The 124,524-nt window shown below is 46.1% G+C and overlaps 3 protein-coding genes across 4 annotated transcripts; 2 read left to right on the top strand and 1 right to left on the bottom strand.

The window, feature by feature from the left end:
- Positions 1 to 8,002: 8,002 nt before the first annotated feature.
- On the bottom strand, positions 8,003 to 39,756 carry LOC309678353 (uncharacterized protein; the record flags this gene model as incomplete). Its single annotated transcript, XM_082491361.1, is given in 30 exon segments — positions 8,003 to 8,950; positions 8,952 to 9,206; positions 10,389 to 10,439; positions 10,605 to 10,718; positions 11,147 to 11,302; positions 13,036 to 16,290; positions 18,082 to 18,236; positions 19,084 to 19,204; positions 19,470 to 19,597; positions 20,022 to 20,334; positions 20,603 to 20,762; positions 22,006 to 22,298; positions 22,749 to 22,892; positions 23,221 to 23,355; positions 24,195 to 24,374; positions 25,167 to 25,336; positions 25,533 to 25,660; positions 27,940 to 28,133; positions 28,448 to 28,678; positions 28,862 to 29,008; positions 29,258 to 29,402; positions 30,333 to 30,515; positions 31,246 to 31,424; positions 31,731 to 31,892; positions 32,894 to 32,992; positions 33,469 to 33,565; positions 34,151 to 34,378; positions 35,645 to 35,751; positions 36,463 to 36,628; positions 39,686 to 39,756. Coding segments are annotated over 30 exon segments (7,800 nt in total). The 3' UTR covers positions 8,003 to 8,917.
- A 4,320-nt stretch (positions 39,757 to 44,076) lies between these two features.
- Positions 44,077 to 47,187, top strand: GDF5 (growth differentiation factor 5; the record flags this gene model as incomplete). Its single annotated transcript, XM_082491252.1, has 2 exons — positions 44,077 to 44,710; positions 46,319 to 47,187. The coding sequence occupies 2 exons, from the start codon at positions 44,077 to 44,079 to the stop codon at positions 47,185 to 47,187; spliced, it is 1,503 nt and encodes a 500-aa protein (XP_082347378.1).
- An 18,688-nt stretch (positions 47,188 to 65,875) lies between these two features.
- UQCC1 (ubiquinol-cytochrome c reductase complex assembly factor 1) lies at positions 65,876 to 115,813 on the top strand. Of its 2 annotated transcripts, XM_082491265.1 has the most exons (10): positions 65,876 to 65,908; positions 69,469 to 69,573; positions 71,177 to 71,281; positions 75,561 to 75,668; positions 78,561 to 78,633; positions 84,689 to 84,746; positions 91,176 to 91,284; positions 111,051 to 111,128; positions 112,586 to 112,699; positions 115,458 to 115,813. In XM_082491265.1, exons 1-10 carry the CDS (start codon positions 65,885 to 65,887, stop codon positions 115,590 to 115,592), a joined length of 909 nt encoding a protein of 302 aa, XP_082347391.1. In that variant the 5' UTR covers positions 65,876 to 65,884; the 3' UTR covers positions 115,593 to 115,813. The 2 variants fall into 2 exon arrangements, with proteins under 2 accessions (XP_082347391.1, XP_082347392.1); XM_082491266.1 differs by lacking the exon at positions 71,177 to 71,281.
- Positions 115,814 to 124,524: the final 8,711 nt, after the last annotated feature.

A 124,524-nucleotide genomic window follows, 5' to 3' on the forward strand; every position in this document is an offset into this window, starting at 1 on the left:
GGGCAAACATGGCCATGTATGAGGAGGCGGACGGCATGGAGCTGCAGGGCTTGCACCGAGTCTGTGGGTGAGTACGGCCCTGCGCCAGGACCCCCTGCATGTCCCACCCGGTGAGGCCGTTCCCCAGAGGATGGCGGGTCGCGGGTTTCTCTGTGGTGCATGGCCAGCGTGGATTTTGGGCACTGCCCCTGTGCCGGGCGCTGCTGTCCGACCTCTTCTCCTCCTGCGCTCCTGGATCCCAGCGGTGCATGCAGACGCACACGTGCTCCCCACCTTGTTTCAGACATACCCAGTGAGCTCCATCCCACCCTCCATCCATCCCTTCCTCTGTCTGTTGCATGGCTTCAGCCGGAGTTTGCATCCCTGGCCGTTAGCAATATCTCCAGCCCCCAGGACTTGTACCAGCACCCTCCCTGCACTCCTGTAGGCAGGAGGAGCGGGGCTGGTGGGACCCAACCCCTTCTGCCCCCCAGCAAAGGTTCCCCTGGACCCCTGGGCCTCAGCCCAGCACTTACAGGTGGCTGGGCTGTCCCCAGGTCCAGCGCTGCAGAGAGCAGCCTGCACCCGGCCTGGAGTCGTGTCTCGCTGCCCAAACCCATCCTTCTCCCTCCCTGCTGAGCCCCTTCCTCCTCCCAGTGGGAACTGGCCCCCCTCATGGAGTGGGTGAGTCTGTAGCCGGTGCCCCCAGATGATGGTGGTGGGAGGAGGTGAACTTGAGCAGGACTGAAATAACAACAAGAGTTGGATCCCGCGGGGTGGTGTTGGGCGGGTTTGGGGAAAGCTCTGCTTAAAAAGGAAACGGGCAGAAGCGGCTGGGGGGGAAGAGGGGGGAGCAAGTAGAAAGGTTGGAATTAAGTGTTTGTTGGGATAAGTGGGGGCAGCTCCGTGTCCGCAGCAGTGAGTTGTGGGGAGTGAAGAGGAGTTAGAAGGAAATGGAGAGAGCAATGAAGGGACAGCCCCTGTGCCTTTGGGAGGTTGAAATGTGGCAGGATAAGGTGGGGAGCTGAGTGCCCCGTGGGTCAGCCTTTCCAAGCTGCTGAACCCCCCACCGTGGGCTGGGTTGGGAAGGCATCACCCTTAGCAGTGGGGTAGAGGTTCTGGGACCCGCTGGTGGTGCCAGCACAGCTGGATGGCATCTGGCTTGGCTTTCCTCCTCTGCGAGAGCAGCAGGAAGGTGCTGCCATTGGGACCATCCTTTGCTCCCCTTCCCCGGGGACCCCGGTGGCAGGATCAGAGTGGTCAGCTCCCAGGTCTGGTTCCCCAGGGATGCAGCCGGCAGCGCTCACCCCCTCTGTCCCTGTGGTGAATGCACTCGCTGGCCTTTCCTCCCACTGCCCCGAGAGCTATCGGTCGGTGGCATGAGTCCCCAGGGCCACATCCCGAGGTGAGAGGCGGCTGGGGCAGCCGGGGCAGGTGGGGAGGGAGGGGGAGCGTACAGGAGGCAATGGCTGTCAGGTGCTGCTGCGTGCATGAAGTTGACATGCAAACGCACATGGGGATGTCTCAGTTGAACTATCCTCAGCTTTTTTCGATCCCTCTTAAACCAGGCAGTCCTCAGCACATGCTGATGGCAGCACATCTTGTCCTTTCCTCGGCAGCCTTCAGTGCGTGTTGGGCACAGGTCCTCACATGGGCTCACCCCGGGATGTGCCCAAGCGCAGCACGTGGCAGCACAGCCATGTCCTACCGCCACCTGCATCCAGAGGCCATACAGGGATGAATTCCACCCACCACGGCTGTACCCGACCTGGAGGACATAGGTATTGTGCAGACTGGCGCTCTGGCCGTTTGTGGGACAAGGAAAGAGCGAAGGAGATGGTCCTCGCCCCATGGAGCTGGTCCTACGTCCCGCCCCTTCTGCAGCTTGGACCTGTTGGGTGCATCTGCGCTGCCATCAGGATGGGGTGGTGGGGAGTGGATGAGGGTCTGGCAGGTGCCCTCTGCCCACCCCAGTGTGCTGGGCTGCCTTCTGCCCCCTTCCCCGGGCCCGGCAAAGGGCACAGTGGTGCAGGAGCTCAGGAGAAGGGGAAGCCGGAGCTGTCCCCTCGGGACTGCAGGGCTGGGTGCTGGGCTCAGGAGGGGACCCCACTGCCCGCTGAGCCTCGAGCTGTGTCACCTGATACCGTAAAACTCAGCCAAAGAAAACCCTCTAAGACTTGTTGGAGAGTTTTAGAAGGTGGCATTCTTTATTGCCATGCTGGATGCACGGGGGATCGCTCTTCCTGGCGTGCGTGCCATGTGTTGCTTCGGACACAGCTTCTATACCAAGCGACTGTAGGAGATAAGGGTGGAACTTCTCAAGGCCTTTATGCCAAGTGTATCACCCTGCCATGCTGATCCCTCAAGGGGAAATTCAGATTGTAAATGCTCAGCAGTGGGAATTTTTGACTGAGGAAGGCCGTGACGTGGAGGGCAGGACGTGCCAGCTGCAGAAGGGGTTGAGCTGGCTGGCAGCAGGGATGTCCGAACCAGCGGGACACCCTGCAAGGGAGTGGGGTTTGCCTTGGGGATGAGAGCAGACACAGCCCCAGCACTGCCCTGCAGCTGTCTGGGGATGGGAGTGCTCAGGAGCCACCTTTGGGCAGCAGAGCTGGGCTGGGGGATGGAGCCACAGCCGGGCTGAGGTGCCCCATTCAACTGCTGTGGGATGGGTGCTGGGGCAAGTGGATGGAAGGGATGTGCTGGTGACGCATCCCTGCGGACTCTTTGGAGAAGCGCTGATGTTGGCGGGACTCTGCCCAACACAGCGTTCCTTTGTTATCTTTTCTATGGAAGCACGTAAGTGTGTTTAATTTTCCCCCAAGGGGTATGTAAAAATTTCCCCGTGTTCCCCGTGAAGCTGCAGCCCCTTCAGGGGTCGTCCATATCCCCACCGCGCAGGGTCACCCGGAACACCTGTTGCCATAGCCCAACGAGTACAGTGCAACCCTTCTCCCTGGTCTTGCCACAGCCCTTCTCCTGTGTTCCTGACGCCTCTCACCCTGACCCTCACAGCCCTTACCCAGCCCTTCCCACCTGTCCCGCCACCACGTTCCCTTCTCTGCTGCCGTCTGGGTGTCACCATGAATGTCCAGAGGAAGAGGAAGCTGCCGCATGTATGGCCCTGCTGCAGGGAGGTGGGCATGCCCGCACTGCCCAGGCAGGCTGGAGCAGGCAGGGATGAGGTGGGATGGGGACCCTGCTCTGGGGAGCTCGAGGGGCAGGAGCTTGGCTTGGCCTCTCCACACAGCCCTGCAAGGCCACAGGCTGGGAGAAGCCCTTCTGGGCTGCTGGTGCCCTGCTGCAATGGAGCATCCCTGCAGGAGGGACCGATCCCCAGGGGAGCAGCCGGGTCCTGCCATAGCCTGAGCTGGTGCCTCCTCTGCCCGTTTCCAGGTTGGAGCCATGGGAGATGAGTTGGGAGCCAGCATGGGTTTGAGGATGGAAGAGCAGATGAAGGTGGACATGGTGGTCCGGAAGAGGACATGGAGGTGGAGACAGGTGGAGAGAGATGAGGAGATGGAGTGGGAGACTAAGAAGGATGAGGAGATGGAAGTAGATGTGGAGTTGGATGAGGCAATGGAAGTTGAAATGAAGACAGAGGAAGAGATGCCAATGGAGACTGACTAAAGAGCAGCTGGACAGGCATGTGCTCCCCATCCACTGCCCACAGGGAGGGAGGGTCGCCTGCCACCAGGCTGGGGCTGGGGCTGGGGTGGGTGGTCCGTGCTTGCTGGGACACGGCGCCCGGTGCCCTCGTCCTGGTGGCAGAACCGCCACCACTGTGCTGCCCTGAGCACCCATCTGCTTTGGGAAGGGAGCGGTTCCTTAGGGCCGGGCAAGCCCAGTCTCCCCCAGAGACCAGCCGGGGCTCAGTGCAGGCGGCACAGTCCCGCTCTCCCCAGCGTGTCCCAGGGTTGTGGCACAGCGAGTGCCCATCGGGGCCAACCCCGACCCAAAGCAGCTGCTGCCGCGGAGCCGCCTCGGGATCCCCCAGCTCTGCCAGGAGAGGGGCTGCTCGTTAGCCAAACGACCGTGCCGCTTGCTTTCCTTGCAGGGCCCGCAGAGATCCCGGGACCAGTGGCAGAGGAGGGGTTGTTGCAAAAGAAAGATCTGTAAATAGTTGTTGTTGTTGTAGTACTTTATTTTCAATAGTTGTTGTTGTTTTGTTGTAAATAAACTTTTCTTCCTGTCTCTCAGCCCCAAGCTCCCGCGGCATTGGCTCGGGGCACCCGTGGCCTTTGCAGAGTGGTGGTTCCCAGCTGCTCTGGGTTCCCGGGGCTGGAGGGGGCTGGGAGTGCTGGCACGGCCGCCCCGCGGGCAGGGGGTCCCTGTGCAGAGAGGGGGTCCCGCTTACGGAGGTGAGGGCACTGGGCGGCAGCGGGGTTCCCGGGCTGCTGGAGAGCGGTGTCCCCGGGGCGCTCGTTAGCCGCGGCCCCGCCCCCTCCTTAATTAGCCGCTGCTCAGCGGCGGGCGGGGAGCGCTGCGGGCCATGGGGGTGCGGGCAGCGGCAGCAGCAGCAGCGGCGGCAGCGGCGCCCGAGCCCGGGCTGGGGCGGCGGCGCGGGGGCACGGCCGTGCTGCTGCTGGCCCGGGGTGAGGCTGCCGGGGCGGGGGGGGGGGGGTGCCCGGTCTTGGGAGGGGCCGCTTCCCTGCTGGCACCGGGGGTGTGCAGGCGGGGGGCCGGCGGGGTCCCCTCCCTCCCTCCCTCCCTCCCTCCCGCCGGGGTCGAGGCTGTGCGTCTCTCCCCGGTGGGTCCTGGCTGCCAGTGCTGAGCTGGCCGTGCCTCCCCACTCTCCCCGCCTGTCGCTGCCCTCTGCCCTGGGCCGGGGCTGCCGGTGGTGGGTGTGGGGTGCCCCAACTGCCCCCACATGGGCTCCCTGTCCCGGCAGAGCAGCGCTTTTGGGCTCTCTGCAAACACAGGAAGGGCTGGGCACGAGCATGGCATGGCGGGAGGTTGGTGTGCGTCCTGCGGGGAAGGGGGAGCTCATCATGCCCGGGTGGCACCGGCACTGCGGTGGCCCAGGGGTGGCCAGGTCCCCCCGGGAGCAAGGTGGGCTCTGTCCCCAAGGTGTGGGTGCTCTCGCTGACCCCCTGGGTGGCTGGCAGGGCACCTGGCCGGGCTGCTGGCATCGGGCACTGCCTGTGCCAACGTGTACCAAGGCTTCTGGGACTGCGTCCTCAAGCTGGGGGCAAACATGGCCATGTATGACCATGGCCTCGGACGGCATGGAGCTGCAGGGCTTGCACCGAGTCTGTGGGCGAGTTCGGCCCTGCGCCAGGACCCCCTGCATGTCCCACCCAGTGGGGCCATTCCCCGGAGGATGGCGGGTCAGAGGTTTCTCTGTGGTGCATGGCCAGCATGGCCTTTGGGCACTGCCCCTGTGCCAGGGGCCACCCGGCCTCACATCAGGTCCTGCAGGGCAAGGCGAGGGGCTGAGTGGCCTGTGGGTCAGCCTTTCTAAGCTGTGGAACGTGTTCTGTGTTGCTGTAGGCAATGGGGGGGGCAGTTGTCCTGTTTCAGTTTGTCTCCGAGTCACAGTGGGCTTTTACGTTCTTGTTAATAAAAGCCATTTTGCACTATTTTGAAAGGACAAAGAGAGTGGTTGGTAAACATGTGGGTTAGGAAAAGCTTCTACTAGTGTTACAACTAGGAACTAAGAGTCTGGCAAATATGTAAATGCCTAATTAGAACTTCTTGTAATTAAATGCCATTTTTGCAATTACGAATAAGAACAAACAGTGAAGAATACCACCCCCTGCCACATCTGTAACTGCAAAAGCTTCTATCTCCCCAATGCACACAAAGGGTTCCTCTATTATCATCAGCCCAAACCAGCCACAGTGGCCACAGAGAGTGGCAAACTGAAGGACACTCCAAGAGAGTAAAACCAAGAGCGCACTGAGAGTTCACTCCTGTGCCACCACCAGACCACCCCAAGACACCCTGTGAAGCCCCTAATGGACTTAATGCGTGCGTGCCCAGGTGATATTATTATGAGTTCTGGGAAGCATAATGAGTATGGAAATGATTTCTGGGAGATGCAATGATGATGCATATTCTGTATAGATGTAAGTCTCAATGAATCTTGTATTGGAGGGACACGTTGGGTGGAGAGGGCCCCTGTGTCCCCAGCACCAAATAAAGAATGCCATCTTACTGACTGCATTGGTGTGAAGAGGTTCATTCCCGATTTTGGTGACACCAGTGATGTTGAAAGAATGTGGCTGAAAAGTGACATAGTGCTTTGTATAAACTTGTAGTAGAACTTTGAAAGTGAGCTAACCTCCTGAAATTAGAACTGAATTGGGCCTTCTGTCCGTAAGGAGCAGGCTAATTAGGCAAATTAGCACTGTGTGCTGTGCTGGCTGGCACCTGATTCTGCAGAGAATATCTCGACTCTGTGTGTCGACTGGTTGTTGCATGGCAGGTGAAGAGCCCCATTTGGGGCCAAGGCTGGTTGCCCCATGGGAGAGGCAGCCTGGAGTGGACTGCCCTGCCTCTGCACCCCTGCCGCCTCCTCTGGGCTGCCCGGGCAGCAGCTGCCCCCACCGCAGAGCCACTGGGGACTCTGTCCGTCCCTGGGTGGTGGCCGTGGCACAGGGAGCCAGCTGCACCCTCCTCTGAGAGCTGCTGGGCGCAGAGGTGGGCTTGTGGCCTCCTGAGCACGGTGGTCTGAGAGTGGTCCCGACTCTCTCGTCTCTCTCTGCCGGTGGAGACTCTGGACCTGTTGCCTTTTTGGCGGGTCTCACTGAGAGCAGGCGCTGAGCTGCCACGGGTGGTGTGGGGGGCGGCAGCTCAGGGGTCTCACAGATCCCCCGTCTTCAGAACGAGCTGCCGAGCCAGAGCCACGGGGGGAGAGGGTTTGCTTCCTGGTGAGATGGGACTCTCCGTCTTCCCTTTGTTCCCCAATTCATCCGGAGTTGTACCGATCTGTCAGACAAAGGGGAGATAACCTGAAGGTCAGTCGAGATGTTACGTTTCCACACACGCCTCGTGCTTGTGAGTTGGACTTGTGACTGTGGGGGATGATGGGCTTATCTTTGTGTCCTTTTCTTTTGTTTGAATAGCTGCCCGAGGATAGCTATGTCCCGAAGAAGTCTTGTTTTTCAGGGATTATTCTTTTCTTGTTTGGGCTTCCTTTTCCATACACAGTTCTCTCTCCTTGCCTATGTTTTTATTCTCGTATGCTCACATTTTGTCCCTGGAAATCATTTGTTTGGCATTATAAATGTCCTGAGGGTTTTTTCATTAAAAAAAAAAAAAAAAAAAAAATCAAGCCCCCAACATCTCAGACTTTCTCAGACAAAAATGCATTACCCAACTCTTATGTGACCCCAGAATAATTTCTTAAATATCCTTATATTGTGGTCATCTTTATGCCCAAAGGAACTCCGATGGTCTGCCTGTAAGAAAAAAGTTATTTTGCCCTTTTTGCTTTGGCTTGTTTCTGCCTACATGGATGTTAAGTTCCATTGAAATGATTTTGCTTCACTTATTGTTGTTTGCATGGATGTTTTTCTATGCTTGTACATAACCTTTGGTCTCACGTTCTTTTGATGTTGGCTCCATATTTATACATAGGTACCCAACCTAGGTGAAAGTTGTTCTGCACAGTCATTAAATACACCTTTGCATTCCTTCTGGATTCTCATAATCCCCAGGCCTGGAAGGAAACATAATTTGGAAAACAAAGGAGGGTGGTTTTGTGTCTTTAGGTAATTGCAGAGAAAGGTCCAGCCCTGCAACTTTCATCCATCCACCCATCCATCTTGACATTTCCAGTATACCTAGCTGGAAGACTCGGGAACTCAAAAAGATGAACCCCTACTGTATCTATAAGAGACTCCTATGGTGCTTTCCCTCGTGCCTGGTTCACGAGTAAGGAGGTGCTGCGTTCTTCTCAGCTGACCACTTTATTACTAGAGGTATTTTTGCAGCCTAGACTTTGTTCATATTTTATCTTAGTTTTCATCACTATTCAATGTTTTAGCATGTGTTGCTATTCATTCCTCACCTCAGATCACAGAAATTGTTCTCTTTTGCAGTCAGTGGCAGAGCTGAGAGGGGCTCAGAACGCGCTGAGTGCTGAACTCGCTGATCTGCGTGTGGCAACAGCCAACGTGAGCAGTAGCAATGAAGCTCTGGCACTGGATAAAGTGCGGCTGAAGAAAGTTGTGCTGCAGGTGAGCAGGGTAGGCAAAGGTCTTGGCAGATATTTGTCTCCTGCTGCTGCTGCTTCTCAGAGCTCGTGGCCTTCGACAGCGTGACTGACTGACAATGGAAATGTTCCTTTTTCTGTCCGAGCCAAACCTTCTTCACAGTGAGTCTCAGCGTATTTGATTTGCCGTGTGCTTCTGTGCTTGCAGCTGGAGCGAGAGAATGAAGCTCTGTCAGGTGAAGTGGAGGAGCTGGAGAGAGCCAAGATCTCTGCTCAGGAGCAGCTGAGGCTGTGTGAGAGAAGAAATGAAGAGGAAGTGCACCTGGAGCAGCAGCTGAAGAAAGAGCAGTAACAGGACATCATTGGAAGGAGATTTCTGCTCAGAGCCTGTGCAGTGTTTTGGAGAAGTGTATTGAAAAAATGAAAGCAGACACAAAGTCTTTGTATACAGTACAAAAACTGACAAGAACAACCTCATATGGAGGGCTGTGTGGAGACTGAGGAGGCAGGCTGTGATGGAGCGCTTTGGAAAAGGAGAAATTTTACATGCTCATCAGGTTCATCCTGCTTCTCCAGGCCTACGCCTGACCCCATCCACACCAGCCACCACCAGTTTTGTCCCACCACTGCTGCCGCTGTGCTCTCCGAACACTGTGCTCTGAACTTCTCTCTTGCTCTGGGACTCAGGCCTTGAACCAAGCCCCTGCCACACTTCAACTGGTACAGGAGGTCCCCGATGTGGCTCCTACTGAGGACTTTTGCTGTGCACTGATCCTGTTACCTCAGGTCATTGCTTCTGGCACACGTAGACTGTTGAATGCAATGGCTGTCTCTCAGGAGACTGATGGTCCAGAGATACTGGTGCCAAGTTGAGGTTCAGAGACCGATCGAGCTTCTGGGCCTCTGCTTCCAGAACAGCAGGTTCGGGCTCCTGGACCACAGCTGCTAAGGAGTCAGCCAGCTCTTGGTGAAGGTCTGACAGCTCCCGATTGGTCCTTGCACAGCACTCAATATAGTCCTGCTTGTATTTTCGTTCTTGTGCCAGCTGCGTCTGCAGAAGGGACACCTGAAAGAGGCAAAAGGCCGAGCTCAGACAAGCCCACGCGCTTGGGGCCATACGGAGCTCCACGGTAGCGGCTGCTGGGGAAGATGCACCCTCTGACGCCCACCCCGACAAACACTTGGTCCTCCTGGAATGGAAGTCACAGGTTCCCAGAGTCACCCTCACCTGAGCTCACATTACCAACAAGTCCAGTTGCTTTCTGGCACACCATTCACACACACAACACCCAGACCTCACATGGAGATGAACAAGAGAGGTTCCAACAGCATTTAGTAACCCAACTCCTTTGGGCTGCTGCCCCCTCAGTCCCACAGGCTTCTTCCTCAGCAGGAGGGCTGCTGCTTACACAGTGCACTGAAGAGCTCTTCTGTCATCATCTAGTTTAGAAACTTGGCAGCGAGCACGTGGAAAGGGAAAACAGGAAGGGTCACCAAGATGAGGCAGACCCTTTAAGACAGAACTTGTTGGTGCCCCTGACAGAGCTAACCATCATGTACTTGGCTCACGCAAATATTACGTGTGTTTTGCCCTGACAGCTGGTGAAGATTCACCTCTTCAGGGAGACCAGGGCGTACCAGACTCATAAAAGTACATGGAACATTAGTCTGGCAGCTACTGCCAGTGCCACTGTCAAAGGATGCAAAAGGGCTCAGTAGCTGGAACATACATTCTTAACACTGATAAAACAAATGTCCATACAGAGCTTGGGTCTCTGACTCAGTCCAATACTGGGATCAAGAGGAGCACAGTACAGCAACACGAGACCAATGACTGCCTGAAGGCTGTAAGCTCTGGCACTGCCTCAGATCCCTGGAGCGGTGATACAATGCAAACTCCACTGTTAACCAAGTCAGGGGAAAATGGAAACAGTCAATGAGATGAGGAACACTCAAGGGGAACGTCCTTCAAATTGTCTCTGTTTTCCGGTGAGTTCCAGTTGTCTGAGTCTCCTCCACCTCCTCCACTCCCTCTCCCACCCTGCCTGACCTGTGGGCACGTCAGAGACTACACCTCGGGGAATGATGCTGTTTGGCCATGGCCAACAGACAGGTCTGACTGGCTATTCCCACTGCCTGATGGACTCCCTTCCCGACAGCCAAACCAAACTCGGCTCTGGCATTGGGCAAAGTTGTGCCCATCACTACAGACACAGCGGCTTTCGAGGAGACCCTTCCTGCTCCTCACCTGATTCTGCAACTCAGCTAGTCGACGACAGCAATGCCTGTGAGACTCCTCCTGTGAAGAAAAGGCAAGGATTTCTTTTTGGTCTCCACTCTGGTCAGGGCCACCGTCTATCTTCAACTTCTGTGAGGTCTACCCTGGAGGCTGCTGCCCCTGGCATTTGACATCCTTCCTCCGTACGGCCAGAGCTGCCTCCACCAAGGAAGGGTCTGTTCTCACCTGGCTGGAAGCAGGCATCTCAGGCTGCTCAGCCTCAGCAGCAGAAACTCCACCTGCATCTGGCAGCGACCGACCTCTGCAAAGTCTCTTCAGTCTCCTCCGCTCACGCTCCACCTGCACGTTGCATAGCAGAAAGGGTCACAGAAACCTGCCACCAAACGACGAGCAAAGGCACCTCTGGACATCAGGGCAAGGAGCTGTCTGCTCACAGACTCTTCATTGCACCCCACAACGCCGGGGGCAAAGAGCACTCCAAGTAGCCCATGGAAGAGAAAGAGCAAGAGGAGCCCCTTCCTGACACAAGAGCGCCAAGTGTGTGTGTGTACGGGGACCCTGGGGCAAGAAGGGGGGTACCGCAGTGAAGGTGCATCTGCGAAGGCAACGGGGTGCCAGGAGAGAGGGAAAAGACAAAAGTGTGCGTCCACGGGGGAAAGAGGCAGAGGGAAGGAAACAAGCAGAGGACTCCAAAGTGCTGTCGGTGGAAACGCGGTGTCTTCCAGGGGACCGGGAGCCTTTGCAGAGGCAACAAAAGCCTGTTTTACCTCCTCAAGAGTCCTCCTCAGGTCAGCGTTGTAGATCTTCAGCTCCGTCTTCTCCAGGTCCAGCTCTGCAACTGCTCGCTCCAGACATTCCACCCGCTCCGACAGGAGTCTCTTCTCCGAGGGCCATGGTAGCTGCTGCCCTTCTGCAATAGGCTGCTGGGAATTCAGAGGGGACATCACATGAGCTGGTGCCACAGAAAGGTTAGAAGGGCCACAATCAACACATCTCGGGGAGTGACCGGATTCAGGAATGGACAGTGCTACGTCCCATCTTCTCCTGGTCCACAGGCCAAAACAACACACTCCCTTCCTAGGGGGCCTCCTCCAGATCACCTTGGAGAAATTTTAGGCCTTGTAGTTGTTTATTCTAGACATACTGCCTGCTAGTTTTTTTCAATATCCCCCATTCTCTTCAGAGAGAGACTGGAAACATTCATTTCCTATTCCACCACTTCACGGTTTTACAAAGGTCTGCAGTATTTCCAGCTCCCTCTCTCAGCCATTTCTTGTCCATCTTGAAGACTTCCACATTTACAGGTTCCTCTCAGGGAAGCTCTTTAACACCTTTGGTCTTCCTCTTTGAACTCCACTACATACCCTCCTGCCCATAGTTCTACTCTCTGTCCTTGGACAAACAACCATGCAGGATGTGGGTGAAACACGTATTTCTGCAGTCATAAAATACTCTGGGTTTGTTCTCCCTTCCCTTTACCCGTTACATCATCACTACAGAACTGCTCTTTGAGAAAAAGCAGATTATCAGCCAAGCCCTGTGCGCTGCTCTGAGCCTACTCAAGAGGCACCTCCCCTCTCGGGGGTTTCTGGATGAGCTGCTCCTTGAAACAATCTCTGACAGCATCTGTAAATAGCCTTTCTTTGACCAAGTACATCATGTCTCTATGGGAATATAAATTCCCATACTTTGATGGGAAAGACCTTTAGCATCCTTCATAGACATCGAAGGGATAGAGTATACCATCAGCAAGTTTGCTGATGACACAAAACTGGGAGACACGCCAGAATGCTGTGCCGCCGTACAGCTTGACATGGACAGGCTGGAGAGTTGGGCGGAAAGGAACCTAATGAAATTCAACAAGGGCAAGTGTAGGGTACTGCATCTGGGGAGGAATAACCCCACGCATCAGTACAGGTTGGGGGCTGACCTGCTGGAGAGCAGCTCCGTGGAAAGTGACCTGGGAGTCCTGGTGGACAACAGGATGACCGTGAGCCAGCAATGTGCCCTGGTGGCCAAGAAGGCCAACGGCATCCCGGGGTGCATCAAGAAGAGTGTGGCCAGCAGGTGGAGGGAGGACATCCTCCCCCTCTACTCTGCCCTGGTGAGGCCACATCTGGAATATTGTGCCCAGTTCTGGGCTCCCCGGTTCACGAAGGACAGGGAACTGCTGGAGAGGGTCCGGCAAAGGGCTACGAAGATGATGAGGGGATTGGAACATCTCTGTTATGAGGAAAGGCTGAGGGACTTGGGGCTTTTTAGTCTGGAGAAGAAGACTGAGGGGAGATCTTATTAATGCTTATAAATACTTAAAGGGAGGGTGCCAGGGGGATGGGAACAGTCTTTTTTCAGTGGTGCCCAGTGATAGGACAAGATATGGAGGTAACGGGCACAAACTGGAACATAGGAAGTTCCATCTAAACATGAGGAAGAACTTCTTTCCTGTGAGGAGAGCACTGGCACAGGCTGCCCAGAGAGGTGGGGGTCTCCCACTCTGGAGACATTCCAAACCCACCTGGACGCCGTCCTGTGCAACTGCTGTAGGTGCCCCTGCTCTGGCAGGGGGTTGGACTAGATGATCTCCAGAGGGCCCTTCCAACCCTGACCAGTCTGGGATTCTGATTGTAGCAGACTGATAATCAGTCACAGTGCCTACCTGAAGATGGAACCGGTCCCTGTCCCTCTCGGAAACCATACTCTGCAGGACAGCGATTTCTTCCCTCAGAGTCCTGTTGGCCATTTCGCTCTTGGAAAGGGCACCAGTCAGTGCTTGTGCCTTCTCCTTCCATTCGATTTCTCCGCTTTCGGTCTGCTTCAAAACAGCAATCACACGCTCCACTGCTTCCCGCTTTGCTTTCCGCTCTTCTTCCAGTTGCTGGGTGAGCTCCTTCTGCCTTTGCAAGAGACCCTCTCTCTCCTGGAGAACTCTCCTCTTCTCCGCTTCCTCTTCCTCCCGTTTTCGCAGTTTCTGGAGTTGATTCTTTAGCGTCTCATCGTCACCTTTCCATCGCAAAGCTGACGTCAATTGTTTCAGGAGTTCGCTCTGCCTCCTCAGCTGTTGTTCCCTCCTTGCCAGAGTCTTCTCTAAAGACTTGACTCTGTCTCTCTGGGACTTGATCTCTTCATCCTTCTTTGTCAGAGTCTGCTGAACATGCTGCAGATCTTCCTGAAGACCTCTTGTTTCCTCTTCTAACTCTTTTTGCTGATCTTGAGCCTTGGTCTCTTGTTCCCTCTCAGGCAAGACTTCTTCCAGGAGCTTCTCTGGCTCTCTGTGGTGTCTAGCTTCTTCATTCTTCTCAGTTAGCCTAAGCTGGAGATTCTGCAAGGTCTTCAGTTCTTGTTCTTGGTGCTGGAGTTTTTGCCTAAGAGTTTCATTGTCTTCATCTCTCTTCCTCACTGCTTCCTGCAGCAGATTTACTTGCTTCCGGCATGATGTTAGTTCTACTTTCATGGTTTCACCACGAAGCCAGAACATGTTTGTTTGTTCTGTCTGCCTGAAGAACTCCAAATGGTTCTCCTTCGCCATTTGGGTCATTTTGTCTAGATCTTGCTGGAGACTCTTGGCCTGCTTCCCTTCTAACTCCTTCTGCTCTTGAAGGTCCTGGATACGCTCTTGCAAAGACACTATCTCTTGATCTCTAGCTTCTATAGAAGACTCAGAGTATTCTAGTTTTTGCAGTATGGCTTTAGTCTGCATCACCGCCTCCTCCTTTTGCTGTTGAAGCTTAGAGATAGCCTCCTCCAGAACACCTATCTTTTCTTCTCTTTCTTTCAGAGTCAGATTTGTTGCTTGAAGATTTGTTTGCTCAGCTTCATGCTTTTCTTCCTTGTCCTTGCATGCCTCACATTGCTGTCTAAGGGATAAAATTTCTTGCTCTTGTTCTTTTAGTTCCACTTGAAGATGCTGCAGAATTTCCTTCTGCTGTTCAGAGTCCTGTTCTTGTTTTTGGAAGGCCACAATCACTTCCTTCTGAGATTGAATAATGAATTCCTTTTCCTTCAGTATTGCCTTAGTGTATTGTAAGTCTCTGTGTAAGACATTCATCTGTTCTTCTGTTTTTTCCTCATAGTTCTTTGCTTGTTGCTTTTGGATGTCTATGAGCCTGTCCTTTTCTTTTAAGGTTTCTAAGGCCTGCTCCAGTTGGTGATGGACAGTCCTTAACTGCATTTCCGGGCCTTCTTTAGCTTCCTGGATTTGCTTGTGTTGTGACTCAAGCTCTTGATCTTTTTTAGATAAAGAAAGTGTCAATTTTTCTACTTTACCATGAAGCTCTTGCAGGTGCCCCTCTTGCTGTTCCTTGTACTGCTGCAAGAGTTTTAACTGATCCCTTTGAGAATAACACTCATTCTCTCTGTCCTTAAGAACTGCCCTCAGGTGTTCAAGGTTTGCGTGCAGAGATTTCACCTCTTCTCTCTCCATTTCCAGTTCTTGTATCTGCTGATTCAGACACATAAGCTCTAAGTTTTTCTCCTTCAAGTTTTCTCTCACATGATCAAGATCCACAAGCAGATTTCTGACTTGTAGTGTACCATGTTGTTCTAGAATCATTATTTTCTCCTCTTGGAATTTGATCTCCTGGTCCCTCTCCTCCAGCTCTTTGCTCATCTTGCTCACCACAGTCCTCTGCGTTTCTTGCTGCTTCTCCAGCTCTGCTATCAGTTCTTGCTGGGATCTGATCTCCTGGTCCCTCTCCTCCAGCTCTTTGCTCATCTTGCTCACCACAGTCCTCTGCGTTTCTCGCTGCTTCTCCAGCTCTGCTATCAGTTCTTGCTGGGATCTGATCTCCTGGTCCCTCTCCTCCAGCTCTTTGCTCATCTTGCTCACCACAGTCCTCTGCGTTTCTTGCTGCTTCTCCAGCTCTGCTATCAGTTCTTGCTGGGATCTGATCTCCTGGTCCCTCTCCTCCAGCTCTTTGCTCATCTTGCTCACCACAGTCCTCTGCGTTTCTTGCTGCTTCTCCAGCTCTGCTATCAGTTCTTGCTGGGATCTGATCTCCTGGTCCCTCTCCTCCAGCTCTTTGCTCATCTTGCTCACCACAGTCCTCTGCGTTTCTTGCTGCTTCTCCAGCTCTGCTATCAGTTCTTGCTGGGATCTGATCTCCTGGTCCCTCTCCTCCAGCTCTTTGCTCATCTTGCTCACCACAGTCCTCTGCGTTTCTTGCTGCTTCTCCAGCTCTGCTATCAGTTCTTGCTGGGATCTGATCTCCTGGTCCCTCTCCTCCAGCTCTTTGCTCATCTTGCTCACCACAGTCCTCTGCGTTTCTTGCTGCTTCTCCAGCTCTGCTATCAGTTCTTGCTGGGATCTGATCTCCTGGTCCCTCTCCTCCAGCTCTTTGCTCATCTTGCTCACCACAGTCCTCTGCGTTTCTCGCTGCTTCTCCAGCTCTGCTATCAGTTCTTGCTGGGATCTGATCTTCTGGTCTCTCTCCTCTAGCTCTTTGTTAATTTTTCTCACAGCAATCCTTTGTCTTTCTTGCTGCTTCTCCAGCTCCTGTATGTGTTCTTGCTGGGATTCTGTCTTCTCTTTTTTCTCCGTTATGTCCTTAATAACCTGATCAAGAGTAGTTTTATCCAATTCTTTCTGCTTTTCCAGCATTCTCACCTTTTCCTGGTATAACTTCATTTCTTCCTCCCTCTCAGACAGGATGGCAGTCATATGAGTAAGATTCTCCTGCAAAGCTTTTACCTCTGCTGCCTCTTTCTGGAGCATCTGGATTTTCTCCCACTGCATTTCCACTTCCTCATTTTTGATTTTTAACATGGACAGTGTAGTGTGGAGTTCTTGCGCAAGGGAGTGGTTCACATCTGTTGCTGTATTTGCTCGGGTTTCAGAGGCTGTCACTGATTCCTGAAGAAGTTTTATCTCCCAATCCAGTTTTTCTTTAACTGCTTGCAGTCTGTCTCGTTCATGCTGCAAAACAGGGAGGAAAAGATTCAGTAATTCCATCTACATATCTTGGACTTTCATACTAAGTCTGAATTCCCACTCCAATGGTAGTCAAGGGCTGAAGTTGGAGCTTTTAGGAGAATATTGGTGTTATTCAGTTGGTTTCCCTGTTTGATGTTGTCATGGCTTGGGCTGGACTGGTCACTGAAATGAACAACAGATGCTCTCTTACTTCGCTGAAAAATGTAAGTTTTCTCCTGTCACTCAGATTTGGGAACTGTACTGTATTTATCAAACTCTGTCCATAACTGATTTTGGAGTCATTGTAAATGGAGAAGTGGGAAAATACCGATCCTGTCAGAACAGCTGCACGGGCTCAGATGTCCAGGCTAGTATCCCGTATATAATGGTGCCTATAAATGCACACCCGGGGAAGAAAGCCTGAGAGTGGGGTAGACTTATATAATACCTCCCCCAGCCCAGCACTGTTCCAGCTTGTGAGGACTTCCAGTCTCCTCTCGATCCCTACAGACCTGCTGTATTTACAAAACCCTTTGCCAAGGAGTTCCACACGTCTGCTCTGCTGGAAGTACACCATACCACCTCCTGGCATCTGCTTGCAGTGTGGCTCTCCCTGCCTTCATCACACGGCTCTGGTTCACCTCTTGGAAAAGAGTGAAGGACTGCGGCCCCCTCTCTCCCTGCCTCTCAGGATGTTGTAGACCGTTCCTGCGCCACCCTTTAGGTTGTGTCTTTCCCAGCTTACTCGGCCTGTCCCATCTTCCTTTTTGCCTCTCTCTGAACCTCTTTCAGCTCTAGTGTGTTCTTTTGGGGAGGAGCCACCAGAACTGAAGCCAGGGTTTAAAGCCCAGACTAAACATGATTTACGCAGCGGCATGACAATGTCCTCTCTGTTAGGGAGGAAGGAAAGAGAGGAGAACACTTCGATTGTGTTTTGGTTTTTTTTTTTTTTTTTTTTTTTTTTTTTTACCTCTACTGTGTAGGGTTTTCATGGTACCATCCTCTAGAACCCCACTGTGCCCTCTTGAAAGAGTAATGGGGAGATCACAGTCTGTCATTCTGTGTTTGAAAGCAGGACTAGTTTTTGCCTTGCAGACATACAGATTTACCCGCATCAGCCCCTTTGTTTCTCACATTTCTCTATTTTCTCCCCGCTGTCTGCTCTCATTGAACAGCTTTCCGTTATTAGCAAACTTGGTCTTCTCAATCCTTTTTCCAGATCCAGATATTTAGAAATCTAAATATAGATTTGGACACAAATAATTGTCTCTACTTACATTGCAAGGTTTGGGCAAGTTTGACAATTACTTTGACTAAAGCTTCAAAAGGCAGAGGTGAATCATAACTGAGTTTTATATGACTACAGCACCTTTTCCTACTTATTCAGAAGAATACAACTGGAAAAGTTAAACCAAAACCCAACCACTGGTATAAACAATATTCTTCTGCACTTGTAGCGGTCTGTGGTCTCTCCACATCTCTGCGCTACTGGTCATCTTCCCGATCTCTTCTTTCTAGACTGTCTTCTCTTACCCGAGGTGGTGACCCTGCTAATTCAGCTACATGGCCCCGCAGGAAAGCAAAAGTCTGGGAAATAAGGAACGATAAGCGGAAAGGAGGGGGAAATGAGGGAAACTCAGTCAGCGTTTGTGTACTCTTTATCTTCTCAGGTGTGGACTGAACAAGACCACCCAAAAATCAGCTCTCTGCTGGAAAACGTTGCTTCTTACAATTATTAACAGAAGGCCAAAAAATATTGAAGAAATTGCCCTTCACGGCATCTGCCAGCCTCACCAGGACATCCTGTCTTTGCTTCTCAGCGCTCTCCAGTTTCCTTTCCAAAGATGCCACCTCTTGATGTAGAGCCATAGCCTCCTCCTTTTGAGCAGCGGCCTCTTCCTGCAGGGCAGCTTGTAGAGAGTTCCTCGTGCATTCTGCCACCTGTGTCTCTGCAGCAGAAAAGGTGAAGGAGAAGGTGAAAAGCAAAGCAAAACCAAATTGATTTGCATCCTAAAGAGAAAACATCATTCCCTTATCTGCCTGCCCTGTGTTTTCCAGGCCCTAAGCCCCCAAGGACCTTGAAAGCAGAAATAAATAAAGGAAACTTGCAGGGAGAAAAAAAGAACACAAGTGGCAAGGCTCAGAAGAATATGAAAATGCGTTTGCTCATCTGCTTGTTGAAAGGCCAGGGATAAGGGCATGGCAGCACATTGCCCACAGTGCTAGAAGCAGGTAGAACCAACAACAAGGAAACAAGGACAGTGACAGGAGGCGAGAGTCAGATCTAGTGTCCTAAAGGAAAAGGAAGAAGCAGCAAAAGTGAAGACTGACTATGACACAGTTCATTGACCAGGAAGACTTAAGAGACGTTAGAGAGAACAGATGTCAATGTTGTGCTTGAAAATGCACTGTGGTGTTTGTCCAAAAGAATGCTAGGGGAATACGTTGTGCACTGGCAGAAAAAAATGAAGGAAGGAAATAGTCCGTGATGCTAGGACAACAGCAAGGCAAGAACAATTGAGCATCACACCAGTACCGAGACCTGAAGCAAGAAGGACTACAGATAGAGATGAAATGAGATGAAAAAGCAATTCTGATGTGGAGTGTGGGAAAACAAATGATAGAGAAAGAAGCAGAAATGCCTGTCTAGCTATGATACAGAGAGGCCAGTAGCCCTAGAGGCTCTGGGACGGCCTGGAGGTTCAAGGAAGAGGTGACTAGTTCCTTGGTGTGGTATCAGAGATCCCCGCTGGTGAGACAGGACGGCATCAGTGGGTTGGAAAGGAGAAGCTGTACCTTCCTGGCTTTGAGCCAACTGTTTCTGCAGCTCTTGATTGTGGGCACTGAAATGGTCCCTCTCAGCTTGCCTCTTGCTCAGCTCCAGCTCCAAGTCCTGTATCTTCTTCCTCGCATCATTCTGAAAGAGGTAAGAAGGGAAGTGCCACCTCACAGAGCCACTGCTAGCAGCAGACAAAGAGGTACAAACACTAAGGCCAAAACAGCCAAGGCAGGAAGGGGCAGTTGGACAGCCATGGTAGATGTGATCATGATTCCCCTTGCTCCCCATGGCAGCAAGCCCACCTGGCCTATGAGAATGTACACCCCTTCTGGCTTTGGCACTCTGCTTGTCACTTCAGTCTAGCAGAGGGACAGGACTTCTGGGTGCACCAGACACACATTACCTGATCTTGCTGAGTCTGCTTCAGGTGCTGACGCAGGTCTTGTAGGACTGCTGTCACTCTGTCCATGGGGAGCTCTGCAGGGAGGTCCCTGGCCTGAGAAACAGTCTGGCCCCAGACACGACCCTGTTCTGAAGAGAGAAGCCACGCTTTTCAAGCTTGAACTGAAGGGTCTCCAACAAACAAGGCCTCTTCATACACAGGAGAAGGTGGCAGTGCTTTTGAGGTCATCCTAAAGCTGACGTTACAGCAAGACGTGTGTCACAAGCTAATGTTATTTTGATGACCACTAATGTCAACGTTGCCCCAAGGAAGAATGCACATGCTTATCACTTGACATGACTTGGGCCCTATTTCGTTTTGATACTGGTCATTTCTCCACATACAGACTTGTCTCTCAGCAGGGACATCAGGCTTTCCAGACTTCCCAAGGCTTGAGTCAGCCTCAGCTGAAAGCATGAGTCCATCCTATCAGGATGACAAAGAACCACCCCTCCCTCCATCTGCTCTCCTATACGTGCTCCATAGAATTATTCACCCAGCCTCCGCGCTTGCCTGAACTCCAAGTGACTAAGTCTCTGCTGTCACACATCAGGCGGTGGAGAACCAAGCGCAGTTTGTCCAGCTGGGATTGGGCTTCACAGCGGGAGCTATTCGCCTGCTGGCACTCTGCGGCCAACGCCTTTGCTCTGTTCTCTGTGCTACAAAGCCTCAAGCGCAGTTCAGACATCTCAGCCTCCAGCATGCGCAGAGAGTCCCTCAAGCCCCGCTCGCCTGCTCGGGACTCCTCCAGGTCCTGTAGCAGCTGTTTCTCTCGAGTTTCCAGGCTAGCCTCCTTCTCCAGCACGACCTCCTGCAGTGACTGTATCTAGAACACAGATGTACAGAGCCTCAGGGACAGTGCTGCTACTGAGGCAGCAGGGCAGGCAGTAGAGGAAGGAATGAAGGAGAAGTTACTTCAAGCAAAAAACACACTGGAAACTGAAGGCACAAAGCCAAGGATTCAAACAGGAAAATAAGCTAGAAACAGGTATCTGGAGGCTAAGGGGGCAGAAGGAAGTTTCCCCATCCCCAAAGGAAAGCTCGAACCGTCAGGCTCTCATGCTTTCAGACCTCAGAAATGAAGCTCTGTGTGTGTGAGAGAGGGTGAGAAGTATTTCTCTTCTGCGAACTGAATGGAGCTGCTGGGCCTGGTGAATAGCAGAAAGAAGCTGAGACACCTCATTGTGCTGGGCAAGGTTGTTTTCTTCCAGGGTTCTGAGGCTCAGTTCCTTCTCTTCCAGAGACAGAGACAGTCTGAAAAAGAGAGCATGCAACTCATTACTACAAGGTATAACATTTAATAAACTCTTAGGACTTCCACCACCAAGGGGAAAATGGCTTTGTCTAAACAACCAGGCTGCTTGCTCAGTGCTAAGCCAGGCTGGCAATCACACCCAAGCATGTGCCCACTGCACTTGTTTCCACAGAAAAAAGGTGAATAACTGGCTAAACACCCTACCTTTCTTGAGATGGGAATGTGAATATAAACATAACAAAGTCTTGACATGATGACATTAAGAGGAAAATTTTTCTTTTGACTAATGAGACTCCAAGGGAGAGGTTTTGTCAATAAGGAAGAGCATCGTCTTCCCCTAGCTCATATGTCCTGGTAGGAACAGCAGCAACTGACAGCAAGGGGATCTTTGGGGAGGTTTGTAAGACTTGCGAGGAGCCATATTATTTCCAGCTAAAGAAGCGGAGGCCAATACCAGAAGTGGTAACGGAGGCTTGGAGGAAATACTCAGATCCTTAGATAATATGCTGGATCCCTCATAGGGGAAGCAAGGAATGCACTGCCTTCTATTTCTCCTCTTCAATGAAGGTATGTGTTGAAGACTGGCGGGATTTCACCAGCTGAAGTAGTCTACCTACCCTTCCTCTTCTCTCTTGCATTCAGTCAGTAACACCCGTTAACTGTTGAGGCTGGCAGGGATCCTGCTCAAGCCTCTCTGGACACCTGTTGAGATTTCTGGAGCAACAAGGAAACAGATGGCAATAAGAAGCATTCCTGTTTCTTGAGTGCCTCAGAGGAGAATATGGCTTAGTTCAAAATCATGGTTTTAGGATGGCTTCTGCAAACTGAAGGTATCAGCATGGAAGACTGATATGGATCCCAAATGTTTAAAATTTATAGGACCCACGGCAGAGCTCATGCATCTATCTAGCTCATTCTACTGCAGCTCGTCTTGCCTCCTTTGGGGTGTTTCAGGTTTGAAAATCCTGCAAGTGTCATTGAACAGTATTAATATGCTGACCTAACAAAAGAACACCTCCTTTTAAGGAAAGGACTACTCTCTGAAAGCCATTGTCTTTAGAAAAACTGTAATTGAAGGATTAAGAGAGAAGAAAATGAAACACAACACCAAGAGAATGAAACATATCCACACGGATAGTTCAGAACTCTGCTTTTTAGGAAATGCTGCCAGAGCCAATCATATCTGATCTGAAAAAGGGAATCTATGAAAAAGAATGGAGAGCCTCACAGGCTTTCATTTACCTGGCTTTTTCACTCTCCAGGACCTTCAACGAAGCCTGAAATTCTGTGTTGTGACGCTCCACTTCTTCCCATCGACTCTTTTCCTCCTGCAGACACACTTGAAGCTCCTTGTTCTGACGTTCTACCTCCTCCCATTGACTCCTCTTCTCTTCCAGGATCTTCTGGAGGTGCACAACCTCCAGCATCTTCTGCCTTGACAGTTCCTGTGCCTCACTCAGATCTTGCTGAGCTTTGCGGCCAATCACTTGCTGGGACTCTTTGGAGGCTGCTAGCTGAGATGTCAACTCTTCCACCTCAAGTAAAACAGAACAAAGAGGTCAGACTACAGCTTCTCACTGTTAGCCATATCACATACTGTGAGGAAAGGGAAAGAGTGACTTTAAATTCCACTCTATCATGTTACTCAACAGATTCACAATGGATACAGCCAACTTGTTTAAAAATCTAAGTGGGTCCCCACGTTCATGTGAAACACCACCTTAAAAAACAAGGCTGGCAGTAAGAGGCTAGCAGAAATCCGCTCTGATGATCGCTGGCAAACAAGCTAAAGGACGAGCCCAACTGTCCAGGGCAGCAGCTGAGATTCAGCTGACCAGTAAGTCTCCTTCACAGTAGCTGAGACAGAGCCCACAGTAGGATGGCAGTCAGAAGGACTATGCCATCAGTCTGCTGCGCAACGGAAAGGCAAGAAGGGCAGAGATAGTCTCTGTGATGCCTGGAGTAGCTATTGCTCTTTCAGTCACCTGGTTTTGTAGGGCATCCCTCTGCTGATGAAGGATCTGCATCTCCTGTCTCATGGTGCCGATTTCTTCCTTGTGCCTCTTCTCCACTGCCTTCATTGTACTCTGAGCTTCCTGCAGCTCTGCTTGCAGCTTTTCTGTCATGTTCTGTGAAAACAAATGCAGAGCAGTTACTGGGACATGCCATCGGGCTCAGCTTTTTCCTCTGTCCGTCTCAAAAGCACATTCCTTCAGCCACTTCTTTCTGCTTTGCTCCCCAGCTCTGCTGCCACTGGAACCCCTCCTTCCTCTTGCTCGGCTCTGGAGCTTACCAGGCTCTGGGCTTTCAGGGCCTGCAGTAGTCCTCGCCTCCTCGGACCCAGGACTTGGGGTTTCTCTCCTTCCTCCTGCCCCTCACTCGCGTACCTGCCTCTCCCAGCTTACGGCCACTTGCCAACCGCCTCTCCTTGCAACCTCCCCCACTCCTCACACTCACCTGCCCCTTCTCTTGCTGCTCTTTCACCTCCTGCCTGAGCTGCTCCACCTGCTGGTACGCTTCTCGCAGCTCTCCCTCCCTTTGCCGTATCCTCTCTAACACAGCACTCTTCTCACGCTCCTTTTCCAGCAGGACCTGCACAAAACACACAGAAGACGGGTTGGAACTTCCCCTACAAAATCTGGGTGCCGAGACTCAAAGACCCATGGGCTCACGCCTTCTCCAGGCACTCTGCTGCTGGTCCCCTCGCTCCTCGTCTGCCCCCTTGGAGACACCGCTTCCTAAGGGAGACTGGCAGGATAAACACGGTCCATCCACCCTCCGTCTGGGACTCAATCTCCCACAAACTCTTAGTCATCTAACAGGAAAACGTGCGGCTTTTCTCAAGTGTCTCGCCTTGCTGGTGAGGGGCTCCCTCCTCTTCTGCTCTGTCCTGACTGTCTTTCCACAGCCCCTTTTGCCCCTCACTAGCAGCAGGGACAATGCAAGGCTGCCAGAGGTCTGAAGCTAGCAGCTCCTTCAGAAACCCCTGTCTTCTAAGTGAGGTTTGGTGAACAGTACTTCCATTTTAAGGGATTCAGTAGACTTGGGTACAGTACTGACATTACAGGGACACACTGTCACCTCTGAGTGCTGCCCTGCCATTTCAATCCCTGGAGACACAGTTGGGGGTATCAGTAAATATCAAAAGAGGACGGTTAAGAGAACTATCAAGAGACTATGATGTAAGTTTTTTTAAAAAAAATAAGAACACAAAAGCAGCGCAAAAATCTCAACTGAAAGGTGACGCTCCTGCCTGGCTTCCTATGAGAGGTCCGATTCCTAGTCCCAGACATAGACCTGCTCGCCTTTCTCCTCACCAAATTCCACAGAGAAAACACGGGGGGCATGCTCCACGCAGCCCCATATCCAGCCATCCCCCACAGCTCCAGACTTGCAAAGAACCACACAAGTTCCCCTTTCACACTCTTTACCTCTTGCTTGGCATTTTCCGCTCTGCTTCCTTCCTCTTCCTGTTGAGCTTGCATAGTAGCAACTTTCTCCTTCATCTCAAAGAGCGTCTTCGCGTGCTCCTCTTCTGTCTCTGCCTTCTCTTCCCGCCATTGCTCCAGCATCTCCCGCAGCTCTGAATGGTGCCTTTCCCGCTCGCTCGCCTGATGAGTGGGGGAAAAGACTTCAAGATGAAGTCCCAGCCAAGCTCCTCAAAACTATGTGAAGCTTCATCTGTCCCACAACCCCCCTCCTCAACAGTGCACAGCAGTGGCTTTGGGCCCTCCCTAAAGCGGGTCCTATCAAGGAACTTCAGCGGAGGGTCAGCAGGTGGGAGAGAAGGAGATGGTACCTCCCCCTCTCTGATGGCTGCCTCTTTCCCAGCACCTCTCTCCTCAGGATTTCTCTCTGCTCTCAGAGTCTCTCTTTTCAAAGCTCACCTCCCTTTTCATCAATGAAAAGGTGCAGATGGACTGCCGGGTCAGAAAGAGACCGCACCCTGATGCCCGACCCACAAGACAGGCCACCATCTCAAGTACCAAGACAAGGGGTCTGTTCCATATGCTTCAATACCTCTCTCAGCCCTCCAAGGGCACAAAGAAAGGAACGCAGCTGCCGTGACTGCAGTTGGCAGCGATGTTTGGAATCGACTTCATGGCAGACGGGAGTCTGGAGAGACCCTACCCCTTCGCTGCCGTGCTTTGGGTGGGGACCACCCAACCTGCTGTTGAACGCACCTTATGCCCACGCTGACTCTGTGGCTGCACCTACTGTCCCAGCACAGTCCTGGGGGTCCTCACGTGCCTTCAAGCACGAGCCATTGGCTCTGCTGCCTGGCCCAGCACCGCGTGGCCGACGACAGATGACTGCTGCCATTTCACACCCTCAGGCTACTGTTCTCCTAACGCCAGCCCACACAGCTTGCTGGAAGAATTCGGAAGCACATTGTTTCCTACCAGGTCCTGCAGGAGCTTGTTCATCTCCACTTGGTGATCAGACTCCTGAAGTCTGAGCCTATCCTTATGCTGCTGTTCTGTCACCAAGAGCTGTCGCGCTGCGTTTTCTCTTTCCTGCTTCAGGAGATCTCTCTCTGCTTCCAGCTCCCATTGAAGGCACTTCACCTCCCCTGCAAACAGGACAAACGGCAGATTCAGTGCCTGCACAAACAACGCTTTGGACTTTACTGACCTGAAGCCATCTTAATTTCAGGGTAGGAGGGATCTCTCTCCAGCTCCTTCACTCCTCAGAAGCACTGCGGACAGAGAGCTGTTGGATACCACCTTCCCCAGGCAGGGGCAGCTCCACAAACACCAGCCTCTCACCTTGGATCACCTCCTTGGCCTGCGTGACTGTGTGCAGCTGCATTTCCAGATGACTCCTTGCGATCTCCAGCTGCGATAAGCACTGCTGAGCCTCAAACAGGCTGGATTCCAGGGTCTCCTTCACTGACCTGCAAATGGCCAAGAGGGAGAAAAAGGAGTTTCTTGCTCCTGAAACCCACAGGGAGTTACTCCAGGAAGAAGTGGTTCCAGATCCCCACCCCTGCCTATGGAAAATGGCTCGCACGGACACTTGTACACAGAAAGCCCATTTCTGCCATTTCTGCACAGCAATGCAGCCCCTCCGAGGCAGTGGCCAGGCTTTCCTTGTCACCCTGTGTCACAGAGAGAGCCCAGCTGAATTGGAGCACAATAGCCACATCTTGAATTGCTGTTTGGGGATCTGTGACACACGGGCAGCTGTCTCCACAAAGCCTGCGCCAGCAAGCAACAGCCCGGCCTCTGCTCACAGCCCTCATCGACACTGCCACGGAGCTCTGCAGGGGCGACACAAGAGGAGTGTGTCCCTGGCTGACACGGGACTTTTTCATGCTGTCCATAGCGTAGCTATAGGCAGCCCAGTGTCCAGACTCCCTCTATACAAAAGGGACTAAAGAAATACACCAGATGTTACATCTCATGCTGGCAGCAGCATTTTTGAGAAATCGGAACTCCATTTTATCTGAACAAGAAGTATCAGAAAGGAGAGGAGAGACAGGCATCCTTCTGTTTATACCATTGGAAGATCAAGAGAAAAACTTGCTCCCTTTACTCAAGTGCTGCTAAGTAGGCAGTAGCCCAAATGACCCATCGCTCTGTCAAAGGGAAGCTGTAGTACTGCAGATGCAACTTGTGACACCAACAGACTTCAGCCCACTGCTGCGCATGACACACACAGCTCTGGAAGCCCAAGCTGCAGTTACCTCCCTGACCTAACCCAGCGTCCTGTGTGCCAGGTTCCTCCAATACACAGCACTGTCTCACGAGTACGGGATGCAAGCAGGATAACATCCTGAGCGGTACAACGATAAACCCCACAGCAGTAGGATTTCACTGTTTTGATGGACAATGGAGGATGTATCTTCAAGAAGCAGAACAAGCACATAGTTCTGATCATGCCAATCTCTGGCAGTCCAAAGTAAATATACTCTGTTTTAAGGGTCAACAGAAGCCAGTCTCTAAACAGAACAGAAAATAGAGAGTCCAAAATTGTGACAGGAAAAGGCTCTTGAGAACATTATCTGGCAAGAATAGTTGCTGATTTTTTGTTATCTATTGCCAAAGGCTCCTCACAACTAATTTATCTCTTTTAAAAAGAAGAGTTTATCCCTTTAGAAAAAAACTTGACCTGAACATTTAATAGTAACAGCCCAACAACGGACCAAACAGAATTCAGCTGCATCAACTAAGAGAAGCTGGAGTGCAGAGGAAGCAGCAGCTCTCAAGAAAAGCACTGAGTCCAAACGGCGTTTATCAGCCTGGCTAACAACCTGCTCGGGAGCGGTAATGTGTAAAAGTCCACAAGCATGACAAACAATCTCTAAAACAAGATTTGTACAGGTACAGCTCTGCCAGTTCAGCAGTCTTCTAAAAAAAACCTAAGAGGTGGACAAACATCTCGATATTTTTTCCTTTTCTTTTTCCCTTTTTTCTTTTGAAAAGTTGAACTCGTCACATTTGATCTTAGAAACCTGATACAGCAGAAGCACAGAAGCTCATTCCATCCCTGTATAACTTCTCCATGAGGTCTGTCTCTAAACAGCATGGGATAAGGAGTACAGGACCCAGATGGCAGTGAGGAACAAGAACCCCTGAAGACTGGCGAGCATTTGAGAGAGGTTTCCCTGCTGCTGGTGTGACCAACTCTTGGTCCTGCACCATGCTTAACACAAGGTAGGTCAGAAACAGAAGGTCCTCCAGATTTTCAGCACGAGCCTCCAGCTTCACCCTAAAGGGCAGCGTCCTACTCTCAACATTCATATGCCATAGCCCTGAACTCTGAAGATCCCACATCAAACTACTTGATAAGGAAAGATCTATGTTCAAATGCACAGAACAAGAAACCATGACCAGAGAGAAACTTCAGGTTTCAGGAAACGTCTGCACGGTTTAATTAGGACTCAATTCAGAACCAAGTTGGCTTGCTGTGGCCTTCACACAAGAACGTGCAACGGGGCATAACCATGAGCCCAAGGCTCAGGAGAGCATTGCCAGCTTTAGCTGACAGAAAAATAACCTCCAAATCATGACACAGGTTGTTTTTGGCTTGACATTCTCCATTCCCTGCCCATGGAAGTGAAAACCTCCGAAAAATCACACAGGATGCAATAAATCCTCATGGAATGATTACCACTGTGATCTCTGCAGACACTACACCCTGCCCTGCCCAGGGTCTCCTCCCTGCCTTTACCTGGCCTCTGCCAGCTGCTCGGAAAGGCCTTGTCTGTCCCGCTCCGTGGCTGCCAGTCGCACCTCTAGGGCAGCCTTCTCACGCACCAGCAAGTCCTTCTCTTCACACACCTTGGCCAGTGCCTGCCCTTGGCCAGAGGACTCCTGCCGCAACTGCTCCAGGCCACTGCTCGCCCACTCTAGCTGGCCGTGAACCTGAAAGCGGGACAAAACACAGTGAGAGGCCTTTCTCGGCACCTCTGGGCAGAGCCACCCACTGCCGCGGCTGAAGCGCCTACAGGAGAAAGAGCTCCTGTGCTGTGGGCTGCAGAAGCGCAGGACAACTCCCAGAGCTGCAGAACAGCTCCGCAACACACCAACACCTTTCCACGACAGAGCAAACAAAGCCTTCTCACCTCCAGCGCTGCAGAGTCTCTCCTTGGCAAAACCATTGCACAACCCAACAGACACAGCTTCACGGAGCCACGCAGCCAAACGCCCGCCCACAAGCACCAGGTTTTTGGTCTCACCTCAGTGAGCTTCTCCTGGGCTTCTTCCTTCTCCTCTGCCACCATCCTCAGCTCTACCCGCAGCCCCTCTTGCTGCTCCTTGGCTTTCTTCAGCAGCTGCTCCAGCTGCGCTTTCTCTGCGCACACCTCTTCATTTCTTCTCTCACACAGCCTCAGCTGCTCCTGGGCAGAGATCTTGGCTCTCTCCAGCTCCTCCACTTCACCCGACAGAGCTTCATTCTCTCGCTCCAGCTGCAAGCACAGAAGCACACGGCAAATCAAATACGCTGAGACTCACTGTGAAGAAGGTTTGGCTCAGACAGAAAAACGAACATTTCCATCGTCAGTCTGTCACGCTGTTGGAGGGCATGAGCTCTGAGAAGAAGCAGCAGCTGGAGACAGACATCTGCCAAGACCTTTGCCTACCCTGCTCACCTGCAGCACAATTTTGTTCAGCTGCACTTTATCCAGTGCCAGAGCTTCATTGATACTGCTCACGTTGGCTGTTGTGTCATGCAAATCAGCGAGTTCAGCACTCAGCGCGTTCTGAGTCCCTCTCAGCTCTGCCACTGACTGCTCTGCCTGCACAGACAGAAGAACAACATGACAACAGAGGCAGGAGAATCCCTGCCTTCGAGGGGACGCTCCACACCCCTGCGTGTCTCTGACGTACCCCCAGTTCAGCCCTCCCAATGAGCACAGGGGGACAACTACCCCAAAGAGCCCCTGTGGCCTCAGCACCGCTCCCCAAGAAGGACAACACCACGTTCCCCCTCTTCTGACACCACAAACAGCATCTGGGGGGGTCTTGCTCTCACAAGGTGACCGTACCTTCTCCAGGGCCGTGCTAAGCTCACTTTTCTCTCGCTGCAGCAGATCCCTCTGAAGGTGCGATTCCTCCAGTGCCTCTCTCGCGACCACCAACTCACTCTGTAATAAGGTAAGTTTTTCTTCAAGTGCCGCTAAGTCCTTCAGTCTGTGAGAAGGGGAAAGACAGACAAGTATTGAGGGTAAACACATTCTCGTTTCCAAAACCAAGAGTATGTTCCAAGTTTCAGAGATGGGAGTTGGACCCATTTCCAATAACTCTCTATTGACACCTACAGAACGCTGAAATTTCCTGACTAGAGCTGCATCATACTCTGTCATTGATGTAAGTGAAACAGTTGTTATTGAGAAAGTACAAGCAGCTTCCAGAAATCACAGTACTTTTCAAAAAAATTCAGGTACTCTCAACAGCTTCTTGACTGCTTGTTCTCTCTCTCTCCTTTTTGCTACATTGGATACAAGACTTTCCAAAGTTCTTCTTGGGGCAAGACAGACTTTTAAAGTCCAGATTAATATTCCCACAATTACTCTTGCCTTCAGCAGTGAAACAATGAAAGAGCCTGCAATCTATCTGGGGAGGAGATGTGTATGAATTTCCAAATCAATAATCATTGGATCACAGGATGATTCAGGCTGGCAGGGACTCCAGCTAGTGACAGCTGTGGGATCAGTCCAGGCTTCTCAAGGCTCTATCCAGTTGGGTCTTCCCAATTTCCAGGGATGGAATCTGCATAACCTCTCTGAACCTGTTCTGCTGCATGATTGTCTTCATGGCTCAATTTTTTGTTCTCCTTAAATCCAGTCTGAACCTCTCGTTTCAGCTTACACCTGCCATCAACTACTCTGGTCAGGCTTGGAATGATTTTTTTGAAGGGTGACAAAGAAAGTACAGGGAGGCAGCTAATGCTGTCTGTCAGCGGGTAGCCAGCTGCATGTCATTAGGCAGCCAGAGCTGCCCACGTGCTCCCTTCACCCTTTTATGCTAGAAATGATGAGCACATAAAATTCATTCTTTTATGGTGGGCCTCCTAAAGTCCAGCAACGCCCCACCCTGCCCAGAGAAAGCTTTAATGCTCACAGCAGCTCCTGGTTACGACGCGCTCTCTCCATGGTCTGTTGCTGCTCCATCTTTTCCCCCTGGGCTGAATCTTCCTTCAGCTGCAGTTCAGTGTTAATTTGACGCAGACGCGAGGCTTCTTGCTCCGTTGCTTCAAGCTGCTGCTGTAGCTCTTCCCTAGTTTTCTCGAGGTTTGCACAGTCACTGCAGAGACAAGGCTCAGTTAGAAGAAAGAAGAGGCCTGAAGAGTCACGGATCCCATTTTCATCATTCCAGGACAGAGTTGTGGGGAGTACAGTAAAGAAGAACTTGCTGTTCCCCTCACAAGGTGACTGAAGAGGGAAAAAGGAAGGAAGGCAGGCTTTTGCCTTCATTCAGTGAGAAGCAGTTGGTAGGAAAGGGAAGCCAAGGAACAGAACTCAGAGATGCAGCATGTTAAGAAATGCAGCTTTTTTCACTCTCACCAGAGCCAGGCTCAAAAACGTCAGATGTCCCCCCATTGCTCCCACATCAAAGGTACCAGGAGGGAAAACTGTGGCTTGCCCTCACCATCCCCTGGAAGCGCTTTTGTTGCCCCACAAACCTTGGGGCTCTGTGGTTTCCTGGCCGTTTCACCCTCAAAACCACCTTTTTTCACTCTCACCAGAGTCAGGCTCACAAATATCAATTGTCCAGCAATTGCTCCCACACCAAAGGTGCCAGGAAGGAAAGCTGTTAAGAATGAGGTGTCTTGTATTCCAACATTGCTCTGAATCTCCAAGACAGCCTTAGGATTCACCAGAGAGAATGAAAAGCAGTGACAGGAGCATGCTAAAGTGTCAAACAGAAGCAAACACGTGGTAGGGCAGACGAGTTCTTGGCCCATAACACCTCTGAACTCTCAGAACTGGAAGCAGGTTGCCTCTAAAACACAGGAGAAGGAGGAAACACTCACCTTCTGAGTGCTTCTACCAGAGACTGGAGGTGCTGCTGGTGGCTGCTGGATGTCTTGTGTTCCTCCTCCAGTTGCCCAAGCCTCTGCTGCAGCTTCCTGCACTTCTCTTCCTGCTGCCTGTGCTGGTGCTGCAGGAAATGGAGAGAGTCCTGACTGGCAGAAAGCTCTTCTTTTAAGGCCTGCAAGGAATGGGTAGGGAAAGAGCACAAACAAGCAATAAGGAGCAGGGAAGACGGCTCCAGATAGCTGAGGGAAGAAGCAAGCAGAGAGACAGCTCACCTGAAGGCAAAAGCTGAGATAGGGGTTGAGGGGGGAGATCAAAGAGAGAAAAGCAGTAGAACACAGAGCTGGTGAGACTGGCAACACAATATGGTATCAAGAGTGGGATGTCTAGAAAGAAAGGGGCTAAGTAAATGGAAAGGTTTCGGTCTAAGTGAGGCATTAGCAGCCTGTGGCCAGTGGTGAAGACGAGCAGAAATTCTCACCTGTGTTGCTCTTCGCCTCCTTGACAGTGCTTCCTGAATCAATACAAAGGTATGCTCTGCAGCAACGGAGCTCAGACAAGAGAGGATGTTGCCAGAATCTGCATGCTGGGAACGGTCAGTGCAGATAATGCTGACTGTGCTGTCACTGTCCTCTAACACCACCTGAAAGCCCACATCAAGCTGTTACTCTTTGCTCATTCTACTTGGTTTTCTTTATCTGTTTCTCCCCACTTCACCCTAGAGTCATTAGAAACTCAATCCTCTAATTTCTTTAGGCAACAAAGAAGTTTAGTCCCTGGGGCCACAAGTACTCCGGTGATTTCTTAATACAGATACTACTATAAACAAGAAGAAACAAGTGTGAAGTGGCTGGAGGCTGCCTGAAGCCTCAGTTTCTCGAAGCTCTCAGGAATGATTTTGGTCTCCTTCAGCTTCTTAGAGCTGTATACACGAGTACCAGATCAACACTGGAAATAGCAAAGAAAGTAAACATTAACACTGCCCAGGGAAGAAGGAAGCTGAGGAATATCGGAAAACAGCAATGAAAAAGCTAATGTTCATAATGACTCTGAGCAGTAGCACCAGAGGATAAAAATGACTACATAAGGGCAAAGAACTGACTTTGCGAGAGGCTGTGTAACAGATCTGATGATTAAAATCCCCTCCATAGAGTGAAGTTTAGGAGGAAGTTAAAGTTACCCCTCAACACTTAGACCAGTTGCAATTCTGCGGAGACAATAATGGTCAGTGAATGTAGAGTGAAGGAGCAGAGTTGGCAAGTACATCGACTGAGTCAGTAACCTTTTATAAAACCCTGAAGCAGTGTCTCATTGCTCAAGGAGGGTGGGGAAAGCTTTCAAGAAACACTGGAATACAAATGTCAAGTAGTCAGCTCAAGAAGCACAGTCCAAGAGAGACCTCAGTGGGATGGTGAAGGCAAAGGTGCTCATACTTGTAGCGACTCAGCTCAAGTGTCACAGGTCTGCCAACTCAGAAATTTTAAAAGGCTGTATGTCAGAAAAGTGGTGTAAAACTTAAAAAGCCAGTAGCAGTTAACCTAAACAGTATACAATATCTATACCTATTCTCTGGGCTAGTCTGTTGCCTTCCTCAAGTACTTTTAAATCAAATTTACAGGGATGTGGTCCCAACTCTGTACTCACCTCAGTTATGTCTTTTATCAGCTTTTGGAGGGAAAGATTCTCTTCTTTGGCACTTTTACTCAATGAAGCTTCATTTTCTCTCTCTAACTGACTTGCTTCCTGAGAACAGAATAAGGAAAGGGTGGGCAGGGAAGAGCTACTCCCCTCTGTAACATTCCCATACTCAGTAGCATTGTCATGCCGATAAGCCTCAGCCCTGGTGATACCAGTATAGTCCTTCCCATATCTATTCAATTTCTTCTTTGCTAAAACAAAGAAGAGAAAGACCAACAGCTAGGTTTTATAGAAGCTGTCAGTTCCAAGGAACTTTGATCCCTAGAGACTTCAAGTCACAGGCAGAATAGCATTGGTGCAACCATCCTGAGAAAGACACCTGAATTGGCTGCAGCTCCCCTGCCACTGTCTGCACCTGGACTGACTCCACATGCGCCACACAGGGAGTATTTTGGCAATGTGCCTGATGTTCTCATACAGTTAGTATCTCTACCACTCTTTCTCTTGAGGAAGCCACATCTCTTTGCGCCGAGGCTGGAGAGCAAACATTGGACTATCTTCCAGATAAACGTAAAACATACTAGAATCTCCACAGTGTCATTAAGTGTTTTCATAGTCTTCTCCTTCTCCTCATTCTGCTTCTGAGACTGTACAAGCAAGGCTGAGAGCTCCATCACCCTGAGAAGAGAAGGCCCACATGTCACTCCAGAAGCATTGCACACCATCACTTGTTAAAGAGCTAAGCAGCTCCCAGAAGCATAGCAGAGAAAGTTCAACCCAGAAAATACAGCAAAGGCAGTGTTCATCTCTACAGGTCAATATGCTTGATGTTGGAAACTGGCACTTCTTGCCCCAAAGGCCTTCTGTACTCCGTCTTGAAAGGAATTGTCAGTACAGGTGCTACAGTGCTTATGACAGTGCTGAGCAAGTTTTTCCTGACTCCTTTAGCACAGCCCCGGGGAGCAAAAGCGCTATACAGGAGACAGAGCTCTCTTTACGCTGCTCGCCATTTCTCACCAAGAATCAGTTCACAGCAAAAGCTCTGTAATACGCAATCTCTTTTCCAGGCTGCTCTTACCCAGAAGAGCTTCTCTCAGTCAGACACTGTTTTCTGTCCTTGCTGTCGAAGGCAACAGTTTGACTCGGGACAGAAACAAGGCTGTGCGGAATGGGTGTGTTTTAAATGGGAACAGCCCATCGAGGAATCCAAGAGGCAGCCACAGAAGAGAACGTTGGGACCACCAAAGTTGAAAACGCCTTTACCTGTCTTGAAGCTCCTTCTTCTCCAAGTCCTCCTGGGCTTGTAAGCACATCACTTCCCGAGTCTTCTGGTTTATTTCCTGTCCCACTTGCTGCTGTTCCTGATCCTTCACGACAGGTCTACCCAGAGTGACGGACTCCCAGAGCTGTATGCCAGAGTTTAGGCGGGAGCAGTTTGCAATTACGGAGCCAGAAAGCCTCATTTGCTCTGCCTTCAGCTCTGACAAATCTCTGCAGAACAATAAAGAAAGGGCCAATGTTCACACCACCATCGTTAGCAGCTGACTCGCACATAATTGAGCAGGAAAGATGGTATCTTTCTTGGGGACCAATCATTCCTCTGACACTCTGGCATCAGGATGCACCATGGCACGTGAGCAAGGACTCTCCTGCAGAGCTGAGCAATGAGGCTGTTTTCTCCTCCAAGATGAGAAGAAATGCTTGGCACTGCCAGGAGGCTTCAAGGACCTCCAATTATTCTCACTAATTGTTGTTCCTGCTCAGCCTTAATAACATACTCCAATTATCATTAATAGATGTGAGGAAGTTTGCCAAGGTCCCCAGATTTTTGTACCTCAGGCATCAGCCTGAAGCCACCTATTCCCATCAACACTCGGACTGCTCAGAGGCTCACGACAATATCTACATCATAACCATTTCCGGAAGGGGCTGTAAGAATAAGCCTAAAATGGTGTAACAAAAAAGCCCAAAGAACACAAGGCTTAAACCGTAGCTCAGGCATACTCGACGCATTCAGGAAGGCTTCGCATCAAATAAGACAGATGGCTGACAGTAACCCAGAGTTGGAAATCGCACGCTGACACCAGAAGCAGGCACGATTACGGCTACGCTGGTTTTGTTGGTGTAGAAGGCAACTGTGAGAAGGGAACCTCAGAGAGCCCAGGAACAACAAAACAATCATTAAAAGAGCTGTCAAACTCAGCCACAGAAACTGGATAAATGCAGTACCAGGGAGAGAAGCTGTTCTTTCTCTCAATGCTGTTGGTACAGGAATAAGCAGATACAAACTGACCAGAATAAATGTAAACTAGAAATGAGAAGAAAAAGATATATATGTATTCATGGGTGATCCTTGCATCAGGAGGAGGGGCAAAAGCGCAATTTAAGGCAGATTTTCCTCATTCTAGAAAAGGGACTGCTCCACACGCTGCATGCACAGCTTTGGTGAGTCTCTTCCAATGTGTGCAGATATGCCTGTGTCTGTGTCAATGTGCCCAAACACCACCAGAGTCACAGTCATCTGTTCAGGGCCTCAGCACTGCTGGCAGCCCGAGCCCCTCGCTTCGATCTGAAAACCAGCATCAAACAAAAGGACTCTGAAAAGCGCCTGCAGCACGCTTCCTGCCATTGCTTCCCACTGCCACAGCACAAATCATACCTTCAGCTGCAACTAACCCATCAGCCAGGCTCAAAACAGCAAGTGCAGAAGGGAAGCGACGTTGTCCCACAGGAGATCTCGCCTCAGCTTCTACTCACCGGTCCGTGGCAGTCTTCATCTCCAGGAACTGACGGTGGAAGGTCACCACTTGACGCCACAGGCTGAGCAGACGGTTATGTTCATCCCTGAAGTGGTTGTCATAAAGCTAAAGATGCACAGACAAAAAGAAATGCCGGTTCAGCCTTTGCTGTCACTGTACAAGTCTCTCAGACAGGAGAGAGTACAACCACCACGGCGGGGTCTCCTTTCAGAACCGTTCCAACAGGGGCATGAGGGACTGAAGAGGCACCACAGAAGCGTCCTCAGGAGAGCTGCCACCTGACTGCAAAGAAGGCAACATCCACCCTCCTCCTGCAGGAGGGGCTCTCAGCAAAGCAAGCTCATCCCCATTTCCCATCCCGCCTTGCAGAGGGCTCTCAAAGCCTTGCTGCAGGAAGACAAAGACAAGACCCTCCAAGACCACTGTCACATTTGCTACTGGTAAGGGAGGCCTGGCTTGTACTGCTGTGGGCTACTCCTGACCTGAAAACACAAAGACCTCTCTGGTCTCTGCGGCTCTGGGCCGAGATTTAACACCTATCAGGAAGACCAGCGCTCCTGTGGGACTGCCCTACAGCGCCCAGCAACAGCAGCATTTGCCTTTAGGACCGAGCAGCACGGCCACACCACGTGGGCCTCTTCCATCACCACAAGTTGCTGACACTCCTCCATCCCACACCCCGTCTTCAGCTCCTCAACACCGACACATCCCCATCAGAGCCCCAACGTTCTCACAGCACAGTCTCGAGGCCACAAATAAAACACATTCTCTCGCCACGCTGCCATCGCCTCTGACATTCCCGCAGACCAGCCTCACCTCACGTTCCGTGCGCCATTCCCTCTCCTTCACTTCCAGCTCCTCCCGGGCCCTCATCCAATCTGCCGTCAGTTTGCCAACATCTTCTTTGAGGGCTGCATTCACCTCGTTCGCATTTTCGAGGTGCTCCCGCAGGACAGCGTTCACTTCGGCCAGATTCTCACACCTTGCAAAGGGAGGAACAGCAGTGAGGTTACTCAACAACCACCATCCACCAGCAGCATCCTCGGCATTTCCCAGCTCCCCCAGCACTGACTCTCTTCCCAAACTGAGCGGCAGTAAAAGCGCTTTCAGGCATGAACCCAGAAGGCGCTCTGATGGCAAACTCGGTGCCTTCTCCTTGCTTTAAGCCTTCCATTGCCGTCTACACTTTTGGTTGCCCCTTCCTCTTCACTCTGACGGTGCTCACAGTTAACGGCTTGCCTCCCCTTCCTGCTGCCTGACCACTGGACGCATCACTGCTCTAGAGCATTGGCCCGAGTCCCTCACCTACTGAACCACGGAATAATTCAGGCTGGAAAGGGACTTTTGCAGGTCACCCGGAGGAGTCCCCCCACTCAAAACAGAGCCATTCAACACACAACACTCTTACTGAACCACAGAACAGGTTGTGAACCAATTTCTCGTCTCAAAATGGTTTGCCCAACCGCGTCCCCTGGGGAGACCAGGTACCACTGACAGGTTTTCCCTCACTTCCGTGAGCATCCAGGATACAGAGTATGAAGGAACACTTCTTCCTTGTACCTTTGCTGCTCCTCCTCCAACTGAAGCAGTGTTTTCTCCAGGCTGTGGTCCTCTGTGGCTTCCCACCTGCCTGGGAGGGAGCCCTGAAGAAGAAAGGAAATGTTTAGTCAAACGCTTCTCTTCTCCTCGCTACCGCCAGCATCCATCGCTGTCCCCTCCCCTCGGTGGGGGTGTCTCAGGAGCTGGTGGCTTCTGCCAGGCCTACCAACGGGGTCACGACTACGGAGAGGAAGGGAGGGGAAGGGGGTTCCTCCATGCGAGCAGCTCTCCTCAGTCTCCCACTGCTGCACTCTCACAGCGGGGGATCCTCAGCTCACGACCGCGAGGGCTCACGTGGACCTCAAGCCCGGGAACGCTCTCCTACGCTCCCACCCTCCGTTCCCTACGTCTCCTTTAGCCGGGAAGCTTAGAGAAAGCACAGAACCGGCTCCGTATATTGGACGCCACCATTCTTGCCTTCCCAAACCCCTTTTTTCTCAGAGACAGCCACAGGATGGCACAGGCCCTACGGCCCTCTCCCGAGACCCAGCACAAACCGTTACCCAGCAGTACAGCACTCCTGCACAGGACTAAATCCCTTCTTCTTGGCATCTGCTGGACGGGCATCGCTGGGACTACCGGCTGCTCTAACAACGGCCGCCGGACAGAACCCTCCGCTCGCAGCAGCTCGCTGTCCTCTCCCACGGAGAGCTTCTCTCTCTGCCCGCGCCACCCAACGCCACGCGCACCATCCTCCCGCAGCGCCCCGCACACTCACCCCGCCGCCTTCCAGCCGCTGCTCCAGCTCTCGCCAGCGAGTGCGGTACCGCAGGAGCTGGAGGGAGGGAGGGAGGGAGGGAGGGAGAGCCGCCGTGAAGAGGAGCGGAGGCAGCCGGGCAGCGAGCGGGCTCCTCCCGCCCCGGCTCTGCCCTCAGCCCAGCACATGCCCCGGCGCTGCCCATCGCCCGGGAAGCTTCGCCTCCCTCCAGGACGGCGGAGCCCCGGCGGGAGGTTCGGGGGTGCCCGCGGCAGGGCCGGGCGCCCACCACGCCGGGCCGGGCCGGGCGGAGCGGGGCGGCTCCCGGGGCCTCCCTCCGCCGAGCTCCGGGCTCGGCGCCGTCCCGGGCCCGGGGAGGGCCCCGCCGGGGCCGCGCCTTCGCCCCCCGAGGGCTCCGCCGCCGAGTGCCCTCTGCGGGCCCCGCCACCGCGGCCCGGCCCCGGGCAGCTCCCCCCGGGCGGGCGCCCCCGCTCCTCACCTTCGCCTGCAGCTGCCGCACCAGCACCGCTTGCCGGTGCTGCGCCTCCTGCGAGCTCTGCAGCCGGCGCTGCAGGGAGGCCCAGCTCGAGGGCTCCTCAGCCCCCGTCGCCATGACCCGCTCGGCAACCCGTCCCGCCATCCGCTCGGCTCCACCCCACCCCGCCCCGCCCCGGCTTCCGCCCGCCGCCTATCGGGCCCCGCGGCGCGGGCTGTTCCGGGAGCTGCTCCTCGGCCCGCCCCGGCGGGCGGCGCTCAGCCGCGGGGCGGGAGAGGCGGGCTGGCTCGGGGCCGCGCTGTGGCGGCGGTGCCCTCCTGGCTGCGGGCTGAGGGCGCTACCGCGGGGCAGAGGCCGGGAGCCGGCCCCAGAGCGGGTGCCCGTGCCGCCAAGAGCCGTGCCGCGGGGTCGGTGCCGGGCGTGAGGAAAAAGTCCCGACCGGTGTGTGGGTGCGCGAGTTCCGCTGAAGGCGGAGATGCCGCGCGCCCTCCTCTGGGCCGGACGACGGAAGCGCTGCGACCGCGCCAAGCCGAGGAAAGCAAAAGCCAGTCCAGTAAATAGGTCGCCACAGCTGCCACAGCCCTCCGAGGCGTCTCTGTGGAAGGCCTTTCCCCTCGCAGGTAGCAGCCGGCGGGGTGTCCGGCAGCCTGCAGGTTTGGGAGGCGGCGAGGCAATTCCACGGTCTCGCTGCTCAGTGTGACGCAGTTCCAGTTTGTATCTTATTTTTTTTTCCCTCTTGGTTATTTGTTGAGGCTGCCGAGATAATCACCTCCGATGCAGCGGGAGCCTAAATGTAATTGGGATGGATTCAGCGCCGTGTGTTTTAATGTAGCTGAAGCATCATTAGAAATTTAGGCAAAACAAAAATATTCAGAACTGAGGGGAGCGTCCTGTGAAGCAGTGGTTGCAAAAAAGGGTTTCAAGAATGAGCTCCAAAACCCTGCTTTATACGAAGCAGCTGAAGGATCTGTAGCTTATTGATCAGAAGATGAAGGGAGACATTAATTTAAAGCTGTAAGTTCCTGTCAAATGAGACAAAGATAGAAAAGAAATCAAATTGCATCTAGACAATTCCAATCTATAAATACGATACCCTTCCGTATACAGCACTGCTGCTGGGTGAGTGCGTCATTTCCCACTGCCTCAGCTTCTCATACCCATCTGAATGAAAGTGCTGCTCTGTGAGAGCTCAGAGCCTCTGCCTGTGCCTGAGCACCGTGTCAGACTCTGTCTCCAAAGGGACTCACTGTCGGAGTCCCTGCAAGCAGCTGGATGGCTCCAGCCACTGCCGGCCTGCTGTGACTGGGGCGTGCGACATGGTGGGGGCAGCTCAGAGCACGCCAAGGCTCCCGTGGCCTCGGATCTACAGTAGAAACAAGAGTTCTCCAGCCTTGCTAGTATTTTGCTAGCTTCAGCTGGGCTGTCATCATGGGGCTCCATTCCCAGTGGCCCGGCTTCATTCTTGGCTGCAGTGTTCCCTTGCGCAAGGTCTCCTGAGATTCTTGTTCCGCATCTTCACCGTTTTGATACTACTCAGGTCCCAAGACAACTGGCTTTCCGTTGATTCCAAGTGACATCCAAAAATGCTGTTTCCTTTGTCACGCTGTGCCTGGCTTTCTGGACCTACCACATACGCATCGTTGCAACAGACGGGTACTTTTTAGTACTAGTGTTCCTGAGACAGACCATGTAATGGATGGTACCCCTGTGCTTTTCTCCGGGCTTGTCCCAGCTGTAGCTCACTGCTGTTCAGAAGCGTAGCCAAGTCCCTTGATAACCAAGCACACAATTCCTCCTTTGGACTTCCAATTTTTTATTTATCGTCATGACATTGTAGCACAGCCTTTTAAAATTATGCCACAATCTCTCATGTTAGTAGGAACTTTATTATCTTTGTTTTGCTCTGGCCCAAGACAAGAGCAATTTTTAATTACAGCATCTCTTATTTTTCTGTAATTGTTCCCTTTCAAAAAGCACCGAGCTGTTAAGTTCCTTTCTAAAATTATCTTTTCATACTTTTAAAAATCAGTCCCCCAAAAGCTGTGGTGCAGAGGTCTAAATTCTCACAGAAATAGATTGTTAATCAGTTTCAATAAGCAAACCAAACCTGACAGCAAATGGCTTAATATATGGAGCTCACTCAACTAAATCCTGTAAGTCCTTTCTGGAAATTAGTTCACCTGGGAAAGGACAATGGAATTCCTGGTAGACCATGAGAATAAAGTTTTCCATGTGCAGCGCAAACTGCAAGTTTGCAGCAGTGAATAAATTCTGACTCCACATCACGTATCTGACGGAGCCTCCTTGGAGCCACGTTGGGGTGACCAACTGTATGCTGTATATTTTAGAGTGCTCCCAGGGAGCTCTGGGCTGTGTGGGCAAGCCCGGTGTTTTCTGCTTGGCTCAGTCCCTGTCTTTATTCCTCGGAGTCCTTGGAGAGGTCAAGCAGGTGATCTGAGCTTTCCCTGAGAAAGACCCTTCTGCTGCCTGCTGCAACGCTGGGTAGGACTTCAGTCGGCTGGAGCTCAGCGGCAGTGCTGCATCCAAACATCTACAGGTGGCAATATGATCAACAAGGCGTGTGCTTCAGGGAGCACATCAGGTGTTAGTGTGTGCCTGTGCCCAAGCGTTAAAGAAGAGTATAGAGAGAAGCCCGTATCCTGGAAGGGGCCCGTGCACTGTGGCTCCAGGGTCTACCTCACTGTCGCATGGAACATGCAGATACGTTGACCTGGGTAGGGCCTTTTTATCCTCAGGGAACGGCAACTTTTTCAACACTGTGAAATGTTCCTTTGGCTCCCCAGAGTGATCCTTTCCTCTAGCCCACTCTGGATGTCCAGAGGGACTCACTGAAATTGTCTGTGGGGGAAGGTGGCACAGCTCATGCAGACATAATCTTAGGATCTGGAGAGCAGGAGGAAATGCACTTCCAAGGAGCAGGGGCCTGGGTAGTCCTCCCTTTTCAAATTCAAACACACTGTGTGAGGAGCTGCTTTTACAGACTAGGCCAAGAAGGACAAGTGGGCTGTATGAACCAAGCCACTCGAGTGGTAGATGTAAATTTGGCCAGTGGTGAGAAGTAACAGGCCTTGTACATCTCTTCCACTGTGTCCTACATCTAAAGCCTGCACTGGAGTAAGGGTCTCCATCTACATATTGAGTTTGAGCTTAGCCAGCTGGAATAATTCCGTATTAGTGTAGGGCCGTAATAGTCTTGTCTGACGGTCTTATTGAAGGCCAGCACGCCACTCTGGAGGCTGTGGGGCTCAGGGCACTGTACAGCAACTGTGCTCCCATGGTTCCAAGCACCTGGATGGACGGTGCCTCAAGAGACCCTCTTTTAAAGAGAAAGAATAGTGTGCACAGCTTGCTTTGCTTGCTTTCACTCTTTTTTTTTTTCCTTTCTAGGGCCTGTCCAGCCCACTAAAATGTATTCTTCTCACACACGTAAACATTGTCTGAACATATGATGGATTGTGCATTTAATTCGATCTACTAAGAGACAAGGTCCATGTCATCACATTGTCTTATCTCCTGCTCTTTTGTGTCCATCTCTTAAACTATTTGTAAATCTGTTTGCAAATCTCAGAGAAGTTTGATAGACCAATAGAGCTCTTAAAGATATTAAATTCTTACAAGTGTTGTGAAAACTGGAAAGTAGATAGATTAAAAGTGGGAACTCAACATTTAGCTGTTTTTGTCGCCTACTGGCAAGCTAATCAATACCCCCATAGCATGGAACCAGCATGGCACAACACCTCCTGCCCAGCAGGAGGGTGGGCAATATGGGAAGGATAAAAGGATGGCATGGTTGGGAGGGCCTTGGGGACAGCATGGAGTGACTGCCAGGGAATGGTTTCATCAGAAATAACTCAATGAAAAGCTGGTTTATTTTGATGGGGAATATCAAAACTACAACTGACATCAGAGGAAGGGCCATTAGGTCGAAATCAGGAGGGTGGGTTTAGGATCTACCTTATTTATGACATCTGTGAAATCACTGCACTCTTCTATCCTTCAGTTCCTGCATCGAAACAAGGTAAATCGTTCAGAGCTCCTCATGTAGAAAGGACTGCGGGCTGCTATTTATGAAAGTAGTTTGGTGTTTCTGATACTAGTCAGGGTGGGGAATGCTACAGCATGCACAAATCAAGCTAAAGAGCGTTGTATCTTTTCCCTTCTTGCCTCAAAAATAAAAACAACCGAGGGAGGAAGGACTGGGCTTAACGTCAGTGCAAGATGAGAGAAGGGTCCCATTAATCCCTGTTCAATCCAGCCCAGTGCCTCATTTCCCAAAGGCTCATTTAGAACAACAACAGTTCACTTTTTGCAGCTTATGAAAGACACACTTGCTCCACACTCTCTTTGGGATAGCTGAAAGCAGCAGGATAGCCTCGACACGTAAGTAACGCTGGTTTCTAACTGCCAGCCTTCTGGTGGCCGTGGACTAGGCGGCTCTTGGAAATTTCGCGTCTAATTTTAAAACAACAGCTGGCGTTCAGCAGCCTCTGGAGGGAAGACTGGGGTTTCGGGGTGTCTCCGGCTGCCCGCTGCCGCCGGCCGGAGGAGGAGGTTGGCTGCCTGCAGGGTGCACTGCTGCCCCGCTCTGCGCCATCACCCACCCCGCAGGGCATCCCCACCGCCAGAAGCTTCTTCTCCAACTGGGCTGACATGGATTTTTTTATTTTTTTTTTAAAGTACAGCAATAAATACACCAAAATACATTGACTGTGGGCATGGCCGTGTTTTGTTTGTGAAAAATTAAACTTTTGCCTTGTTAAGCGCCTGCATCACCAGCTCAGCCCTTCAGTCACCGGAGGACAAAGTGAAGCCGCTGTTACAGTTCTCTGGAAAAAGAGCTAAACGAATTATACTTAACTATTTTAATGTATGTGTCCAGTGGACTGTATGACAGGTCTGAGTTGCTGATCTTGCAGTTTGTCCCGTTTAAAGGTGAAGTTCATCGAAGGCTAAGGTAGGGGTCGTATTGCCACTTGAAAAGGCATCCTCTGGAGTTTTGAGCCTGTGGAGCTGTTTCACATGAGGCAGAGTATGACTCATGCTAATGAAAAGGGTAAAGAAGATTTTTTTAAAGAAATATATCGCAGTTAAATTAGTTTAGACAGCATGACATCAGAGAGTAATTAAATAGGTTTGTTGGAATTCCGTTTCCAATTCCTGAGTTCAGGTTTGTAAAAGATTTCTGAGCACCTGCAGGTCTCTGTGTGTGAAATATTTTCACTGGAAAGGATTCAAAACTTTAAAAAAACCTTTTAACACAGAGGCAGCATTACGCCATTCTTCCTTCTTGGAAAAAAAAACCCTTGGATTTAAACAGGACTCCTTCAAGTTTTCAGTCAGTTTTACAGAAGAAAACGAGGTGGTAAACTTTCTCTTTTCAAGAACAAGTTCTTTATAGCTGCTAACTGAAGTCAGGGGAGATTGTATCTGAGTACATGAGCATTTCCACTATGGGACTGGATACAAGTATTGAACAACAAGATTTGAAATGTTTTAATCTCAAACGAAAACCATTTTTGCTGACTTTGGTTTTTAATTTCTTTCATGTTTTCTTCTGCCAAACTGGAGGAACCTTTTCTGATTTTTTCTTTAGTGGCATTCAGAGGAAGACCAGAGGATGAAAATCCTGCATTTTCTCACTTTACTGCTTTGGCATTTGACTTGGCTGTCTCTGGATCTAGTTCCTGGAGCGCTGAGTAATTCTGAAGCAGGCCAGAGTAATCCAGGATCTAAACTAGGTTTTTTAAAAGCAGAAGGAAAAGAGAGGAATCCCTCAGCACGGGCAGGTACACTGAGGACTGCAAGCCATGGATATAGTACTGCGACGTCAAAGACTAGGACTAAAAGCAGTGCTGTTCAGGCTGGAGCTCTGCTGGCCAAGAACGATGAATCAAAGAAGGTTCTCTCAAGAACAGCAGCCACGGAGGGCAAGGTAGGACATCTCCCCAGCAGACCTTCTGGAGTAAGGACAGTGACTCCAAAGGTTCAAAATCTTAGCAGCAAGGTGGCTTTGAAAAAAACTGGCACGAGCAGTACTGACACTGATTCTCTCAAAACCAAAAAGACTAAAGAGCCTGTAACCCAGAGGGAAACTAAGGAAACTTTCAGACATCCCCCTATAACGCCACATGAATACATGCTCTCTTTGTACAGGACTCTCTCAGATGCAGAAAGAAAAGGTGTTAATGGAAGCGTAAAACTGGAGGCTGGACTTGCCAATACAATAACCAGCTTTATAGACAAAGGACAAGGTAAGAAAGGAGCTCGTGCGTGTGTGTGTGTGGACAGAGAGAGACGCCTGAGTATGTTTATACAAGTAGAGAGTATTAGAAAATAATCATAGTTTGTTAAGGTCAAATAGCTCTTTTTAACGTAAGCGAAATTGTACAGCTTTGCTGCAGATTTTGTCCTCCTGCCTTATCTGGGATAATTCATTTAGAGGCAGAACGAGATGGTTGTGTGGCAGCCAAAGAAAACATTTAGAAAATATTTTAGGTGCATATTGTTGAAAAGCAATCAGTCTTTGCACGCTTAGATGTTTAGAAACCTTTTACATTTTTGTTTTATTTTCTTTCCCTAACTGGAAACTGCTAACATTAGATTTTATTGTAAAGTACATCTAAAAACATGTGATGTGCTAAGAACAGGGCTATTCCATGAAAAAACCCCCACAAGTTTCAGTCTCTAAGGGTCAGTCTGATTTGTTCAAGGTGCAATGGTAAGGAACTGCTCTGTAGACCCAGGAGTCCTTATAGCATAGCATGGGTGTATCTGCACTAGCTGGAAGCTCACGCTTTCAGGTACCACCAACCTTCTAGCCACAGAAGCCCACAGCTAAGCACAGACTAAAAAGAGTAGATAACTGCTGGGACTCCAGAACTTGCAGTTCAATGTTCTGGTTCCAAACTTTTTTTTGGGGAAATTTGGACCAGTGTCTGCTTTCACACAAGAAATAACCAGTCTCCCACAGAATGATGTTCACCTTACCGCCCTGGTTGGAGAGCCCCATGTTGCTTCCAGTGCGGTTAGTAAGAGTTTTGTCACATACTTAAGGAAGCAACACAGGCTACAGCTGATAAGGTAATGGTGATGGAAAGACTCAGGCAGCACTGGATTTGTTTGCCCTTTAATTATGAATAGCTTGGCTTCTGGGAAGGGATGACTCGCCGCTCGCAAGTGCTGCATTCAGGTTCTCAGCTCGCCACTGGAAGGCATCGTTAATGTAACGTTGCTGAAACGTTGGCTCAGCCACGTTCCTTGTTAGTGCTGTTCCTGAGCTTAACCAAGCCAACGTAACGTCAGGTTAAAGGGAGGTATGTTTTTGTGCCCAGTTTGAAAAAGTTGTGAATCGTGTGGAGTTAAGTTAATAAGGCAATTATCCTTGTGTCTGGCAGTTCCTGGGGGATGTTGCTTTTAAAGGACTAATTCACTATTGTATCATCTAAGGGTAAATTTGCTCATGTTTGGAGCCAGCATGAGGCCTGGGCACCACCGAAGCTCTGTTTCGGTAATTTAAGTAGGATGTAAGTGGTGAATAGGCCCTGTGAGTGCTCAGCCCTGAAAAACGACTGTTTTTCAATTGGCTAATTGCTACTTTGAAGCTAGAAAATGCCTGCCGGTGAAAGAAATGAGATTTCTAGGAGGCAAACTCAGAAACTCTTTTCCCTGTTGAGTCACTGAGTTCTTCTGGCTCCCTGCATGGAGCTGATCCCTTAGACAGAAATTGCTCTTTCTGTTTGGTGGGCTAATTAAGGAAACTTCCAGGCTTACGAGCAAGCTTCAGGAAAACCATTAAGAATTGAATAACTGATATTGATCTGTGCTTGCTATACTTTTAAAAATGTGTGTGCTTTTTTCAGATGAGCGAGCGCCAACTATAAGAAAACAAAAATATATTTTTGACATCAGTGCATTAGAAAAAGATGGTTTGCTGGGAGCAGAGCTTCGAATATTGAGGAAAAAGCCTTCTGATACATGGAAGTCTCATTCTTCTGGAAAAACTTCCCAAGTGAAATTATTTAGTTGCTCTACAAACAGACAAGCAGCAACACTCCTAGACTCTCGTACTGTCAGTATCACAGATACACCAAAGTGGGAAGTGTTTGACATCTGGAAACTTTTCAGGAACTTTAAAAACTTGGTTAACTTGTGTTTTGAACTGGAAACTTTTGACAGGGGGAGAGCTGTTGATCTCAGGAGCGTGGGATTTAATAGAACAGGAAGACAGGTCAATGAAAAGGCTCTCTTCTTGGTATTTGGGAGGACGAAAAAAAGAGACTTATTCTTCAATGAAATCAAAGCTAGATCCGGCCAAGATGACAAAACTGTTTATGAGTACTTATTCAATCAGAGGCGGAAGAGAAGAGCTCCTCTAGCAACACGGCAAGGGAAGAGGCCCACTAAGAATCTGAAGGCAAGGTGTAGCAGAAAAGCCCTCCACGTGAATTTTAAGGATATGGGCTGGGATGACTGGATAATAGCCCCTCTAGAGTATGAAGCGTATCACTGCGAAGGGCTTTGTGAATTCCCCCTTCGATCCCATCTGGAGCCCACCAATCACGCGGTTATCCAAACATTAATGAACTCAATGGACCCAGAATCGACACCCCCGACTTGCTGCGTCCCGACCAGGTTGAGTCCTATTAGCATTCTTTTCATTGACTCTGCAAACAACGTGGTCTACAAGCAGTATGAGGACATGGTGGTGGAGTCGTGTGGTTGTAGGTAGCAGAACAGTTGCTCACGTGAATATGTTACGAAAGGTAATATGACACATTGAACATAACCTCTCCTCAAACAAGGTTAACTAGTTTTCTTGCCTCTAGGGTAAGTATGTTTACAAGGATGTAGCAATCCAGTGCTTCTACCTGTCTCTCCACCATGGGCGTATTTCAGTAGCGTTTGGATGCTGTCATGCAACCTGATATAAGGCCTCGTGTCAGTGACATGAGACTGGCTCGAACCTAAGTCCATGATAGTGAAGAGTATACCTCCACACCTCCAGATCACCTGCTTTTAGCCTCGAGGCAGTGGGTAAAGAAGGCGCCAGTGAGCTGTGGATATGACCTAGTTGATCCTTTGAACAATGTTCTTGAGACATCTTGGTGTAAATAGTTACACTGTAATATGATTTCTTTCTGATTAGCTCTTGAAACTATGCATATATAAAAAAGGAGTCATTAAATATAATATGTTGATTTAGTTTTAAGTTTTACGTGGAGATAGGTGATGCAGGAGGTATTTGCTTCCATGTATATTTCCCTCCCAGCTACATATCTTTCTTAAGTACCCACCTTTCCATTATTATGTAGCAAGATATATTACTCTGTATAAGGTCCAAGTTGTTCTCAAATGCTCATAGTAAAAGTGTTCAATTATGGCATAAGATGTAATAAATTATTGACACAGTGCTACATTGTGTCTAGCTGTCCAACGCTGCATAATTATAATGCTAGTAAGAAATTGTTTTTAATGCTTTTGTACAATAAATACAAGTGAAAGGGACTTTTCACTGCACCAGAATACCAGCGGTATGCAAAACATGCCCATGTATTTTGCTTGCTTCTAACTCTGCTGCCACAGAGAGAAACTGTGGAAACATTTGAAGAAAGATCTGAATGTATGGCATGGTTTGACCTGGTGGGGAATGACACTATCACTTGATGTATCAGGGGCAAAAATGTGTTATGCAGATGATCACAAAAGAGCTCTGGTATCTTTTTATTCCACCCTCCAAGGGCTGTGTGTTTGCATATCCCCTTTAACTATTCTAGACATGGATTATAAATTTATTGTGGGATTACTCTGTGTATGTTTCCACCTACAAATCTAGGTGCCAGCTGTTCAACTGTAGACAGGTCAGAAAAAACACAAGAATCATCAAAAATTATTGAAGTATCTTATCGATAGTATAAATGCTAAGGTTTCATATTGTTTCGTGACATTTTAAACCATCAAGTCACGTGATTCCCTGGACCTGAACTCTCCTCCACACAGCATCACTGGTGTGGGCAGTGGCAGGGAGCTGAATACGGCCCCTGAGGTCCTCCTGCTCAGTACCTTGTTCTGGACATGCTCTGGCTCAACTTAACAGTGAACTGTTCCAACTTCCCGGTCAACAGCCATAGAGAAACAGTGACAAAAAGCCCTGCCCTCCCCCCTGCACTCTCTGGGCAGCTCAGCCTTTAACTAGCTTAAAAGACCTGGGTGAGTGGCCTTGGTGAACCTGCATGGGGGTTCCCCTGACAGGTACCATAACCTACAGCATGGTGATGCTGAAAAAGCACTGCGGGGAGCTTTCATGTGTGTCATCTCTTTGTCACGGCTTAGCACCGTGATTTCTGCCTGCGGGAATTGATGCTGCTTGGTGCAGGCCATGCGGTGCCACCAGCCGAGGTGGGTCAGAATGCTGTACTTGACAGGAGGACGAATCAGGAACCAGCAAGTTAAGAGGCGTGTAGAACGACGAGCACTTCAAGCTATTTCATAACATGTGCATGAGAAATTCTGGCACCTTATGATCTATTTTGTGGGTCAGGGCTGTCCTCACGGCTCCCCCGTCTCCCTTCTGGGCTCTCAGTGTATGCGCTTCCCAGGTCCTCTTTGGCATCCTGATGAAGTCTTATGCTGGGACCAACAGTTTCTGTCCCCTGCACTAACTGCTTAGCACCAGCCAGTCTCATATGACTTTCAAAACAACACAGAGTTTTTAATTCTAAGCTTTACTACAAGCTTATTTAGATATGATTTACCAGTAGGAGAGAAAACATTGTCCTGCCAAGTCCACAGCCAAGAGGGCATCTCAGACTTCTTTTGCCCATCCCGTTCAAGCAGTTCTTGCTCCTGGCTGTTTTCTGGGTGACTGGCCTGCAGCTTTTAAGGACCCTTTCTCTAGCACTGGCCACAGCTACCTTCTGGTTGGCTAGATGATCATGAGAAAGGGTTGTCTCCTCTCTTCCTTGCGTGAAAGCGTGCTGCTCCCCATGCATATCCCCCTTTGCACATTCACAGTGAAATCTCTGTTCTCTGTATGACAGACACAGCTGTGCCATTGCCATTTAGCGACCACACAGGCGCACTCCTCAACGGCTGAGGGTGATCAGTTTAAAGGAGCAAATACTGCCAATTTAAATTCACTTGAAGCAAATCGAAGTTGTCTTAACCGACGAGTTAACTCCCGGAGAAGGGCAGTTTGCTTCAGTTCCAGCTGGATTCATGAGATGCTGCAGCACCTTCAGAGGACGGTAGCACTGGTGTTACACACAATGCATGGCAGCTCGGAAATCTGAGGAGGAAAATTGCTGTTCGCTGCACACTGCGGAGCTGCTGATCAGCCTGAGGATCCTGGTGAGGCCGGTCATGATAAAAAGTTTTTAAAACCTCGTAGGTATCTCTCCGAGGTTCTTCTTTCCTGTCCTTGTATGAATTTCTCAATACGGGAATAAAGGAAGATAAAGATGCAGGTAAATGGTAATTAAACTGAGTATGTATCCGCATCTAAATGGGGGAAAAAAAAAAAAAGCTAAGATTTTGCAATTACCCCAAAGCAAACAGTATGATCTCAGGAAAAACTAAAAGAAATACTGACATACTAAAGTCTTAAAAAATACACTTTGGTAATGGTTCAAAACTCAAAATTCTGCAAGGTACTTGTTATACCTTGAAGTGAAACAAAAAAATGACAACTACTAGTAGGTCTTTTATATCCGTTCAAACAAATTTGAAATTACAGATACTAAAATGCTAGAACTATAATGGATTTTTACTGCATCAAAATTGCCAGATATTGGGTTTGGCCTAAACAGAAGCAATTTCAGCCCAAGCATTCAGGTGAGGAGGTAACATGATGTCCCCTTTGCTTAGTTGGTAGCTCAAGTGTGGTGACACCCAGAAGGGACGGTCCTGGCACTGCTCAAGTTTGGTCCAGCTCAAAGTACGGAGTTTACAATGGTGGGCAGAGTAGGCGGCAGGGTCAGGGTAGTTTTTCACTTTTAACTCTCAAATCTAACACTGGTTATAAACCAGTTGGTTATAAACAATGTTATAAACCAGTCGGTTTATAACACTGGTTTTAAACCAGCGCTGCCATGGCCAGAATATCCTTTTGCATTTCTGCTACTGAAATTGTTTGATATCTCTGGGAATTCCAGTTCAAAGCTATTTTATTCTGGAGTGGTCTATTGACTTTGACCACGGTGCAAACGTATACTTGCCTATAGGTGCTTTACTGGTGTATTGTTTGAGCCGTTGGGACCATCTGGCACAGACGTCTGTCTCTGTAATTAATTACAAGATACTTACTGAATGGTTATTATCCCTTAAATCTACAGTGTGGAAGGGAGTGACCTCTTTCACCACTCCTCTCAAAGCAGTTTCTGTTATTCTTAATTCACCTAAAATTGCAATAGCAACAAAAGATGGTGCCACAGCAAGCACATATCCACTCTATTTCTCCTCACAGACCATTGCAAATCTTGTCAAGACTCTACCTGGGAATGTGCACTTTCAGTTATCCGGTGTGAGAACAGACACCCGTATCGGAACGGCCCAAGACATGTGAGTGGTGGCTGTGACAAACATTCCTTATCACCAACAAGCGCAAAAGCACAACCCAGGTGGACTTGACTCAACCCTCATTCCTCTCGGAAAACAGAGGTTTAGGGGTAGGGCAGAATCTGGAGCTGGCACCCAGCAAAGAAACTGGAATGAAACAGAGGACCTTGAAATCTCAGAAGTCTGGCACTGCTTTCTTTAGCCGTGTCATTATAGAATGTGCAAAGATAGACACCCTCAACGATTGTAATGGCTTTCTTCCCATGGGTGAACTGGTGTGAGCAACTGGATGGTAGAAACGCGTAGAAACCTGAGCTGTAAAGCGATACGGGTTAAAAGTTCAGCTTTTCACCTTTATGATGGCAGGTTTCACTCTCTCACTGAGAATGCCTCATTTGTATTTACTTTTTAGGGTCATTATCTGTCCCACGAGAGTCTTTGTGAAGGTCCAAATTTCAAATAAACAGTACACTATAAGACAGGTATGTGTGGATAATTTTTGTTGTGTTTGGCTAAAATATGGGTACTAAGCTCAATAGGTAAACATAAAAGTATGCCATTTAAAACAATGCATTCCCATTAGTGTTTGAATATGTGCCTAAACTCCGTGTACACTTTTACATGGTTATGTCATTTCCTGTGTAAAATGTGCTTGTTTATACAGCAGCCATATGAAAGATGCAGTAACCCGCTATGTGGGCTATTTGAAGCTTTCTTTAAGAAACATAAAAACCCCTTGACCCTTGTATAATAAAAGGTGTTAAAAGATACTGCTTTTATAACATCTTAGCCAAGACTAATAAGAATGTACAAAGCAAACAATTTTTTTTTCTCTTGTTTTACTCCATAGTCCTGGTCAATCACGTGTTACTTTATGAATTTACTGTTGCCGTTGGGTAGTAAAACGATATTTAAAAATAAAATTGCATGAGATTTCATTGCTTCTCAGCAAATTTAATAAACAAGGAAATCTTTACATTTTTTGAAAAACTCCAAATACAGTACAGTAAATACACTTTGCTGAGTGCTCAGAATAGCCCGTTTATTCTGTCAGACCGAGTTCACTGATGTCCCTATTTTGCTGGGTTTGGGTTGTTTTTGGTGGTTTTTTTTTTTTTTTTCAGAACTAGTTTCAACTTTGTGGAATGATTTGGCTAGCTGAAGTCATGCAAATGGATCCAGTTTTCCCTAATGTCATTTTGAAGAGCGCAGCTGTCAAGAAAAAATTACTCCGTTGATAATAATAATAATAGTGATTAATTGGCTGACCCTCTGCTAGGGGACACAAAATGCTCTTTTCACTGGTTTTTCTCTAAGAGTCTCTTTGCTAGAATAGCTTGTGCCAGGCTCTGCCATCCAGGGGTGCAGCCTGAGCAGGCTCTGCCCATTGTCCTGCCAGAGAAATGCCATTAAAATGAGGGTATTGCTCCTGCACGTTTAGTTACCGTCTACCTGGTTTTTACAAGATGCCATTTATCATGGCATAAAGTCAGAAACGAGCCTTTTATTGATAAAACCAGACACGTTTCATTTTGCTGGTGCGAACAGCCTCAAAACATTAATCTTTCTCCAGAAATGTTGAAAGAGAAACACAACATGGGTCCTCCACGGGCTTAGAGAAGGGGCTGTATATCTTCACGGGAGCTCTCTTGTCTGCAAAGGTGCAATAAGAACCATAAAGTTTAGATGGCAAAGAAGTCATTAGCTCACACGGTTAGTGATCAGATTACAGGAACCCAGCTCGAGAGGATAAAAGGCTAATGGCAGCGCGGGGAGCAGCCCCTGCTGCAGGAGGAGGTGCTCTAAAGAAACTCTGGAGGGAACGTGACATGGGAGAAGGACTCGGGGAGCAGCGGCTTTGGGGGGAGGCAGACAGACAGCCCCACAGTAGAGGACAGCAGGGGCTGAGGACGGGGGAAGGATCAAGTCATAGAGGGGTCTGGAGGACAAAGTCTTATGAGGAGCGACTGGGGGAACTGGGGGTGTTCAGCCCGGAGAAGAGGAGGCTGAGGGGAGACCTTCTCGCTCTCTACAACTCCCTGAAAGGAGGTTGCAGAGAGGTGGGGGCTGCCCTCTTCTCCCTGGTGACAAGTGATAGGACAAGAGGAAATGGGTTCAAGTCATGCCAGGGGAGGTTTAGATTGGATATTAGGAAGAATTTTTTCACTGAAAGGGCTATCAAACATTGGAAGAGGCTGCCCGGGGAGGGGGTGGATTCACCATCCCTGGAGGCGTTTAAAAAAACGGTAGACGTGGTACTTGGGGACATGGTTTAAAAGTGGTTTAGAAGTGGTTTTGCCAGGGTAGTTTAATGGTTGGACTTGATGATCTTAAAGGCCCCTTCCAACCTCAGCAATTCCATGATTCTATGATTCTATAAGATGGACCAAATGCAGGAGCAAGTGTAGAGTGAATGTACACTCAGATGGAACAGGAGATCGGTTGGGTAGCAGTGCTGCTCGGGGGAATAGACTACATGCCCAGAAGGAAAAAAACCTTTTTCTGAGGGCTAAATGTGAGCAATTCTTCTTTCTTTCCACTTGCCTGTCCTTCTCATGCTAGTGGCTTTCAGGGCTTTACTCAGGCTCTGGCCCAGAAGCTGCTGAAGGCTTAGATTGATAGCGGGCTCCTGAAGTCCAGCAAAGGCAAAAAGCTTCTGATGGTGGCACTGAGCAGCCAGAAACAGTGGCAGCTTTAGCAGAGTTCCTGACTGTGGCCACGAGTGCTGCTGTGGGAGGTCCAGAGCAACAGGGCTGAGAAACCCGTGTCTGGATGATGAGGCGCTTCCATTTATGAGACTTTCAGGTGGATCACGAATGTCACTGCTGAGCCACAAGCAGATAAGTGGTCTGTGTTCTCCAAGCCATGTGCAGGCTAAGGTTAAAAAGACCGATCATGCAGCTCCGGACAGTCACTTTGACTGCCTCAGCTGGGCATTTTGGTACTTTTGCACAACAATCTTTGGCTGCAGGAGGCTGATTCAGAGCACTAAAGACAGCCAGAGGGAAGAGCCAGGTCCTGGGAGAGCGAACTGAAGCATCTGTGCTGAGCAGGGAGCGGATGGGCGACAATGGGCACAGTGCCCCAAAGGAGTTCCCTCTCTGGGGACAGGTGCCTGCAGATTGGGTCCCTTTGTCCTTTTGGGACTCAGCTGCAGGCATGAGAGGGTCTTGCTCTCCAGGAAAAAAAAAAAACAAACAAACAAACAGTGGAGAGGCTCCTTTTAAACATAATAGTCCCTGGTTTCGTTGGTGTTTTTTTTCCACTTGCACAGGGTGTGGAGGGCTTGGGCCCAGTTCCTTCTCCGTGCTGTGCTTCTGCCCCTCTGGAGGCACCAGGAGGGGGAACTCTTCATGTCTCCCTCTGTGCATTCTGACTGCTGCTTGGGAACCTTACATTCCTGCCTGCGCCCTGATATAGGAAGCTGGAGAGCATGTGAAGGAGGGCTGAGATAGATATCCACCCCAGCACCGCTTGCAGGGAGCACACCCTCTGGGGAACAGGAGGTCTGACCAAGATTTGATAGAAACCACACAGTGGAAGGACTTGTACTAAACGCTTCCACGTTCAACTGTTTCCTTTTACTGCGGGGTCCTCAGGCAAACAGTTGTATTGCAGACAGACTGGTGGTTTAGGTACGTTGTGAGGACAGCTGCTGGATGAGTCCTACAGGTGAAAAATACCGAGCGTGAGGAGGGAGGCAGAAGAGAAAGGACAGACCTGAGCGACTGGCAGCAGCATGGCTAATAGTCAGGTTCTGGGCGTGCAGCCAAACAGCTACTCTAGCACATGAATGCGCTTGCAAGAAGGTGTCACCGACACCAGTGACGATACATGTCACAGTATTTTTACAGATCCCTGAGCTCCAGCCCGGTGCATGCGCTCAGTCGAGGCTGAGAGGTCGGAACATCTAGTGCCTACAGCCCACGCATCTTCGTTTCATAGCATCCACACTGGAATTTAAACCCACTTGGTGGAAGATGAATCTCCAATGTATGCATAAATATTAAAGAAATGGGACAAGTTTATTCATGGCTTCTTTTTTTTTTTCCTATGGAATAATGTTGTGTGAACAATATATGATCAATGAATTCCAGAAAAGGTAAGCTGGAATCTTTCTGAGGCATAGAAACTTTAAAAACAGATTGATTCTTTGGAGTTCTAAGAAAAATGACCTGCTATTTATCTCAATATAGAAACACGGTGGAGCTATCTGTCTCCCAAAACATTATAATGTTTTTGGTAAGAGAAAAAGCCATAAGAATTAATTCACTTTTTGCAACAGTAATGAAATATTCCCCATGCCAGTAAGATAAGAAAGTGACGAGGAGCATGTGCTGGCATTGTCAGAGATTGAAAACATTTAACCTGCACCAATAAGCCTACCGAATTTTAATAAATCTTGGAATTCTGGGGAAATTCCAGAGGTTTGGGAGACTCAGGAGAAAAGGAATTTAATTCAGTACTATAAAGGGTCACTGTGCTGACCTGGCAATTATAAGCAAATTATGGGACTGTTGATACTGACTGAGTCTTATAATGTGATTGAAGGATGGTAGTTTAATTCACAGGTGATAAGGGCAGGAAGAACAATTAAGATTATTTAACCTGATAAGCCATGCTTACCCTAGGTAAAAAATTTTACCTCCGAGTCCCTGAAATGGCAGCTCAGTTTTTACAGGCAACAAGGCAGCAAACGCAACTTCAGGAATGACTGGGAGAGAAAGAGAGAACAAATGAGAAAACAATATGCAGGCACTCCCGGGATTTACACGACGCGTGAACGCTTTGTGATACCGTAGAGCTGGAGGGAGACAATAAGAACAACTGGAAGTACAAAACAGCTTCTGCGAGAGGAGTAATATAGGCAGACTGGGGCCCTTCAGTGGGAGGTGACTGGGGCAAGAAGGAAAAGTGATGAGGGCTACGAATGTGAACGGGGAGCAAGGTTCTTCCCAAACAAGAACCACAATACACCAAATGAAACCGGTTCAGGACAGGTTTGAAACAAGCAGAAAGATACTGATTCCTACAGTGTAGCCCCAGCCACAGAACCCCTGGCCACACCCTGGTTTGGATGCTAAAAGTCTACATATGTTTAAAAAAACCCGAATAAGTTCATGGAAGAAAAATCTGCTGCTGAACATGAGTCCACAGGACTTTCTAAACCACTGGTAGCTGGAAGCTGTGAAGCCGTGCCAGGAAAACCTCGCTGCACATTTGTCCTGTCCTTGTTTTCTTTTCAGGGATCTGCTGTTGCCTATAGGAGATGGGCGAGACGGATCCATGATCTGACTTGGCAAAACCACCCATACGTTCTGTATGAAGCCCAAAACTTGCAGTGAACTAGTACAGTGGGACCTCCTGGCTTAATCTACTGAGTAGGACTGGCCACTGTCCTGTTCGAGAGGCACGGCTTTCTGATGTGGTCTCTCTTTTCCCACCATTTTTTTTTTTTTTTAAAAGGAAGGCTATTTTTAAAGTTCCCTGGAATTAAATGACGCTACGTAATAGCTGGGTATTATGTGTTTGGAAAGAGAGATCCAGGATTGATTTAAAGACCGAAAGTTTTAAAAAGCTCACCACATTCAGCCCTAAGCTAATTCTGTGAATATTAGCACTTCATTTTTTAATAAGCAGCTATTTCTACCTACTGTCCAGTTTCCACTTTGAATCAGTGAATTGGCTTCTTTGTCTGCTACATGAAAAAACTTGCTCCCATGGGCATTGTCCTACCTTTGCAGACTGTGATGAATTTTTTTCTTTTATTTCATGTGGAAGAGGTAGATCAACTTGGTTATGCTTTTGCTGTGCACCCTCCTTACCAGATTTTTTTCTTCTTGTGTTTTTTTTTTTTTTCTTTGGACTCTCACTTCTCTAAATAATTTTTGTAGTGTGAACACCAGAACTCATTTAACGTTGCAGTAACAGACTCATCAATGCCACAGAGACACAACTAACTCTGTACTTTTACTGGATTTTGACCTTCATTATAGTCCAGAGTTCAGCTTCCCTCTCAGCTACAGCATCGCACCAGGATTTCAAACTCAGCCTTCCATTATGACCAACACCGCTTTTCCATAATCACTGCTTTCTAATGAAAAACTTTCCATTTTATAAGCTCTTGCCTCAGAGTTGAAAATCCTTGTTTACAGTTGAGTTCAAAAGCAGCTTAGCCCACTAAAAAATTCCTGCTTGACAAGATTTATACAATTCCTGTTACTCATTATGAAGTAAAAGTTACTTTGCTTTTTAGGGTGAGGCATCGAGACAAGAAAAGGCGCAACCTCAGGAGCCCTGTCAGTGGTAGTCTCAGGAGCAGAGACCTGTGTCCCGGGCTGGAGAGCTCACCACCTTCCCCTGCCTCCAGGAGGAGTTGAGCTCCTCCAGAAGTAACGGAAGAAAGATGCTGACAGCAATCTGGACTTCTTGAATGTTGCAGTGCTGGGCTTCAAGGGCTGGGCAGAGGACTGACAGACGCTCTGCTGCTCACACATATTTGCTAAAACTCTTTTTCTCAGGACGTTCTGCAGACACCCCGACAATCTGAAGATCAAGATGTGCTCTCTTTGGCATGGATTTAAAGGTTACTTGAAAGCTGCTCTGGAGCAGATGCCCGATTCATACAGATTTTGTTCTGCCGTCAGCCCCGAGAAGCACGTGCTTTCCGATCGCTGAAGGAGGTTTGCCCCTCTTGCTGCAAGTCCACAGGGCACCTCTGTAACCTGCTGGTAACCCCTTATTCCTGGCCAGAGGCGTGCAAAAGTTCTCACCGGCGCCCTGCTCTCCCTGCACGGTGCCGGCTGTCTTGAGGAGGTTTTAATTCTGGGCATGGCGCTGTTTTTTTTTTCCAGTGCTCTCCAGTGCAGGCAGTATGGAAGCCCAGCAGCAGTGCTCGCTTCCCTGGCCTGGCCGGCGCGGTGTGGGGCATCCCGGGCGAGGACTCCTGAGCTGCTCCTGCTCACCAGCCTCCAAGAAGCTGTGGGAGTGCCCTGCCAGACACAGCCCCTCTACATGAGGCTGGGCCTTGTTTTTTTGGGATACGGGCACCACATCAATGCTGCATGAGCCATCCTGTTGCGCCATCTCTCAAGGGTTCTTCAGAGCAGCAGGAGCCTCTTGCTGCCACCGGAGAGGGCCGCTGTTCTGCCCTCCTCACAGCATGCGGCCAACCCCTGTGGCTCTCGTGGGGAGCCCAGCGAAGGGAGGGAAGAGGGACTGACTGCTGGAAGGTGGTGGGGTGAGGGACGGTGGGGACATTTCTCAGGGAGAATTGCTCAGTCTTTGCAAGGAGGGCCGGACAGCGTGCCTCTGATCGATTATCCTGGACAGCCAAACCTTGCCCCATATTATATGGTTTTCATCACAAACATAAATGTAGTTGGTATAAAACAGAAGGTCAGGAAGGTTTAAGACATGGTATATGAGAAAACATTTTCCAGATTTCGGCTTCCTCCAAGGTAATATGCAAGTGTAATTAAAACAGAACCTGGAAATATAGAGTACAGTACCCTATTGAAAGTGTGTTGTATGAGCTGAACTCCCTTCATTGATAGTTTTCCAAAACACACAGCTGCAATAATCTTTATCCAGGAGAAGGGAATAAATTAAGTCTGAACACCTCTGCATATAGTACAGTACAGTGTATAGCCCTGCACCCCATATAACCTCTTAGCGGTAATGGAAAGCTGAAGGAGGCGCAAGTGGAAAACCTCTCTGACCAGCAAACACTTTCTTCTTCAGAAAGCATACAGATGGGAAGAAAAGCTCATGAAGCAGAGGCGGCTTAAGTACTGGGATGTCTTGTTTCTGAAGCAGTCTGCTGGAGTTGTTGAGACCCTGCAGTGGCAGGGTGCCAAAGCACACTCCGAGTTTGACAGGTGGGGAGGGAAACGTCCTGGGCTTGCCCCAGCAAACACCGAGTACCGATGGCAAGCTAAAGGGAACAAATAGGAGTTTATCATATTTAACAGTAGCGGCAGCCACTAGGATATAGAAGCTTGGAAAAAGTAATCGGGTCCTATTTCTACTTCCCCTGAACAGTTCAGTCCTGCAGCTCAAGTTTTGCTTGCCAGGCTTCACCAAGCTCAGCGAGGTGCAGCACTGAGGAGCCTGTTCTGCTTCACATCTGCTTTCCCTCCTGCAGCACCAGTACGGGAGAGGGGTAACTCCCTCCCAGAGACCAGAGCAAGGACCACTTTGCACCCCTAGCCAAGGAATTCCAGATCGGGGAATTGATCTCCATACTTGCCAAACCTTTCAAGGTCCAGAATGTATTTTAAGAATTGTACTTTTATTGAAAAATTATCTTATTTTTATATTTTTAAATAGCATTTATCCTGGGAAACAGCACTAGCAAATGTATGCATGCTGACACCCCAAACTGAGTATTCAGTCTTACGGAGAGGACTATGCCTCTTGAAGATGCCACAAGCGAAGTATGACAAATTCGTTATTGAACTACCAGTTCAACCTTAGAAGTGCCATTTTCCTTCAGCGCACCACCAGAGCTGGAAATCCAGCAGAACGCGGGTTTCCCCAGGTGGTCAGATGGCCCCTCATTGCATTTCTGGAACTTGGAGTGCTGGTAAGAGCAGTGCAGAGGCATCCAGATTAGCTCTGGAAGAAGTCAATCCACATATGCCAGTGCTCCAAGGGGCTGTTATCACTGATCTCTGCTTCAAGTCCTAAAAGGGTGCATTAGCCAGGATGGAGTGCCAGCTCTGCACCGGCTCTGTTGGTACATACAAAGCCCTTTCAGAACCTGGAGGACCAGGAAAGTATGCTGCAAAGACACTCAAATAGCTGCAGGGGCCAGCTGGCAGCCTTGCAGTGTTGGCACTGAACCAGAGTTAATAAGACCTGCTGGACCTGAACTGAGGTTTTTTTGCAATTGGGTTTCTCTTTATCATGATCTCCAGAGCGTCCTGGCATACCCGTTCGGGCTATTTATCCCCCAGCCCTGCCTGTCCCAGGTAAACACGGAGAGATCCTGTTTCCCCAGGGGATCATGAGATTTCCTTTGACTTTTCTTCTGCAGAAGCAAGAGCAGGTGGTTAAGAAGGAAAATGAATATAATTTTAAATCTGCACTTCAACAGGAATTCTAGACTGAGCAGAGGAAAGATTGAAGTTGAAAGATCTGTACTTTTGCCCTAGTCTAAAGCACGTTTATTTTCCAGGAGGAGGGAGCTCTCTGCAGCAAATGTTGGGCTAACAATTGCCTTATCGAGTTCATTTTGATTCTTCAGGTGACTCAAAAGAGAAAAATTCAAGAAGTTGTTATGGGACTTTATATCTTTATATATTTAGAATACTTCAAAATGGTTGATTAACCTGCATAGTTGCATTTTAAAATATAAAAACACAGGCCTACATAACAACGATCAGTCTGCTTTTCAGTGTGAAAACAGAAAAAGCGTGTTCTATGATAACTTTTGAAATAAAATTATGTGCTGATAGGCAATTAGGAGGACAGGAACATCAAATGTTTTTAAATGCCTTTGTCGAAGAGTTATTTATCAATCCTTGTTAATTAAGTTAAAAAAGAAATAGAATTTAGTAGTGACCACTGGACCAGCTTGGGAGAGGTTAAATTCATATGTAATCTCCGGACCACAATAGCCCAAGGATCTCTGTGCAGTGTACGGAGAGTCTTTTGAATGTGGACAGAAATACACAGATTAAAAAAAAAACCCACACAGAGAATCTGCGTCCTGGTGAGTTACACACAGAGAGTCTGGCTGCACAGAACATCACTACTGGAGGGGGGGGAAATGTGGCAAGTGAAAAATACAAGAAGAGATCATAGAGGTACCTGACTCTGAAGTCCGAAAAGGGGAAAATCGGGAAAAATTTAACCTGGAGATTCCAGCTTGGCAGATCAGGCACTTCTCACTCTGCTAAATTCTTGGGTGCAGCCCCTTTATCTTTTCAGTACTCTATTGCTCATTCTGAAAGACATAAGCATTTTTCCAGACAGAGGTAAGCAGAGGCCACACAGGACCCGGATTGCTGGCTCACCATACTATGTCTTGTATTTGTGACACTATAGTCTCCACATGCCCATTTGTGCTTCTTATTTCTGATGGCATTACAACAAGCTACTTAAAAAAACCATCAAAACTGTTTCATTCTCTTTTGTTCTGAGGAAATATGTGAATATCCATTAACAGGGTGAAAAAACGAGTTACATGATAAAAGTTATATAAAAAGAAACTTGCAGAGCTGCGATATGAAGCTTTACCTCCAGAACGGCCAACCAAGAGTTTCTCCACATCTCTACAATGCTTCCTACAGCAAATAGCCTGAGGCTGATTTCTTAAATATTAGCCAAACCCTGCTCTTACCTAATACCTTTAGGAACTTGACATCAAAGGGAGAAGAATGGGGCTCAAACTGAGCATCTTTATATTAAGTATGAGAAAACTTTCACAGTGAAAGATTGGAACGAGCTTCAGACAGAAATTAGGAATCCCCTTAATGAAATTTTTAGGTGCCGGTCAGAGAAACATGCACCACAGAGGTCTAAGTACATTTAGTACTGGAAGAGGCGGATGGGCTAGATGACCTTTTTAGCTATGTACCTACAGGATTTGCAAATGTCTGTAATTATTATGCCAGCCAAGGAATAATGTAACACCTCAGAATCAAAGTCTCAGTCTCTACCATAGCCCAAGTGAGGGCAAATACTTTAAGACTTGCAAGTCACCTAAGCATCATAGACAGCCTAGAACATTTTGGCAACATTTCTTCATGTAAAAGTGACAGTTTCTCAAAGTTTTGAGGGTAGATAAATACCCAGTTTTGATGAGGTGGCATTCTGAGACCAGCATGGAATTGTTGGGCAAAATACAGAGCCTCTGTCCTGCTCTCCCCAAGGAGAACAGCCGGTGACCTAGGCTGGCGTACTTCTGTGCAATACTATCGATCTCCAAGTTTTGCCCCAATTAAGATGAAGAGATTTTAATTTGAATTTTTCACACCAAGGGTGGTCATCACAATTATGCTAGAGATGCCTCTCTTCCAGTCTTTCTTGTGGCACTTTATATCATTTATTAGCAGTTAATTGAATCAGAAAGTCAGTTTCTGTTCTGATAAATATTTCATTATTAGGTGTCCCAGTCTCCCAGTTGATAATACTCAACTCTCCTGTTGCAACTCTTCTTTTCTTACATACTCTGCCAACAGGCTGCCTGCAATTCAATGGGGCTGTGGGTCTGAAAAACAGTTAAATCAGTAGAAGGTCACCTGAAACTGGATCAAAAGAATAAGATAAATTCCTAAGCTGGGTTACACATGCTAAACTGCATCAAAATTGTTAAAAAGAAATGTTAGGCACAACTTGGATCTGTCAGTTGTTTTGAAGGGCTTAGTTTTGTCAATCCTCTTGATTTTGGTGTAGTGTTTTAACACTGAAGAAATGCCTGTGTGATTTTAACCCCAGCCCCTCACTGCCAGCTCCCTCCTCCTTTTGGGCTAAAAAAATCACAGTCCCTTGTTGTCTCCATTCTTGGTAATGAGGGGATTTGGACCCTTATCCTATCTTCACATATCTGGATAACAGGTGGATGTGGAACTTTGCTCCATGAGTTTTTTCAGGTCTGGATAAGCTTCACACTCACCCTTTGTGTTCAGATGCTTGCTGGACTGAGGCTTTAACTAATAGGTTAGAATTATATCCCCCTTCCTCTTCTGCACAGCAGTTGACTTGTCAAAATGAAGCCTTGCCAGCCGCCACAACACCCTTAACTTAGACCCAGCATGCTCTAGAAAATCTTACGCTCTGCAGGGCCAAAGTTAAAGATGAATGCTAGTGCTACCACAGCCAGGGGCAGGACTTCTCCTAACAGCAATTAGTAATTTTATCTGCTTAGTTGTATTGTCAAACTGTAACCTTACTTCATCCACCAGCCCCATCTAACCACACATGCAAAGGGAGGCCTCTCCCACCATCCTGACATGCATGGATCATCGCTGCACCCATTTGTACAGATGCAGCATCTAGGGCTGCGCAGCAGGGCCCCAATCACCCGAAGCAACCATTCCTGCTGTCATCAGGCTTTTCCTCCACCACCCCTGTCCTAAAGAGAGGACTTTGTGGGTAGATCATAGAGTCATCTCTCCACCCTGCTTCTCTGCCTTTAGCACACAGCAGTCCCACATCCCTTCTTGGTCATGCTTAAAAAACAGCAAACATCACTTATTTAGAGGATTATGCAATTCCTCACTCCCTCCCTTCTATGCCCCTGCCCTCCCTTAAACCCCGAGTCTGCGCTCATTGCTGTCTCCATGCACTGGTGCCCGATTAGTATCCTCTCTCATCCTCCATGCATACGTTCATCCAGCTCCACCACTGCTGTTCTCTTCTAGCACATTCAGGGAAGGAAGTTTCTCATCCCTCTTTGTTTTCCGTTTCTTCTTCACTTAAACTCCTCTGGACTACTTTCAGCCCACGACTTGTGGCCCCTTATCTCCTCCCACTAACAGCTGCCTCCTCCAGTCACTTGGAATGGCAAACTCCAAGACAGCTGCCAGGCCTGCAAGTAAGAGAACAGACAGGGTTGAGGCCTAAACAGAATGCTTGTTAAATATAGTCTTATTAATAAATTATTATAATAATGTGAAACTTATTTTATAATACATTGTATAAATTCAGTATCATCGTATCCTTTCTGATTCTTCTTTTCTGTTCAGTCACCTGGTTGCCAACACGCCTAAGGCCATTGTTAACGTTCCCCCACGTTTTAGCACATTTGTGAAAGCAAGTTTCTCTGCCATTGTCAATGGCCTCAGATGAAAGAACACCAGCAGTTAGATAGGAACTTTGCTGCCCTGTCTCTGGGACTTCTTGTTGTTGCTGGTTAAAATGCTCTGCCAGCAGCAGTTCCACGGAAGATTCATGATGACTGAGGTGAGACTCATGCCGTCGCAGAGCTGCCCACTGAGCAGCGCTGAACGGTAGGAACTCGAGGACAGCAAGGGCTGTGTACATAATGGGGAGCAAATTGCCAGTGCTCTGACTGAGGAAATCCCCTTAGAGTCGAAACTAAAATGCAGATCCACCTCCAACTCTTCTGTCTCCGTGTCCCCTTTGGACACAGTCTGAGGTGCTGTTCTCTGCATGTGAGGTAGCTGTGTTCAGCCAGACTGGCATGAAAAGGGCTAAGTGCTACATGGAGACTGACATAACAGTGATAGGCAGAGGAATCTTAGCTAAGATAGCAATTTTCTCCAACTGAAATGTGTCAAAATCCTCCTGTGCATCATTAGGTAAGACGAACACAAACCCAGGTGAGTGTCAGGAACTGGCATACTCAGCATATTTATCAGACACACAGCTCCAAGTTAGAAAGCATCCACTATGGTGGAGAGATTTCTGCATGCTGCTGTGAGACTCCTGGGCAACTGACAGAAGGCTTTCCTCTGTACGACTGTATGCTGCAGGGGTTCTTTTGACCACTCTTAACTTATTAGTGGCAAGAGGAGACTTCAGAAAAAGAGTAATCATTCTCCTCCATCGCCTTCTCACAAAAAATTTGCTGTTATGAATGGTATTTAATATCTTTTGAGTCTAACACACGGAGGACAGCTAAGCACATGAAACAAAGCAGAGCTAGCTTTAACCTTCCTCCCTAGAACTAGCCGCAGACACAAGAACGAAATGAAACATAGCATAGCCCTGACAGAGACCTACAGTTCCCTGTGTTGCTCAACATCCAGCCCTGCATCAGAACAACTTGTTCACTAAACACGTTGTCAGATGCAGTTAAACCTATTTCAGCAGATAGCTGTGGTGAGTCAGAACATCTTGGAAAAGACCAACGGCAGGCATAGGGATCTGGGATGCCTGTGGAAGGGAAGTCCAAGCAGGTGATTCCATTGGCCCCCTGAGGCCTGACATTTAAGAACATATGAAAGATTTCTAAGGACTACTGTGGAGTTTCAGGGCCATTAAAGCAGCTGCTACTGCTCTCTCGAGAAGCTGGCATCCCAGTAAATAGGCTGGGAAAGAGAGGAGTAGAATATTATAGTTCCCCAAGCCCTTTAAGCCAGCACTGCTGCTGAAAAGAGCAGCCTCACTCTCTTCCCCAGCTGCTCTTGCTCACATCTGCACCAGCCTCCGGTGTACCAGGACTAACATTTGTGAGGTGATGTGGATATGATCCAGATTAGGACTAACCCGGCAAAACAAGCCAGTTCATTTCATCCCGTCGGGCTGCTGCTCAGGTTCACTCTGCGGCCTCATGAAAGCTGGTGCCAGCAGAAGCAAGGGGTAGAGAATACACACAGGGACAGGTGGGAGCGCTCCTGGCAGCGAGGTGCTGGCTCCAGGGCCTGTGGGGACACTGGCACGAGGGGCTCTGCCATCTTCCCCCACTACTACCGCCGCAAAGCGCGAAGTCCCTGTGCTGGCACCGGTGCGGCACAGATGCCATCTCCTGCTCTGGCCAGCCAGAACGGCCAGATCGACCTCAGCCAGAGGAAACTATCGCTGCTTTCACGCTGCTCTCTCTGCTGCCGGGCAGCGGAGTGAAAGCACAGCCCCCCCCCCCCCGCCATGGGCCGGGCCTTCCAGAGGACACGGGTAACGACGGGCAGGCGCAGATTCGCCACCTTTTCCCCTTCCGAACCGAACCCCAACGCAGGCCCCCCGCTTTCCTACGCCTCACGACACCGCTTCCCCCCGGCTACGGGACCCAGCAACGGCGCTCCCCTCCCCGGCCCGCTCCGAGCTATAGCCGCCGCCAAGCGACGACCGGGACGCCCCCCCCCCCGCCTCCCCCGGCCCCCTCAGGGCGGCGCATGCGCAGCCGGCGGGCGGAAGGGGCGGTGCCGGGCTGACCGCCCCGCCGGAAGCGGCGCCGAGGACCCATGGCGGCGCTGGTGCGAGCCGTGGTGAGTGGCGGCGGCGGTTGCCGCCGAGGTCGCCTTCTCCGCACAGGGAACGAGCGGCGTGTGCGCGGCCGGGCGCGTCCCCGCGGGGTTGTCCTGGCGCCACCGCTGTGGTGGCTGGGCTGCCCCGCACGGTCCCGCCAGGTCCCGCGGCTCCTTTGCGGCCTGGCCTCTCCCCGGCCGCCGCGCCTGAGGAGAAGGCTGTTCGGCGGTGCGCCTGAACCCCGGGGGTGTCTGCGGGGGGACGCGGCACCCACCGGCTTTTCCCGCCTCCCCACGGCCCCCTCCCCCGGCAGTCGTCTCTGGTGAAGGAACGGGTCGAGCTTTTCCTTCAGAGTTTGTGTTTACATAAGGATTTTGAAGGCTTTAGGCCTCCTGACTGGGGCTTGAGAATTTTTTTTTTTTCTGCCTGGTACTTCTCTTGTTGCTCTGGGCGCAGTGTGTGCCCTGTGGGGTGGGGACTGCCATTCTTAGACGTTCCCATCTCACCTTAGAGGTGTTTGATAGCAAGGATAATACAAAAATTCCCATTTCTGTATTAACTGGAAGAGATTGGGTTCCTATGAATGAGTGAGAGTGTATTACTAATCATGCAACTCTTTCTTTTTCATGCATTTGTGTACTTTTTTTTTTTTCTTTCTGCTAGCCTTTAAAGTCTTCACAGCAGAGTACCGCTTTTTAGCATGTGGTCTAGAAAAGTGAAGTTTGTGCCTGGCTCTGATGTTCTGTTGCAGCACAAATGCAGGGCTGGCCAGCGCTGCTAGGTGGAGATGGGTTCCTCAAGAAGATGAAAGGTCTTTAGTCAGAGCGCAATACCCACTTATGAAGTTAATCCTCTAAGTGCTTGGAACTGATGTCTCAGGGTGTGGTTTTTACAAGCGCGGTGAGCCCTGTCTTTTCACCTCTCAAGCTGAAAGCAAAGGAGAGCGAACTTGCCTGAGAGCAACTGAAACTCAGTGAGCTGGAGTTCCTGCTTCCTCCTCCTATTCCTACTTTTTTTCCTTGCTCATGTCTTTGCACTGTTGCCTGCCATTGCCTCCTCCAGCATTTTTCTTGGCCCCTATGCTCCAAATGCTGGAGCAGCAGAACCGTGGCAACATAAAAATACTTTCCTGCAGTTTCAATGTGTTAAAAAGTCAATCAGTAGCTAAAAGGGAGGGGGAAGCCGGGCAGGAGGGGAGCAGGGAGAGTGGTAGAGGAGTGAGTCACCAGATGGGTTCAGCTCTTTGTGGAGCTGTACCCCAGGGTGTGTTTTGCAATGAAAACCTGCTTGCAGAAGGTGAAGGGCTTGTCTCCTGGGTTTATCTGTGCCTGGGCAACTCCTCCTCTCCCAACTGCTTCTGACATTCGCATGGCAAAGTAAGCTGATTCAACTTTTCAGCCTGTTCAGGAAAATCTCTCTTTGGAAGGGAGGAGATGTAGTTTGCCATTTTTGTGATTTGAAGTGCTTTACTTTGTAATCAGAGAAGCACCTGAGCTCTGGTAGGTGGTGGGAGTACACAGTTGGGAAGCAGGGGACTTCTTACAGCAGCAATGTGCTTCAGCTCAAGCTTGGTGATCCTTGGCGTTTCCCAGCATCTGCTTTTGCAGTAGAATTTAATAGTTGCCTAATCGTATGAAAATAGGTCTTCAAACTTTCAGTGTCTCTTCTTTGTACTGGAAATAAGTAGGGAAATTATTTTTTTTTTTTTCTTCTGTCTTCAAGCCTTCTCAGGAGCTCACAGCATATGATACAGTCCTGATTATTGTCCAAACATTTCAGCTCTGCTAGTTAATACTGCCATTATGATAAAGCTGTTCTTTACCTAAGATGAGATCTTGATGAATACTTTGTCTGCTACCTAAGGGTTTCCTAATGGTCGCCAGGAGGATTTAGAAGACCATAGTGATACACTTTCATCTGTATTTTGACAAGGCAGCTAGCCAGTGGAGGTGCCTGCACTGTCTGCAGACTACTCCTAAGTAATCCGGTCCAGTTTATACTCAGTATGTTTTCTTTCAGCCAAATGGAGAAGCAAAGGTAGCACTTGAAAGGAAGGTTATATTCTGCAGTGATGCTGGCTTTGGGAAGATTCCTTAGGTCATTGTGTTCCCTTTCTGTTGCTCTGTCGCTTTCTGCTGTTGTCTTTATTACTTGATTCTTTATCACATCTCACCTTTTAAGTGTGCGTATACTTATTTTATGTTTTCATATGTCTCTGTCCAGTTTTGTTGTGGTAGTGCTTTTCAACAGCTCTAAACCCCAGTATATTCAAGCTCTAAGACATATCACAAGCTAGGCATGTTTTCCTTCTTATTACAAAGCAAAAGCCTCAAAAAAATCTGCCTTGGAATCTTGCATATAGTAATTATTTATGTCAGAACACTTGATTACCTGAAGAAGTACTTTGTGGTACTCAGCTGATACACCTTTTTGGATAGAACTGTATCATTTTCGTAATTTTACTTGCTGGGTAGTGATGTTATGGAGAAAGAACGGAAACTAAGTAGTGTCACTACAGTAGAAGTGGGAAGGTGTAGTGGTAGCGAACACTGATCACATTTGTTATGGTAGTGCATCTCTCCCCTCACAGTTTTTAAAAAAACAAATTCATTCCCTTAATGGGTTCAAAGTGCAGCTCTGTGAGGAGTTAGCAAGGGACAGCCTGAGGAGGCCATACACTGCACCTGAGGGTCAGTGGTGACTGTGCAGGTACAGAGAACAGGAACTCAAGTTGGTTTTGTGTCTGTTCCTCCTAATCTTTGGGCAGATCTGCTAGTCTCATAGTAGTCTTCACAAGAAGAGTTGGACTGTCCACCCCATCAGGTATTTATAGAGATTGATAAGACTTCTCTGGAGTCATCTTTTCTCAAAGCTAGACATCTCCTCTTATGTTAGATGCTTCAATCTCTTAATCATCTTTATGGCAAATTGAAAATGAAGCTATTTATATTAGAAAAAAAGCATATCCATCCTAATAATATATACATTATTTCCAGTGTTAATGTAGAACATGCATGAAGGAGGCAAATATTGTACGAACACGAATATTGCTGAAGATAAAAAGTGCAAAGAAAGTGCAGGCTAAGAAAACCCTGCCTCTTCTCCATATTACCTGACATTTTCATTACAGAAAATAATTATCTTCACTGAAATTTATTGGGACAATACATGCTTTTGAAATACTAAAGTTCTTAGCTGTGCCTGAGTAAAGTAAAGCAAAGATGCATAAAAGCTGAGAGTTGGATGAGGGCTTTTTGGAGATCGCTCAGTTAATTGAAGAATGCTTCTTAAGTATTTGAATTTATTGTAGAGAGATAAAAACTGTGGTATGATTTTATGATGTAGACAGCCTGCTGTTTCCTTTGACTGATCTCTTTCTGCCATCAAAATTGGGTTGCATGCCTGTATTGGAAGGCAACATTTCTTTAAAATCAAAATCTATAGTTTTGTCAAGCTCAAGTTGGGAGTTTAATCTGAGGATTGCTGTATAACTGAATAAAACTTGTGGAAGCAGGAGGACAGTTAAACTGTTTCTGAGTATTAGGGTCCCTTTTATTCATTGCTAGTTTCTCTGTTCCAGAGCTGCCAGACTGGAGTAACTCAATGGATAGCAGCATGCAGTGGATTATTACAGACAACCACAGTCCAAGGCCAATGTAGACGGATGCTCTACGGTATTTTCCAGGTAGGATATCAGCGTATGTAAAAAAATGGGATAAGTTTAAATTAGTAAGAAAAAATGATGGGTTTTAAATAAAAAAGCTTCCAAAGGCGATGTCTTCACTGTCTGTGTATTGCTGAAATAACAAGTCAACTTAAAAGCTTTCTGCTGCTAAAAGGGTGAGCTCCCCCTCTTTGTTGCACAGTTGTATTCAGTTGTGTAGTCTTTTAAAGGATCCAAATGATCTGTTGTGAGTAGATTAAATGCAAAAGTCCAAATGTAGATGTCATTTTTCCAAAGCAGCTATTACAAGCTAGTCATGATTGCATGTAATTTCCAGCACTTTATTTCCTAGAACGACTCCACTGTAGAGTAGCCTTGGAGTTTCTAGTGCTGGTGGTATGTTTATGTGGCACAGCACAACATTAAGTAGTGTTGTTTCAGTGGGAAGCACTGCTTTGCAGTTTTGCTTACAGTTCTGTAAAGGAGTGCATAGTGTCAGATTGTGTCTATCCATAGTAAATTAACTAGAACATCATGTAATAGCCGTTAATAAAGAGGTGAAAAATGTGTAGAAAATGGCAATAGATGCAGGCTATCTGAACAGAATTAGAGTATATCTCTTGGTGTTTCCTTCTTGCATACAATGAAATGAGAGGAGATTAAGCCTCCTCTTTGTCCTCCTGTATATTACAATTTGTATTGCAGAGCCGTGACTTACAGAATTAGCCACTTACCTGTAAGCTCTTTGGCTTGGATGTCTTTTCTCAGATAAGAGCTTCCAGTCCTGGGAAAATTGTCTTTGCTTTTGTGTACAACCATACTGTTAAAGCACCAGTCCATATCAAGTAGCATATGATGTTGGGAGTAGAGAGGGAAATGAGCAGTTGTGAAGTTGATTGATAAATTGGCTTACTCTGAGCCACAAGTAGCCGCAAGACTTCTGGGGATGACTACTCTGAACAAACCAGCATATTTACTTTGTCTGAATTTATTCATAAACAAGGTACTGCTAATCTGGGCGTGCTGGGAGGCTCTGATAGGTGTTCTGTTCAGCGTGCAGCTTCTTACCTGGAGATCCTGCGTGCTCCTACTTGATATTTTTCTTTTCTTTGTGCAGTAACTCTGTAACACAAATCATGTGCTGTGAAATTATAATGGTTGTAGTGATAGCTTTTACCCTGTAATTTGTTTTGCCCAAGTCCTGGCCAGAAAGACAATTGAATGGACTATAAGATTGTAGATAAAAATAGCATAAACTGTTTCTCTGCAAGGCCAGGAAAAAGAATTATTCTTTAGTAAGAGACAAACCCCATAATTAGAAGTAGTGTGTGAGAAAATCAAAGCAGATGGGCTGTGAGTGTTCTGCCAGTCTCTTCCATCAATACATTTACAGAACACTAGAAAATACATGATGTGGAGTGTTAAGCATGGACAACCTTTTTGTTTGTAAGTTATGATAATACATATGTGCTTTTTGTGATATAAAGTTTTTCAGGGTTATGCTGAACTGTAATTGACTTGTAAACAAACTAAGGGTAATAGGTGTAAAGTTAAGTGTTTACTAGTCAATGGTCTCTTCATTTTTTTTTTATTTTCTTTTATTTTCTTTTATCATTTTTACTAGAGACGCAAGGCTGGCCAGTTCCGAGTGTCTAAATCCTGGGGTGGATTGATTCCAGCCAATGGAGCCATTACACAGCAAAACAGATCGTTTTACAATTCAAATAAGGTTAGAAGAGTTTGGTGTTTTTATTGTCGAAGGGCATGTTGTGCCAGGTATTATACAGATACAGGTAACAAAACGCTTTTCAAAACATGTAGGAGATGATTCAACTTCTATATAAAATGTTTTAGTGTAGCGTGAACAATGGGTCCAATGATTTGAGAAGTGCTCTTTGATCCTTTCTGGGAAATGAAGTGCTAGCACAGGAAACAGTTGGGTTATCTGGGGTGAAGGTTCCACTAAGCCTCAGGACTTCTTTCCAATAAGGAAAGAAACTAAGTTAAGGAGAATAGTTATCGGGGTGGGGGGCAGATGTTCCTTTCTTACCTTTAAAAAGGCAAACCCAGAAGTTGCCCATACATATCAGAAGTGAGAAAACGTCTCCTGATTCTTTAGCTTGGGAATAATGTGTAATGATAGTTTTGCTATCTGCTAAACACTGAAAACTGTCATGCAATCTACTGATAATGACTAATTATTGTGTAATAATTTATTTACTGTTCAGCTGCACTATTTTGCTAATTTGTGGTCTCTACATCTCTTACATTTATTGTCTTTTGTCTTAGAATAGAAATTTTCTGGAGCATGAATCAGGTCCGTAAGATTAGTTTAACACTTAATCCAAGGGAGTCACTGTCTCTCAACTAATAATTATCATGATCCTGCTCTTGTTAACGCAGTGTGAAGAAAATGGCAAAATGGAGTGTCTGCATGAGAAATGAGAGGACAGAAGGAAAAAGAAGGTTAAGGATTGATGGCTAAAACTTGCATAAAAGTGGCAATCCCAGTTTGCTATGTGCCTAACTGTGTATTTTGCTGGTGTAGAGTTAGAGGTAAATACTAAGAAGTATTTTACATTGATTGTTTTGACATAGATAGACAAAATGAAGGAAAGCAAGGAGACGTGTGGAAGGAAAGAATCCCTGGCTGCTCTTTGCATCTAGTTCTTAACTAGAGGCTTTCTTTTCTTTAGACAATTTTTCAGTGTTTTTCAGCTGGTGAGGTGAACCATTGTGCAAAGAGATTGAAGCATACAAAATGGCTTGCACAATTTACCATGGCCAGAGCTAAGACTAGAACCCAGGCGCTCAAATGTCGTGTGTACCCCTAGTCCCTGCGCCGCCCCTCTTACCCCTTCACGAGCATCCTTTGCAGAGCGGATCTGGGAGAGCAGTGGGTGACAGGATGGCAGATCTAACAAGCCAGGAGTGGCATGAAGATCTTCAAGGCAGGGGTCAGAGACTTGCTTTTGATGTATTGGAAAGTGTTAGGTGAGGGGTACAAAGGTGATGAGATGAATTAGGAAACTTCCTGGTTAAAATAGCGTTGGTGTAAGATGCCGGGCAGGATTTATGACCAGAGAGGAAGCAGTTTACAACACTGTCGGTAAGATTTGTGGTAGGTTTTTGGACTGTAGCCTCATTATCTTGAATAGAGAAATACTTAAACATCTCTGAAATGTGAACTTGACTATGCACTCCTGGTGGGGAAGTGGTTTGGAATGAATGGTGAACTCCAATTGTTTCATTTTTGTATTTGGTGTCAAAATTAAGAGGTGTGTACGCTTTGAGCGCTGATACTGAGCAGGAAAGTCAGCCTGAGGTGGGCTTATGTCCATTTCAGTGTCTTGATGAGCTTGTTTTGAGTGAGTTATAAAGCGTATTTTTGAAGTTTTCTCTATATGTTTTCTAGAGCAGATTTTATGTATGCTTGTAGCACTGTTTAGTTGCATTTGGGTGCAGTCCTAGCGTTGGCAGGCTGAACTGCATACCTCTATCCATAGGTTGAACCAAACACTCACTGCTTAAATCCCCTCTCCATCTCCTGAGCTAATCCAGGCAGACTTGCAAAAGAATGAAGCAAGAATCATGGCATTTATTAGAAAAAGACTGTTTTCCAGGCAATCGTTTTTTTGGTGATGAGCTAACAACAGTTGAATCTAGATAATTTTGGTTTTTAACTTCCTCTGCATAATGAAAAATCCATACTGAGGGAGATGTTATAATGCATTGTAGATAAGAGGCACGTCGTAAAATTAATCTGCCTAAGGTTCACTAGGGGTTTAGTAGGATTTTAATTCCTGTGAAGGAGATTAAAATTGATTAAGTGAGTTTGGTATGGCAGTGGTTATTGGGACACAAGTTGTGTATTGAGCATATCCTATCATTGTCTGGCTGCAGAGGGGCTTATGGAGTTATCTTATGATGTAAGCTTAGGTGTCATTTTTAGTGTAGAGAAGAGTATTGCATGGGATAATCTTGAAGAGAAAGTACTAAAATTTGCTTTAAATATTCTTATAGATGCCGGTAGACTTACTGGGTCCGTTACATGTGGCAGAGGGTGGGAAAGATGCTTTTGTTCTGGATGATAATAGGGGACTTGGTGAACAGGTTGAATGGCCAACATTCAAAGCAAGGATCTGAGCGTTAGAGGAGGTCCTGGGCAGTGTTATGCTGTCTTACTGGGTGACTGATGGATACTAAATTGCTACTGAGCATGTTTCTTCCTGTTTACCTGAGTACTAGGCATAATGGGGTTCAAGACTCCAATAGCCGTCTATGGATGGTGCACAAGTGCAAAGCATTTTATCTCAAATGCTAAAGCTTGTGTGTGGATGTATGTAGGGATTGATTATGTCTCAAAGCTACAGTTTTTGTGACCTTTACAGTTAGTTTTTAATTAAATATAGCAACTTGTGCAGGATGTGTGTCTGTATTTAAATATGTATTTATTTATCATTCATGCCATTTCAAAAATTAATATATTAGTGCTAGGAAACCTATAGAGAATACAGCCAGAATAATCAAGAGGCTATTTTAGGACCCTTCTAAACTAAGGAGAGATAACTGATGGGTATATGTATGATACTGGCCTATAAAAGTCATAAAATAAACAGAAAAAGGGAATAGGAAATGGTTGTTTGTGGCTTCTTATAGGAAAATTGGGACCATCCAATGAAATGGCAAGGTTGGATTTTAAACAGGCACAAGGGGATTTTTTTGTACATAACTGTGAAACTTGTGTACCACAGCTGTGTTACAGAGGTTAAATAGTTTCAAACACTGGGGTGCTGGGGGTGCATCCAATTGTAGCTGCCAGAAATATTTATTGTGGATATGTTTTCTAGTGCAGGAATGACTGTCAAAAGCCGGGCAGGTCCGCCCCAGGAAGCTGCGCTGTGTGTGCCATATTTCTTGGCTTTTATGTCTCACCCCCAGTATCTGCTACTGGTCCTTGTTGGAGACGGTGTCTGGTCTAAGTGTTCTGTCCATGTATGGGCAATCCATATGTTGCTAAATTGCTTCCCTACCTGTCTTAGGAGGAAGTGTTTAGGGTAAAATTCCAGCAACTTAAAGCAATTTAACATTTTGTTGGTCAAGGAACTTTCCCAGATTATAATGGCTCTCAGCTGTATTCCTCGAGTCTATGTAGGAGATTCACGTGCATTAGATTTTGGTTAGATGGGTTGAAAGTTAATTTGTTGATAACAAAATGTTTATACTGCATACTTGATTAATTAGAAATTATTTGCTGGAGTACAAATGGTAATTGCTGATGTCTGATTGCTACTGTCAGAATGCTTAGAGGCAGAATGTCAAAAAGATTTCTTATCAGCCCAATGGTGTTTAAGGTGTGTAGTTAATCTGGAAGAGAACATTTATCTTCATGTTTGCAAATCATTGAGAACTAAATACTTTTCTGATCTAGATTTTCTGCAAGTACAATTTAGATTAACTATAAGGGGAATAACAATCTGGGGGAACTTTTCAGTAAGAACGGTGGGCTCATGTAGCTTCATTAGTTTTGAGATGGAGCTGATTGGTTTATACGATATATAATTACTCTAGAATATGATGTGCCTGTGAGAGTAAGAGAGGGCATGTGAAAGGTCGGCTTTATTTACTCTGTTTCTGTGATTTGTTTGCTTGTTTTATCTGCAAAATATTTAAGCCCAGACACACATCTAGAAGGAATACGTGAATCCAGAATAGGAACCACATTTTGGAAAGCAGGTTTTTGTACAAACTGTTTGAGTCTGAGCTTCCGATAGGATGCTTTTATCAAAATGGTTATGCAGTGTTTGCATTCATAAACACAAGAATGTCACGTAGGAAAAGCAGTGTAATATTTTGCAGGGAAGACGTAAAGATGTATTTGTTTTGTTGAACAAAAAAAGTAAACAAAACCCCCTAAAATGCTCTTTTAAATTTGTAGCTTTTCTAACTGAGATGATTTGTCAGATTTAATTGCTAAGGCTGAAATATGCAATATTTCGATTTTACAGCATCTTTCTGCAAAAGATTCCTTGCAGCCATCTGAAGAGAAAGTGGGTGCTTTCACAAGGATAATAGAAGCGATGGGTTTCACAGGACCACTGAAGTATAGCAGATGGGTAAAGCATTCATTTAATAATTCTTTCGGTTGTTTGATACTTTGAGAGTTCTAAAAAGCAAACAAAAAAAACCCCACTTTTTTTTCTCATGATAGGAGCATTACTTAATGGAAAAGATCTAATTATTACCCATGTAAATTCCTGTTTTGTGATGTGAAGAATAATAAGCCACGGCTTGAACCTCACTTGATCTATGCATTGCCATCATTGTCTTAAGTAGGAATATCGTATTTGGTTTGTAGTCTTAAGTCGTCTTGAATTTCTTCAGATATCTTCTTTTTCACTTCATTTGTGCACCAAAGAACACAATAACAGCCATACTATCTAATTCAAACACCCACATAGACCATCATCTTGTCTCTAATAATAACCAACTGCAGTTACCTATAGAGAATTTAGTTACAGGAAAAGCATATTATGATACTTGTCTTATGTGCTCCTCCAGCCTACAACAGTCTGTTTCAGGACTTCCTGCATGGAACCACACATTCTTCTGTAATATCTGTTGATGGATTTTTCTTCTATAAGTTTGCCCCATTGTACTTTGAACTCTTCTAAGTTTATAGCATCCATAGCATTCAATATCAGGGAGCTCCATAGCTGAAGCAGCCACTGGGGGAAGAAGTACAGTTGTTTTCGGTTGGTGCCTTGTAATTTTGTACTTTAAAAGAAATGTTGAGTATTCTTTCCTTAGAGTGTACATTCACATTCTCCCTTCCACTGATGATTTTATAGACTCATGTATTCCGTAATATCTTAGTCTTTCTCTGGACTGAGGAGACTTGGTCTAACTCGTTTCTGTTATTGAGGCACTTTCATATTTTGATTTTTGTTGTGTGTTCTGTATTTCTGTGACAGGAGGGTCTCCCAAATGGACAATAGTGAGATGTGTTATGACTGCTGTTTGAGTTGCTGTTAGGTAGGAGCTGACTAGGGCAGAGTCACAATAGGTCCTCCTGTTTTGCAGTTTTTAAATAGTCCTTTCATAAGGCAGTTGTTAACATTGATTAAATGAGAGCAGTTCTGTAAGAGATGCCTTCAGTTCCTTATGCAGGAGTAAAAGGACAGAGATATGAAATTCATCGTTTTGCTCTGAATTAAGGCACAGTATAAAGGAGTGAGAGGAAAAGGCAGCTTGAATGAAGGGCTAAGCCCAACCGTGCAGGAAATAAAACCTACAGGGTGCTTTGAATATCTGCAAGGCAGAGTGCACCTCTTCCCAGACTGATCTGAAACTGTTGCTGATTGCACCTTGCTTCTCAGAAAGAAAATATAAAGAAAAGATAACTGGCACAGAAGGGGGTTAGGTATTTTGGTTAAAATCAGTTGCTTTTAATCAGGTGATGCTAAACCTCATGAGAGAGTGGTTTCTCTCCCATGTGCTTGTGTACATATTGTTGTAATAAAGATTCTTGTTAGCTCTAAGTGTTGATTCAGAGTTCTCCTTAATTTCTACTCTTTACTGCCTGCTTTTGGCTGGGGATCTTAGGTTTGGAGAGAGTTATTTTGCAGCTAGGGCCCAAGAGACCCAACTTCATTTTTGGCCTTGCCAGTGCTCTCTGTGAGATCTTATGGAAATTTCTTAATATTTCTCTGCTCTTTTCCATTTTCTTCTTATTTCCCCCACACCAGTTCTACACCCTAAAACTTCCATGATTAAATTTCACCAGTTTCTCCAGGGTTATCTGCCTTATTTAAGGGCTGGATTGCAGGGACTTGTTCTTTACAATATGTTTTTAATGTCTAGTAATGCCTGGTCCGGGGCAATGACTGTCACCGGGGAGATCTCTACTCCCAGGCCAGGCAGTGTTTCCTTTAAAAAGGAAACCTTCAGAACTCCAGTAAGCAGTGTGAATTATTTTACTGCAAGAAGTTTAGATGTATACTTGATTTTTGGCAGAAGCCTGAGATTGTTGAATAAGAGAAATAATGGCTAGTGTGTTTCTACAACAGGAGGTCGGTTGAAACTTCCTTATTTTTCTTTTGGTTGGAGGAGACACAAATACTTCTGTAATTTGAAGTGCTGTTTGATGGGCATAGTGCTTATCTCTAGTATAGCGAGCACTGACATGATCCCTAGTATTTGTCAATAAAAAATAAAAAACCCCAAAAGATAAAAGCCAAAACAAAACAACTGAAACACAATGCTGCTTCCTGGCTTAGGTAGGGGAGTGGGCTCTGGAGTTTTTAAATGTTTTAATTTTTCTCCCCGTGGTGTTAGTAAACAGGAATGGCTGACAGCTCTTCTATTTAAGGTCTTTGCTATCAGTTATTGTGCCTTTTGAAGCTTCAGCACATGTATCTTTGTTATAGATGAAGGTGTTTCTGGTGCAGTGGCAGGCCAAGAACAAAATTACAAGTGCCAAAGCACCTGAATATACCTCATGTCATTCATCATTTAGGATTCCTTTCTTACTTGTGAAGCTTAGTTGGTCAGTTTTCATGTTTGTAGGAAAAAAAAGATATTCTTAGGACGTGTCTGGAATGTCACTTCTTTAATACTTAAAACTAGAGGTATACAAAACACTTGGAGTAGTATACATCAATTAAAGTTATTGGAGGAAACCAGGAACTATGAATTGGAATCTTTGGAGTCTCTGTAAGGAAAACCATTTCATTTCTTTTTCTGTAATGACAGTATTATAGGAAACTAGATTTGGAAGGGTATTTAAGAAGCCATTTAATCACTTTTTTGTCTCAAGTCATGATTGATTATATTTGTGTCATTCCTGGGAGATATAATAGTTTAATGTGCTCCTGAAAGTCTCAAGTGATTGTGATTGTCAAAATAAGTCTTTTCAGGAAATGGTAGTGTATGTATTTAGCAGAACCAGTAGTGTTCACTTGCTCTCATGATGAATATTTTAAGTATTGCCTTTTCTTTTTCTTTAGAAAATTAAGGTAGCAGCTTTGCGCATGTACACGTGCTGTGTGGAGAAAACTGACTACGAGGAATTTTTTAACAGTAAGTACTGGACTTGATGGTATTTGGACTACTGTCCCGATGAGAGAACTTCCAATGAAAATGCAGTGGGTATATTTATTTCAATAAATACGACAGCAAAAAGACTTGTCAGACCCTAATTAAGTGTGTGGTCAACTAGAAGCTGACTGGACTACTGCATTCCCTTAAGCTCTGAAGCGGCGAGGGTTCAAGGGCAGACTGGAGTCTGGGATTGTTACATTTTGCAGCGGAGAACAAGAACAAGGATGGGATAGGTAAAACACAGAATGTCCTGGACTTTGAAGAATATTGCCATTTTTATTACCAGGGGTGGGATAAACTAAGAATCCAGGTATCTCTTCCTTTTTACTGTGGTCAGATGGTCTGTGTCATACCCTGTCCCATGACCAGTTGTGAGAAGGTCCGCTATAACTGGGATACAGGTATGAGAACCATCCTCATCCACTGATGCACAACATTTTTATGATACAGGGTCAGTTAGATCACATACCTGTCTCTTCCTCATGGCTGGGGCAGGTTTGGCTAGAACTTAGAGACTTGCTACGTTTTACTGACCATGACAGCATTAAGCCAGGACACATCTGTTGACTGCGTAGAGAGTAGGACTAGAACAAGAGACACAAGTCCCTCCTTGAAGTATATGGGAATAATATTGGCTTGAATTGGCTTTTCCAGGTTGTACACAGTTTTTTAGCCATTAGCTAAAAAATCTGTTGTTGCTTTTATTAGTATCAAATCTGGCTGGTGAATGGAGATGTGTTCTTGAGACTTACGTAAGCTTCAATAATATTTCATTCTTCTGTGAATTATTTCCTATGTCAGTGTGATTTAGCTGGTAGTAAACCCATTGCCTGGATCTGGCCTGTCACCTGAATTCCCAAGCTACCAAATGCTTTCTTACGGCTTTACAATGCACCAGCCCAGGTTGGGGCTGCTGCCGCCACCTCTTGAGAGATCAGCTGAAGGGACATCTTTGTGTGTTCATCTAGTGCAGAGCTTATTGAGGTTGGTTTGGTACATGGTGTTGCTGCTGCAAGATTTTCCAATGGTTTTCAGAAGTTTTTCCAAAACTCTGATGTGGTTTCAGCGGTTGCGGGAGTGAGAGAACTCTCTGAGCAGCAGGATTCATCATTAGTGATTAAAAAATTAGAACCTCATTTTTCCTGTGCACACACCTCGCCCCAGCTGTGTGCCCTCTCAGGCTTTCTCAGTTAAGTTCCCTTCTGTTTGTATTATTTGCCTCTCAAATAGAGGCTTTGCTATTTTTTAACTAGTGTTTCACTATCTCTGCTTAACAGGTTAATTGTACAAAGATACATGAATGCTGCGCTAGATTCAAATTTAAAGGCATTTCAAAACATGTCTGTGCAAAAGATGCTGGCACAGATTTTCAGGCTCAATGCTGAGTAAAATTATTTCAGTTGTATTCTTGATATTGTCTTACTGTTTTAAAGAGAAAATTCCCTGAGCTCCCCCTCGCTTTAAACGTATCACAAACAGCAGGCAGCCTTTCCTTCAAGTTTCACCATTTTCTCCAGAATGTCCTTATTTCTGTTTGTCTTTTTGCTTGCTAGTACAAGTTGTAACCAGTCCATCTCTGAATTTACACCCACAGAAACCTCTGTTAGCATTGACCTGAGACTGTTGTTACATAAGGAACAAGATAGTTTGTTTTGCTGAGATTGACAGAGTGCACGCTGCACCCATTGGTGTTTTAAGAACACCTGTGGTGTTGGGGTCTGTGGTTGTGGTTCCAAAGAAATCATTGCTTTCATATAAAAACAGATATAAGATGTTTCTGTTACTTCTGTCTACTTACAGCTGCAGCTGTTTGGGGGATTAGCTCTAAAATTTACCAGGCGTGTGATCCATGTTTAAAAAGCGGTTCCCCTAAAACGCAGACTGGGTGGGGTGGGCAGGGCAGGAACCTTTTAAATTGATTTTGCCAATGAAGAAGCCTTAGGCTTTGGTTCCATGGGCAGCTGAGTCGAAGCAGTGGCCAAAGGGAAAAGGCTCACTTCCCCATCTTCTTCTGCCGGTGTTCTGGACTGGACAACTATCCCATCCTCCAGTGAACTGCTTAGGTCACTGAAAGAAAACAGCGTGTTTTCTTTATTAACTTGCTGTTTTGCTGTGTTAGTGAATTAAAGTGGCACATGGAAGGGTCTGATGGACAGCAGCTGTAGCATAAAGTAGGTGGCAAGGAGTACAAGATTAGGAGAGGGGTATGTAGCGTGAAGCAAGATACCCAACTTTCAGTTCAATTCACCATGTCTTCATCAAACTAGGTCAGTCAGGAGCTGTTTTTTGCTGTACCGAATTGCTCTTTTTTCAAATAAAGATGGGTATCACTTAAGCCAGGACTGCAGCTCGCTCCCAAGAGAGCAGCCTGGGGGACTAGGAGGAACAGGGAGCACCTAACTCTTATCTCTTTCCCTTGGTGATGCAGCAAGCACAGGTGTCCCTGAGACTGTGTTGATGTGGGTGCTGCCCACCCACATGATGAATTGCACTGCTTAGGAGCCCTCAGAGCAGTGCTGGTGCTGCGTGGGGTCTGGTTCAGGTCTGCCTGAGCCAGAGCTGACTGTGTGTAGACCTCGTGGAGTATTCGTGCATTGCTGCCCCCAGCACTTCTGGCTGTAGCTGCATGGTGTTGAGACATCCAAGTGAACTGCTCAAAGTCAGCCCTGGTCTCTGGAGAGCTTATTAGCCTTTTCTCTGCCACTTGTGAGAGTTGTTAACCTGCTGAGCTGGCCTTGGAAACCGTACGTCCATGCACGTGTAAAACTATTTGTGGGCTCATTAACCCTGTCTGATCAGAACCAGTTCTTCATAGAGCCTTCTTCAGTGTTTCTGGATGTGCTTTTGGGATGTGGTTATGTTATGGCATGAGTAACAACTGCAGTGTGACCTTATGGAACTTGGTATGTGGATTTTGTCAGGTAGCTCTCTGACAGAGGTGACATAGACTGTAGAGACTGGATGGTCTGGTGTTGAGGACTAGGATGACGGTGGCATTTCATGTCTTATAGGCTGTCTTGCTATCTCAGTGCATTTCTGCTGATACCTAGTGAAATTTCTGAGACTTTCCGTTACACAGTATGAGCCCTTTGAACTTCCTTTCTCTGTATTATGCTTTAGAACAGCAGTTTTCAAAACATGGACTATGGATGTGCAAGTCATGAGGCTGCTGTTGTATATAAAGGAGATGTTTTAATTGAGACTCTCTAGTATTATACTGCAGTTAATTTTATTATACCTGCCATTCTGTTGGCTCTTTGTTTTGTGATCATCCGTGGACAAAACTTTAGGAACTCTGCTTTAGAGCCTACATCCCGAATGCCTGTACTGTGCTGCTTTATGGAAAGTTTTAGGACTTCAGCTGTTTCTTCTTTAAAGGAGAACAGAGAAGTAGTAGAGGGAGTAGCAAGATTACTGGTGCCAAGCTTTCTGGGCACAAAGCTTGCAGAGCTTGGGTAGTTCTAACAAAATGAAGGAGGTAGCCACCTGTGCAGAGAGTGTTTCACGTCTAACCTTATACTTGAAAGGTGAAAAGAGCTTTTAGGATCAGGCAGGCGATACTGAGGGCTGAGCTGAAGTTTGCCTGATGAACATGGAGTGTAGGGTTACCTTGAATTCATCTTGAACTGTTCATACTGTTAATTGCTCCACTGTCATGCAGCTGTGGTAGCGAAGAGCTGGCCCTATCGAAACAGCCTTTCAGATGGCTCCCAGTGGGGCTACCAAGCAGCTTGAAAGGGCTGGAGTTTGTCTGCAGGACTCTGGGTTTTTCTGTGTCCTGTGGCCCATCAGGTACCTTCAAGCACTTGCTGCTATCTGTCATGCTCTGGGGAACACTGACATAGTGCACCTGTTTTTTTTTCAGGATGTGGGGATATTATCCCATTGCATCCTTCCTAAAATTGTGGTAGTGGCAAAGATGAACTCTCATGAAAGAAAGTCCACGTTTAAGTTTTGCATCCCTTACCTGATGAATTTTAAGTGCAGAATATGATTTGGAAGAAGAGGTATGTCCTTGTAATCCTGAGCATTCATGTCTCTTACCGTGTGCAGACCTGTGAACAGGATGTGTTCTATGGGCAGAAGAGATTTATTCCCCAGCAGATAGTAATCACAGTAATTCCATAGGTAGCTTTACCATCGCAAATTTTTTCTGTATCTAACTGTATTCTGAAGGGAATAATTTTCTGTTTAATTATAGGATGGATCTTTCTCCCCGGTTAGTTTCCCAGAACGAGGTGTTCCAAACGCCCAAATTTTAGGATTGCATTCTTTGTAAATAGCTGATATCTGAGGGCAAGCATGTTGCTTTAAAGGAGCCATCCCTCTTTTAAATTTACGATGTAGACGGTCCTAATATAGAAGTTAAAAAATGAATTATAAAAATAGAAGTGCAACACTTGGAAAGTTAGAGAAAAAATTCTTCCCTCCTGGGCACTGAATAGGTCTTTAAAAATTTTCCATATTTCCAGTAGTAGAGGTGTGAGCTTTGCTTTCCACTGAAGAGTGATTTCTGTGGTGGGAGACTGATACATGGTAGCTTCTACTTCAGAAACCTCTGTCTGTTGAACTAAGTGTTTTACCCTGAATCTCGCCTGTGGAAAGATTTAGTGAAATGGTTTGATTAATGCAAGCATTGTGTACTCTTGCCCTGTTTAGAGATGTCTTGGCATGCCGTCAGGTCAAAGTAGTCATTTCTAGGCACATGAGCTATTTCTAATAGGAATGAGAGAGCCAAAAGGGGAGAAGGGTGAAGGAAACCTGTGTTTAATCTCCAAACATAGACTGTTAGTGTCTTTATACTGTCTTAGCAGTGGCATAGGTGATGTATGGGCACTGATGCTGAAGCTTGGCAGCTCCTAGGCACTGATGGAGTCATCTCTCTCAGGAGGGAGGAGTAGGGATGATTTGCTTGGTTCTTCTGGTGGTTACCTGACCGTAGTTGGCATATAAAAAGAAAGAGGCTGTGGAAAGTATTGCTTCATGATACAGGTGAATCTCCTTGGTAATACTGGAGAGCCAAGAAGTGTAGGAGTCAGGAAGGGATATATTCAACACAGAAAAGATAAGGTTGACTTCGTTGGGGCACATCGGCCTGGAGAGTCCATCTCTGAATACTCTCTGGCCTTCTTACAGCTCGTTTTGGACAGTCCTGAAGACAAGACCCAGTGCTGGGTAGGCCAAGATGACTGTGCCAGATCCTTCTCACTAGGTACTCTTAAATAAATCTTCTCCAGGAAGTAGATGAAGAGGTGACTTCCTAGGAAGAAGGTTTAAGATTGATGGGAACCAAAGGACAACCAATAGGTCCATGCCTTTCAAGCATGAGGAAGAGAAATATGGTATCTTTGCCCCATAGCCTAAATCTCCAGCCTCGCATCCTAATGGCACATGCAGATGCGTAGCGTGAACATGCATATGGACCAACCATCTGTGGGAAACCCAGTGGCTATCGGAGTAGCGCTAAATCTGGAAACAGGAATTGTTTCTGTGGATGGTTGGTGGTTTTAATCCTAATGTAGAGGCACGGTACGCTGAGTGCTGTGGGTTGTACAGCTGTGTAGTAAATCAGAACAGCAGAATTGGAGCAAAGACCCAGCAAGCACAGTATCCTGCCCCTGGCAGGAGGCAACAGCGCATGTTAAAGGAAGAGTGTAAGAACGGAGCAAAGCATCCATTAATACTCCCCTTTTATTCTCTACTACTTTGAGGCTTCTGGAGCTAGAAGCCACGTGTTTGTCTAATTCTCCATTTTGGATTTTTTTCCCCCCTCTTTGTAAATGTTTTCTAAGTGAATTCTAAACACGTGAAATCTTTTGCAATCTACAGCGTCCTGTGGCTGTGTTTTCTAGAGTTTAAGCACAAGTGTGACAGTAAATGATGTTTGCTTCTGATATGTATGTGCTGTTTAGGGCCAGAAATTAAAATTACTAAAGTGTATTTAGATTTTGGTGTAGTGAATTTTTGTTAGGCGCAAAATGTGATGAAATTCATATTAATATTTAGTTTTTGTGTTTTTCCTCTTCCCGTCAAGGGTGCCAAATGCCCGACACTTTGAATTCATGGTTTCTTGTAGCCCAGCTTCACGTCTGGTAAGTGAAAAATAAAATAGTAATACAGCTATTTTCAGGAAAGAGAGTGTTATGTACCTTAATGTGAGCAAAAGTTGGCTCCATGGTTGTTGATAATGGTTGTTATATTCAATTTACTAATTACTGAATTTTAGCAGTTTTCTACTGAAGAACAAAAAGTCCCATAGAAGCTAGTGTCTGTTACGTCTCTAAATTCCTCAGTAGTGGAATGATCTTTGCCGTGAGTTTTCTAAAAGCCTTGCTCAGCCTATGTGGAAAAATCTTACTTGGGTGTTTTAGGAAAAGTTTAAATTTATGTAGAAGTGGTTTAAATTGGGAGAATTTGTGGTGATTGAAGTTGCTGCTCGTCAGAAGCATTTAACAAATTATAGCATTGGCATTTATTCTTGCACCTCTGAAACGTACATGCAAGTCGGTGAATGCCAGCTTGGCTACATGTAAAAATATTTAACACCTTAAACATTAAGTTTTTGCCTTTTTTCATTTGTGAAAATAGTAGCCAAAAAAATCAGGTTTTCATCTAGCATTACATACTCGTAAAGGTCAGAGGGATGCACAAGGGAGTACAGTAATTTTTGTTAAGTGCCAGATCTTTCAGGAAACTGAAATCCATGGACTTAGGTTCAGCTATTCAAAGGCTGAAAGGAAATTTGTACTGAAATAGCTGCACTTAAGCATAGGCCCCTTATTTCCTTGCCTCCTATATTTCCGCTTCCCTCCTTTTAATTTCCTGTCTCCTCGATATATTGAAAGATGGGGCAGCTCATTTCACTAAAGAATGAATAAATTAGAACCATTGAAATTATAATCAGTTAATTAAGTCAGTGGAATCAAGTAAGGAAGACCCTTGAGATTTGCAGTTTGTTTCTTTCTTACTGTTCCCTGGGGAAAAAAGGCTTAAAAAATTTAATTGATATGCTAATCATTCATAATGATATTTGGAAAACTACTGCAATAAATACTCAAAACCAAATTGTCTGTAAGTACCTGGGCAAAACCAAAGAGGCGTAACATGAATCTGCAAGGAACGCACTTCTTTTCACATCACCTCGATTTTGCATTTACAGGAAAATGTACCCTGTGATATGCAACATCGAATTCAAGATACATAATCTTCTTTCATGACAAGCATAAAAATAAACAAGGGGACTATGATAGAGATTAAACTAGTATGGGATAGACACAAAAATTCGAAGATCGAAGCTACAGTGGAGAAGGCCAAGAATTGCCACGCTTTGAGCCAGTGATGTTAAGGAGACATTTAATGAGGGAAACTGAAGTACTCTTCACATATGGTGGGCAGGTTGACAGCAATACGCTACACAAGCAGGAAGGAACCAAATCCCTCTACTTCATATGACAGCAAAGAAATTTTGAGTGTGGAGGTTCCAAGTTTTATGTGCTTGGCTCCTCCATGTTCCTGGCGGCTTGACCTAAGGAGTGCTGTCAGTCTGGACCACAAATGAGAGATCCACCTTGATATTCTGGGATACGGAGAAGCCCGTGATAGTCCTGCTTACTACCTGGCTCATTGGGAAATGCTGCAGGCTTTACTTGTGATTAGCTCAGTGACCAGGATATAATTCTGCTTTCACAGTCAGGTTTATTGCTATGTTCTCTATGATTCTCTTTCTTTAATCAGTTTGACCTCAGTAAAATGGGAGCAGAACGTTATTGATTCTGCTAGCCCTGGCAAGGTTAAGGACACCCTATCCCTGTCTGAAGGCTCCGATACCTCTCTGTCCTGCTGGACCTTTTGCCTCAGAGGCTAGAAACCTTCCAGATCTGATGGCCAATGACCTGACCATATAGATTCTGATCACCATCTGTTAAAGCGTTCCTGTTCCCCCTCGCAATGCAATCTAGACCACTTTCTGGTGTACTTGCTTCTTCCTTCTTCTTCAGAGTTTTAGTTTCAACTGATTTAGAATGTTTTCTGGAGCTGAAGAAGATAAGAATTTTTCCTAGTTTGGTAAACTCCGCCTCCTCTCTTGCTGTTGTCATTGCCCACCATGTTGTAGTCAACTGTTTCTGTGCTTTTTGCATCCCACCTTTTATAGACTTAAGCTGCTTGTCAGAGCATACATTCCTCTGTTACAGATTCTGGTGGGTCCTCTGTTTGAATCTCTGGCTCTTGTTCCTTCCTGTCTGTGAATAGAGTTTTCCTACTTGCCTCCAGTCGGAAAGGGGGGAAATTCAGGCTCTCGTGTTTAGCCTCTGCGTTTGCTAACTTCTTTCAAGATGACGTTCCTTTAGATACACTCCAGTGCCTTCCAATGCAGTGCTAAAATTACACTTTAGAAAAACAACCTATCAATATTCTTTCCTGAATCTCATGTTTTTATAGACTGTTTCTGTTACTTCACACCTTTGATGTCAGGAGGACTCTTTATGTTTAGAAGTTCAGACTTTTTAGACAATCTCAAGCTGTTCATCTCCACTGCTGGCTTTGCCTTTTCCCACACGGTGGCAGTCTAAATGGAGTATTGGCGGTGTCCAGAGCTGTTATGAAACTATCAAAGAGATGACTTTGGTGACTGTACTAAGAAACGTCTCGGAGCAGGATGTATCACCTAGAGCTCCCTTTGTATTTTCACTACACCAAATATGGTGACATCTCTGAAGTATTTAGGATCAAAATGGAGTGGTGCTACAATTCCTGTCGGGAAAGACTCAAAGACCTGTTGCAAGAATTCATCTGAGCATTGTTTTTTATAAGGAAATCTGCAGTTGAGAAGGTATCGATCAGCCTGAGAGAGTCCAGAGGAGAGCAAGAACCACCAAGTACGCAGAAAACAGTTCCTGCAGGAAAGGATTTCCCAGGTTTGTGTAGAGAAGACTGAGGATATCGTACCATTTTGAAATGAGTTGCTTCAGAAGAAAGGAAATAAACTGTGTTTCGTGGCAGAGAAGGCAGGGAGAAAGGGGTTTAAATTGCATCAGAAGAGTCTTGCTTGAGAGAGATTTTAAGAACAAGTTTATCTGGAACGTTTTAGGCATTTAAATTGTTGATGGTGCCTTAAGATGAGGGAATGGGGTACATGGCCTAAGCAGAGGCACCAGGGGAGAGGAAGACTGCACAGCCAGGCTCGGGTCTGTTAGCTTGTGCCCCAGCAAAGACCTGTATGTGGCTGTAAATCCAGTAGTTGGTGAACTTGCTAGGCTGGGGCACAGGATAACATGCACACCTAACTAGGAAGAGTTCAGAATTCTGCTCGTTACCATAATTCATAGAAGTGTATGTCACAACGTATAGCTGATGAAGAGGTCAATTCAGGAGCTTCCTTCCCCTGTCCCCCAAGTTGTCGGCCATTTGTGAATGTGTTAAACAGAATAAAGCCTTCCGGAATAGCTATTGATACTTGTGGTGTTAAGCCAGAGTAATTTCTCTGAACAGCCCCAGAAACTGTTGCTCTGGAGGACCTGAAGAAGCAGGAATGAGTGGCCAGGTGCAGGGGACAGCGGGAAGCTCCGAGTGGGCTTTGTCCTTAGCAGTGTAGTGCATCATCCCACCTTGATCGCATGGCACTGAGCCACCTCACAACAGCTGTCAGGGTGGTGCCGACTACCACTTCTGGTGTTTAAGCCAGTCTGTTGGTACAACGGGAATACTGACAGAAGCTGTTGTAGCTGAGGCTGTTGTGGGAAACTGCTACATCTCATCTAAGATAGGTCAACTTGTAGGTGCTCCTGTTCCTTTTCAGCCATCCTTTCATACAGTTTTCTTCTAACATAATCTCTCCGCATAACTTAAATACAACATAAATTATCCAACCCAACCGATGTCAGGTAGACAGCTTTCTGAAGTTAGTTTGGAATAATTTTGCTTTCATGGTTTGACGAAGATTAGTCAGTATTTGACTAAACTACAGAACAGATTCTGTAGTGAAACGATAAAAATGTTTCACACTGTGTTGATCTAGTTAGAAGGTTTATAGTCTTTAAAGAGTCTGTGTCTTTTAAACCTCAGACAGCAGGTGTAGTAACAAACTACCAAATTTTCAAATAAACTGCAAAATTCCATGATCTCACTCGTGGTGCTGCAGAACAACTCTGTGACAGCACTATGCATCCAAACACAGAGCCGCCTTTTAGGCTTCGTGGGTAGCAGGTTTTACTCTGAACGCCACTCCAGTCCTGCTCATCAGTGACCAATTGTTGGCTGTTGGGCTGTGCACTGCTCTCTCCTCCTGCTTCACCACCACTGGAGACAGACTGGATAGGAACCAGTATTTATGCTCAGGAGGAGATTTTCTTGCCAAGCCACTCTTACCTTTTTTTTTCCCCCTGAGCTTGCGTATTCAGCAAGAGAAATATAAAAATGCTTTTTTTAGCCCAAAGTTAGTCTTTTAAACTGAGTCTTTTTCTCTTTGACTTGTTAAGAGTGGGTAACAATTTGAGATACAGTACCTCTTACTAATTAAATTTTTCATACAGGAACAAAAGTTTTGAAACTGGTGGAAGTAAGAGAAAAAAGTTTTCAGCTCTTGCTGAGTATGTTTTGTGGAAGGATGGGTACCTGCACAGCTGTTCTCCGAGTCCTGAACCATTGCTTTAGCAGAAAGCTTTGTCATCTTTCTGTGAGCAACATAAGACAGTATCAAGAAATGAATCCTCAGTTGTGTTTGTTTCCTGGGACAGTGATGCTGTTGGACAGATACCGAGTTGTCACTGCCACAATGTAAACCTTGAAAATCCTTACACAGCTCTGTTTCCTGAGCCAGAAATCACCACAGTCTTCCCAACATTCCCTTCACTGACTGCTGCCCTTCCCCTTCTCTACCCACCCTCTACCCAGATTCTCTTGGTCACTCCACCCTTTGATCATAGCTCTGTTTGTCATGCCTCAGTCCCTCTCTCCGGTCTTCTGACCTCGTTCTACCTTCCTTGTGTTGGAGACCGAGCTGTCTCTTCTACGGCCGCTGTCGGTTACGGAAGCTCTCCATCTAGAAATCAGATCCTGCTCTGTGGGCTTTTCTTCTTTCAGTTTTGGTGTCTCAGTTGAAAGGTCCTTGTGTGGTACTTAAATGTATGGTTCTAATCAGAAAAAAGAATGTAGGAGTAAAGCGGTTTTTGTTACCTTCAGTTTGTTTTGTCTCTGTGACTCATCGCTGGCAATAAGTTTCGCTTCCTTTGCAGGTTAAAAAAATACCTTCCCTTTACTAGTCAGTAGACAAGATAGAATCCATCATAAAGATTGACATCTGCCCTTTTACAGGTCAGCGCAACAGACAAGCTTCAAGTGTTTGTTATTCTCCCTGTTGAGCTGTCATTCACAGATCACCCAATAGTTTTAATGCCTGTAGGGAGGCACAGATCTTATGTCCACTGAAGAAATGAACAGATTAATAAAATCATCATTTTTACCTCTTAACTCTTGTGGCACATTCACTGTTGTTTGTATGCAACTGCGTCAAAGCGGCCTCAGGCAGCTCGGCTCTGTTGCTTTAATAAACTGTGAGCGGTTTCCCACCTGTAGTGTGTCTCTGTGCAAAGCAGTGACTTTTCAGCTCTGGTGTTTGAGCATCGCCTTGTCTACAGCAACTCAGTCAATCCTGGATGGGCACTTCTCACCCGTAACACAGGAGCAAAGCTGATCAGGGAGGTAGAGGAGGTGGGACTGGTGATGGGACTGACCTCTTAGCTTAGTGAGGGATTAGCCTGTATTTCAGTTCATGCTCTTTACAGATGTTATAAAAGAGGCAAAATAAAATTTTTGTTCTGATGACTTATTTTTTTAGACAGCACAGCAGCAATGAAGTTTGAATGGCTTTAATGCTTTAAAAAAAAAAAAAGTAAACTGACTCAACCTGGTATTCTCATTAAGATCCCACAATGCACTTACAAACTTGTGAGTTCTTCTGGCATGTACTGCGTGTAGGGGTTTTGCCAAGTGGTTGGACATGTATCCAAAGACCCCTGTAGTTGAAATAATTTAGGACGTTGCTAATGTGAATTTGGGTGAAGTCTGTAACTTGCTTAAGCTTTCACAGCTTGGCTAGTTCGGACTCTTACAGCACTTTAGTACACCAAGCTGAATTACAGCTGGCTTGTAGCCTAGGATTAGACAAGACATTTGTTCCTGCTCCAAGGAGTGATATGTTCTTAAGGCTGAGGAATTTAGGTTGCAGTACTGTTTAACAAGATTACAGTACTGTCAGTCAGAATAGAGTCACCTGTCACTCTTCCATAGCTGGATTGGCCAAAATCCAGCAGGTACAGCTCTTGAGTACAGAATAGAAAAGTTTGTGATTGTTTATGTAAAAAAAAAAAAAAAATTAATAAAATAAAACCTTTGTGTGTTTTTTTTCCCCTGATCATAAAAATGCATACTGTAAGGAGAATCTGAAATGAGCTGAAACATTTAATTTACTCTTTACATTTGAAGAAAAACTAGAAGCTATGAATTTGGGTTTTGTGTTCTTTCAGGATGTGTCTGGTACGAATGAAGCAGGAGGGTCGCACGGGAAAATACATGTGTCGCTATATAGTTCATTGCATGTGGGAGGATGTTGAACAGCGTGGTAAGGTGATGGGGGTAAGTCGTCTTTGGTTTTGATAATCTTGATGAGTCACACCTTTCCGTGCTTTTGTAACTTTGTGTATCTTAGAAGAATCCCTAAGAATCGACCTGTAGCTGCTTGTTTATTTCTTTATTAGCTTAAGTTGGTACGTGTAGCCCTTACTCCTGACCATTCATTCCCACAGCTGTACTGTTGTATTGAGCCGCCGACCTTGTTTTCGAAACTGTGCTATGGCCTGGATGAAGATGTTGAGGTGTCTGGAAGTAATTAATTTTCCACGTGGTCTGCCATGTGATTGCAGAAATGGATGCTACTCTAACAGAATGGGCATTTGTAGATAGGAATAAGCAGCTGAGGTAGGGAGAAACACAACTGGTGCTAAATGAGTAACTGCAACAGAAGTAATTCCAGCAGAGCTTTGAGTTTTCTCTGGGATGGTGAGCAAAAGGAAAGTTAAGGGACAAGGTTTTTGTATTAAGTCCCTGTACTTGACTACAACAAGTCATTAGTTTCTTTTTCATTTTGGATTCTTGGTATACCTAGTCTGTGTCACAAAAGAACTGTTGTAAGGAGAGAGTAGGTCCGAGGATAGCTCATTTGCAAGTTTGAAGGAAAAACAAGGTTGGATCTTTTTGGCCTATTCTGAGGAAGGTTATGCTAGTTAGTTGTAATGGTCATTTCTGGCCTTAAAGTCTGTAAGTACATTTCTCCAGCCTTGTGTTGGTGATAGTCTTCAGAGAAGGTAGTGCAGAATCAGTAGAAGTAGGAAATGGATTTCATAACTCCAGTGTCTCAGTGGTGATAGGAGACCTGATACAGTTGAGGATGCCTATGTTCAGGATGCTTTTAGTGGGAGAATAGGGCTGGGAAGGCTCTCCTGTGTTGTGGAAAAAGAAAATAATTGTTCAATGATTAAATAGAGGTTTGTCTGTGATGAAAATAAATTAGACTGTAAGACAAGTGACAGTTTTCATATAGCAGTAATAGCATATTGTCAAGTCTTTGCTGTCAGCCCGAATAACCAAGGGAGAGGTTGCTGGGGTATTCTTATTGGTGACAAACAAGGGCATTAACCAGGGAGTTAGGATTTGGTATGTGATCATATTAGTAATTTGAGAAGTTTCTCACTGATCTTTTATTTTGTATGTGGTTTTAGAAAGTGTTGATTCTGGTGTAACTTCAGTTGTTCCATCAGCAATGGTGCTTTTTCTTCCTAGTTGTTGGGAATTTTGTAGCTTTACTATGTTACAGCTTGCTTTTTCTAAAGACAAGTCATCCTCTTAAGCTTCTTTTGTATTAAATCTGAATTCAGGTATCTTAGAATTTCTTGCTACATTAATGGGCTTACATAAATTCCAATATGGGAATCTACTTTCCTGGTCAGATGCCATAAGGCATCTGAGTAAGCCTAGATAAATTAGGTGATCGTACCAGAGGAAAAGATTGAACGAAATAGCTTACGCGTTTTTGTCCTTCTCCAATGCCTTCCATGTCACTTCAGGGGTTGATTCTGCTTTCTGTACAAACTGGAGGCAGCTCAGATCTTGTTGTTCTTCTTGAAAAGCAAAAAAAAAAAAAAAACCCCAAAAACAACAACAACAACAACAACAAAAAAAAAAACAACCAAACCCCAGCTAAGCACCCCACCTCCCAAAGCCCCCCAGAATCTCTCCTGGGATCTTTAGATTCCATCTATGCACAGAGAGAATGCTGCTTTGGAACAGAAAATTATTTCTCTGTTCCTTTTGACCCTAATTTTGCTGTATATGAACTAACCTCAAATGCTACCTTGTAGTTTTCCTTGCAGGATTCGAAGCAGCAGCAAAGAGAAGCAAAGCTAGCTGTTTGCTACCCTTACAGTCACGCAGAACTCAAAAGTGAAGCATGGTGTAAGTTAGACCTGTATTGAGATTTTTTTTTCAGTTAGTTTTAAGGAGGAAAAAGAGATAGTGCTTGCAGTCAGTTCTTTGTAAAGGCAAGCGCAGGGTTTCCATTTCTGCCAACTAAACTATTCCATCGGTCCCTGAAAATTCCCCAAAGTGTAAAAAAAACCCCACACCAGTGTTCCTTATGTTTTCATCCAGTGTGGAACCTCAAATGTTAATACATGCATATTATAATGGTATGGTGGCTGTATGATGCAACTGTAAGGAGATGTTAAGTTGTTTGAATGCCATTCATTCTCTGCCTTGGCAGGCTAGGCATCTTTTCAGTTTATCCTTGAATTTAAATTTCGCAATCTTTGTTTGTAATAATGATCATGCAATGTAATAATGAACATGCTTAGTTTGCAATAATATGATTCCTATAATACACTTTTGACTGTAACCTAGTGTTAACATAGCTTTTATGTGGCAATAGCTCATGCTTAAACGAAGTAAGTACACATTTAAAGGCTTGATCTCAAAAACAGTTACATCTGTGTGTATATTTAATATAGTTTAGCTGCACAGAGGCCCATTGATTTTAATGAGACTCCTTGTTAGAGAACGTGAACTCTTGAGGTAAGAGCTAACTAGACCAGGCACTAAGGGTGTGTAAGAAAGCATAGTGAACTCTCCTGGACTGTAAACTTGGAAATTAGGACTGTTCTCTTCCCCATAGTGTTTGTGAAGGCATAAGGCTTTCATAATCTTTTAGTGATTTTTTTTTTTCTTTAATCTTGTCATTATTCCTAATCTTTCAGACATCGTCTTGTCAAGATGAATGAACTTTTTAGTCTCTTCTGGTAGTATTTATTGTATGTTAGTTGAAAGCAATTTATGCGTTGACGCTTGAAGAGGTTAGCTGTTGATGATGCTGTTAGAGGTTAGCTGTTGATGATCAAGGGCTTGGAGCACCTCCCTTATGAGGAAAGGCTGAGAGAGCTGGGACTCTTTAGCCTGGAGAAGAGAAGGCTGAGGGGAGACCTGATTATGGCATACAAGTATCTAAAGGGTGGGTTGAAGAAGGATGGAGCCAGGCTCTTTTCATTGGTTCCAAGTGACAGGACGAGGGGCAATGGGCACAAGTTAGAACACAGGAAGTTCCGTTCAAATACACGGAAACAGTTCTTTACGGTTCGGGTGACAGAGCACTGGCACAGGCTGCCCAGGGAGGTTGTGGAGTCCCCTTCCCTGGAGATTTTCAAGACCCGCCTGGATGCAGTCCTGAGAAATGTGCTCTAGGCAATCCTGCTTTAGCAGGAGAGTTGGACTAGATGATCTCTAGAGGTCCCTTCCAACTCTGATAATTCTGTGATTCTGTGTGATTCTGTGATTCTGTGATTCTGTTCCTTTACACTATATCATTGCTTTTATTTTCCTTCCTCAGTGCTAGTGATCCGAGCTTGATATCCCACTTCCCCCATACCCCTGCGTGGGCAGTTCCTGCTACTTCCATGCAGCTTCACTCTTCTGCACTTATTTTCCTCCCTTTCACATAGATGTACTCTGATTGAACTCTTTTTCTCATGTCTCAGCTTTAGCAATTGCAAGGAGTTTTAAGTGATAAATAAAGGGCAGCTACGCTAGGCGTTAGGTCCTACTTATTAATCCTGATGTATTTATCCCTAATGGCTCTTTTAAAATGAAGCTGCTGTAATGACAAAGGGTTTGTGAGCTGATTGAGGAAGATGCGTAACAGCTATTTATTGTCATGGAATTTAGTCCTGCGATCAGTATATATTCTGTCTCCAAATGAAGATAGTTAAATGTATCAAGATAAGAATGGTAGATAAAAAGATGACATTAATATTCCTCTGTTGATGTGTTCAAATTTCAGAATCTGAGCCTTTCTCAGAAGTTAAGTGAAGAGAAACTTTACTGAATACTTTTAGGGCACTAAGTTATCATCTGCATAGCTCCTAGGAGGTTAGGAAATTCCTTTCCCTGCTTTTTCTCTCCTGCACGGTATCAAAGGTCAGTGTTTAACTCCGATTGGTACATTCCTGTATTGTGGTATAAGTGACAGAGCACCTGTATGAAATTGCTAGTTGGATGCAATTAGTTTAACCTGTTGACAGCCAGAGCTGCAGTTCTTCACCTCACTTCCCTATCTAGCAACAATTCCAACATTTGATGCAGAAAAGGGATACTATATTCCTGAATTGATATAGATGGTTTATTAAAATATGCCATCTGCTCTTTAATATACGAGTTCATTGGAGCCGAAAGTGATAGAATGTCAGGCATTTTAACTACTAATTTACATCAGCTCCAACTCCAAATGGAGTTTGTATTATTTCAAAACCTGGTTGTTAAAATTGCTGAGATCTAAATCTCAGCTACAAAGTTTTGGGACCTGTTAGCCTGAGCTCCTTCAGCACTCCTGAATGTCGGCAAGAGTCAGAAACCCAAACTTGACACAGCTGTAAAAACACCGGGAGAGCCTGTGGCCTCAGCAAATTCTACTGGTGCAGGCATATTTCAGGTATAAATTTTACTCTGCTGTCCCTAGTACTAATGAAGTCAGTTTCTTTTGGTGGGTTTGCACCCAGGTGTGTCCAGTTCTGTGGCTAACCAGTGCTCTTTACTTAATTTTTCCACTAGTGACATTTCTATCAAACTTTAAAAACAAACAGAAAAATTGGCTTGATGCAATGGCTCAAAGTGTTAATAGTAACATTAGGCTGGGTAAAAGGCTTCCTTTGGATCCTGCTCTGCCAGAGATCTCCACCTTGTGGCTTGCAGTGAATAGATTTATACTATGCGAGCTGGCAGCTGCCGGATCAGTTTGTAAGGGGAATTCAGGCAGTACTAGAAATTGCTGTTATTTCTCTTCCTAACTGAGTTCTTTAGCGACCTGAAATATTAACCTTACTGACCTGAGTGTTGTTTTTTAGTAACTGTGTGTATAAAAGCAGTTGCTATAGGTTTGAGTGTATTTTAATACCCTTAGATGAAGCTGCAGAGTTTCTCTCTTGTAGATGCTGGAGTTCCCTGGAATGGGATTTCAGCTGGTAGTTGGACAATAGATAAGAGGTTAAAAAAATAAAAATAAAAAGGACCACTCCCCTCCCCCCCCTAAAAACCCAAACCACCAAACACCCAAAAAACCCAACACCCCTTCCCCACCCCCATCCTCCAAGAACCCCATACTAATGTTTCTGGGTGCAAATCGCATGCCGTCTTAGAAAGATCCATCAGGCTTTAATCAAGTACCTGTAAATTGTTGCAGGCTCATTTTAACACTGTTAGTCTTGTGTGTTGTGGCATTCTGCTTCTGAAACAAATCGGGGTTTTTCACTGCAAAATAACAATTCGTTTTATAACCATACGTGTTCTAAAAGCTGCAAAAGAGATAAGAATAGGAGGGCCTGTCAAGCCCAGCGTGCCAAACCTGTTTTAATTTATCTTAATCTCACTTTCCTGTTTTCCCACCAGACCACTTAGACCCCTGCCCCCTTTTTTTTCCAGGAACACATCTAGGTGTCTTTTGAATTCGTTTATTGGCTCTGCTGTGCATAGCACAATACAGTCTTTGTTATACGTTTAGCTAGAGCTGTTTATATACAGTGACCCATAATTTGCTCTCAGTTCCATTGGTGTACATCTGAAGTGACGCCATCAGAATCAATAACGTGGTTCACATCAGTGTAACCGAGAGCAGAATTTAGCTTTGTGAACTTGAACACCATTTTCTGTCTTGGTACTCTTTTCACAATTAGAAGACTTCAGATGATTGAAAATGCCATTTTACCTTACATAGCTACAAAACTTCCTAAACTTCACAGAATCACAGAATTTTCAGAGTTGGAAGGCACCTCTGGATATCATCTAGCCCAACTCCCCTGCTAAAGCAGGATTGCCCAGAGCACGTTACTCAGGACTGCATCCAGGCGGGTCTTGAAAATCTCCAGAGAAAACCTCCCTGGGCAGCCTGTGCCAGTGCTCTGTCACCCGCACCGTAAAGAAGTGTTTCCGTGTATTTGAACGGAACTTCCTATGTTCCAACTTGTGCCCATTGCCCCTCGTCCTGTCACTGGGAACCACTGAAAAGAGACTGGCTCCATCCTCCTTCAGCCCACCCTTTAGATACTTCTAAGCCATAATAAGGTCTCCCCTCAGCCTTCTCTTCTCCAGGCTAAAGAGTCCCAGCTCTCAGCCTTTCCTCATCAGGGAGATGCTCCAAGCCCTTAATCATCTCAGTTGCCCTTCGCTGGACTCACTCCAGCAGTTCCCTGTTCCTCTTGAACTGGGGAGCCCAGAACTGGATGCAGTATTCCAGTTGTGGCCTCACCAGTGAACTTTATACAATTCAGTTTAAATTATTCTTTCTGTGGAGAACAAAAAGTCTTACACTTCCAAAGACTCAGAAATCATGGTCAGAGTGAGCCAAGTAAGATTCTAGAACGGCTTTAGGAGATGAGAGGGTGTAAAATTGATAGAATTTATAACAGAGAGTTGATCTTTGTATGAATCGAACTGTTGCAGTTGATTCACCGGCAGTGGGAAGCTACTGTACTCGGAATTCCTGGGGGGGGGGGCTGTCTCTAAAATCTGATGGGAAGTCACAGAGTCGATTTGGGATGCACAGAACAGAAACTACATTATGGTGGGAGAACAGGGGCAGTGCTGGAGGAGAAGGAAGGTGTGTGCAGTATTCCGGCTGTGCAGTGGAGGGGGGAGAGTTGAGATGGAGAAAGTCTACTGAAGCAAAATATTATGGTGATTTTGTTTGAGGAAATGGATGGGGATATGAGGTAGAGGATAATGTTTAGTACAGTTGAAAAAGGTTTTTAAAAACCTGTAAAACTGAAGAGGAAAAGTTTTAGTTTCAAATGGTCTCTGTATATTTTGAAATGTATAACTTTACTAGGACATTTTGAGGAGAAAAATGTTATGAGTTTTTTAATGACTATTTAGAAAACATAATATAGAAAATCTTACTAGTTTCTAGTGTTCCCTTTTTTTTTTAAAAAAAAACCAAAACAACCAACCAACCAAAAAACAACACCAAAACTTGCCAAAGTAGTGAGATACAAAATTGCTGTGTTTGGTTTTTTGTGCTCTTTTTGTTTAATAGGCTACCAGGCATTGTATGATATATGTTAACTGAACTTAAGTGTTTTAAGAATATCACAAAAGAAATAGTTCATCAACCCTCGATCCTTTCTCAAAGAGCTCAAAAGCTCACAGCAAGTTTCCAGTATGTTGTAATTTCATAAATGAATAATAGTGTCAGGTACTGTTCCAGAGTAAATTCAGTAAATCTGATTCTGGAAATCTTAGTGACTTAAATATGCAAGAAAATGCATGTGTACAGAATGTTACCTTGAAAATAGCTCGACCATGATGAGGTCTGGAACAAACAGTATGCGTGGTGATGCAAATTTAGCATTATCAGGTCATGGAGTTTTGAAATAGGACTCTCTTTTGCATGTTGTTTTTAATGTAATTTTTCTAGAGCCAGCGCCCATGGAACTAACACACCTGGCTGGCTGAAATACAGGCATGTTTGGGGCACGCCAAAGATAGCTGGTGTTGAAATCAAGGTATAATATATGCTTGGGTTCTTTTCAACTGTCCTGCCCCAGTTTTCTGTAGTCTGGCATAAAAAAATCAATTTAAATTTCCCAGATGTGTTGGATCCTGTTTCTGTAAGGTAGTGCCCTTGGTCTGTTTTGTGCCTCCCTCTGATGCTTGGGAGAAGGACACTGGAAGCTCCTTTTCTAGAAATACCTTTCTCATTATTCCCCACGTTCTGCCCCAGTGGGAATCACGTGCTAAAACTGACTTTACCATGCAGTGCTTGGAGGTGTTAAGTGCTGCCCCGTGTTCCTCAAACTCTCCAGAACATAGTGTAGTGGCCAAAACTCAAACGTTGAGCAATGAAACTACTGCTCACCATAGCTGCGTAGTTTTTATTTTGACAGTGTAGAGATGATGGTGGAAACGGGAAAACGGTCCTTACAGAACCTGCCGCAGTCTCCATGCTCAGCAGGACGGGTAGCAGAGATGTTGTCACTGTTGCCTGGCTTCTGCCTGTGCTTTGTGTATCATTCACGATGCGGTTTGTGATTAGCCTGCAGTCAGTGCAGGGTTAAGTAACATGTTATGCTGCATATTTTGGACGTTTACATTATCAGCTTCCTTATCCTTTTGGAGTTTGCCCCAGAATTCCTCATCTGAGATCAGCTGGTCTGCTTGGCTAAGGAACAAGGGTATCTCGTGTTGTGGTTGTAATCCTTTTTTTAACAGCTCCAGGCTGCTGCAGTGAAAACATGAATGCACTTTCAAGCTCCTTTGTAAATACAGAAAAATACCAAGAACAATGTTTCTTCTAAATCAGTGTAATCAAACAAACCATTGAGAGGTTCTGTGTTGTTCCAAATACATTCTAATCGTGTAGTCGCTTGCGCTTCTCGCTGCTGGTAGAGTGTCACTGATGTCAGCTTCCTCTTCAGGCATGAGTAACTTAACTTTTCCTTATGTTTTTGGTGCCTGCCTTTCTTGAAAGACGGTAACATAAGCATCAGTTAAGGTTCTGATGCGGTGCAGGGGTTTGAGAGGCTGCTCATTCCCTTCCCCTCACACAACTTCTTTTCGTGTCTCTGGCAGACTCAACAGCACCCATGTGTTGTGGCTTTGCTTAAAACAGCATCCAGCTGCTGTTGGCTCTCCCACATCAGCAGTTGCCTCTGCCACTTTCTGTAGTGTCTCTGCTTGTTCCCTTCCTCCTGTTTTAGGAGGCTCCAGTTGCAGGTCCCGGATGGTGTTTGGCAACTGGTGCTGACAAGGAGAGGTTGGTTGGTTTTCTGGAAGCACGTGCAGCTTCTGAATGCTATTTCTGGCTAAACTAAGGAGTGGTTGGAGTGCTGGGTTTTGCACAAATTCTGGACTTGTCTTCACGGGGCACAGATGGCACATGTGAGGTCTCTTCGGTACTTGGGATCCCCTCTCTAAGCTTTATTTTGGGAAAGGATTAGTAACTTTGTTGTATTGCTTTGTTTCCGAGAGCAAAATGCAAGTGCAGCTTTACGGACTACAGGGATTGTTTCCAGGAGAGAAAGAGGCACGGTGTGCAAGAGAGTTTCTTTTCTGTTTTCTCTGTGACAGCCAATGCAGTTGGGCTAATAGGATCATCGTCAAGCTTGTATCTCCACAGCTGTGATAACCAGTCTTGCTCTCTTTCAGTCTGGCTCTCCTGGTAGAAGAGCACGGTCCTGTTCTCTGGTTGCCTTCCTTGCTTGACATCTGTTTTGTCAGGTGCAGTAGAAGTTTACTTCCCTGTTGGTTGCTTTGCTCTATGGTACGCTGACTGTATTACTGTTTTCAGGTATGCCTAATTTTGGCATTTACTTGCAGTACATCAGCAATTACTGAAGGTCTTCATTCAGAACGGGTGTGAGGAATGGGGTTTTTTCCCCTCCTTGTCCTTGGTCATTTGTGTGTTACCCTAATGCCAGAATTCACTGGAGCTTGTATCTGATTCCCTTTTCAGGGTATGCACCTGGTTCCACATTTCCCCTCTGTCCGTATGTCACATACTTCTCCCTTCCTACATCTTCTCTTGTAGAGGTACTAGTTTATCTCTCTACCTTTTCTTACCTCTCCTGTTAATTCTCTTTGTTTCCTTGCAGGACCCCTTTCTGTATGTCAGACTGGCACCACCACCTCTCTCCTTTCCCTTGTGATCCTTCATGTTCAACTAATCCTTTTACAACCATCAGTGCCAGTTGTGCCTGCTCTCCATCTCTGGCTTGCTGCTTCACTGATTCCATGGCCGTGGGATGCCTTTATTCAACATGCTCATCCAGCAGCCTCCTCTTGCAAAGGTCCACCATGGAAGCTCAGGATCTGTCCTCTTGTCTGCTTGCTTCAAACCCACCCTTGCATGTTGAAGCGTCTTCATGACTTTGAGTTCTTTCAAGTCCAGATCTTCCTTTTCTTCTTCAATTCCTTTATTTCTTTATCTGAACACTTGCTTTCCCATCCTAAATCCCAGTTGTGTATTTGCCATCATCAGCGCTCTCCTCTGCTAGTGTCCTCGTGCCTCATCTTTTTCTCTCTCTGACCTAGACATTACTCACATGATGCAAGGATCATCTCTCCGGCTTGTTGCTTGCTATGACATTCTGTCTCCTGACTGTCTCCACTAGTGGGTTGGTTTTGGGTTTGGTTTTTTTTTTTTTGTTTGTTTTTTTTTTTTTTGCTTTGATAGCCTGTAGTGTGTGCTGGGGGAGCGGGCTGGCGACCCGCCAGCACCGGCAGGCTGGATCGGCTTCTCCGGCAAGCAGCTTTGCGCCGCTTAATTGTCGGACTCCTTCAAAGGCCGGTCTTAAATTCTGCTGCAGACACATTGTCTTCGTGTTTACAGTGCACGTACTGCAGTGCCTTGTAGCCTGGCTAAGGAAGTGGGTTGCAAATCTTTGTGTTTTCCTGTTAGAACTCAAGTTTATTTTGTTACTTCATTTTCTGACTTCTCTGGCCCATTTTATCCATTTACAAAACTGGCAGCTCTACGAAGCCCTTATTTTTGACTGCTTTTGCTAAAAATGCCTGCAGTAGAATAAATGATAATGATCAGGAAGTGCAAATGCAATACATATAATAATTCCAACGCTCACTTTCATGCTTGCTTGCTGCTTTTATTTCTTTTACTACTTAGTACAAGGAACAGCATAGGATACTTTTGTACAGGTCTAGGCATACTGATGTGGTTTTCTATTTCCCATGCTGATTTGAGAATCTCAATAGATTCTTTCTATCCCCTTGTCTGTCCTCAGTTGTGTTTTCCTCTTCTGTTTCTGGTCATACACAGCACTTGCTGTTAGTAGCTATATTGATAGTAGTTAATTATAATTATGCTTCTGTAAGAACTCGAACGTTGTTGTTTTCCATATTCAAAGGCCAGGAAATAATGCAAAAGGTTAAAAGATTTGACCAAAATACCCGCGTATCTGGTCTTGGAGATCTCTATTTGTTGGTAGCAAAACATACATCATGTTGATTTTCAAGTTAGTCGGATGGCCTTGTGCCCACAGGAGTGGCTGCCCACAAAAAAGGAGATTGAGCTAGTGGCACGGGTATCATGGATGGATGGGAGATGGGGTCAATACAATCTTGGTCTACGTGAAATGAGCGACAGTGATCTGAACTGGTTTTCAGATGGTTTGGGCATGGATTCCGTAACTCCAAATGTATTTGGTAGGTAGCAGAAGGCTGGCAGGCCTGTCAATGGCCAGTGGTTTTATGGGGTGTAACCTGAACTATATAGTCATTTGTGTCATTCATGCCAAAAGTGCTAGCAGTTCCTTCTATTTGTAAGTGCTATTTGAAGACTTATTTTTTTATAAAAGCGAAGAAATGGCAGAGACCCTGTAGTTGATGGCTAAAGCCCCAGAGGACAGAGCTATGCACTGAGGAGTTTGAAAACAATGTGTCTTACTGAGAGCATCCTAAATTTGCCCTTTTGTATTTCCTGTTTTATTATGTACTTGCAAGAGGGAAGATGGCCCATATGTAGGTTTAATCTGTGTTATTCAGGAAACAGCGTGTAAGGAGGGTTTTGGCTTCTTAAAATCCTTGCTCACGCTTTTAGGATCTTCTGGAAGTTTATTTATTCACAGCAGCATCAAGTCGGAATGAAATACAGAAGTAAGATGGAAAACTCACAGTATCTTAACCATGCAGCTTTTTCATGGTTCGCTTTCCTCCTTTGCCTTTTACTTGAGGGCAGAACTAGGGTAGAGAAATAATTTTTGTTCGCTTCTGAAAGGTTACAGTAATAAAGAAACTCTTGTTAACATCAGAGTATATGGCAGGCAGGAGTTTTCACAGTCTGGCATTGTTTATTTTACCAGCAATTTGGAACCTTCTGCACTCTTAAAATATTGGCAAGAAAATATTTAACTGTTAACTATTCTGTGGCGTGCGTGTGTTTGAAGCCCTGGGGAGGAGGAGTGCTTGGGGAAATCGGGTTTTTCTCAGCTTATGATTGAAACCAGAAGGTGCAGAATATTGGTAGAAGGTGAAAGCAATGTGCCTTCAAATTAGAATTTTACCCAAATGTGGAACTGATGGGAGAATGTCAAACAGGTCACGTATGAACAGGGCTGTGCTCGGAAATAGCGGGAAGTCTGATGGAGCAAACACAAATAAGCCAGTCTGCTAAGCACTACGAAATGAATTTGAGAGAGAGCAAGAGTGCGTTTTTGTATTTGTCCCGGCCTCAATCACTGGGTGAAGGTTGTGGCAGTACTAAGTGTTAGCATCAAGGATTTGGCTTGTTGATTGCGTACTAATTGTATGAACTCTAGCAATTGTCGCTCCATTTTGACATGAAATAAACTTTTTTTTGTGGAGAGTTTTTCAGGAGAGGTGATGTGACTTGCTTTTTTGGAGAGCAGATGGGTGATTTGCTGTTCCTATCCAATAGAAACTTGCCCTGGTCCCAAATTCTTGGAGAAAGAATGTTGGTTTTATTATTTTTTCCCCCCAGGGGAGGATGATCTGTTTGGTATTGCTACATAAAGCGTAGCCTCTTCCCATGAGGTTACTAAAAGCTCTATGGTAAAGGTAGCAATTTTTTTTAATTGCCCCAGCATATTTCAGGTGAAATTCCTACCAAGTCAGCGAGTGACCTGATGACTGGTATCCAGAATCGTCTAATGAGCTGGGGCTGTCTTGCTGCCAGTCAGGGCGGGAAGAGGTACGCAGACAGAAGAGACACCAGTCGGTATCTGCACAGATCATCAAAAAAGGAACAAAATGAGCATACTCGGAAGTCATTCTTCTAATGGCAGCTGAAGATCCAGCGTACTGTTTCTAGCAATGACCGGAGATACTTGGGAAAAAGTATAAGAAACAACTGTGTATCAGTATTTCTTCTGGTACGTTCTCTCAGCATTCGCTAACGAGTAATAGGAGAGTCGCGTGGGGACGGTCACATTGAGTGTCTGCTAGCAGAAATCCTCTATGAATGTGCAGTTCCCTTTTTACCCCTTTTGTAATTTTTGCTCTTTAATGTCCTGTGGCAATGACTTCTGCCACTTAATTGTGTTGCATGAGAACGTACTTTTATTTTTAAAGTATTATTTGGTCATTTCATCAGCTTCTTTTCTACGTCTTTGTTATGAGAAACAGTGAACAGTAATTCCTTGTTTACCTGCCCGATACTACTCGTGACTTTGCCTCTCCATCGTCTTCCTCCTCATTTCTTCCTGAATATAACTAGTGTTTTCTCATACGTCTAATCACCTTGGTCTTTTCTTTGTGTTTTCTATTTCTTTTAGATCTGTTTTGAGATGAAAAGGGAATAAATCTGTGCAGCATTTTATATGTAGGCACGCTATGGATTTATGGCAGAATAGGGTTCCTCTTTTGTTCTCTATTCCTTTCATAATAATTTCTAAAATGTATTTGTTTTTTCTGTACTATTGAATTGGTAAACTGATTTTTTTATCTTTTTTTGAGATTTCTCCACAGAACCTCTTTAAGAAATTTCTGGAATTGTAGTTGCTAAACATGTGCACGTAGTTATATAAATTTTATGATTTTTTTTTTAACACCTGCTACTAGTACCTTTATCAGCACTGAATATTACTGGTCATAATTATCCATCATTGTTATTTTCATTTATTATCGTGTTTTCTGCTACTTTGTACTTACCTGGTTCTGCTGAAATACTTTTCAAAATGGATGTCACCTTTCATGGCTCTGCAGCACTATTAAATGTTATTTAATACCTTTCATTTAGTTTAGCACTTCATGATCCCAGGGATTTTGTTGCTCTTGACTGTTATTAAGTTATCTTAAGTCTTTTCTTATGGGCAGCTCATATCACCTGGAATATGATGGACTCTCAGAATCCTGAGTGCAGTGAGATGGTGATGGAGCAATGTGTATTTGCTGTCTCATCCAGTGAATAAACTGGGCCACCAGATGGAACTAGGAGGAAACAAACAGGAGGTGGTGGTTTCTCGTCATGGGTGGTAGACCAGGGTACTCTTGCTGAAGCATGTTGTGGTTGCAGAAAGTTTACTCGACAAGTTGCTTGACGTAGAGACCTTTTGAAGGTTATTACATCAATAAACGCCAAAGGTTGAGAATTGTCCTGAGCTGAAGTTGGTTGGGAGAAGACTTGGGGGAAGCACGTACCAGCTTGTAGGCTTTTCAGTTTTCTCAGTGCATCTGGCTGCTGTTGAAGGCAAGATACCATGTTAGGTGGACCCTTGGTCTCATCCAGCGCAGTGTTTCTTGTGTGTGACTCTTTCTGACAGTTACTGAAGTTTGTCTCAGTAAAGAGATTGAGTTTTACAGGATCTCTGTAAGTGTTCACGGTGAATATCTACCTTAATAATTTATTTACCTTTACTACTGTCTTCTCCAAGTGCCTCTTTTAAACTTGGTCATGCAACTTCCTTTCGGGTTCTCAGACTGAATTCTTGATTCTGGTGTGTTCGGAAACATGTTCATGGTCAGTTTTAGGCTTTTAGCAAGCAGGTTTTTCAGAGGCATTACAGGAAAAACCCTCTACGACTGCTCGCCCTTCCAGAGACCCAGCACAAGCAGACCGAGAGCGCAACGATGGGACCTCTTTTCCCTTGCGAGGTTGTCGGTGAGCTCTGCCAGCTACGTCCTACAGAGACAGAGGAATTCGCAATAAGCCTCCATATATTGAATACAGTTAAGATTGTACTATGATCTTTAACTGTTGCCATGGCAGAGTTTCCAAATCAATAGACTTCACAATAGTAACATACCTCATTTTCCTGACACAGGACAGCTAAGGGTGTCCATCTGTTTTTGCTGAAATACAGAGATAATGTTGTCTAACTTGCTTTTCTATGTCTGCTTGAAATAAACAAGCTGTAAGGAGTGGTATTGATGATTGCGCAATTGTTATGAAGGTAGCACAGTATGCAAAAGTCTCTTTCCATTAAGGTGTTGTTTTTATGGATTGAAGGTTTTGGCAGGAACTGGTTCTGATACAATCTGACGTTTAACTTTTGTCTAGGTTAATACAATATTGAAGTCGGTTGTCACTGAACGTTGAAGAGGGCTTTAAAGACTATTCTCTGAAGTTAATTATCTGCTGAGGTGCATTACAAAATTACTTACTTTTAATTAGAAAATTAGAGAATTTATCAGAAAAGTTAATATTTGAAAGTATATGGGGACTCACAGCTGTAGCTAATTACAAGCCAGTAAGCTTACTTGCAGACAGAGTAACAGAGTGGTTAATAAAAGACTCAAAAAATGAAGATTGGAAAAATAATTTCTGCAATATCTTTGTCATTTCACAACTATGTGAAATTGCCTGAAGGAACCGGCCTTTTTGGCCCCTTGCTACGGAGATATTTTTAATCTGTTTTATTAATTTAATCTTTTTGATCCTAGCTACGTTCTCAGTCATTTTCAAAATTACTGTCCTAGAAGTAATAGTTATGTTATTGGAGGAAATAAAAGGGCTGTATGCAGGTTTTTCAATTTAATGGCATGTGCGTTTATTAAAAGGGCAGCAAACACTTACAAAGCCCATATATAACTATATGTGGTTATATATTATTTATAACTAATGTAAACTCTATATTATAAGTCATTCTTTCCAAATGCAACTTGAGAGGAGGCGCATAAAAAAGCGTAAATGTTTGAAAATGACGTTTCTTTATCAGGGAAGATTTGTCCTTTATCTCCCTCAGGAACTTCTGCCAATATTCAATGCTCCAGTAATCAAAACTGTCGATGGGAATCGATTGATGTTTACGACAGCGTGGCTAAAAGAAGTCCCTGGAGTAGACTCAGTCGTAACAGCAGAAGTGTACTCATACCTGCGTAACTTGTTTTGCACAAGAGATGGATTAATTTTTACTGTATCAGCATAAAACACTACTTTGCTATTACGACTTTGACCGCTCCAGGAGCGCGCTGATGATGTAGTGTATCGGCGCACCCAGCGTAAACATTACCTTAAGGAGCCGAATCTTAGTTTGAAAACACGACTGCTGACACATCTACTGTGTCCAGGTACAGGAGTAAATACATTCTACAGAAGAGGCTTTTTATTCTAGAAGGAATGGTATAATGAGAATGAGGGGGTGGAAACTTAAGCCAGAAAATTCAAATATGAAATGAGATACACATGTTCAACTGTGAGGGTGATATGCTTTAGCCAAACACAACTTACTGAGCTTAGTACAGAGGGAACTTAGTGAAATGTAATGGTCTGTGATATGCAGAGGGTCAGGTTCTATGATCTAATCATTTCTTCTGGCTGAAATATCTTCATAAAAAAATCTAGTTCAACCATAACTTATGGCCTAAAGAGAGGAATTGCTGCATGAAATTCAATGACTAGCACTTGTACAAGGTGGAGTTGGAAGTGTCCCTTCTGGCTTTATAGTCTATGGATGGATTAAAGTGTTAAAGTAGCTTAAGGGTGCAACACGCGCTCGCAAAAGCCATAACAGAAAGAAACTCCTGGTAAAGTGCTTTCGAATAGCATAGCCCGTGGACATCACGGCTATGTCCACGCTAGCGTTTAGTGTGGTCTGAGAGGAACACATTTGTCGAGTGAAAGAGTTGGCGATCCAGCGTCCCTTCTGCCGGGGGATGATCTTTGCCTGCCGCTGGTTCTGGGCTGACCCCGTGGGCTGGGCGCCTCGTAGCAGGTAGGGCGCGTTAGAGCCCCATTCCCAGTTAGCGCACGCTGAGATTTCTCTGCGGTGCAAACCAAAGCGCGGTAAGTGGGGATGAGGAGGAGATTCAGTACGAAAGAATGCTCTCGATCCAACAAAAGACATTCATAGGGACTAATCTTATAGCAGCTTTCACTTAAAAAGCTGTGCCCATCCATAAGCTATTTTCATACATGACTGGCGTATACAGTAAAGCGGTGTGCTCTTACTTTCCTGGAAATTTTGTTAGAATACAAAACCTTAAGTGAGACTTGATATTGCAAAATGTCTGCTGTAGCAGTAAGCCTCACCAGCGGGCTCTCGAATGATGCATATTGAACTTGTTGGGGGTGAAGACGAGGTTTCTTGCTGCAATATGATCATGAAAATGCAGTGGTCGTGTGCTGTAGTCATCTTGCAGGCAGAATGTGGGATCACGGAGTCTGCGGTACATGAAAAGATGTGACATGCAGTAGGAAGATGTTAGCTGTACATTTCTTTTTTTTTTTTTTTTTTTTAAAGGTCTTGTAAATGTGAGAGATGTACCAAAAATGTATTCCGTATTTCGAACTAAGACGTTTCTGTGTGTCAATTTAGGCAGTGGTATATAAATTTATTCTGGTGACAGCTTTGCAATGGATTGTTTCAAAGAAGGCAAAGGGGCTGAGTCCCTAGAAGAGCTCCAGATGTTACTGATTTTTCTCTTGTTATTAGCAATTACTCACTTGGAATTGTCTAGCAGTTTTTCTTCTTGGCAACAAACTGTCGAAGGGTCAGCAGAATCATGACCAACCAGATCATGAAACTTGCTAGTGCTAAGATGATGTACAAGCTTAAAAAGAGGAAGCATTTCCAACAAATGCTGATTTGGATTTATTCATTTCTCTTGTTTTATAAAGAAGGATTTTTTCCCTACGATGTTTGTACTTAACCGGTGCCATTTGTATTCTTCAGAAAACGCAGTATTCCTTTAAATGTGATTTTATTGCCTAAGATACTGCTCCGTCCCCAAAGTCATATTTTATATTTTAAACTGTCTTTTAAGATGTATTTATTGCCATGTTTGTTTAACTTGGTTATCTCCTTCATCAATCTGTTTCTTGCTAACTTAAGGCTGCTGCTCTTTGTTTTTAGTATAGAAAGCTGCTTCCCTAGGGATGTATAGTCCAGGACTTGTCTCTGTAATGGGACTATTTGTTTTCTTTGCCCCTTGCAGTTGCCTGCTGTAACATTTGTAGTATGTGTTAAGTAATCCTTGAGGTAACATTTTTATTATGTCATAAAAAGTGCGTGGCAAATATATAATAACTCATGGAATTTGTTTGTTTAAAATGGAAGGATAATTTATTGAGTGTGTTACATGAGACCTGCTCCCCCTTATTAGAGCTGTAGAAGTGCAGCTTATTTAGAAGTATGTTCTATTGAGAAAAACCACGATCTCTGACATGCATAGAAAGTTTGAGCATGGTTGGGTAGAAATGACATCATAGTTTATGTACTCAATAAAAATTTAATTAAGTCATTACAGAAGTTGCAGTCATCATTTAACCCTCTGATTTCTTATGTTTAGTTCTTTTTTTTCAACATTCAGTAATAACCAGTCTCCAAATCTTGATAGCCTATAAAATATCTGCATGAATTTTAATAGTTTATATTAATGGAAAACTATGAGTAACTGACATAAAAGGAATTTTCCTTGTGTTTGCACTATATGCGTTTCTATAAAAATCAACAGATGAAAAAAGATAGTGGTTTAATGGAAGAATATTCGAACTGGAGATTTGCTAGCGTGGCAAAAACTAACTCATATTTTGATAGAAAAGCTGTTGTATCATTACCAAGGTGAGTACTCTTAAGGATACTAAGAAAGTATTTGGGCATGTGGTTCACACTGTCGTAAGTATTAAGGTTTTTAGATATGTGAGTTTTCACAGCTTCTCTTTAGCCTCGTGATAAGCTGTACATCAAAGACAGCGGTGCTTATTCCATAGCAGACCTGATGGCCTACCATGTATTCCTGATCACAGTTTCTTTTTGGTAAAACCTGTCTCCAAGGTGCAGCCTCATACATAAGCGTTCTGCTGGTACGCAGGGATGAAGGTAATCAACCTTGGCGTTTACGCTGATGTTGTATGCCAGATCTGTGGAAGAGAAATGCCTGGCATCTCCTGCATCTCTCGTGAGAGTCAATACAAAGAAGCAGCTTTACCAGTTGAAGTGTAGCTTAGCCCTCGGGAGAGGAACTGTTCATTAAATCGTTTCGTGGATCGAAGGAAAAAGTACAGGCAAAAGGAAGAGGCAGTTTGGAGGAGGGAGGTGCACGCGAGGTGTTTCAGCCATCGCTCTGGACCGAGCAGGTCATCTCTTTTGGTTCTGTCTTAAGCTGACATGGGGTCAGTTCTGCAAGCCGATGGGTGGTTTGACCAAACCAGCAAATGTTTCGGCAACTGTTAAATTTAGCGAAGAGTTGGTGCGGAACTTGGACTGAGTCACGCTTATGGCATTGGGAGAAGTAGCTGGATCATCACAAACTCTGAAAGAAATTTAGTCATAGTCAAAAACTAGAAAGCCTGAGTTTCTAGAGAGGTGCTGTAGAAACAGGATTCATGTGATTCCTGAATGAGAACGTCAATATTGCCAAGGAAGGAAGGAGTAGCGCAGGGACGGTGCCTCTAGCGTTAGCGTTACAGTGCTTTTGCTCTAACAGCACATCCAGCTCTGGAGTCTGCTTTAGAAAAAATGTTGAAAAACCTCTGAGTTTCTGAAAGACCTGGGTGAATGAATCCAGCTCTGGAAAACCTGCTTACTAGGTAAAATATAGAGGAGTCTTGATTATCTTAGCCTGTGCTGCCACTGAAAGGACAGCCTGGCCTTCCCTCTTTCCTCAGCTGCGTTTTTTCTCCGTTCGTGTAACTATATGTCAGTTCTGTTGGCTGAGAATTTCTTTGCCATTCGTGTATTCTGAGTAACACTGACTTTCATTTGTGTACAGAATTAACGGAGCTGTATTGTATGTTCTAAAATGTTTGACTGCACTGAGGTCGTTACTTACAGCCAAATGCTCACCCGTGTAGGCCAAGGCACTCTTTCTTCGTTGCCTACTCGGAGCGAAACGGGTAATATTTTCTCATCGCCGCCTCTTTAGAGCCTATACGGATGGCTTTCTGCTTTATTTTTCAGATTAATTCTGTTGTTCTAAAGGAAGATTTGAGAAGCATGGTAGAAAATTTCTACGCAGCTCTATTTGGATACGATGAGGTAAGAAGGGTGTTTTCAGAGAATGTGCAAGAACAAATAGACCATCTAATTAATGAACACAGAATACTCCAGATGGGTAAAACGTTTGCGGTACATGTCTTTGGAGAAATGTTATATGATGGAAGAAGACTTCTTAGTTATTGCGATCATCTCATGCCTTGAATTAAAGTGCTTTTAGGAAAAAAGAAAGCAGAAAGCATATTTATTTAAACCATGGGACAGGGAAGGAGGGATGTTCTTTGTACTGCTTCACCATCACTGCTTGACCATCAGTAAATCATTTCCTCCCTCTGAATCCCATTGTACTCAGGTATCCTTTGAAATCAAAGAGATTATTTTTAGGGAGTTTATGTGAGAGGGTATTTATAGGCAATGTCTAATAATATGGGGAGGCAAAAGCACTACTGCGCACAAGTGTCTGCAGGACTTTCAAGAAGAAAATACAATTACATCACTTCTTTTTAGTAGTTCTTTTTTTCTCTAGTGGATGTTGCTCTTCAGATGCTCTTCTTAATCACATGGTGATATTACTTTTTGCATGGTGATCTGCGTCATTAATATCTTGTAAATGTAAACTTCATAGACTTGTGGGCAGCGTTACGCATGCAAGTCTTTAATCTAGTTTTAAGTATAGCCGGGCTGGGTCTGCCTGTGTCTGTCTTTTTTTTTTTTTTTTTTTCTTTTCTCTTTTTGTTGACGCTCTTTTTGGAAACAAAATGTCTCGTTAAATTAAAGACAAATGTTGACCGTTTTTATTTTGAACTGAGTATTTTAAAGTCCTCTCTTGGCTTTGGCAAACGTGTCAGTAGAAGACAGGAGGTATGTGGTGATAACACCACATAATCTAAAAAGACAATAAAAGTGGGAGAGAATTTAGACAAATAGCACTCATGGATGTGATTCTTGTATAAGCCAAATTTAATATTAGATTTAACTGGAAAAATCTAGATAGTTCTTGATGATGAGGAGTTCTCTCTTTCTCATTTAGAATGAAAAATAGAAAAGCAAAGCAAAATAGCAAAGTCCTGACTACATTTCTGCAAATTGATATTAAATATCCTTTAATTTTTCTTTTTGAAGTGTCATGGGCTTCACACACAATTCTATGCTGTCTTCTCTGTAAGGCAAAAAATTTTATGGTGAAGGTTTCATAACGTAGAAATGTAATTATCAGCTCCGACATTGGGAATACCCTGACCCAGGTTTTTGTTTTTTTTTTTTCAAATTAACTTTCCGGAATGTTTGTTAGAGGCTGATCTGTAAATTAATTTAAGGCCAGGGTTCTTTTTACATGCTGGGAAAGAGTGATGTTGATGCCTTTTCATGTGTACGGTCCATAGCAGCTGTCGGCTTCGAGACAGCTAATATTGTCAGTTGCTAAGTAGAGTAATGTGCTTGTCTTGTGTTCAGACCTTCTTCACGGGGCGGCTTTTAATCCCTCTCTGTACTTCCTTTAGGGAATTTTGTCTGATGATCATGTTCTGGCAGCAGCTCTTTGGAGAAACCTTTTTAACAGGAACTGTGAGGACCCTCGGCATCTGGAGTTACTCGTAGAGTACGTGCGCAAACAGGTACACTACAGCTCCCAGGGTGACTTCGCTTCATTCTCTCGTTTAGAATATGAAATATTTCTTTTTTTTTTCCCCTTGCATACTATGTAGCTCAGTTCCCTGAGTTCTCCTCATAAATATAACTGATTTTTATATTCAGTGATTATTTTTAAGGCGAAAAAGGTAACAATATAAAAACTGGCTGTTACTTATTGAAGTTTGATGAAAAATGACTGTAGAAAAATTAACAGAACATTGAAAGCAATTCTGTTCATCTTTTTCTGGACCTCTGCTATGGAGGGGCTTGACGAGATGTGTCAGAAATGGGCTGCAAGTTGTAGAATTATAATTGATGTTGCAGAGTCGAGATCCTCTCCATAATGAAACAGCCCACAGAGCTTGAAAGTCTCCTGATGATCTTTGTGGGAAAGAAGTAAAAGGTTTTGTTTTCCAGAGCTGTTTCTATTTATTTCAGTTATTACCTGGAGGAAATGATATTAAGCAGTGTTTGTCCTCTCAACCCTTAGGAAGTTTGTGAACCGAGTTTCTAGGAAATGTTGGTAGGATATAGTCCAGGTGGGTACCAAAACCAGAAAAGGGTTGAGAGAGCTTCTGGAGGAAGAGTGTAAGCTGTTGGGCAGGGAGTTGAAGAACAGAACCTCCACAGCAGCATTCTTTGTAATGTTTCCAATACTATATTCGGGAACAAACAGAGATTTGGAGCTATCAGGACCAGAGAAAGATTTGGAGCAACACTACTTCAGTGTGTCTCTGAGAAAATGGTGTGGGAATTAAAGGGCTGAACTTTGTAAGGGACTGAGGATGCTTTTGGAATGCTAAAGGGCTTCTTGGGAGAGACAGACTTAAATTAATGCTTAACATCAATGCTTAACATCAGTGAGGCTATAGGACAGTTTAAAACTGAAGATTGACAGGGAGCAAACACATATAAAAAGTGTGTAATTTGGGACAATTTGCTGCCAAGTGGGGAATTTGCTGCACTTCTGTATATTCAAGCAATAGATAGGACAGAAGCTATCAGCAGTTGAATAGGAGACAGTGATCACAGATAAACGTGGCACACTGGGGACGAATCAGCACAGCTTCTGTGAAGGCAGCACGTTCCTGTAGACAGCTCTGAAGTGGGGCACTTGAGAAAACCAGTCCCAGCTTTGCATATATATTGATGAGCTCTAAACTGTCTCTTACCACACGGGAATGAGTCCTTGAGATTATAATTGTATTATCAAAATGTCAGTTCAGCACTCTGTAGGGTTTAAAAAAAGGTAAAACAAATGCTCAGAACTACTAAGGAAGGAATAAAGAATAAAACAGTGTTGTCATGGCACTTTTTAAATCCATGGGACCCTTCTGATCTTGAATGACATGTATGGTTTGGGTTCTGACCACCAAGAAAGATAAAAACCAGACTGAAGAAGGCTCAGAGAAGAGCCGTAAGGATGACGTGAAACAGCTGCTTTGTTAGCAATGAGTAGGATCCCCTGCCTGAAGAACAGCTGACAAAGAAGATGAGACAGCTCCGGGAAATCTGGAAGGCATATGAAAGTTGAGCAAGGAAAGGCTGTTCTCTGATACGAGAACGTGGGGACATAACGTTGCCACAGGTTGTTTGGGACGCTACGATTGCACGTGGGTCCCAAAGGCACTGGCAAGGTTTATGGAAGAGAAGTCTGTCCAGGGCTATTAAATCCACAACCACCGCTTCAGGCTCAAAATCCCCAAACTAACAAATTTTGAGAAGGAAGGAAAATAAACATTGTATGCATGCATTGTACTCAACTCCTCCTGGGGAATCTGCTGTTGATGACTGTCAGAAACAGGACATTGTGCTTAGGTGGCTCTTTGGTCTGTCCCTCTGAGGGCATTGGTGTATTCTTTCCTCTATTGAGAAACTCCTTGTCAAATTACCTTTTGTTTCCAGTAAGCATTGCGTATGAGGTCTTTCCCACAATTTCTTGCTGATCCTGTCTTTACCAGGGGCTATTAGTGGATGCCAGAGAAGAATATAGTAGCTGGGCAAGCACCTGTACTATTTCCCTGGTGAAGTCTCCTAGCAATCTTTGTTCACAGACTTCCTGAGCCAGAGGTGGTGGTTTTGTCTTTTACTGACCCTTGATGGACTTTTTCCTCCCTCCCCGCCCTCACCCCCTTAACAGTGTCCTGTGGCAGCAAGATAATGCTACGTTGCGCAACAAGAATTTATTTTGCTTACATTGCACCTTAAAATTTCATTTGATCCTGAGTATTTCTTGTACTGCAGGCATGAGTGTTCATTCATTCCGGCTTTATCTCCTCCAGCTCATGTGCTTTTATATGAGAACTTGGGTGTGTTCCCTGCTGGTCAGGTGCTTTTTCTGTAGTGAAAAGCCTTGGTCGACGTGAAACCGCTTTTATGAGAGCACTCCGTGTAGATGATGGTACTAGCAGTGTGTCATCTGAATTAACTGCCGGGAAGATAAAATGACTCATCTTAGCTTTGTGCGGCTCTTCTTTGTCCTGTTGCCAAACTTTCAGAGGAAGCATTAGCTAAGGTGTTAGTAGAATACCTTACGCAGTTAAGTCCAGTGGATCTGCAGATACTTATCTCCCAACCTTTCCATGACGCTTAAGCCTCATCAATTATCTTTTTAGGCCTACCTCACACAAATGGCAAAGTATGCCAAAAATCTTCCCGTTCTGCTTGCTTTCTGGTTCGAGTAGCTCTTGAGGAACTTGAATGGGTGATGGGACACCTTGCACTAACCTCCTGTCCTTGCAGGTGCAGCACCTGGATGCGCTGAGCGGGGAGGACCTGCTGCTGACGGGTGAGGTGAGCTGGCGGCCGCTGGTGGAGAGCAACGCCCGCAGCATCCTCAAGCCCCATTCCCCTGTTTACAATGACGAAGGACTCTGAGAGCGCCGGCGCCTGACGTCTCTATCAGTTCGTCAGATCAGCTTGGGAAACGTGCCTGAAATTGAACTGGGCTGAGGCTGTGGGGTCAGGAAGGAAAATCTGCTGTTGAAAAGAAAATATTTAATTAGGTCCCCTATCCGTGGTGACTCAGTAGCAAATTGGACAGCCGCACTCTTGTGAATATTCACCCGCAAATAAACGCTAGTTGGTTTGAGAACCTCTGTCCTTTTTATGGCGCTGAGTGGTCCTTGCTGACAAATTGAAAGACCTGCCTTCTGTCTTTAGGAGACCAGGTATTTTGCCGTGACTTAGAGTTATCTCAAGAGGACGTTTCTGTCCTTTGCCTCGTTTGGAGAGCTGCTACATAGAGACACAGCGGTGTTCCTCTGCTCGCTGAATGGTTGTGAATGCAAATCTGAGCTTTGCATATTAGATGTTACTGTGTTTTCAAAGCCTGATATCAAGATGGAATGGTCCATTTTTGCTTTAGTGGCGTTAAGAATTGCTTTAACAGATTCTGAAGGGTTTTCTGTGAAAATCCTTTTTAGGAACTCTCTGTTCTGTTGCACAAGGATAAGAGGATGCAAAGAATAATGCGCAGTCCCCAGTAATCCTCTATGACTGTAGCCATTTTAATAAGAATAAAGTCCAAAACGTGGCTGAGCTGTCGCTAAAAGCTGTCTCGGAGTACCTGGTATGTCAGTCTGCCTTGCTGATATTTCCATATTCATAGAATCATAGAAAGGTTTAGTTTTGAAAAGGAGCTTGAAGATCACCGAGTGCCAACCCAGACACCTCCCACCAGCCCAGGTTGCCCAAGGCCACGTCCAGCCTGGCCTTGAACACCTCCAGGGATGGGGCCTCAACAACCTCTCTGGGCAACCTGGGCCAGTGCCTCACCACCCTCAAAAGGAAAAATTTCTTCCTAATGTCTAATCTAAACCTGCCCTCTTCCAGTTTAAAGCCATTCCCCCTCGTTCTATCGCTACATGCCCCAGTAAAAAGTCCTTCCCCAGCTCTCCTGTAGGCCCCCTTTAGGGACTGGAATTCTTTTTAAAGCTGTGGTCTGAGAATTTCTTTCTGAAAAGAACATCTCCGTTTCTGCCCATGGCTCTTGATGGACAGGACTGTGCTGTCCTCCATCCCCCAAAGCAGTGGTCCAGGGCTCTTTTAACAAGACCTGTCAATCCCAGTGAAAACTTTATATGGCTGTTGCAGGCAGATGACGCCAACGTAGTAATTACGGGAGCAAGAGCTCCACGGATGAAGTCAGCAGGGGCTGAGGCGCGCTGCGTAGGTGGATGGTTCACCAGGCTATTTCCAGGTCAGTGACAAAAACAGTTTTCATTTCTCTCCTGTCTAAAATCCTAGTCAATAATAAATGTCAGTCTGGGTAAAATTGATGTGTGTGTGTTTTCTGTGCCGTGTGCCCTTTTGATAAGAATAAGCCCTATAATAGCAGGATTTAGCCCTAATAAAACTATTAAACAAAAGTCGAAGGTGATAATCCTTAATTTGTGAATCCTTAATCTGGTGAAAGTGTGACTGTGCCTGGCTGTGACTGTTCTTCCTTCTGAAGTTGCTTTCTTCATATTGGGTGTTTTGGGGAATATTTGACATCCCTTCGCTGTGTAAAGAGCAGTGGGATGCAGAATATAGGCTCCCAAACACTGGCTTGCGTTTTTGTTTTTTTTTTTTTTTTTAATCTTCTCTTAGGGAGCCTTCTGTGTATAAAAACGGCATTTTGTTATTTTTTTTCCAAGGCGAACTTCCTCAGTTTAACTTGTTATAAAATGAGTCATGTAAAGAAACCCTCTATGTGTGAGGTGTATCCCTTCTCTGTGAAAACATTACAGACCAAACAACTTGCTTGCAGTTTATTTAAGATGCTTTTGTTGAAAGCTGAGCTAAGCAGAGAAACCTCTTATGTGTGAAGTATTATACAGTGTGTGTGAGATAATAACACCTTGTAATTCATTACAGCTGGGTTGTATTTACATAAAAGAAGACTGAGCTGTGTAGGAATTTGCTGATTAATTTATTTTTAATGAGAGTGAAGTATACCAAGTACCAAAATAAACTTTACTTTGTGTATCTTACTGCTCCTGAAATAGGTGGAAAAATTAATGGTAGATATTTTGGCTCAAAGCTACATACATTAATTCATATACAAAACAGTCATTTAAACTTTAACCCCTTTCCTGCTATGTAATTTAAACCTGGGCTCGCGTTATCCATGCCATGGGAACACAGGACCGGGAGTACACCGCCGTCGGAGCCGGTGCTGCGCACAGGTCAGCAATGGCGCAGTGTCTGCGGTGCTGGTGCCATGACGCCAGCGAGCTACCAGGATTCCCGGGACCGCTCCTCCGGAGGTGCCAATGCCTTTTGTACTCTGAATATGGGACAGCCACGCGGTCACAACTGAACCCTTTCCTATATTTATGGGCAGGAGGCTCCAGAAATCACGGTGCCAGGTTGTGGTCTGCTTTTGCACTTTTTATTAATATGAGAATAAAGACCTATAATCATGACGCTCTGCTTGTTCCATAAAATGCCTTCAGCCACCCCGCTGTCACGGAGCTGAGCCAGCAGCCGGGGTGTATTTTGGCCAGAAGTGTGTGGGGCTTGTTAAAAGAATAAGGCAGAAACTGTCTATGAATTAAAAAGGTAATCTGTCAGAGAGGAAAAATACACCTGAGGCTACATAGGACAAGAGAAGACTTTGCTTCCCAGCCATTAGTTACCTGGAGACAGGGTTTGGATGTGGAATAGGTCCCCTCTTCCTCTTGAGCATTGTGTGCCAATAGACCAGAAACGCACCTTTGCCAATATCTTCTTTATAAGACGTCTTTACAACTGGAATTTGGAGTCCTTGAGAGAGAACACATTTCCAGTAGCAAAATCGGCACCTTGCAAGCATTACAGCTGCAGCGATTGGCAGTTAAAAGCGATTCCTATGCACAGTACAGCCTCAAGTGCAGCAGAATGCGGGGGTTTGACCAAACCGCGTAAAGCCCCTCTTTTCCCATTTTGGGGGTTTTACAGAGGGATGATTGAAGGTTTTTTTTGGTTATGGACAGTTCTTTGTTTATGCCACTGGGTTTTTTGAAAGTGCGCTGGCTTGAGGACACTCACTGTATTTTAAGTGAATACATGCACGTGTGTTTCTTCTGGAAGGAGCCGTGTTGAGCACTGTGTCATCCAACCCCATCTCGTATGCAGAATTTGGACATTGCTTCTTATTCCAAAGGACTTGTTCCCCCAACTTTCCCTCCTGGTGTCTTAAAATCACGAGCCTGTAGGAAGCACTCGTTATGTCAGCTAGATCTTGGCTTTCTTGTTTCTGTGAGCAGAAAAGGAGGGTTAAGGCTCAATGTTTTCCCTTCCTTCTCTGCTGTTTGGCACCAGTGGGAGAGTTGGTGCAGGTTTTGCCCACAGGGTCAAACTTGGGAAGTCTCTTGCGTCTCTTCTGAGACGTTTCGGAGTGTATGGGGGGGATTCATCTGATACCCTTCAATGCCTACTCTGTATTTTAGGTGGTCAAATGTATTTCGGTGTCATCTCAGCTTCTGTGTCCGCACCGCCTTTTGGTATTCATATCTAACGGTTTTCTCCTGCTTCTTTGAACAGCTGAAGTGCTAAGAGCACAGCCGTCCTTCACGATCTCCACGTTTCCTGTACTGTCCTGTTACCAGCCCTGTTAAAGCGCAGTTACCGCTTCCCAAATTGCCGACTCCTCTCCTCACCTTCCACAAAGTGAAGTTTTTAGTCATGCTTCTGCCAGGCCAAGCCCTCGGGTCAGAATTGCTGCTCCTGACCCAGCAGTTGGACTTACCCACTGACCTGTCTCGCTGACTCTGCCTTTGGCTTGGCAACTAAGGTAAGCAGAGACTGGAGTAAGAGCAAATTTTTCCACCAGAGCTTTAAATTAACTGAATGTAGAGCAGATGAAGAATAGCAAAACCATGGGAGGGTAAGCATCAGCCGGGAGGGGATGGTGACCGGTTCTGCAGGCATGGTCCCTGTCATGTATGCCACTGCATGGCACCACTTTGAGGAGCGGTGGGAGCCATGCCCTGCCCTGTCACCCACTCTCATATTTTTCCACACTGTTACTTCCAAAACCCTGCAGAGGAGATCTTCCTTCAGAAATTCGAATCAACATAGACCTGGTGGGGTCTACTTGTAACATTTCCGTGGGACCAGTTTAATCCTGAGCAGGTAGCAAAGGTTGTCCGCATCCTGGAGAGGTGCCAAAGTACCTCTTGAGCATTTGGAGAAGTTCGCTGGTCCCCTCTGCAGATGTGCTGAACAATTCCTTGCCCATCTTGAGCTGCAAGACTGGACTGTGTGTGCTTTCTTCCAGGAAGATGAAAATACCAGTGTTGGGAGTCACAAGCGTTTACCTTAATAACTCGAAATTACTGAGTGTCTTTCTAACTCTTCTGCTATTAGAGCTGTGCCATGAATACAGCGGTCATCTGTTGTGATGTTCTCCAGCTTCTCAGGCCACAGTGCAATGTTTGGTTGTGGTCTTGGCCTAGTATGTGGGGCTTTTTTGGATGATACTGGTGGCGGCTAATTTCTTAGCAGACACCCCCCCGTATAGGCTTCTGCCCTCCCCATCTGCCTCTTCGCATCGGCCCCGCTTTGTCTGATCTCTGTTGTCTTCTTGTATAATAAACTCTAATCAAGGCTTTTTTGCTCTTTTCTCTACGAGCGACTGCAATAAACCTGTGCCCCGTTCTTGCTGCTGAACAGGCTCGACTGGGCCTTTGGTCTCCTACGGTTCCATTAACGCCTCTTCCGGCAGCCTGGGCGATGGTACCGCCGCCCCTCTGCGGTGTCCCTTCGGGAGCAATACCTCCATCTTTTGGGCGTATTGTGCCCGCACAGCCTGGCCCTCAGCGCCGCCTGTCCTTTCCTGAAGGTCTGAGAAGTCGAGGAGAGGGCAGAAGCTTTACGCGGGAGCCTGGGAAAGTTGGCAAGGAGGTAGGAAAGACCCCGCGGCTCAACATGAGCGAGCGGTAGGCTCTGTTGCTTCCACAGTTGCGCTGTGTTTGTGAAGTACCCGCCTCTCTCCTCTCCCTGCAAAGGGAGTATCACCCACTGGTGCTGTGGGCTGCCGGGCCTCCTGCACCGGGATGGGGCAGTGGCATATTAATAGTCTCGTGATCCTTCCCAAACTCCTCTGGTGAGCTTTTTTTCTTAACTGCTGCCCCTTCTTCAGGTGTTTAGGGCTGTCCCGTGCATCGTACATGTGTTCTTCCCAAAGTTGCTGAACATGTTGAGGGAGTACTTGTCCTGCTTACAGTCATTCAACCTGCTTAGCAGCTTGCTCTGCTCGTTTGTGGGACGGAAGAGATGTTTGGGCCTCATCCTTCCCCTGGGAGTGAGTGCGGAGCAGGAGCTCACACGAGCGTGATTCCACCTTCTGCTGTTGCATTTTGGTGGCTGCTCCGGATGCGCCGTGCTGGGAGCAGCCAGGGAGTGCAGGTCAAGCGGCAGTAGCTCTGCCGGGGGGGGCCTGGGGCAGGCTGGCGTAAACCACAAGTATCGACTGTCCCGTCCTTACTGCCTAGTGCAGGTACGTGTGTTTCTGTCGGAGGACCCTGCAACACGTTGCTGAGGCTGGATCCTGTCGGCGTTGGCGTGCTACTGCAGCTCTCCCAGGAGGTAAGAGCTCCTTCATGCGTATTTAGGAAGCAAGGAGTCTTGCACACGTGAAGCCTTCATTAATGATTATGTCAATGACTAAAAGAGTGAGCTGGGCTCGTTCATTCCTCATCCCGCCTGCCGGTCTCCTGGGCTGCTCCACATCCTGTCAAAGCCAGGCATCTTAGGAGGGTTTGCTCACTGTCCCACATCCTTCCCTTCATACCCTCTTCCTGCTGGTAACTCGACCCATTGGCGTGACGATACCTGGTCGTATTTCTGTGTATTTCCTTTGGAAGGAGAGAAGGAAGAGGTGCCTGAAAGTGTTTTTTTACCCGTTCAGTAGAGGGCAGCAGCCTGGGGAAGGGGCACACTCCGGTCCTTCTCATGACAGCTGTGAATCGGCACCCTGAGCAGCTCAGGGCTGGACCTCCAATGGCCACCAGAGCCACTCCACGCTGGCGTCCCTACATGGCGCGTGGGTGGTAGGCACCTCGGCACAGCAACTGGAAAGAACCTATGTGCAGGGCACAGCCCTGAGCAGGGACCCGGTAGAGGAGGTAGGGCTGTCTACCTTCCCTGCCGTCACCAGCGGTTCAATCATCTGGCCCACAGCTGGCAACTGGTGTCCGGTGCCCTCCTTCAGCTGAGTGGGTGCAAAGCTCTCTCTCCCCTGATTTGGAAAAACCTTAACATACAAGTGGGAAAAGATGAAAGAAGGAATTTATGTGCTGCTGCTGTGTTTAGAAGAATGATTCTGTAGTGCCATGGTCAGGAACCTCGGATGAAAGACTGGGAGACCTGACACTGCTCCATCTGCGAGTTCAGCGCTGACACATCTCAGTGCAGTAACTAAAATTTGGACCTTTCTCATCTAGCTGCACTTGCTGTTTACATCTAGCCAGTGAATTCTGCACGTTGCTGTGTGGATGCCTTCCAGAAATGCCCATAGATAAACGTGTTTGAGCGGCGTGATGTTTGTGGTGGAAGATGTGGATTTCAGTCTGAAATAAAGAGAGGGGGGAAAAAAGCAAATCTGGCTTCTCACGCTCCCGGGTGAGTGCTCTCCAAGAACTGTGCCATCGTGAAACAAGTTGGCAGGCTCCTTCCATTCGCGCTTGAAGAGGAAGCAGCAGGTACATTTTGTGGAAAGCCCAGGCAAGGTGGTTGTGTTTGGTGAGCTCCACGAACGTCTGTAGTGGGACACGGGAATGAAGTATTGCCTAATGCCTGGATCCTGACTGAGCTCAGGTATCAGCCAGAGTGTAGCTGCCTGGGGACACTGACTTGGAAGTGGGACTTGGGGTGTGTGTTTAGCCAGAGGGAGTTTTCCCCTTGTCTTTCTCCGTTGATTGCTGAAGGTGTGTAGACAACACTTCCAGATAAGATCCTCGCTTTTAGCTGGCAAAAAAACCCTGGCTGATGGGATTCCCACATCCTGTGCTGGCAATCAGTGTGTGGAGTGCCAATTACAGCCACTTATCTCTTTGCCAGACAGCAGGGACGGGATCCCTCTCATCTAATTTTAGATGTCTGCATGGTAAACCTCTGTCACTGACTTGGGCAGCCCGAGCTCTCCTTCTGCTCAGGGGAGAGAGATAAGCGCTTTCATGGCACATTTCTGCCCTCTTTCAGATGTCTGCTGCGGGGGGAGGTAACTGACTCCCCAGAAATCTCTGCCTCTCCCCACCAGCGGCGAAGGAGCCTGACAAGCTCGGCTGGAGGTGTTTACATCGTCTGTGCTTTCATGTGCTGAGGTCCATGAGAAATTACTGGAGGGAAGAGTAGATCATTACCAAACACCAGCTGGAGACAGTGGGAATCCCTTTGCTTTACAGAATCGGCAGCAGTTGTTTATCTGGCTCGAAACATGCATTTGGTGACTTCTTTAAAAATTCACGCATTTCAGCTCTTTAGAAAGGCAGAAAGTAGGGCGATGTTACCCTTTTATGTTATCACCAAAGTGATAAACGGCAAAGCAGCTCCAGAAAAAGGCCCATCGTGTTATAGCCCCTTCCCTTTGTTTTTTTCCTCAAATTTCCTTACATTGTGTTTGACTGTTCACCTCACATATTAAGTTAATGTTATTCTTTCAGCAGCTCTAACACTGATTTACCCCCGGAACGCTCCTATGCCAGCAGATTTATTACGATTTTGTCCCGTATCTACTGTCCACGGCTGCTGACTCTGCCCTGGCTTTGCTGCATTTGCAGCACAGCTCTGGCAGGAAACTTAAATTTTCTGATTAAATGTACCTTTGCTTCTGTTCTTGCCATTTGCACAGCCCCAGTCAGAGTTCGTTTCACTCCAGGGATCTAAAGACTAGACAGCTAATCTAAACTAATCACCCCGCTCCAGCTGTAGTCCATGGAGAGGGATTGTCCCTTGGGGACGTGATTCATCCCAGCTGACTTAGAACTTAGTGTCTGAATGTGCTGGTTCACGCTTGGGCACGGCTGGCGCTCTCCGTCGACTGCAGCCCGCTGATTATTAGGGAGTAGACATTGAGCTTTTAGACGACTTAATTTAGCCCGGATGAGTTTAATCTACAGGGGGGTTTGTAACTTGTAGACAAAAGGCTAGCTGCTCAGATCAGCTCTGCAGCCAGTGCTTCGTTCCCTGGTTAGCCTCTGCGGCGTTCAGCAGCTCCAGGGTGAGTGAGTTGAAGGGGGTGGGGGAGGTCTGCGTGGCATTCTGGGGACTCCTGTGCACAATTTTTTATGTACTGTGTTGTGTTCTGGGTGGTGCGTTCCGAACATGGCCCTTTAAATCACATATTAACGTCTGCCTGTATTATTTCTCAAAAAAATCGCGCCATGATGCTGTTGGGAAGCTGGAGTTAACACATCCCACAACACCCAGCACGTGGGCAGCATCGTCACTCACACAGCACCAGACTCCTAAGTTTCAATGTCCCTTCCATGACAGACCTTCAGACCACATGAGACCTCTTGCAGCCTGTGTAGATGCCATGAGCTGTGCTAAGATTCCTGCCGTGCTTCACACAAACGTTGTGACCCCGTGATATCAAAAAAGATGGTGTTTTGGCTTCTCTGCCGGGTGCCAGTCCAACAGAGTTTGGGCTCCCAAGAAATGCTGCGGAGGAGCGTTAGCTATGGTTCAGGGAGGAATCAGTTTCTTGGCCGGGTCTGATTATCCACTTGGGATATTTGTATTTCATTATAACTGACACCGAGGAGCATGTTTGATTTGGAACAAATTTCAAGCAGGAACAAGTTTCAGCATCTGCATTTCCACTGTGAGCACAATGAGG

The sequence above is a fragment of the Vanellus vanellus genome (genome assembly GCF_965231255.1).
Source record: "Vanellus vanellus genome assembly, chromosome: 15".
Taxonomy (NCBI): Eukaryota; Metazoa; Chordata; class Aves; order Charadriiformes; family Charadriidae; genus Vanellus; species Vanellus vanellus.

What these genes read in the sequence shown, in the direction of transcription:
- UQCC1 (XM_082491265.1), top strand. Translation starts at nt 65,885, where the DNA reads ATGGCGGCGCTGGTGCGAGCCGTG. An exon ending in TGCTCTACGGTATTTTCCAG is followed by an intron (nt 69,574 to 71,176) that starts GTAGGATATCAG and finishes CATTTTTACTAG; the next exon opens with AGACGCAAGGCTGGCCAGTT. An exon ending in CTACGAGGAATTTTTTAACA is followed by an intron (nt 78,634 to 84,688) that starts GTAAGTACTGGA and finishes CTTCCCGTCAAG; the next exon opens with GGTGCCAAATGCCCGACACT.